General features: G+C 42.1%; 2 protein-coding genes across 4 annotated transcripts in view; one reads left to right on the top strand and one right to left on the bottom strand.

Annotated features, from left to right (window-relative positions):
• The window catches only part of NOX4 (NADPH oxidase 4), a 117,057-nt gene extending 84,826 nt beyond the window's left edge, over nt 1-32,231 (top strand). For both annotated transcript variants that reach the window (XM_070751644.1, XM_070751643.1), the window contains 5 exons: nt 13,488-13,607; nt 16,005-16,113; nt 17,981-18,049; nt 20,566-20,666; nt 31,857-32,231. In XM_070751644.1, the coding sequence (XP_070607745.1) occupies nt 13,488-13,607; nt 16,005-16,113; nt 17,981-18,049; nt 20,566-20,666; nt 31,857-31,977 (520 nt within the window). In that variant the 3' untranslated portion in view covers nt 31,978-32,231. The remainder of the gene's footprint in view (nt 1-13,487; nt 13,608-16,004; nt 16,114-17,980; nt 18,050-20,565; nt 20,667-31,856) is intronic.
• A 16,933-nt stretch (nt 32,232-49,164) lies between these two features.
• TYR (tyrosinase) lies at nt 49,165-109,013 on the bottom strand. 2 transcript variants are annotated; one of them, XM_070751642.1, is made up of 6 exons: nt 108,987-109,013; nt 107,272-108,039; nt 89,996-90,212; nt 68,291-68,438; nt 57,337-57,518; nt 49,165-49,385 (listed from the first exon to the last, which is right to left on the bottom strand). In XM_070751642.1, the coding sequence occupies exons 1-6, from the start codon at nt 109,011-109,013 to the stop codon at nt 49,165-49,167; spliced, it is 1,563 nt and encodes a 520-aa protein (XP_070607743.1). The 2 variants fall into 2 exon arrangements, with proteins under 2 accessions (XP_070607743.1, XP_070607742.1); XM_070751641.1 differs by lacking the exon at nt 108,987-109,013 and having other exon boundaries at nt 107,272-108,093.
• Nucleotides 109,014-132,500: the final 23,487 nt, after the last annotated feature.

The following is a 132,500-nucleotide window of genomic DNA, read 5'->3' as shown; positions in this document are numbered from 1 at the left end:
CAAGGGAATCCTGCCTGCCTCAAGCAACATAGAGGCGGCACATGGACATCCGTTTCAATAACCACCGATACACTTGGCATCCATGACTAATCCTGCCTTGAAGCTATCCAGGCTGACAGCTGTCACGACCTCTTCTGGAAGTGAATTCCATAAACCAACAACCCTCTGGGGGAAGAAATGTTTCCTTTGATTTGTCCACACTTTCTTACCTATGAGCTTTAGGGAGGGCCCCCTAGTCCTAGTATTGTGTGATAGAGAAAATAATTTTTCTCTATCAACCTTTTCTATCCCATGCATGATTTTATACACTTCGATCAAGTCACCCCTTAAATGCCGTCTTTCAAGGCTGAAGAGAACAAGGCGTTGCCACCTAATTTCATAAGGGAGATGCTCCATTCCCTTGATCATTCTTGTTTGTTTATTGATTGATTGATTGATTGTTAGAGTTGAAAGGGACCATGAAGGCCATCAAGTTCAACCCCTGCTCAAGCAGGAAACACCAGTCAAGTGGCAGTTCAATCTTCTCTTTAAAATGTCCAGAGTGTTGGAGTTCACAACGTCCGCTGGTAGGTTGTTCTGTTGGTTGATCGCTCTGATTGTCAGGAAGTCCCTCCTTATCTCCATGTTGAATCTCTCCTTGGTCAGCTTCCAGCCATTGTTCTTCATCTGGCCCTCTGGTGCCCTGGAGAATAAAGTGATCCCCTCCTCTCTGTGACATCCCCTCGTATACTTGTAGACTGCTATCATATCCGCTCTGACCCTCCTTTTCTCTAGGCTATCCATACCCAGTTCCCTCAGTCTTTCTTCATAAGTCTTGGTTTCCAGTCCCTTAATCGTCTTGGTTGCTCTTTTTTGCACCTTCTCCAGAGTTTCAATGTTTCTTTTCAAGTGTGGTGACCAGAACTGAACACAGTACTCCAGGTATGGTCGGACCAGGGCGTAGTAGAGTGGTATTAAGACTTCCCTGGTCTTGGAGTGTATCCCCCTGTTGATGCAGCTTAGGATTGTGTTGGCTTTTTTAGCTGCTGCTGCACATTGTTGGCTCATGTTTAGTTGATTGTCCACCAAGACTCCGAGGTCTCTTTCGCAGTCGCTACTGCTAAGAGGGGTTTCTCCCAGGTTGTATGTGTGTTCAGGGTTTTTTCTGCCTAGGTGAAGGACTTTGCTCTTGTCAATGTTAAACATCATTTTGTTGGTATGGGCCCACTGTGTTAGTTTGTTTAAGTTTAAGTTTAATCAGATTTGTATGCCACCCCTCTCCGCAGAATCGGGGCAGCTCACAGCAATAACAATACAATGTAAAACAAATCTAATATTTAAGTTAATTTAAAAAACACCACAAAATAAAACCAATCAGAATACTAGCATACCATGCATAAATTTTATAAGCCTAAGGGGAGGGAACATGTCAATTCCCCCATGCCTGACGACAGAGGTGGGTTTTAATGAGCTTACAAAAGGCAAGGAGGGTGGGGGCAACTCTGATATCTGGGGGGAGTTGGTTCCAAAGGGTCGGGGCCGCCACAGAGAAGGCTCTTCCCCTGGGTCCCGCCAAATGACATTGTTTAGTTGACGGGACCCGGAGAAGGCCAACTCTGTGGGACCTAACTGGTCGCTGGGATTCGTGCGGCAGAAGGCGGTCCCGGAGATATTCTAGTCCAGTGCCATGAAGGGCTTTATAGGTCATAACCAACACTTTGAATTGTGACCGGAAACTGATCGGCAACCAATGCAGACTGCGGAGTGTTGGTGTGACATGGGCATATTTAGGAAAGCCCGTGATAGCTCTCGCAGCTGCATTCTGCACGATCTGAAGTTTCCGAACACTTTTTAAAGGTAGCCCCATGTAGAGAGCATTACAGTAGTCGAGCCTCGAGGTGATGAGGGCATGAGTGACTGTGAGCATTGACTCCCGATCCAAATAGGGCCGCAACTGGTGCACCAGGCGAACCTGGGCAAATGCCCCCCTCGCCACAGCTGAAAGATGTTTCTCTAATGTGAGCTGTGGATCGAGGAGGACGCCCAAGTTGCGGACCCTCTCTGAGGGGGTTAGTGACTCCCCCCCCCCAGGGTGATGGATGGACAGATGGAATTGTCCTTGGGAGGAAAAACCCACAGCCACTCCATCTTATCCTGGTTGCGCTTGAGTCCATTGACACCCATCCAGACCCCAACAGCCTCCAGGCACCGGCACGTCACTTCCACTGCTTCACTGACTGGACAAGGGGTGGAGATGTAAAGCTGGGTATCATCTGCATACTGATGATACCTCACCGCATGCCCTTGGATGATCTCACCCAGCGGTTTCATGTAGATATTAAATAGTAGGGGGGAGAGGACCGACCCTTGAGGCACCCCACAAGGGAGTAACCTAGAGGTCGACCTCTGCCCCCCCACTAACACCGACTGCAACCGACCAGAGAGGTAGGAAGAGAACCACTGAAGAACAGTGCCTCCCACTCCCAACCCCTCCAGCCGGCGCAGAAGGATACCATGGTCGATGGTATCGAAAGCCGCTGAGAGGTCAAGAAGCACCAGGACAGAGGATAAACCCCTGTCCCGGGCCCACCAGAGATCATCCATCAGCGCGACCAAAGCAGTTTCCGTGCTGTAGCCGGGCCTGAATCCTGACTGCTGAGGACCTAGATCAGAGGTCTTCAAACTTGGCAACTTGAAGACTTGTGGACTTCAACTCCCAGAATTCTCCAGCCACCAATTCAATTCTGGGAGTTGAAGTCCACAAGTCTTCAAGTTGCCAAGGTTGGAGATCCCTGGTTCAGAGGTCTTCAAACTTCAAGCATAGCTGGCTGGAGAATTCTGGGAGTTGAAGTCCACAAGTCTTCAAGTTGCCAAGTTTGGGGACCCCTGACCTAGATAATCGGCTTCGTCCAAGGACCGCTGGAGCTGGAGCGCCACCACCTTGTCAACAACCTTCCCCATAAAGGGAAGGTTGGAGACTGGTCGATAGTTATTGAGAATGGCTGGGTCCAGGGAAGGCTTCTTGAGGAGGGGGCGCACAAGTGTCCAGGTCTTTCTGTATGCTGAACCATATCTTTCTGTGATATGGCTCAGCAGATATGGCTCTGCACGCCACCTATGGCACCTGTGCCATAGGTTTGCCTTCACTGTCTTAGGATATCTTGTGCCCCCAGTGCAGCAAAAATTCTCTAGCTTTGAACTTGCTGCGCATCTTCCCACATGTAGCAATATATGTTCAGCAATTTATTTTGCCCACTGATAGAGTAATTACAGTATAGCTGGAGGCACAGTTCAGCAACAGAAGGGAACCTGACATCTTTCTTGCCATCTGCCAGTCAGCATTGACGAATGTTCAGCACTTCATTAAAAATGCTAAATTTTAGCAGGTGGCAGCTTGTTCTTTGTCCCAAAAGTAACCAAGTTGGATTTGGGTAGGATTTGGAAAAGAAACCAGTAGGGGATGCCAGGTCTGTAGGCTAAGTTGGGAAATTGAGGGAAAAAGAAAGATAATGGTTAAGAACAAAGCATTTCTGTTTTACTGGGGCTCACAGTGTTTCATGCAGGGGATAAATAGAAACATAGAAACATAGAAGACTGATGGCAGAAAACGACCTCATGGTCCATCTAGTCTGCCCTTATACTATTTCCTGTATTTCATCTTAGGATGGATATATGTTTATCCCAGGCATGTTTAAATTCAGTTCCTGTGGATTTACCAACCATGTCTGCTGGAAGTTTGTTCCAAGGATCTACTACTCTTTCAGTGAAATAATATTTTCTCACGTTGCTTTTGATCTTTCCCCCAACTAACTTCAGATGGTGTCCCTTTGTTCTTGTGTTCACTTTCCTATTAAAAACACTTCCCTCCTGGACCTTATTTAACCCTTGAACATATTTAAATGTTTTGATCATGTCTCCCCTTTTCCCTTCTGTCCTCCAGACTATACAGATTAAGTTCATTAAGTCTTTCCTGATACGTTTTATGCTTAAGACCTTCCATAATTCTTGTAGCCCGTCTTTGGACCCGTTCAATTTTGTCAATATCTTTTTGTAGGTGAGGTCTCCAGAACTGAACACAGTATTCCAAATCCAGCAGGTTCTGACAAGTTCTGGAGAACCGAGAGCAGAAATTTTGAGTAGTTTGGAGGACCGGCACATGCTAGCTCTGGCTGGTTCCGAAGTAGGGAGGAAATGGAGATTTTGCATATTTTATTTATTCAATTAAATTTTTATGCCGCCCTTCTCCTTAGACTCAGGGCGGCTTACAACATGTTAGCAATAGCTGGGGTGGCGCAGCAGGTAGAGTGCTGTACTGCAGGCCACTGAAGCTAACTTGTAGATCTGAAGGTCAGCAGTTCAAATCTCATCAACGGCTCAAGGTTGACTCAGCCTTCCATCCTTCCGAGGTGGGTAAAATGAGGACCCGGATTGTGGGGGCAATAGGCTGGCTCTGTTAAAAAAGTGCTATTGCTAACATGTTGTAAGCCGCCCTGAGTCTAAGGAGAAGGGCGGCATAAAAATTGAATAAATAAATAGATAGATGGATGGATGGACATATCCTTTCGCCTGGAGTGGGGAGGAAATGGGGATTTTGCAGGATCCTTCCCCTGGAGTGGGGAGGGAATGGGGATTTTGCAGGATCCTTCCCCTGGAGTGGGGAGGGAATGGGAATTTTGCAGGATCCTTCCCCTGGAGTGGGGAGGGAATGGGAATTTTGCAGGATCCTTCCCCTGGAGTGGGGAGGGAATGGGGATTTTGCAGGATCCTTCCCCTGGATTGGGGAGGGAATGGGGATTTTGCAGGATCCTTCCCCTGGAGTGGGGAGGGAATGGGGATTTTGCAGGATCCTCCCCCTGGATTGGGGAGGGAATGGGGATTTTGCAGGATCCTTCCCCCAGGAGTGGGGAGGGAATGGGGATTTTGCAGGATCCTTCCCCCAGGAGTGGGGAGATAATGGAGATTTTGCAGCATCCTTCCCCAGCCGCGCCTACCAAGCCACACCCACCAAGCCATACTATGCCCACCAAGCCATGCCCACAGAACCAGTAGTAAAAAACATTGGATTTCACCAGTGGTTTCATATATTTGTCTGTAAACCATCAGGAGCTGAGTTCATTTTGAAAGACACTTTAGCTTTCAATTGGATAAAGGCTTGCACTTATTTTCTGAAGTGTATAAACAGGACAAGTTCATTTCAATTAATTCTGCAGGTAAATTCACAGCTTCTGAATCACATGTTTCAGATGCTACATTCTATTCTATTCTATTCTATTCCATTTCTTTCCATTCCATTCCATTCCATGTGTATGATTCGATTGTGTGTTGTTTTGTTATATATTGGGGTTTCTTTTTTTGGACTTTTTAATCTAAAACCGTAATCTAGATTTTTAAATATTAGATTTGTTACTATGTACTGTTCTTCACCAGTGTTGTGAGCCGCCCCGAGTCTGCGGAGAGGGGCGGCATATAAATCCAATAAATCTAATCTAATCTAATTCCATTCCATTCCATTCCATTCCATTCCATCATCATCATCATCATCATCATCATCATCATCATCATCATCATTATTATTATTATTATTATTATCTGTTCGGTTTTGTTGAATAAGTGAGAAAAAAATAAGGGAAGAAAAGGGGGTGAAAAGCCACTTTTTAAAAATATTTTTTATTAAATTGGAAAAACAGACAAAACATACATTACATGTAACGTTTAGTGGAGCAACAATCGCTCCTCTCAAAGTAGAAGTCATCTTTATATTTGTAATAAGTAAAAAAGAAAATAAATAAATAAACTAACTTTATCGTTATTTATAAGATACTTGAATATATTTGTTATGAATTGTTGTGTCGTGCTGTGAGCCGCCCCGAGTCTGTGGAGAGGGGCGGCATACAAATCTAAATAATAAATAAATAAAATAAATAAAATAAATAAATATCAATTGTAAGATAATAAGTAAAAAACACATCTAAAACATTTAGAAATATATAGAAATTTTAAATTTATGACTTAAAATGAACTATGAAAAAAGAAAAAAGAGAGAAATGATAGAAGAGGAAAGAAGGAGTTTATCTTTATATTGTTAATAATCACTGTCTAATACAATATAACTACTAGGTACAAATATATTTAAAATAGTGTAATAGTGCCACTTTTTAAAGAGGAAAGAAATGGAAGGAATGAAGGAACTTTGCTTTGGTTAAGGAAACCAAAGAGATGCTTCGTCCGTGAATTAAACATGCTCGTGCCCCTCCACGTTTTTCCCTCCAGAGCACCAATCACCTCTGGCTAGCAATCTAGTGATCTGTCCCTTAGCAAAAGAAGTTTCTGGTCTTTGAACAGGCTTACAGGACAGCTGGCCGACGGGCTTGACAGATGCCAAAGAGGCCGAGCAGCCAGTAATCTCAGATCCAAAGCTGTTCCAGGTCATCAAACCGGTGTGCTGGAAATGTCGAGATCAATGTGGTTAGAGGGGAGATGTATGTGCTCCCAGGTTGAAAATGTTCTTGCCTTAAGCAGAGCAGGTGTGAGTAGGATGGGTGACAGAATGAATGCAACCTGGCTGGTAACAATGCATGATTGATTGGAATACCGGCCCAATTGGTGGCAACGGATTTAGCAATAGCAGTAGCACTTAGACCAGGTGATGGGCTCCTATGGGTATGGTCAGGTACGCAGAATCAGTAGGAAATAAAATATTTTTTTTTATTTTTTTTCTCTTCTGGGCTCTGGGTAGGTTTTTTCCTATCCCAGTAAATGAGGTTGATTGTGTATAATTTTAGAAGAGCTGTGCATACGTGTGTGTGTACATATATACATACCAATACAGTTTATATAGTAGATAATGTATATTTTTGTATGCCTGTGTATAATATGTATATTATGTATATGTATACAGTGATACCTTGTCTTACAAACTTAATTGGTTCCGGGACGAGGTTCTTAAGGTGAAAAGTTTGTAAGACGAAGCAATGTTTCCCATAGGAATCAATGGAAAAGTGATTAATGCGTGCAAGCCCAAAATTAACATCTTTTGCCAGCCGAAGTGCCCGTTTTTGTGCTGCTGGAATTCCCCTGAGGCTCCCCTCCATGGGAAACCCCACTTCTGTGTTTTTGTGATGCTGAAGGAGAATCCTAGCAGGGGAATCCCAGCAGGGGAACCCCAGCATCACAAAAACGAGTGCTTCGCCAGCAAAGGAAGTCCAGAGGTGGGATTTCCCAGCAGGCTGGCAGGGCGATGGGGAGAGCGCGTTCCGGCCCGTGCGCCCGACACTGAAAATCACTTTCGCCAGCCTCCGGAGAACGAAATAGAGTGAGAGCGACAGAGCAAGATAAAGAGAAAGTGAGAAAGAGAGAGAGAGAGAAAGAGGGGGGAGACAAAGAGATAGCAAGAGAGAGAGAACGAGAGAGAGAACAGTGAGCGAAAGAAAACAAGAGAGAAAGAGTGTGAGAGAGAAAGCAAGAGAGAGAGAGAAAGAAAACAAGAGAGGGAAAGTGAGAAAAAGAGAGAGAGAGCAAGAGGGGGAGAGATAGAGAAAGAGAGAGAAAGAAAGAAAGAAAGAAAGAGAGAGATGAGAGAGGAAGGAAGAGAGTGAGAGAGAGGGGAAGAAAGCAAGAGAGAGAAAGAGAGAGAGAAAGAAAGAAAGAAAGAGATGAGAGGAAGGAAGAGAGTGAGAGAGAGGAAGAAAGTAAGAGCGAAGGTTTTTCTTACTTTGAATGTTCCTGGCGGGCTGGCAGGGCGATGGGGAGAGCGCGCGCTGGCCCGCGCGCCCGACACTGAAAATCGCCTTCGCCGGTCCCCGCTGTGAGAACGCCTGCCCTGCCTCTCTTGCAGCAGAGAAGAAAGAGAGGCGGATCAGGCGGGCAGGTGGGGGCAGCGGCAAGTAGCCAGGGGCGCGAGGGGGCTAGAGGCGCAGGGGGCGGGGGCGGCCGCGGCTTTGTGCACGCCCTTGGAAAAGGGTGCGTGGGGGGGCATTTTGGGGGGCGCTGGGCCAGGCGTGCGCAGCCTACAGCGAACGGTGCGGCACAATGACTGCTGCGGGCGCCAGGGGGCAGGCACACGGTGGTGGGCCAAAACCGCCCTCCCCCCCATTTTTCAATTTGGCTGGGCCCCTGACGCCAGTACCATTAGTACCGGCCTATCGGCGGCCCTGGGTAGAGGTACCACTGTACTTGAATGCAATGCTTTGTTCCCTAAGGAGATTAAAAACAAAACCCAAAAATGGTGCACATATTTTTCAACACTCTTTTGTATTCTAACAAAGAGCAAAGTCATCAGGGGTTAAGAGATAATAGCTGACCTCCAGCCTTGGTTTCACTTCGCCAAAAGAACGGAGGAAGAAAACTTTTGGTAGAGATGTTGGAAACATTTTTCACCGGTTGTAATCATTATAAGCTGCCCTATGAACTGACCTCGCTTTGTTACAGCTGTGATAAAACATGCTGGACATTGCTTGCTGCATCTATCTGGTAGGCTTTTAACTTCTGATGGAAATTTTAATGCTGTGGAAATGCTAGAAAACTGGACAAATTCCACATTTGAGTCCATCGGTGTTTCAAAAAGACGACTAAGGGACCGAAGACATATGAAGAACAGTTGCAGGAACTGGGCATGGCTAGTTTAATGAAAAGAAGGACATGATAGCAGTCTTCTAATATCTCAGGGGCTGCCACAAAGAAGAGGGGGTCAACACCTTCTCCAAAGCACCTGAGCGCATGTAGGAAGAAAAATTCCAGGTCCAGTTTGAGGCTGGGAACAAAATGCTCTCTACATGGGGCTACCTTTGAAAAGTGTTCAAAAACTTCAGATCGTGCAGAATGCAGTTGCGAGAGCAGTCATGGGCTTCCCTAGGTATGCCCATGTTACACCAACACTCCGCAGTCTGCATTGATTGCCGATCAATTTCCGGTCACAATTCAAAGTGTTGGTTATGACCTTTAAAGCCCTTCATGGCATCGGACCAGAATATCTCCGAGACCGCCTTCTGCCGCACGAATCCCAGTGACCGGTTAGGTCCCACAGAGTTGGCCTTCTCCGGGTCCCGTCAACTAAACAATGTCGGTTGGCGGGCCCCAGGGGAAGAGCCTTCTCTGTGGCAGCCCCGACTCTCTGGAACCAGCTCCCCCCAGAGATTAGAACTGTCCCTAGCCTCCTCGCCTTTCGCAAACTCCTTAAAACCCACCTTTGTCGTCAGGCATGGGGGAACTGAGATATCTCCCCCGGGCCTATACAATTTATGTATGGTATGCTTGTGTGTATATCTGTTTAATAATGGGGTTTTTTAAATATTTTATATTGTAAATTATTAGATTTGTTATAAACTGTTTTTATTGTGTGTGAGCCGCCCCGAGTCTACGGAGAGGGGCGGCATACAAATCTAATAAATAAATAAATAAATAAATAAATAAATAAATAAATAAATAAATAAATAAATAAATAAATAAATAAATAAATAAATAAATAAATAAATAAATAAATAAATAAATAAATAAATAAATAAATAAATAAATAAATAAATAAATAAATAAATAAATAAATAAATAAATAAATAAATAAATAAATAAATAGGATTGGATTGGATTGGATTGGATTGGATTGGATTGGATTGGATTGGATTGGATTGGATTGGATTGGATTGGATTGGATTGGATTGGATTGTAGATAAAATGGAGGCTGGAGGCTGATTGGAAAGAAAAGGTCTCTTTATAGAATTATTTATTAGCCAAGTGTGATTGGACACATAAGGAATTTGTCTTTGGTGCATATGCTCTCAGTGTATATAAAAGAAAAGATACATTTGTCAAGAATCATGAGGTGCAACATATAATGATTGTCATAGGGTACAAATAAGCAATCAAGGTGTTGATTATTACCTTTAAAACCTTACATGGCTTAGGGCCAGACTATCTTCAAGCAATTGATAAGGGCCCACAGGGTTGGCCTTCTCTGGGTCCCGTCAGCTAAAAAATGTCAGTTGATGAGCCCCTAGGGCAAGGCCTTCTCTGTGGTTGCCCCCACCCTACTAGCCTTCCCAAAAACTGTAAAGATCTGGCTTTTCCAGCAGTCCTGGGGTTCTTGATCCGATGGCATGCTGTCAAGATCCAACCAGGAAAGATATGCATGTGGGTTTTTTAGAGGTTTTGGTTGTTCATCACAGGTTTTAAATCGTTTTGTACTGTATTTTATGGGGTTTTATATTGTAATTTATGTATATTTGGCTGTCAGCTGTCCAGAGTCCTCTGGGAGTGGGACGGCATATGAGCCTAAATAAGTAAGTAAGTACAGTAAGTAAGTAAGTAAGTAAGTAAGTAAGTAAGTAAGTAAGTAAGTAAGTAAGTAATAAACAATCAGGAAACAATCAATATTAATATAAATCGTAAGGATACAAGCAACAAATTATAGTCATGCAGTCTTTAGTGGGAGGAGATGGGTGATAGGAATGATGAGAAGTAGTGATGGGCGAACCCAACGGTGTTCGGGTTCAGCAAGTTTGGACGAACTTTACGCAAAATTCTGCCAAACTTGAACCGAGCCCGAACTTGAACTCCGAACGCTGCGTGACGTCAAAGCTCCACCCCCAGAATCCCATCGTTTTTTATTTTTATGGATTTTTTATTTTTATTTATTTTTATTTTTACGAAAAAGGACCGCCCTTTGCTTGCAGCGCCACTGTGGCGTCCTTTTTCGTAAAAATAACAATGTTTATTTTTACATGAAAAGACCTCCCTTTGAAGGAGCTGGGGAATCCCTCCCACGAAGAGATTCCAGGGGCGGAGCTTTGACGTCACCGGCAGGTTGCTAAGGACGCCAAGGTGATCACTTCCTGGATTCCATGGAACATGTTTATTTTTATGAGGTGGTCCCCGCCGGGGCTTTGACGTCACGGAGACATCACTACCTGGCTTTTGGTGTGGAGGCTGGGGAAGTGGGGGGCGGGGGATTCCCCTCTGCCTGCCACCGCCCCCCCTCCCCTTTGACATTGGAAAAGTAAGACGGTGGCAAGTTTCTCGGCGGGGCCCACCTCGGCGGCGGCTTTAACATGCCGAGAAACTTGCCACAGTCTTACTTTCCCAATGGAGAAACGCTCCCCACACTCACCGTATGTGCCCATCCTCCTTCCGACATTAAAGGGGATAGGGGCAGTGGCAGGCAGAGGGGAATCCCCTGCACCCACTCTCCCAGCCTCCCCATGATGGGATTCTGAGGGCGGGGCTTTGACGTCATGGAGACATCACTTCCTGGCCAGCTGAGGCAACCGAACGCCGAACGCGACCCCGAGCTTTGCCCGAAGTTTCAAAACATTTTGGGTTCGTGTTCGGCATACCGAACACTGCAAAATTCGGTATGGACCCGAATTGTGCGAGTTCGGTTCGCCCATCACTAATGAGAAGACTAATAGTAATAGTAATGCAGCCTTGGTTAATACTTTGACAGCAGTGAGAGAATTATTTGTTTAGCAGAGTGATGGTGTTCAAGAAAAAACTGTTCTTGTGTCTAGTTGTCTTAGTGTGCAGTGCTCTATAGTGTCGTTTTGAGGGTAGGTATTGAAACTATTTATGTCCAGGATGTGAGGAGGTCAGTAAATAGCCATTTCAATTTTTAATATATTTTTTAACTGGTCACATAGGTCACCTGGCAATCAGTAGTTTTAAAGTGTGACCTGGTTGCCAAGCATTCAGATTGCAATAATAATAATAATAATAATAATAATAATAATAATAATAATAATAATAATAATAATAATAATAATAAATATTACTATTATTATTATTATTATTATTATTATTATTATTATTATTATTATTATTATTATTATTTAGATTTGTATGCCGCCCCTCTCCAAAGACTCCAATCCTAGGACTAGCACTGGAGAACTGGAGAACATTACGACATTTTGTGACAGTTGCAAGTGCTTTACTGGCCATAAAGCACCTTTCCAAGACTCCTATAACTTTGAAGCAATGACTAACAGGAAGTAATTGAAAGAAGTTGGTCTCACCTTGGAAAGTTTTATTTTGTTTCCCAAGGCTGTGCCTTTTTCTTTCTTTTCACTCCTATAGCAGGGGAGCCTGCTATTTCTTGGGAGTTTTTATCCTTGTGTAATTAACAGCTCTCAAGGGCCTTTTAAGGTGTATTTTCTTACTGGAACGACTTCACTAAAATGACTACAGTTCTAATCCCTTTGTCTTGGTTTTAAATATCTGTATTGTGAAACAAAGGATGCTGCAGCCTTGGTTTTTCTCTCAGCCATGACAACCTCTTACAGTGGAGCACTTTGGAAATTTCATGAATATCTAAGCATTGTTAAATGCCAAACAATTGCAAGATGCTCAAACTTATGCTTTGGGGGCTTTTCATATTCTGGTTTCTAAGCAGAGGTCTTAAATAATTTCGTTCGGCAAAGGATTTTCATCCCCAACATGCAGCCATTTATAAAAATTGGCTGGGATAAATTTACAGAAGGAAGTAAAGTAGAAGAATGGTTCTTAAGTAGAAAAGTTTGTAAGAAGAAGCAATTTTTCCCATAGGAATCAATGTAAAAGCAAATAATGTGTGCGATTGGGGAAACCACAGGGAAGGTGGAGGCCCTGTTTCCTCCCAGGAGATTCCTAGAGAGGCCCCATGGAGGCTTATCTCCGCCTTTTCTGGCCCTGTTTCCTCCCAGGAGATTCCTAGAGAGGCCCCATGGAGGCTTCTCCCTGTCTTTTCTGGTCCTGTTTCCTCCCAGGAGATTTCTAGAGAGGCCCCTCAGAGGCTTCTCCCCACCTTTTCCAGCCCTGTTTCCTCCCTGGAAATTCCTAGAGAGGCCCCACAGAGGCTTCTCCCCACCTTTTCCAGCACTGTTTCCTCCCAGGAGATTCCTAGAGAGGCCCCACAGAGGCTTCTCCCCACCTTTTCCAGCCCTGTTTCCTCCCAGGAGATTACTAGAGAGGCCCCACGGAGGCTTCTCCCCACCTTTTCCAGCCCTGTTTCCACCCAGGAGATTCCTAGAGAGGCCCCACGGAGGCTTCTCCCTGCCTTTTCCGGTTACAGTTTTGGAGGCTTGGGTTTGTAAGTGAAAAATGGTTCTTGAGAAGAGGCAAAAAAAATCTTGAACACCCAAGTTCTTATCTAGAAAAGTTTGTAAGTAGAAGCGTTTTTAGGTAGAGGTACCACTGTATATATTTCTAAAAATTGGCTGGGATAAATTCACAGAAGGAAGTAGAGTAGAAGAATGGTTCTTAAGTAGAAATGTTTGTAAGAAGAAGCAATTTTTCCCATAGGAATCAATGTAAAAGCAAATAATATGTGCGATTGGGGAAACCACAGGGAGGGTGGAGGTCCTGTTTCCTCCCAGGAGATTCCTAGAGAGGCCCCACAGAGGCTTCTCCCTGCCTTTTCTGACCCTCTTTCCTCCCAGGAGATTCCTAGAGAGGCCCCCGTATTTCTCTCTCTCTCTCTCTCTCATCCATCTGTCTGTCTATGTACAGAGCTTTGCTAACTAAAATGTTCCTCCTTTCTCCTCTAGGCTGTATGTAGATGGTCCCTTCGGGAGCCCGTTTGAAGAATCTTTCAATTATGAAGTCAGCCTGTGCATAGCTGGAGGCATCGGAGTAACTCCATTTGCAGCTATCTTCAATACCCTGCTGTATGTAAGCTTCATTGCATTGAAGTCGCCCCCGTGTCACCCCCAAGATTGACCTAGAGTCTTCTACCAAATATATTTCGCAGTCATACAATTCCCCCTGGAATATCAAAACCCGTGATTTTTATTCAGCAACATTTGCAGATCAGGGATATTAAATCTCTGCAGGGATTTGAAGCCTTGATGCATGGGGAGATCCAGTTGGCATGACCTCATCAAAAGCAGGGGCATTTGCAATAAACTCCAGCTGTCCCCTTGGAATGACTTGGAAACTTGAATTGCCACTGGGAGGGAGGGAAATAAAAAGAAAGGAAGGGAAGGGGTGAACGGAGGTTTAAATGGTTTACCAAGCAATTTTATCTTGCAATTTTGTTGGCAGTAAACACTATCGCCAGCAGTTTTCCCTACCGTACTAGTCAGCAAGCCAAACTAGAGCTGCAAATATATGGATAGAAATACACTGGTCAAAGGAATAAAGGGAACACTTAAACAACACAATATAACTCCAAGTAAATCAAACTTCTGTGAAATCAAACTGTCCGCTTAGGAAGCAACACTGATTGACAATCAATTTCACATGCTGTTGTGCACATTCAACTTTGTACAGAACAAAGTATTCAATGAGAATACTTTGGAGGGAAGGGGCAATTTAAAAAGGACATTGATGAACTAGAGCAAGTTCAAAAGAGAGTTACAAGGATGGTGAGTGGTCTGGAAACCATATCCTATGAGGAACGGTTAAAATATTAGTCTGCAAAGAAGACAGAGGAGACTTGATAGCTGTCTACAAATATCTGAAGGGCTGTCACAGAGCAGAGGGATCAACATTGTTCTCATTAGCACATAGAAGGACTAGAAACAATGGAATGAAACTGCAAGGGAGTAGATTTAGATTAGATATCAGAACCAACTTTCTAACGGCAAGGGTGATAAACCAGTGCAACAGTTTGCCCCAGGAGGTGGTGGGCTCACCTTCACTGGAGGTCTTCAAGCAGAGACTGGACAGTCATCTTTCTGGGATGGTTTGATGAATCCTGCATTGCCAAATTGCCAAATCTGTAAAGAAGGGGGATAAAACCTTTTTCAGATATATTAGTGATAGGAAGAAGAAAAACTGCAGCATCACGAAGCTTAGTACCGGGAATAATACATGCATTGATGGGAATAAGGAGATTGCTGACCATTTCAATAGCTACTTCTGTTCAGTTTTCTCAAAAGACACCTTACAATATAATACAATAGATGGATATAGCATTGCTTCCAGCTGTACGGATTCAGCTCCAGTGATCTGAGAAGCCGATGTCTTAGAAGAACTTGAACATTTAAAGATAAATAAGGCAATGGGTCCAGATGGCATCTACCCCAGAGTTCTTAAAGAACTCAGATTTGTCATTTTTACCCCACTGATTGATTTGTTTAACCAATCCCTGTTAACACGAGAAGTTCCTGAGGATTGGAGAATGGCCAGTGTTGTGCCTATCCACAAGAAGGGCAGTAGAGAAGAAGCTGGTAACTACAGGCCAGTTAGCTTGACATCAGTTATAGTTAAAATGATGGAGACTCTAATCAAAAAGAGGATAAATCAGCATCTAAAAAACAATAACTTATTGGACCCAAATCAGCATGGCTTTACTGAAGGCAAATCATGTCAGACTAATCTCATTGATTTCTTTGACTATGTCACAAAGGTGTTATGATTAAGCATCTACCTCTAGAAGAAGCAGTTCCTAAGTAGAATTAAGAAGTCTACTAAATACTTAGGAATTCTACATACTACCCTAAAAACTTAGGAATTCTATTAAGTATTAAGTAGAAGATACTTCTGGGAATGGAATGGAGTAGAGCAGGGTAGAGTAGAATAGAATAGAATAGAATAGAATAGAATGGAATAAGCTGGAAGGGACCTTGGAGATCCTGAAGGGACCATGAAGATCTCATGGAATTTAAGCAGATTTTTTATAAATGCCTAGGTTTAGTAACAGATTCAGTTCTGGCTACCCTTGCAACAACTTTACAATAGATGTCTTTCTAGTCTGGTGATGGTGTCTTACTGGTCATCTCAACGTTGCCTGGTGTACCAGCCAGGTCTTCTCAGCACAATGTCTAAAAAGGAATTTTAAGGAGCTTTGGTGGCACAGTGGTTAGAATACATTATTGCAGGCTGACTCTGCCCACAGCCTAAAGTTTGATCCCGGAGCAATCAAGGTCAACTCAGCCTTCCATCCTTCCGAGGTTGGTAAAATTAAAACCCAGATTGCTGGGGGCAATATGTTGACATTAAACTTCCCAGAGAGTGCTGTGATAAGGTGGTACATAAGGATAAGTGCTAATTCTATTAAATTCGTTTTTAACTACTAATTTCTTATTGCTTCTCCCCAACTCCAAACGTGGTGTGTGAAGGGATGACTGGAACCACTACAAACTCCGAAGGCTTTATTTCATCTGGGTGTGCAGAGACATCTTGTCCTTCCACTGGTTTGCGGAGCTACTTTGCAAATTGCATAACAAGGTAAGGAGTAAGTAAATCAGAATAGAGCTGGGGGTCTTCTAGCCCAACTCCCTATTGAAGCAGGAGACCCTATAGCAGTGATGGTGAACCTATTGCACGGGTGCCACAGGTGGCACGCGGAGCCATATCTGCTGGCACATGAGCCGTTGCCCTAGCTCAGCTCCAATGTGCATGTATGCCGCCCCGAGTCTTCGGAGAGGGGCGGCATACAAATCTAAGTAATAAATAATAAATAAATAAATAAATAAATAAATGTGTGTGTGTGCCGGCCAGCTGATTTTTGGCTTGCACAGAGCCTCTGGGGGGATAGGGAGGGTGTTTTTGACTTCCAGAAAGCCTCCAGAGGGATGGGGAGGGCGGCTTTACCCTCCCACGGCTCCAGGGAAGACTTTGGAGCCCGCGGAGGGTGAAAAATGAGCCTACTGCCCCACCAGAAGCTGGGAAACAGGGTGTTTCCGGCATCCAGAGGGCCTCCTAGGGATGGGGGGAGCTGTTTTCGCCCTCCCCAGGCATTGAATTATGGGTGTGGTCACTTGAGCATGCACATTAGTGTATGTGCACACTCTTTTGGCACACAAGGAAAAAAAGGTTCACTGTCACTGCCTTTCACCAGAAGAGCCCTTCACTCCTCCACTCGGAACAGAATGCCCTACGAAAGCAGACTATCAGTCCTAGGTCTAGAAAGCTTAGAACTACGACGCCTAAAACACGATCTAAGTATTACCCACAAAATCATATGCTGCAACGTCCTGCCTGTCAATGACTACTCCAGCTTCAACCGCAACAACACAAGAGCACGCAACAAATTCAAACTTAATATTAATCGCTCCAAGCTTGACTGTAAAAAATATGACTTTAGCAATCGAGTTGTCGAAGCGTGGAACTCATTACCGGACTCAATAGTGTCAACCCCTAACCCCCAACATTTCTCCCTTAGACTATCCACGATTGACCTCTCCAGGTTCCTAAGAGGTCAGTAAGGGGCATACATAAGTGCACTAGCCTGCCTTTCGTCCCCTGTCCAATTGTCTCTCCTTATCTCATATATCATATATCTTTTCTTCCTTTCATATATCTTCTCCTCTACTTTTATATCTTTTCTTTATATATAATACTTCATGTCTATTCTCTTCCATATGTATTGTGTATTGGACAAATGAATAAATAAAAATAAGTAAGTAAATAAGTAAGTAAGTAAGTAAGTAAGTAAGTAAGTAAGTAAGTAAGTAAGTAAGTAAGTAAATAAATAAATAAATAAATAAATAACAAAGTTGGAAGGGATTTGGAAAGGCCACACTTGGAATACTGCATTCATTTTGGTCACCATGATGCAATAAGGATATTGAGACTCTATAAAAAGTGCAGAGAAGAGCAACAAAGATGATTAGGGGACTGGAGGCTAAAACATATGAAGAATGGTTTCAAGAAATGGGTATAGATAGATAGATAGATAGATAGATAGATAGATAGATAGATAGATAGATAAAAATAAATAAAATAAAATAATAAATAAATAAATAAATAAAATAAAAAATAAAATAAAATAAAATAAAATAAAATAAAATAAATATACTATTTCAGATAGGTGGGTTTCCAGAATTTCTTTAAAACCTCCAGGGACTGAGCATCTACAACTTCTGGAGGCAAGGTATTCCATTGATTAATTGTCCTAGCTGTTAGGAAATTCCTCTTTAATTCCAAGTTGCTCCTCTCCTTGATTAGTTTCCATCCGTTGTTTCTTGTCTTGCTTTCTGGTGCTTCGGAAAATAAGTTGACCCCCTTTTCTTTTTGGCAAGCCCTCAAATATTGGAATACTGCTCTCATGTCCTTTCTCTCTCTCTCTCTCTCTCTTTCTACTATGCACCAGCTCTGGCAAGAAAACCGACCAGATTTTATCAATATTCAGCTGTACCTCAGTCAAACAGATGGAATACAGGTACGTTGCAAACTACAGCTCGCAGCTGTATTTCAAATACTTGAAAATAAACCCTTTGTCTAATTAACATTTGGAGGTTTCCTTGAGCACCATGGATCGTCCACTGATGCTGGGAGCTTGAGAAATGAAATTGAGTCGATGGGTATTCTGCTGCTCAGGCCCATTGAAGACCTAGTGGGGTGATGGAAAATACAGTGGTACCTCTACTTACGAACGCCTCTACTTAAGAACTTTTCTAGATAAGAACCAGGTGTTCAAAATTATTTTTGCCTCTTCTTAAGAACCATTTTCTACTTAAGAATCCGAGCCCGGAAAAATTTCCAAGGAAATTTGAGAGTGGCACGAGGGCCCGGCCAGTTTCCTGCCATTCCCCCTTTAATCCCGGCCATCTCAGGAATCCCGGCCATCTCGCCCCTGGAATCCCATTATGGAGAGGCTGGGGAGTGGGGGCAGGGGATTCCCCTCTGCCTGCCACCGCCCCCCTCCCCTTTGACATCGGAAGAGGATGGGCATGTGTGGTGTGTGTGGGGAGCATTTCTCCATTGGGAAAGTAAGACGGTGGCAAGTTTCTCGGTGGGGACCACCTCGGCGACGGCTTTAACACACCGAGAAACTTGCCACCGTCTTACTTTCCCAACGGAGAAACGCTCCCCACACACACAGTGCGCGCCCATTCCCCCTTTCGACGTCAAAGGGCAGGGGGGCGGTGGCAGGCAGAGGGGAATCGCCCACCCCCACTCCCCCAGCCTCCGCACCAAAAGCCTGGAAGAGATGACTCCATGACGTCAAAGCCCTGGCGGGGACCACCTCGTAAAAATAAACATGTTCCATGGAATCCAGGAAGTGATCACCTTGGCGTCCTTAGCAACCTGCTTGTGACGTCAAAGTTCCCAGTTATTTTTACGAAAAAGGACACCACAGCAGCACTGCAAGCAAAAGGCGGCCATTTTTCGTAAAAATAAAAATAAATAAAAATAAAAAATCCATAAAAATAAAAAATGATGGGATTCCGGGGGTGGAGCTTTGATGTCACGCAGTGTTCGGAGTTCGAGTTCAGGTTCGGTTCGGGTTCGGCCGAATTTTGCATAAAGTTCGTCCAAACTTGCCAAACCCGAACACCATTGGGTTCGCCCATCACTACTTCTCATCATTCCTATCACCCATCTACTCCCAGTTATGACCGCATGACTATAATTTGTTGCTTGTATCCTTACGATTTATATTAATATTGATTGTTTCCTGATTTATATTAATATTGATTGTTTATTATTTACTTACTTACTTATGACTGTAACTTGTGGCTTGTATCCTTACAATTTTTAATAACATTGTTTCTACATTGCTTATTTGACCCCTTATGACAATCACTACCATATGATTCTTGACAAATTTATATTTGCTTTTATGTACACTGAGAGCATATGCACCAAGACAAATTCCTTGTGTGTCCAATCACACGTGGCCAATAAAGAATTCTATTATTCTTTACAGCAGAAAAGGGGTTTTTTGTCAGCACAAGGAGTCTGCTTCTTATTTTGGGAACACCTAGGTCAGAACAGCACCAAAGTTTCAACAGGTATCTAAGGAAGCTGTCCACAGATGCAGGATAATTTTCATATAATCAGATGCACACATGCCTGCACAAACACATGGGGCTACCTTTGAAAAGTGTTCGGAAACTTCAGATCGTGCAGAATGCAGCTGCGAGAGCAGTCATGGGCTTTCCCAAATATGCCCATGTTACACCAACACTCCGCAGTCTGCATTGGTTGCCGATCAGTTTCCGGTCACAATTCAAAGTGTTGGTCATCACCTATAAAGCCCTTCATGGCACCGGACCAGATTATCTCCGGGACCGCCTTCTGCCGCGTGAATCCCAGCGACCAGTTACGTCCCACAGAGTGGGTCTTCTCCAGGTCCCATCAACTAAACAATGCCGCTTGGCGGGACCCAGGGGAAGAGCCTTCTCTGTGGCGGCCCCGGCCCTCTGGAACCAACTCCCCCCAGAGATTAGAATTGCCCCCACCCTCCTTGCCTTTTGTAAGCTGCTTAAAACCCACCTCTGCCATCAGGCAGGGGGGAACTGAGATGCTCTTTTCCCCTAGGCCTTTACAATTTTATGCATGGTGTGTCTGTATGTATGTTTGGTTTTTATAATAATGGGTTTTTTAACTGTTTTTAGTATTGGATTATTATTATTATATGCTGTTTTATTACTGTTGTTAGCCGCCCCGAGTCTGCGGAGAGGGGCGGCATACAAATCCAATAGATAGATAGATAGATAGATAGATAGATAGATAGATAGATAGATAGATAGATAGATAGATAGATAGATAGATAGATAGATAGATCAAACTGGGCATCAATATTTTGAAATGTCCAGATGATGTTCAGGATAGGTTCTTAGCCTGACGCGCAAAGCGAAGGCTGATCGATCGGCAGCAATCTGCAAATTACACCAAAGGGAATATTTTGGACTTTATTTTTTCTTTTTCTTTTCTTTTCTTTTTTTGCAGAAAATAATTGGCGAGAAATACCAAGTGCTGAACCGCCGGCTTTTCATCGGACGGCCGCGATGGAAACTCCTATTTAATGAAATAGCCAAGTATAACAGACAGTAAGTAAGAATCCCAACTCGGCTTGTGCAGCAGCTTGAGGGATGGGGGGGTGCTTTAATAAACTGCATTTGTATGGAAATGAGTCAGGGTTTAACACATTCACTTAATGCCAAAGCACCTGATGCTTGCTGTTATCTAATATGTTATATCTTGAGAAATGGAGTTTTAACAAAGACCTGTCAGCTTCCACAATCAAAGTACTTCATCTTCCCAGTAACCAGGCAGCTGGTTAGAGGAGGAAAAAGAAAGAAAGAAAGAAAGAAAGAAGGAAGGAAGGAAGGAAGGAAGGAAAGAAAGAAAGAAAGAAAGAAAGAAAGAAAGAAAGAAAGAAAGAAAGAAAGAAAGGTCTGAAGCATAAAACGTATCAGGAAAGACTTAATGAACTCAATCTGTATAGTCTGGAGCACAGAAGGAAAAGGGGGGACATGATCGAAACATTTAAATATGTTAAAGGGTTAAATAAGGTTCAGGAGGGAAGTGTTTTTAATAGGAAAGTGAACACAAGAACAAGGGGACACAATCTGAAGTTAGTTGGGGGAAAGATCAAAAGCAACATGGGAAAATATTATTTTACTGAAACAGTAGTAGATCCTTGGAACAAACTTCCATCAGACGTGGTTGGTAAATCCACAGGAACTGAATTTAAACATGCCTGGGATAAACATATATCCATTGTAAGATAAAATACAGGAAATAGTATAAGGGCAGACTAGATGGACCATGAGGTCTTTTTCTGCCGTCAGTCTTCTATGTTTCTATGTTTCGAAAGAAAGAAAGAAAGAAAGAAAGAAAAAAGAAAAAGAAAAAAAGAAAGAAAGAAAAGAAAGAAAGAAAAAAGGAAAGAAAGAAAGAAAGAAAAAAGGAAAGAAAGAAAGAAAGAAAGAAAGAAAGAAAGAAAAATGAAAAATGAAAACTCTTTTGTTTCAACCTCCGTCCGAGATGTTGCACTTTCTGCTATATTTCCATACCTTGGCCTTGTTTGCAATCGGTGTTGTTATGCTACTGGCAACTGTCTCGCCTCTTGTTATCATTTCTTTGAGTTTGTTAGCTTAGGAAGAAAATTTGTTAGTTGCCTTTTCCCCACTTAGATGTGGCAGAGTGAAGGGGATGCTGGATATACAGTATTAGATACTGAATATACAGTATTATTAGCAGGCACTAAGAGTTGTTAGCCTAATCTTGCACAGTTTCTTTGGCAACATTAAACTGCTAACCAGACCATAGTGATGATGATGATGATCATTATTATTATTATTATTATTATTATTAATTATTATTATTATTAATCAAACTTGTATGCCGCCCCTCTCTGTAGACTCCGGGCGGCTAACAGCAGTAATAAAACAATATAAACAAATCTGATATTTAAGTTAATTTTAAAAAGAAATCCCAATTTAAGAGACCAATCATACATACAGACATACCATGCATAATTTTTTTTATAAGCCTAGGGGAAGGGAATATCTCAATTCCCCCATGCCTGGCGACAGAGCTGGGTTTTAAGGAGCTTACGAAAGGCAAGTTTGGACCAGTTGCGTCCCTTTTTGGACCAGGAGACCTTGTGCACAGTCACTCAGGCCTTCTTTACCTCCTCTCTCGATTATTGCAATGCGCTCTACATGGGGCTAGAAGAGTGTTTGGAGACTGCAGATAGTCCAGAATACAGCCGCGTGAGCTGTTATGGGTGTATCTCGGTACGCCCATATAACACCAACACTCTGCTGCTTCCCTGGCTACCGATTAGGCTCTGGTCACAATTCAAGGTATTGGTTATAACTAGTTGTTCTGTCAGGCTCTCTGGTAGAATCCTCACAAAAATTCACAGGTACAAATTTCAGACACGCACGCGTTTGAAAATTCAAAACAATGTTCTTTATAATGAAAATTCACTTAAACCAAGCCATCTTTTGGTATAGCAAAGAGCACTCGTCTCCAATCAAACTGGTAATTGGTACAAGTCCCTTATCAGTTCTGTGATACTTAGCTTGCATCTGTGAGGCAATTCACAGTCCTTCTTCTTTCACAAAGTGAAACACACTTTGCTCTGTTTTCGTTTCAAAGCAGGGAAAAATCAGCACACAAAGGTTGAAGTGAGCAAAGCAGGCACAAAACACAACGATCAAATAATCCTCCACAATGGCCAAACCCACAGGCTGCTCTTTATAGCAGCCTCACTAATTACCACAGCCCCACCCAACCACAGGTGGCCTCATTTTATTTGATAATAATCTCTCAGTTGTTGCTGCCTATGCATTGCTCTCCGCATGCGTGGCTGTATCATTAACTCTTGTTCTGAATCCAAGAAGGAGAGATATAATTGATCTCCTTCTGAGCTGTCTGCCACACTCTCCTCCTCCCTGTCACTCATGTCTTCTTGGTCAGAGGAGCCTTCATCAGCAGATTCCACCGGGGGGATGGGCAAAACAGGACTGCAGCATGTGGATGTCTCCCCCACATCCACAGTCCTTGGGGCAGGAGCTGGGCCAGAGTTAACCACAACACTAGTGTTGGGCAAACTTCAAGAAGTTCGTGTTCGGCGAACTCACCTGAACTTTACCCGAACCCAAACAAGAGCAGCACTTTTTTTAACTTTTTCTAAAAGTTCAGGTAAAGTTTGGGTGAAGTTCGGGTGAGGTTCGGGTTCGGTGTTCGGCTGAACAGCGCGAAACGCCGCTGCCCAGGAGGAGAGTGGGGAATCCCATCGTGGGATTTCCCACCTCCTTTTGCTTGCCGCAAAATGATGATACTACAGAGTCAGGTAGTGAGTTCCAGACATTAACAACTCGGTTACTGAAGTCGTATTTGCGGCAGTCAAGTTTGGGGTGGTTTACATTAAGTTTGTGTGCTCGTGTGTTGTCGTGGTTGAATAATTAATAACCAGGACTGGAAATGGACTTACAAGGAACAAGTCTTGAGTTCTGACATTGTTTGAGAAAAATGTTTTAAGTCACAACATGTGAATTCTGAAACTCTGGAGAAGGTGCAGAAAAGAGCAACCAAAATGATTAGGGGACTTGAAACCAAGACTTACGAAGAGGGACTGCAGGAACTGGGCATGGATAACCTAGAGAAAAGGAGGGCCAGAGGGGACATGATAGCTGTATACAGGTATATGAGGGGTTGCCACAGAGAGGAGGGGGTCACTCTATTCTCCAGAGCACCAGAGGGCCGGACGAGGAACATTGGCTGGAAGCTGACCAAGGAGAGATTCACCCTAGAAGTAAGGAAGAACTTCCTGACGGTCAGAGCGATCAACCAGTGGAACAACCTGCCTGCGGAGGTTGTGAACTCCCCAACTCTGGACACTTTCAAGAGGAGATTGGACTGCCACTTGGCTGGGGTGCTTTAGGATTCCTGCTCAGGCAGGGGGTTGGACTTGATGACCTGCATGGTCCCTTTCAACTCTAACAGTAAATAAAAATAAAAATAAATAAAAAATTCCAAACAGTATTTTGGGCTCCAGATTTCTGAGATTATCACTTGCAGCCTTTCTAGGCGACTAGCTGGGAAGATGTGGCTCAGAACATCTGAAGGGTGCAGGTGAGAAAGGTTGATTTGGCACACTAACAGTTTATCTGCAGGTAAATAACTAAAGCAGCTGTTAAAAGAGGAAGTGGTTAGACGATTGAATGAGCCTCCCTTTCCCAAGTGTTCAATTTATATATTTGCAATTTCTCTGAATAGATTGGATTTCTGTTTGTTTCTAGTCAGGGTGAGGGATCCAGCACAAAACAACTTTTTAAAAAAATTTAGATAATTTTATTTACATATATAAACAAATATTACAAAGACAACATTGACGTACAAAATTAAAACTGGAAAATGAATATCGGGCGAGTGCGCGACAGGTCTGTATTATAATATTAACTATGTGCATTCTCTATGGCTTATCATAAATAACTTGATAGCAATAAAAACTGATTAATACTGTTAATAATAAAATTAATCAAAAAGTGAACAGAAAAAAGATAATACTCTTAATTAATATAAATATCTTGATCTCCCATAGACACTAAAGCTTATCACCAGGTAATTTTCTATTACCCTTTAACCGTTGAGTATGTTATGACGGTTTGACCTTCTTTTTTCAATCCAACAATAAAATGAATCCCAGCAGTTGTAAAATAAGGATTCTTCGTTATTTCTTAATTTTAAAGTTAGTTTGACCATTTCTGCACAATGTGTAATTTTCTCCAAAATCTGCTCTTCCTTCATTTTTCCACATTTGTGCATAAGCTATTCTAGCCGCAGTTGTAATATCGATCACCGGATATAACTGATTTTTATTGAGATGTTGGCATATAATTCCTAAAAGGAAACATTCTGGGGGGGTTTCTACTTTGACACCCCATATTCCATCAAGCCAATTTCCTGTTCAGCACAAAATATCTTTTGTGTTTACAGGATCTTTTCAAATAAGGAAAGACTGCCTTTGGTCTCAAGAAATGGCTTTCTTTTTTTAATGCATCCTATACTCCCTGCTGAAAACACACAAGCCAAGTAGATTGGTCTGCAAACCTACTGTCCAGAAATCCAATCATTTAGAACTATTAACCAATTCCAGCAGTGAATTTGTAATTCATTAATTGCACAGTTGCGTTTTTCCCTTTGCACCTAATCTCAGAATGCCGTCTTTGTGTTTTTGTGTCTGTGAGTGCGCGGAAGGGCTGCGGCAGAGATGTTTTCTCGGTGGGAGATTTATCAGCAAGGCTTCTCCCAGCCCTCAAGGTTGCAGGTGCTGATTCCAAGCACAACTACAACATCTGTTGCTCCAGTAAAAGGCAGCCGTTTATACAATATAAAATGATAAGAGAATTTTTTTTTCACAAAGAAGCACAAGGTTAGCTTTACGAGATAAGTGGTCAAAGCAACGGGAACTGCAGTTTAATGTTTCCAAATGTAAAATAATGCACCTGGGGAAAAGGAATCCTCAATCTGAGTATTGTGTTAGCAAAAACTTCAGAAGAGAAGAATTTAGGGGGTAATGATTTCTGACAGTCTCAAAATGGGTGAACAGTGCGGTCAGGTGGTAGGGAAAGCGAGTAGAATGCTTGGCTGCATAGCTAGAGGCATAACAAGCAGGAAGAGGGAGATTGTGATCCCGCTGTATAGAGCGCTGATGAGACCACATTTGGAATCCTGTGTTCGGTTCTGGAGACCTCACCTACGAAAAGATATGGATCAAATTAAATGGGTCCAAAGGCGGGCTACAAAAATGGTGGAAGGTCGTAAGCATAAAACTTATCAGGAAAGACTTAATGAACTCAATAGTCTGGAGGACAGAAGGGAAAAAGCAATTTTTGACCATTTTTCACAGATCTTTTTAGCATGCCCATGGTCACGTATTATCTCCCCTTGTAGAAACATAGAAATATAAAATATTGATGGCAGAAAAAGACCTCATCATGGTCCCTCTGATCTGCACTTATACTATTCCCTGTATTTTATCTTACGATGGATACATGTTTATCCCGGGCATATTTAAATTCAGTTACTGTGGATTTACCAACCACGTCTGCTGGAAGTTTGTTCCAAGCATCTACTACTCTTTCAGTAAAATAATATTTTCCCACGTTGCTTCTGATCTTTCCCCCATCTAACCTCAGATTGTGCCCCCTTGTTCTTGTGTTCACTTTCCTATTAAAAACGCTTCCCTCCTGAACCTTATTTAACTCTTTAACATATTTAAATGTTTTGATCATGTCCCCCCTTTTTCAGTGCTGTTGTAACTTTGAAAGGTAATGAAACAAACTATTGTTAAGTCACAGACTACCTGTGTAGTATTTCATGTTTGAGCAGCGGGTTGGACTAGAAGATCTCCTAGGTCCCTTCCAATCCTATAATTTTATGTTTTATGATTCCAGTTTCGTGATTGGTATTGAACTGTTGGGGACATCTTAGCAAAATGTTTTTATATTAATGATAATGATCTCCAGGTGAAGCTTAGCAACTCCAACAGGAGATTAAAATTCTGATTCTTTTTTTTTAAAAAAATAATCTTTATTAAGTATTTTCATTTAAAAAAATCAAACATATATAACATACACACATAAAAAATTCAATATATACAGATCTGTGTCAAAGCTTAAGTTCAAAATGATTAAGACGAACGTCAATGTTTATTTTTACATGAAAGGACTGCCCTTTGCTTGCAGCGCCGCTGCAGCGTCCTTTTTCATAAAAATAACAATGTTTATTTTTACATGAAGACCTCCCTTTGAAGGAGCTGGGGAATCCCTCCCATGAAGAGATTCCGAGGGCGGAGCCTTGACGTCACTGGCAGGTTGCTAAGGATGCCAAGGTGATCACTTCCTGGATTCCGCCCCCGGAATCTCTTCATGGGAGGGATTCCCCATTGGGTTCGGTTCGGGTTCTGCCGAATTTTGCGTAAAATTCGGCCAAACTTGCCGAACCCGAACACCGTTGGGTTTGCCCATCACTACTTATAACATTATAAAGCTATCTTAAACATTTATATACTTCGCTTTTAGTGTTCAGCTGGTAAGTTATTCGATCTTTCATATCTTTAAACTAAAGAAATTGTTTTTAACAACTATTTATCTGTTCGTTCCAAATTATTGGCTATAGGAGTTGTAAGAGTACTTGTGTATATATATCCATTCATCTTTCTTCCGAATTATGTGGAGTAATTGATTATCAGTCATTTTAAGTTTGAAATTTGTGTTTCATCTATTTTATAATTTTAAATATACTGGTCAAAAAAATAAAGGGAACGCTCAAATAATAGATCTGAAATATTCTCATTAAATACTTTGTTCTGCACAAAGTTGAATATGCACAACAGCCTGTGAAATTGGTTGTCAATCAGTGTTGCTTCCTAAGTGGACAGTTTGATTTCACAGAAGTTTGATTTACTTGGAGTTATATTGTGTTGTTTAAGTGTTCCCTTTATTTTTTTGAGCAGTATATATTTTTTTTTGGGGGGGGGGTGTTTCAACCAATCATACCACCTGTTCCATGTATTGTAGAATTCTGTCTCATCCTTGTCTTGAAGCTCTAGGGTCATCTTGTTCATTTCTGCAGTTTCAAGGATATTGCTGATCAGATTTAACGTTGATGGGGTTGTGTTGTGGTTAGCTCTGGCCCAGCTCCTGCCCCAAGGACTGTGGATGTGGGGGAGACATCCACATGCTGCAGGCCTGTTTTGCCCCCCCCCCCCCCCCGGTGGAATCTGCTGATGAAGGCTCCTCTGACCAAGAAGACATGAGTGACAGGGAGGAGGAGAGTGGGTCAGACAGCTCAGAAGGAGATCAATTATCTAGCTCCTCCTTGGATTTGGAACAAGAGTTAATGATACAGCCACGCATGCAGAGAGCGATGCATAGGCAACAACAACTGAGAGATTATTATCAAAGAAAATGAGGCCACCTGTAGTTGGGTGGGGCTGTGGTAATTAGTGAGGCTGCTATAAATAGCAGCCTGTGGGTTTGGCCATTGTGGAGGATTATCTGATCGTTGTGTTTCGTGCCTGCTTTGCTGACTTCGACCTTATGTGTGCTGATTTTTCCCCGCTTTGAAACTAAACCAGGGCAAAGTGTGTTTCACTTTGTTAAAGAAGAAAGGACTGTGAATTGCCTCACAGCTGCAAGCTAAGTATCACAGAACTGATAAGGGACTTGTACAAATTACCAGTTTGTTTGGAGACGAGTGCTCTTTGCTATCCCAAAAGAGGGCTTGGTTTAAGTGAATTTTCATTATAAAGAACATTGTTTTGAATTTTCAAACGTGTGTGTGTCTGAAATTTGTACCTGTGAATTTTTGGGAGGATTCTACCAGAGAGCTCAACAGAACAGGGTTGTATCTAATTTCCAATTTTGGGCATATGCAGTTATTAATATATGCAAGATTAGCCATAAAGACCTGACTTTTCCTCCCAACCCTATGATTGTTTTATGATTACAGATGCCTGATTGATATTGAACTGTTGGGGAGAACTTGGCCAAACTTTTTAATATTAATGATAACGATCTCCAGGTGAAGCTTAGCAACTCCAACAGGAGATTCGAATTCTGATTCTTAAGAGCTCATTAATCACTGTGCAGAACTGATCCACAGAAGGGGGTAACTGGTGCCATCTTCAAATCATCTTATTTCAAAATGACAGTAACGATTAGGAAGCGAGGGGAACATCTGGCAAAGATGCCGCCACCATGAAATGTTCCTGGCAACATTAAAAGGATTATTAATTGTGACTCTCCTACAGGAGATTTTATAGGGGCATAAGACTTGTGGTCGGTCCCGTCAATCCAAGATCAGCCTCGTCAAGCAACAGAACGATTAAATTAATTAGTCACCCAGAGGAGCTCTAGACGTCTAGACCCATCTAGGAGAGACAGATGCCAACAACTAATGGATCAACCAAAAAAATAATACTATATATCTCTGGGGATCAGTTTTGTGATGAGAATCACTTTCACCCAAAGCACAAGGCTTCTGAGCTATGGAGACAGATCAGGCATGAAAACTTAGAATGATAATAGTTGCGTGATATGGTGGCTTTGAGGAGCAAGTTCTGTGCAAAAGGAAAATGTTGTCTTGAGGCCATTAAGAAAAAGGTCACCACCAAATATATAGGGGCTTTCAAACAAATATGTTGGAATGAAGTTGGAATGATGTTATTTGGGCAAAGAAAATAATAGAGCTGGGGTGAATGATCTGGGGCCATTAAAATGATCAAGGAACTGGAGATAGATAGATAGATAGATAGATAGATAGATAGATAGATAGATAGATAGACAGACAGACAGACAGACAGACAGACAGACAGACAGACAGACAGACAGACAGACAGACAGACAGACAGACAGACAGACAGGCTGTTTCCCACAAAATAGACATCCCCTGATAATAAGTCCAATCAGACTTTTGAGTGCAGGGCAATAAGGCCAAGCATTTATTTCAGGATTCCAAAAAATACAAGACAGGGTCTTATTTTGGGGAAAATATTATTTTGTGTATAAAATATTTTTGCTGATAATGAAAACGAAGGAAGACTAGTACTGTATAGATATATTTCAAGCTACTTTGCTGTCATCAGCTACCCATTCCTCTCATCAGCTAGCCATTCCTCTCATCAGCTAGCCATACACATACCCATACAGACAGAGATGTTTGTGTGTGTGTGTATGTATTTGTATACTTGTATATCTGAAATCAGTAATTCTGGGCAGCAAACAGTCATAAAATTATATATTGAATGTTTCTTTTTGTGTGTATGTTCATTATGTATTGAATGAAGTCATTCAATATATATTTTTACGATTGTCTTCTGATGCAGCAGTAATAGGGCAGTAACAGTCTTCTATTCACGTGGATAAACAGAAAATCAAACCTAATTAGTCCCAACAAACCTGGATTTAGCCAAGGAATCTGAATTCCTTGCTGTATACTAGAAAAGAATGGTTGTAACAACCAGCCCCTCCCAGCCTCCCACCCTCCTGTTTATTTCCCAGCCAGGGAAGGATGGGCTAACCCAGGGGTAGGCAAAGTTGACTCTTCTATGACATGTGGACTTCAACTCCCAGAATGCCTGAGCTAGCATGATTGGCTCAGGAATTCTGGGAGTTGAAGTCCACAAGTCAGAGAAGAGCCAACTTTGCCTACCCCTGGGCTAACCTTTCCCTGAGAGCCGAAGGAAATGGAGTTATGACCATTTTTGTTTCGGAATCCACTAAAAGATACATTGAAACCTCCTCCCGGAAAGGAGCAACAGAAACAGAAACTGTGAAGTGGGTGTGTGAAGTCTCTCACAATGTTTTAAGCAATAAGCATATAGCACTTACAAGTAGTATCCTGGATTACAGGCAGTGAGCTTCCTATAACCTTCTCGGCTGTCTTCACCACTCTTCATAGGGACTTTCAACAGACTCAAACTCAACCCAGATAAGACGGAGTGCCTGTGGGTTCTGCCTCTCAAGGACAATTCCATCTGTCCATCCATAACCCTGGGGGGGAATTATTGACCCCCTCAGAGTGGGTCCACAGCTTGGGCATCCTCCTCGATCCACAGCTCACATTAGAGAAACATCTTTCAGCTGTGGCGAGGGGGACATTTGCCCAGGTTCGCCTGGTGCAACAGTTGCGGCCCTATCTGGACCGGGACTCACTGCTCACAGTCACTCATGCCCTCATCACCTCGAGGTTCGACTACTGTAACGCTCTCTACATGAGGCTACCTTTGAAAAGTGTTCAGAAACTTCAGATCATGCAGAATGCAGCTGCGAGAGCAATCATGGGCTTCCCAAGGTACGGCCATGTTACACCAACACTCCGCAGTCTGCATTGGTTGCCGATCAATTTCCGGTCACAATTGAAAGTGTTGATTATGACCTATAAAGTCCTTCATGGCATCGGACCAGAATATCTCTGAGACCGCCTTCTGCCGCACGAATCCCAGCGACCAGTTAGGTCCCACAGAGTTGGTCTTCTCCGGGTCCCGTGGACGAAACAATGTCGTTTGTCGTGATCTAGGAGAAGAGCCTTTTCTGTGGCGGCCTCGACCCTCTGGAACCAGCTCCCCCCAGATATCAGAGTTGCCCCTACCCTCCTTGCCTTTCGCAAGCTCCTCAAAACCCACCTTTGTCATCAGGCATGGGGGAATTGAAATTTCCCTTCCCCCTAGGCTTATAGAATTTATACATGGTATGTTTGTGTGTATGAGTGGTTCTTTAAATTGGGGTTTTTTAGATTGTTTTAATATTAGATTTGTTTACATTGTCTTTTTATATTGTTGTTAGCCGCCCTGAGTCTTCGGAGAGGGGCGGCATAGAAATCTAATAAATACAAATACAAATACTTTCTATCCGAGGCATTGATGCCACCAAACCAAACAGTGTTGTAGTTTATTAAAATTCTCTCAATCATGCCTTGGTCGAAAGTGGCCACAAGAAAAGGAGAAAGATGTTCTCTCCTCATCCAGCACAGGAAAGGCAAACAATAGGAACTCTTAGAGAAGAGCTGTCCTCACCCGCTTTCTCCCACGCAAACTATCTAAATTAATCCTGGGAATCCAGACTATATTCCATCACACCTGTTAGCCTTTGCAAGCCAGCGAAAGGAAGGAGAAGGGTGGGCTCAGTGGTTGGGGGTTTTTTTGTTTTGTTTTGAGGGGTTGTTTTGTTTGTTTTTGCATTGATGACTTTGTTTAATTCTCTTCTTGGTCTTTCCAGAAAAACAGTTGGCGTTTTTTGCTGTGGTCCTCGCGGAATCGCCAAAGCTGTTCACAGACAAAGCAACAGGGACAATCCTTATGGGACAAAGTTTGAATACAACAAAGAGTCGTTTATCTGAGAGCATCTGGGGCTTTCTGAGGACTGCTTGAAGACTTGAGTGCAATTTAAAAAAAAAAAATCAATGGCTTTACTTTAATCACTTGTACCAAAGGCTCTCTTTTCCCCCCCTTCCTTGCTTTCTCTTTTTTCTCATAATTTATAACTATTTAAATTCAGGAAGTATTATCAAAAATAAAATGAAGTACACTCATTCTGGATACGCAAAAAATAAATAAAATGGAAGGTATTACAGTCATTGGCGCATCTGCCCAAGCTTGATTTCTCAGACAGGTAAACTAAATGGGTTCATCCTACAGATTATGTTTATTGTCTGGAATCTTCATATCATAGACTTATTAATGAAATAAGTCTATTTGAAATTCCACAATCTGTCCCATTAGAAGTAGGTGAAAAGAGATTTATTTCCCCCATCTGCAGGCTGTTGCATGGTCCTTTGTTAAGACTTAAAAATGATTGTTGGAGAGCATGGCACAATTACCAAGCAGCCTAGATATAGCTCAGTGGCCAATAAGAATATACAGATGAGGTCATATGCCATGGACTACATTACCCAGAGTGCAATATGTTATTACATTCCCCTAGTGCAATCTCTTAAAGAAACAGCTTTTAAACTGAGCTAAATATCCCTTTAGACTATCAGGACAAGTAAGTATTTATTTATTTTATTTTATTTTATTTATTTTATTTATTTTATTTATTTTATTTATTTTATTTATTTTATTTATTTTATTTATTTTATTTATTTTATTTATTTTATTTATTTTATTTATTTTATTTTATTTATTTATTTTATTTATTTTATTTATTTTATTTATTTTATTTATTTTATTTATTTTATTTATTTTATTTATTTTATTTATTTTATTTATTTTATTTATTTTATTTATTTTATTCATTCATTAATTAATTTATTTATTTATTTATTTATTTATTTATTTATTCATTCATTCATTCATTCATTCATTCATTCATTTATTTATTTGATTGATTGATTGATTGATTGATTGATTGATTGATTTTAATGCCGCCCTTCTCCTTAGACTCAGGGTGGCTTACAACATGTTAGCAATAGCACTTTTTTAACAGAGCTAGGCTATTGCCCCCACAATCCGGGTCCTCATTTTACCCACCTCGGAAGGATGGAAGGCTGAGTCAACCTTGAGCTGGTGATGAGATTTGAACCGCTGACCTTCAGATCTACAAGTCAGCTTCAGTGGCCTGCAGTACAGCACTCTACCTGCTGCGCCACCCTATCTTTGGCTGCTTTTTTTTAAAGAACAAATCACTGAGACTTTTGAACTTCCCTCAAATCCTAGGAAATAGCTATTCTGTCTGGGCCAGGTCGCAATCATAAATAAAGAGCCACAAACTCACTGTTCAAAAGCTGATCGTAAGCAAAATGTATTGGGAAAATGAAACATGCAATTCACTGGTTAATTCTAAAGAATGTCAGCCTGACTGTATTTCTCTCTAATGAGCTGCAAGCCAGAGGACTATAAATCATGGTCTTTTGAAATGTCTCTGACAGCTTGAACCAGCTCACAGTTTATGAAAACAGTGCAAAGCATCATACAGGCAGGAAGGGAAAGGATTGGAACTCCAAAAGTCCTCTCAGCTCTGATTCTCCAGCATCCATGATGGGAAATGTTGTCTGCCATGCCTACTTTCCCTTAGAAAATCCCTTATATACTAGCAAGGCGTGGCCAAGTGTCCCATAGATTTATTAACACCAAGAACCCCTTCTTTTCATATATTCCTGCCTAGACCACATTCTTCTGACTCTTGCATCTAATGGGGCAGGTGTGTGTGTGTTCCTCCTCTGATTACCCATCATTCTCTGACTCACTAAGTCCCATAACTGGAAGTGCTACAATCTCTGGTGGTTCCTCAGTCTCCAATTCCCCTTCACTCTCACTCTCAGACTCAGATGGAAAGAACACTGGCCTGTGATGCCAGTACTACTCCATCTCGTGGTCCTCAAAACCAGCTGAGCCAGATGTGGACCATTCACAACAATAGCATGGCTTGATGGGACAGGAGATTGGCGTATGTAATAGAAGTGAAATTCTTCCCTTTGCTGGCAGACAAATAAAGCAACTTGAAAATGAAGGCAAACCTGCTACAGATTCAACAGGAGAAAGTAAAGAGCTTCCAATATTCTCAGTCAATTACAGTTAATTAGAAAGGGATGAAAAACATCCCAGAGGCAATGCCAGATTAACATGCATAGGGAAGGCAATGGATTTCGAGAAACCATTTGCCTCTGCTTTCCAAAACTATCTGCTTAATGGCAGAGTGTATAGAGATCAGGGGTGGGCTACAACCCGGATGGGGGGAGGAACGCAGTGGGGTAGGGAAAATAGAGCTCTACCCCAGAGTATCCAATTTGCACTGAAAGATGAAATGCAGGGCATTCTGCATAAACCACAGCCACAGTGTGGTAGTAAAATTTTTGGTAGCCCTTCACTGATATAGAAGTATAGAGGGGAGGGGTGGGCAGGACCAGCTGGAATTGGGATTTGGGGGTTCTCCGAACTGCACAGAATCTTAGCTAGAAGTTCTCCTGAACCCCTGAGAATCCCCAGCATCCAACCCCTGATCTGAAGTTAGTTGGGGGAAAGATCAAAAGCAACGTGAGAAAATATTATTTTACGGTAAGAGTAGTAGATCCTTGGAACAAACTTCCAGCAGACGTGGTTGGTAAATCCACTGTAACTGAATTTAAACATGCCTGGGATAAACATATATCCATTGTAAGATAAAATACAGGAAATAATATAAGGGCAGACTAGATGGACCATGAGGTCTTTTTCTGCCGTCAGACTTCTATGTTTCTATAAGAGCATCAAAATTGCTCAGAAAAGAACCCATATCGAGGTCAACAAAGAAAGAAGGACCATATTTCAATTTTAAAATAAGTATTTCAATAAGCCATTTAAGAAGTCCTCTCCTATTTTTTTCCCACTTGCTTTTCTAAGCTGAGCATTCAGCATCACATTTGTGTTGTGACCAGGTTCTTAAGTAGAAAACTTTGTAAGTAGAAGCAATTTTCCCCATAGGAATTAATGTAAAAGCAAATAATGTGTGCAAACCCATTAGGAAAGAAATAAAAGCTCAGAATTTGGGTGGGAGGAGGAGGTGGAAGAAGAGGAGGAGGACAGTCGCTGTCCAGAGTGAAGAGAGCGTTTCTTTTCTCTGGGTGCTGGCAGAGGTTTATTCCCTCTCCAAGTGCCCAGAGAAAAGAAAATGCTTTGTTCACTCTGGACTGCCAAAGCCTCCTGGGCTCCTCTGGCAGCCCAGAAAAGCCCCAAATGGCCGGGATTAAAGGGGGAATGGCAGGAAACTGGCCAGGCCTTTGTGCCGCTCTCAAATTTCCTGGGAAATTTTTCTGGGCTCGGGTTCTTAAGTAGAAAATGCTTCTTGAGAAGAGGCAAAAAAAATAATAATCTTGAACACCTGGTTCTTATCTAGAAAAGTTCTTAAGTAGAAGCTTTCTTAAGTAGAGGTACCACTGTATCTATATTGGTGTTGCTAAAAAGTAGTTTTGTACAGGGAACACAACAGGAAAAATAGATGCGTTAGCTAAGGAAATGGCAGGTATTAGCCAAGGGAAGGAAAATCTGTGTTAGCGACAGTGAAAACCTGATCGAGATCACCAAGGGAAGGAAGGAAGGAGTAATTATATGACTGCATTCTTGCTGCCCAAGGAATAGCAAACTCTCACCTCTAGTCTCAAATCTACACCTTTTTCTTGGCAACCTGTATGATGCGAGTGCAGTAGAGAAGAGGTTGAGAGGGGGATGGAGTTGCAGCTAAGTAGTGTCATCACACATTCATCAGACGGCAGAGGAATTCAGAAATTGGAATGACAAGAATAACTACAGATAAGTATCTACAGGTGAACTGAAGCAGAAAGCCAGGAGCCTTAGCAAAATCGAGGGTCCTACTCTCTCTCCTTGGGTGGAACTTTCTAACTTCAGCCCAGCAATGCTGTTCTGACTCAGTTCCTCAAACATGACAAACAGTGGTGGGACAAGCAGTGCAGGCGAGGTGGCGCAGCAGGTAGAGTGCAGTACTGCGGGCCACTAAAGCTGACTGCTAGATCTGCAGGTCAGCAGTTCAAATCTTGTCACCGGCTCAAGGTTGACTCAGCCTTCCATCCTTCCGAGGTGGGTCAAATGAGGACCCAGATTGTGGGGGGCAATAGGCTGGCTCTGTTAAAAAAATGCTATTGCTAACATGTTTTAAGCCGCCCTAAGGAGAAGGGCGGCATAAAAGTTGAATGAATGAATGAAAGAAATAATGAATGAATGAATGAATGAATGAATGAATTAATTAATTAATGAATTAATGAATTAATGAATTAATGAATCAATGAATCAATGAATCAATGAATCAATGAATCAATGAATCAATGAATCAATGAATCAATGAATCAATGAATCAATGAATCAATGAATTAATGAATTAATGAATTAATGAATATAGAGTGGTAGCAAATTTGAGGATGCATGCGCTGCTGCGTGTGACCAGCAGAGGTGTGCATGCCCCCATATGAGATCCTGCACATGTGCAGAAGCCAAATCTCACATGAGGACACTAGCCGCTGTGAAATTTCGCCGATCTTTGCCATTTTTTTTTTGCTTCCACGCATGCGCAGGAGCAAAGAAATCAGCAAAATTCGGTGAAATCTCATGCATACAAGCATCCTTGTGCGAGATTTGCCTTCTGTGTATGTGCAGGAAGCTGAAATCTCACACCCAGGAGGTGTAGGGTTTCCTGCTTGAGCAGGGCGTTGGACTCGATGACCTGCAAGGTCCCTTTCAACTCAAATAGATGATAGATAGATAGATAGTGAGAGAGAGAGAGAGGGAGAGAGAGAGAAACTTTCGTCGGTAGTCCAGTTTGGATCACACAGGTTGTTTGTTGCCAGAATAAAAAAAAAAGTTTCTGTGAAGACCATCTCTCATGCCCTCAATGGCCCAAAGGAACATTTTCAGATCCTATTCCCTGCATCCTTTTATTACATGACTTGGAAGGGGAGGGAGAGCAATATTTCAAAAAGGGCTTTTCGGTGACCATCTTTGATCTGAATATCGTTACATATAAATATATAGATGTATTTTAACTCCTTCCCTTCCCAGTGCTGTCAAAAGCAGGAACAGAGCGTCCCCTGGATGTAAGCAGATTTGACAGCTTGATAAATAAATCTCGGTTAAACGGCTTGTTGACCTCAGGTAAGGACAAGCATGAAGGCTGAGAAACAGACTTACATAAATGTCTGGTGTATATAGGAACAATTGGAAGAGAGAGAGAGAGAGAGAGAGAATGGAGAGAGAGAGAGAAAGAAAGAGAGAAGGGGTAGAGAGAGAGAAGTGGGGTAGAGAGAGAGCGAAAGTGAGAATGGGGAGAGAGAGGCGGGAAAGGGGGGGAGAGAGAAAGAGAATGGGAGAGCGAAAGAAGTGGGATAGAGAGAGAGAAAGACAAGGGGGTAGAGAGAAAGTGAAAAGGGGGGTAGAGAGAGGGAAAGGGAGAAGTGGAGTAGAGAGAGAGAAAAAGAGAGAAGGGGAAGAAAGAGAGAGAAAGAGAGAAGGAGTAGAGAGAGAGAAAGAGAAAGAGGAGAGAGAGAGAAAAAGAGAAGGAGTAGAGAGAGAGAGAAAGAGAGAAAGGGTAGAGAGAGAGAAAGAGAGAAGGGGTAGAGAGAGAGAAAAAGAGAGAAGGAGTAGAGAGAGAGAAAGAGTAGAGAGAGAGGGAGAAAAAGAGAAGGGGTAGAGAGAGAGAAAGAGAGAAGGGGTAGAGAGAGAGAGAGAAGGGGGTAGAGAAAGAGAGAAGGGGGTAGAGAGAGAGAGAAAGAGAGAAAAGGTAGAGAGAGAGAGAGAGAGAAGGGGTAGAGAGAGAGAAAGAGAGAAGGGGTAGAGAGAGAGAGAGAAGGGGTAGAGAAAGAGAGAAGGGAGTAGCGAGAGAGAAAGAGAGGAGGGGGAGAGAGAGAGAGAGAGAGAGAAGGGGTTAGAGAGAGACAGAAAAAGAGAAGGGGGGAGAGAGAGCACAGCCTGGCATGCCGAAACATCACTTTAAGTAGTGCCAGCCACCCATTATAAATTATGTCATTGCAAGGTCATTTTGTTTGTCTTCTGATCCTTCTGCCGCCTTCTCCTTCCGGGCTCAGAATTTGGATAGGGAAATGACAATTGTGCCTCCCCACTGTTACTTGAGAGATACATTCTTCACACTGTTGCAGGGCATTTTTTGTTGCTTATCTTACTCTCCTTGTTTGGGTAAAAGGCGGCATCCCTTTTGGCTTGGTGCGGATTTACAGTTCCCATCAAGAGACTTTTGCTCGCCGTACGATGGAGCGAGACGCTCTGGTTCTAGCCAAACAAGAGGGGAAAAATGCTGCCAGACAGGCCATTAATAATCCCAAAGATATGTCACCTGGCCATTGCTCTTGCAGAGCGTGTCCTGGTGTGTCTTCACAATGCAGTGTGCCTTCATTAAGCATGCACTGCCATACCCTCTGGAAAACGCCCGGGGAGAAATCTACAGAGACAAAAAGGAAATAATATCTAGAAGGAGGGAAACATAGCAGCAGACCTGACATCAGCTGGTGGAAACTGACTGCCCGATTTTGAAGAGTTGTATAACAATAGCAATAGCAATAACAATAACAATAGCAATAACATTGGAATTGACAAAATCTCCATCTGTCCATTGCAAAAGGCCACTTTACTGGGATCAGCACACATAATTTGCCGCTACATCATGCAGTCCTAGGTGCTTGGGAAGAGCCCAACTGGTGATGAAATACGAAATTCAGCATAGTGATCTCGTTTGCTGTGTTGTATTGACATAATATTTGGAACGGGAGTCACTATTCACAGTCACTCATGCCCTCATCACCTCGAGGCTCGACTACTGTAATGCTCTCTACATGGGGCTACCTTTGAAAAGTGTTCGGAAACTTCAGGTCGTGCAGAATGCATCTGCGAGAGCAATCATGGGCTTTCCTAAATATACCCATGTTACACCAACACTCCGCAGTATGCATTGGTTGCCGATCGGTTTCCCGGTCACAATTCAAAGTATTGGTTATGACCTATAAAGCCCTTCATGGCACCGGACCAGAATATCTCCGGGACCGCCTCCTGCCGCACGAATCCCAGCGACCAGTTAAGTCTCACAGAGTTGGCCTTCTCCGGGTCCCGTCAACTAAACAATGTTGTTTGGTGGGACCCAGGGGAAGAGCCTTCTCTGTGGCGGCCCCGGCCCTCTGGAACCAACTCCTCCCAGATATCAGAGTTGCCCCCACCCTCCTTGCCTTTCGTAAGCTCCTTAAAACCCACCTCTGTCATCAGGCATGGGGGAATTGAGACTTTCCCTTCCCCCTAGGCTTATAAAATTTATGCATGATATGTCAGTATGTATGATTGGTTTCTTAAATTGGGGTTTTTTAAATTAACTTAAATATTAGATTTGTTTACATTGTATTATTATTGCTGTTAGCCGCCCCGAGTCTACAGAGAGGGGCGGCATACAAATCTGATTAATAAATAAATAAAATAAAAATATAATAATAATAATAATAATAACAACAACAACAACAACAACAACGATCCGAAATAAACAGACGATCCGAATTGCAGACTCTGTAAAGAAGCAGATGAAACAATCGATCACATACTCAGTTGTTGCAAAAAGATCGCACAGACTGACTACAAGCATAGACATGATGCTGTGGCACAGATGATCCACTGGAACTTGCGCCAGAACTACCATCTACCAGTGGCAAAGAACTGGTGGAATCATAAGCCCGAAAAAGTGGTCGAAAATGAGCAAGCAAAACTACTGTGAGATTTCCAACTGTCCGAATTTTGAAACATGATACAGAGATATCATGATTGTGGAGAAAAACAACGGCTAACAACGGTTATAAATACAAGTAAAGAAAGCAATAAATAAATGCTAATGCTATGCTATTTTATTGACCTCTGAAGGTTGGAAGGCTGTTAACCTGGAGCCTGGTGAGACTGAAACTGCTGGCAGTTGGCAGTCAGCAGAATCCATAGCAATGCTACTTTTGTTATTTTAATAAATCCTACAAATTTCTCCATTTTAACAAAAGGCTGTGGGAGAAACAGCCTGTGCATAATAGTACAATAAAAACTTTCCTGGATCAAACCAACAATTCAGGAGGGTCAGGTTTTGCTTAACCTTACATCCAGGGCATGTAGAAAATGACCTTCCTTCTCTGCTTCCCATCTATGGACATTTAATGGCAGATAACCACAGAGCCCTATTTTTCATGTAAGACTCCGATGGGGGCATGACAGGCAGCAGCCAGCAAAAACTAAATGTGATCAGATTTTCTTAATAAATGCTTGGGCAGCCACCCCCCACCAAAAGCCACAAGGCTCTAAGCTACCCATGGAGATTGGTGGTGGTGGTAGTGAGAAACACTCAGAGAAAGTCAGATGAATGGTATGCATGGATGCTGTTTGGGTAGTTTAACTGTGGGTTTTAATTAGGGTTTTATAGTTTTGACTTCTTTTTATTGTATTTGTAATTTTATATTGTTCTAAGCCTCCTGGAATCCTTCAGGATTGGATGGCATAGAAGTTAGTTAGTTAGTTAGTTGGTTGGTTGGTTGGTTGGTTGGTTGGTTGGTTGGTTGGTTGGTTGGTTGGTTGGTTGGTTGGTTGGTTGGTTGGTTGGTTGGTTGGTTGGTTGGTTGGATGGATGGATGGATGGATGGATGGATGGATGGATAGATAGATAGATAGATAGATAGATAGATAGATAGATAGATAGATAGATAGATAGATAGATAGTTGGTAGGTAGGTAGGTAGGTAGATAGATAAAAGGATAGTAGGTAGGTAGGTAGGTAGGTAGTAAGTAGGTAGGTAGGTAGGTAGATGATACATAGATAGATAGATAGATAGATAGATAGATAGATAGATAGATAGATAGATAAAAGGATAGTAGATAGGTAGGTAGGTAGGTAGTAAGTAGGTAGGTAGGTAGGTAGGTAGATGATAGATAGATAGATAGATAGATAGATAGATAGATAGATAGATAGATAGATAGATAGATAGATAGATACATAGATACATAGATACATAGATATATAGATACATAGATACATAGATCGATACATAGATCGATACATAGATAGATACATAGATAGATACATAGATAGATACATACATAGATACATACATAGATACATACATAGATACATACATAGATACATACATAGATACATACATAGATAGATACATAGATAGATACATAGATGGATACATAGATCGATAGATAGATAGATAGATAGATAGATAGATAGATAGATAGATAGATAGATAGATACATAGATACATAGATAGATACATACATAGATAGATACATAGATAGATACATAGATAGATACATAGATAGATAGATACATAGAGTCAACAGCAAAGTATCTCTGGCTTGTTATCGAGAAAAATAACATGGACTTCCAGGTCTAGTTGCCAGGAGTTGAGCTGATTTGACTGAATTTTATTTTATTTTTTACAGTTCAGTATCAGCAACAGGATTCATTAAGGATGTCCCCACTCAGATTGTGTCTGCCAATTGAATACTTAAACCGTGTCTTTGGAATCATACAGCAGAATGGATTTATTTCCCTTGTAAGTTTGGAGCAAGGCCTTGGAGGGGAAGCTTGGAAATGCTCTCGGATTAGGTCTGTGGCCAATTTTGTCGTTATCAGGAAGCAGAGATTTGGCAGAGATTCCTCTATGGAATAAACTCTTTTCACCTTCTAGGATGTTGCCAGTTCAGAAGAAAATTCGGGCATTTGGCTAAACCATTAGATTTCCATTAGATAAATTGGTAGAATAAGCTCGTGCCATGACACAAGAATCATAGGATCATAGAAACATAGAAGACTGACGGCAGAAAAAGACCTCATGGTCCATCTAGTCTGCCCTTATACTATTTCCTGTATGTTATCTTACAATGGATATATGTTTATCCCAGGCATGTTTAAATTCAGTTACTGTGGATTTACCAGCCACGTCTGCTGGAAGTTTGTTCCAAGCATCTACTACTCTTTCAGTGAAATAATATTTCCTCATGTTGCTTTTGATCTTTCCCCCAACTAACTTCAGATTGTGTCCCCTTGTTCTTGTGTTCACTTTCCTATTAAAAACACTTCCCTCCTGGACCTTATTTAACCCTGTTATGTTTGGTAGATATACCTATACATGCAGAATAGAGCTGGAGGTGACCTTGAAGGTCTTCTAATCCAACTCCTACCCAAGCAGGTGTTGTGGTTAGCTCTGGCCCAGCTCCTGCCCCAAGGAATGTGCAGGTGGATGTGGGGGAGACATGCACATTCTGCAGGCCTGTTTTGCTCCCGATGGAATCTGCCGATGAAGTTTCCTCTGACCAAAGAAGCATGAGTGACAGGGAAGAGGGGAGTTTGGCAGACTGCCCAGGAGGATATCAATCAACTGTATCATCCTTGGATTCTGAACAAGAATTAATGACATATCTATGCATGCGTAGAGTGATGCATAGGAGACAACAACTGAAGGATTATTACAAGAGAAAATGAGGCCACCTGTGGTTGGGTGGGGCTCCAGTAATTAGGGCTGCTGCTATAAATAGCAGTGTGGGGGTTTGGCCGTTGTGAAAGAGTATCTGATCGCAGTTCTTCAGGAATCGTGTGTTGCTGTTTTCTGGCCTTTGTTGCTTTTTCACGCCTTTGAAACCAAAGCAGAGCAACGTGTGTGTGTGTGTCTCACTTTGTTGGAAGAAGAAGGGGTGTGAAGCACCATTTTAGGCACCATTTTAGGCTGCAACGACCTCCTGCAACCCTCTACCACGGGCCGGATCCAGCCCCCAGCCTTTGAGTTTGACATCTCTGGCTTACATTAATCTAGCAGAGCTCGCAAAATGTCGCAGTTTCTCAACTGGGAAGCCCCCACTTCTTATCAAACGCCAAGGAAAGTATTTGATTTGCACTTTTCTTTAATGGCATACAATTCTCCTCTCTCTTATTTTTAGTTTTTATTTTTTGATACGTTTTAACCTGCTGTGACATGTTGGGTCATTTTATGGAACTGTGTTTAATTAGCCTGACTGTGAAATTGCTTTGTGAGCTGCCATAACGTAGCTAAAAAGGAAGGAAGCCTCTTTTATTTATTTTTCCCCCCACCATCTGAAAAGGTTTTGAAAATCAATTTCGGTTGTTACAAATTTCATTCCTCCCCGCCCCCTGCACACACATCTGAATAATAGTCTTGACCGCTAATGGCTACTTTGGCATCCTCTATCTTGGCGTGCAATTTTTGCAGGCACTAATTGACTTGTGTAAAATGGGAACAACCCTCGGATACAGTATTGTTCAGTAGCGGTACGCGACAAAGCACTTAGTGCATTAAAAGTACTGTAACAATCGGGCTTTATTTTATTTTTTTGCAAGCGCTGACTTTTTTTTTCTCAAAAGCACATATTAAATCTTAGGGCACTTGTAGAGTTTCAGTACTATACAGAATTTGGGACCAGCCCCAAATTGTTTGGAAAAACAGAACATTCCTGGAAGATTAAATCGGGTAATTTTTTTGAATATAGAAACACAGAAGACTGACGGCAGAAAAAGACCTCATGGTCCATCTAGTCTGCCCTTATACTATTTCCTGTGTTTTATCTTAGAATGGATATATGTTTATCCCAGGCATGTTTAAATTCAGTTACTGTGGATTTACCAACCATGTCTGCTGGAAGTTTGTTCCAAGGATCTACTACTCTTTCAGTGAAATAATATTTCCTCACATTGCTTTTGATCTTTCCCCCAACTAACTTCAGATTGTGTCCCCTTGTTCTTGTGTTCACTTTCCTATTAAAAACACTTCCCTCCTGAACCTTATTTAACCCTTTAACATATTTAAATGTTTCAATCATGTCCCCCCTTTTCCTTCTGTCCTCCAGACTATACAGATTGAGTTCATGAAGTCTTTCCTGATAGGTTTGATGCTTAAGATCTTCCACCATTCTTGTAGCCCGTCTTTGGACCCGTTCAATTTTGTCAATATCTTTTTGTAGGTGAGGTCTCCAGAACTGAACACAGTATTCCAAATGTGGTCTCACCAGCGCTCTATATAAGGGGATCACAATCTCCTTCTTCCTGCTTGTTATACCTCTAGCTATGCAGCCAAGCATCCTACTTGCTTTTCCTACCGCCCGACCACACTGCTCACCCATTTTGAGACTGTCAGAGATCACTACCCCTAAATCCTTCTCTTCTGAAGTTTTTGCTAACACAGAACTGCCAATGCAATACTCAGATTGAGGATTCCTTTTCCCCAAGTGCATTATTTTACATTTGGAAACATTAAACTGCAGTTTCCATTGCTTTGACCACTTATCTAGTAAAGAATATGGGTCATTAAAGTCCGTGCCTTGCCCTGCCGGATACAGATGGTCCTCGACTTACAACCACCATTGAGGCCAAAGTTTCAGTTGTTAAGTGTTCTGCCGGGCTCTCTGGTAGGAGCCTCCAGAAAATTCAAGGGTACAAATTTCAGACACACACGTATGTTTGAAAATTCAAAACAATGTTCTTTATCAAAAAATTCAAAATAATCTAAGTACTCTTTTTGTATTGCAAAGAGCACTCGTCCCAAAACAACTGGGTAGTCTGTACAATTAACCTTAAGCAGCCATTAAGTACTTAGCTAGCAGCTGTGAAGAAACTTCACACCCCTTCTTCTTCCAATGAAGTGAGACACACACACCAACATTGCTCTACTTTGTTTTCAAAGGCGTGAAAAATCAACAAAGTCCAGAAACCACCAACACAGGATTCCTGACGAACTGCGATCAGATACTCTTCCATAATGGCCAAACCCACGTGCTGCTATTTATAGCAGTAGCCATAATTACTGGAGCCCCACTCAAACACAGGTGGCTACTCTTATCTCCTGTAATATGTCCTTACTTGGTCTCTTCTACGCAGAATTCTGCGCTTGCGTGGGTCCAAAACGTCTTCATCCGAATCAATGGAAGATAAAGGAGATTGACTGCCTGGGCTGTGTGCCAAGCCCTCCTCTGCCGAGTCACTCCCACCTTCTTCTTCGTCTGAGGAAACTAAACTCTGAACTGATTCTGTCGGCAATTACACAGGCCTGTGACATGTTGAAGTTTCCCCTGCATCCACCTCCACATTCCCTGGGGCAAGAGCTGGGCCAGAGCCAACCACAACATTAAGCATGACAAGTTAAATGATCTTTGCTGACCTTTCTAGCTACAATCACTAAGGGAAGCACTGCAGTTGCTAACCTAGTACAATGATGGCAAGCCTATGGCACTTGGCACACAGAGTCATATCTGCCGGCACATGAGCCGTTGTCCTAGCTTGGCTCCAAAGTGCATGTGCACACTGGGCAGCTGATTTTTGACTCACGTGGAGGCTCTGGGAGTTCATTTTCAGCTTCCGGAGAGTCTCCAGGGTGGGTGGGAGAGGGCATTTTCACCCTTCCCAGGCTCTAAGGAAGTGTACTGAGTAGTGTTGGGCGAACTTCATGAAGTTCGGGTGAGTGTGCTGAACCCGAACTTTACCTGAACCCGAACAGCAGCAGTGCTTTTTTTGAACTTTCAAAAAAAGTTCGGGTAGAGTTCAGGTTTGTGTTCGGCCAAACACCATGAAACGCCACCGCCTGGGAGGAAAGTGGGGAATCCCATCGTGGGATTTCCCACCTCCTTTTGCTTGTGGCGCTGCAAGCAAAAGGAGGTGGGAAATCCCACAATGGGATTCTGGGGGTGGGGCTTTGATGTCACGGAGACTCCTTCCTCCCCATTTTGGCTGACCAGGAAGTAGCCTCTGTGACATCAAAGCCCCGCCCCCGGAATCCCCTTGTGGGATTTCCCACCTCCGTTTGCTTGCAGCGCCACAAGCAAAAGGGGGTGGGAAATCCCATGATGGGATTCCCTACTCTCTTCCCAGGCGGCGGCGTTTCACGGTGTTCGGCCGAACCCAAACTTTACTCGAACTTTTTAAAAAAAGTTCGGGTTCAGCATGCCAAGCACTGAAAAGTTCAGCACGAACCCAAACTTTGCGAGTTCGGCTCACCCAACACTAGTACTGAGCCCACTGGAAGTCTGGAAATGGACCATTTCTGACCTCCAGAGGGTGTTGGGGGGGTGGGGAAAGCTGTTTTTGAGTTATGAGTATAGGCATTGAATTATGGGTATGGGCACTCATGCAATAACATGCACAAACATGCTGGCTTGAGTAATTAACTCTGACCCTTGGACTGATAAGCGAGCATTTCTCTTGCAGTCGCTGAGGCTTGCAGCCATTTGTACATAAAGAAACCTTTTGCCTTTTTTTCAAGCTTGTGTGTGGATGTGTGTTTGTATAATTGCCTCGTTTGGGTGGCCCATTGGCCAGGCAGAACAATAATTTGGGTACGTCTTATTCTCTGAATGTAGCTTTTTTTTCCCCCAGCCCTAACAAACTGCTAACAATCTTCCCAGCTCTTACCTTGCAGGCTCTTTCATTGTTTCTCTCTGTGAAGAATGTTTTCCAAGCCCTAAGTCTTTGCAGGGTTCTTTTCATTGATCTTACTTGCTCCGAGCAAGTTTCTTTCCAGCCCTAAGAGGTGCTAACGATGTTCCCAACTCTTACCAGCTTGCAAGCTCTTTCATTGTTACTCTCTGTGAAGAATGTTTTCCAAGCCCTAAGTCTTTGCAGGGTATTTTCCATTGCTCTATTTGCTCTGAATATTTCTTTCCAGGTGCTAATGATGTTCTCAGCTCTTACCAGCTTGCAAGCTCTTTCATTGTTACTCTCTGTGAAGAATGTTTTCCAAGCTTTAAATCTTTGCAGGGTATTTTCCATTGCTCTATTTGCTCTGAATATTTCTTTCCAGGCGCTAATGATGTTCCCAGCTCTTACTAGCTTGCAAACTCTTTATTGTTACTATCTCCAAATAAAGTTTTTTTTTTAAAAAGCCCTAAAATAGTCTGCTGGCTAAAGACGCTAGCCAGATGAATACCTGGTAAGCAGATTATTTTCTCTATTTTCCTCCCCAAAAACTAAAGTGCATCTTAAACTCCGGTGCATCTTATACTCTGAAAAATACAGTATTTTTAGGGGTTCTAACTGTTTTTTGATTGTTTTTGTTATATGCCGCCCAGACTCAGGAAGGAATTGGGTGGCTTATAAATCTAATAAATGAAATGAAATGAAATTTGCTTGTCAGAAAGTCACAAAAGGGATGAAATTCAACTGGCTCAGGCAAGGCAGTAGGGATGATTTGAATTGGTTTGCTGGGAAGCCAAATTGTTACCAGTGTGCCACCCTTTACCATACTAGTAGCAATCTGCTATTGCATTCAGGCAAAGCAAGCATACATTAAAAAAAAGAAAACCATTATCCTTTCATCATCAGTCAACCAACTTAGTTGCAGATACAAAGGAGACCAGAAAGTCAGTTTAGGAATGACTCTTGGACAGTTTTCAGTGATTTTAATTTCAATTAGCACCTTAAAATAACTTTTGGATTAACAGGGCAAGGTCAACGGGAATCCAGGAGATGGTGTGATCTCCTGGTCTTCTCTCTACGTTTAACACGGAGTGACATCAGGAAGGAGATCCAGTCCATAGGGCCATAGTGATTATAATGGTTTCTCACATTTCGTGATTTGTTTTGAAATCTACCGGAGAGGCTTAATGAAAGAATCATACACAATGACAGCTATTTTGTAGAACATGGAGTAGGAAAATGTTGTGTAAATGGGAATATTGCCAATCATAGAAACATAGAAGTCTGACGGCAGAAAAAGACCTCATGGTCCAACTAGTCTGCCCTTATACTATTTTCTGTATTTTATCTTAGGATGGATATATGTTTATCCCAGGCATGTTTAAATTCAGTTACTGTGGATTTACCAACCACGTCTGCTGGAAGTTTGTTCCAAGCATCTACTACTCTTTCAGTAAAATAATATTTTCTCATGTTGCTTCTGATCTTTCCCCCAACTAACCTCAGATTGTGCCCCCTTGTTCTTGGGTTCACTTTCCTATTAAAAAACACTTCCCTCCTGAACTTTATTTAACCCTTTGACATATTTAAATGTTTCAATCATGTCCCCCCTTTTCCTTCTGTCCTCCAGACTATACAGATTCCAATCAAGTTTGGAAATCCTGTAAAGATGTCATTACAGATGTCTATGGAGATTTTCGGTCCTCCAGGTCATGGTTGCCCCAAATATGCTTTTTCAAAAGGCAGATGTGTATTGGTATCCTTGTATTCTTGGCACCGGAGTTTGAGAATGAAAGTGAGGAGGGGTTAGAGACCCACCGCACTTTCTCCAGAGTCTTTTCAGAAGATGCAGATTTCATAAGTTAGAGCGATCTGAAAGCATAAAGTTCTTCCAGAACTCAGAGTTCACATATAGCCATGATTTTTTGCAAATATTGTTCGCCATGCCCACTTATACCCAGACTGTCCCTTATATAGTGACAAGTCGTTGCCAAGTTCCCTAGAGTTACTAATGCCAAGACCCCATTCTTTTCATATACTTTTGTTTGGATATAGTTCTCACTCTGGTGTCTAATATGGGCTCGTCCTCTAATTCATCTTCCTCTCCGACTTACTCAATACCATAACTGGGGGTGCGACAGACTCTGGTGGATCCTTAGCCTCTAACTCCTCCTCCCTCTCAGACTCAGGTGTCAAGAACACTGGTCAAGGATACCAATACACATCCATCTCCTGGTCCTCAAAATCCATGACCAGCTGAGCTGGACACGGACCAGTCACAACACTAACAACCAGATGACTGCAAGGAATATAAATCCTTCCATCTTCCACCATTCAGTCAGCTTTGAAGAAACTTCTTGGATGAGAAGTGAAACATCTTCAAAAGAATAATGAAGTCCAATTGTCTTTTGAGAAAGCATCTTTGGTTCAACTATGACCTGCAGGACTGAGAACTTCGATAGAGGTCTTTAATGAAATCTTTTGTGGATTTCCAAACTTGATGAGCAATATTCCCATTTACACAACATTTTCCCTACTCCATATTCCTCCTCCTCTACATAATAGCTGTCATAGTGTGTGATTCTTTCATGGAACACGTCAACACAAATTTTCTTCACCATCACAAAGTTAGTTTAGTTGTCAGCGCCATGATGGTTTTACAAGTGTGACTGATACGTAAGGTGTGGATAATTTTCATCCTCCATGAGTAAAGGTTGGGCCTCTTCCGTGTTTCTTTTCTTCTTTCGAGTCCCTAGCGTGATGAGCCCTTTGATCACCATGGCTATTATGGCACCAATCACAGCCGCTCCGAGTAACCATGGCCAGATCTCACGAGCTTGTTCCAAGTAAGGGGTGAGGAAAGTCCGAAAGGGAGAATCTGTAAAAAAAATAAATAAATAGAAAAAATACAAAATAATATGTCTTCTATTGGACATGAAGTGCCCTTGTCTGGAATCAGAATCTGATCAGAAATCTGGTGAGTTATATATGAGCCTATATCGGTGTTTCTCAATTATTTTCTGTTACGCCATCCCCCCACCCTCCCCAGGAAGAAGTAAACATTTTGCTCCACCCAGCTCTCCGCCGGGTTGATTGTTTGCAAAATTCAGCACGTTTTCGATGAAAAAAACTCAAGTCACTTTTTAGCGTGATTGGGGTGTAATCTGTTAAGTGACACTTTCATTTATTTGGCTTCACGCTGTCCGCTGCCAACATTTTTAAACACAGTAAACCTACTGGTCTTTCCTTGTCTCCTCCCATAGTTAGAGTGAAGTCAAGCATTACATACGCTTCATCCTATTTCCTCGTCTTAGCTTTTGGGAGACTTACGTTTGTCTCGTTATTTCTGTCTCTCTCTTCCTTTCTTTTCCACCCTGTTAAATATTTTTCCATGGTGTCTCTTAAGGGTTTGCTATATGCATTTAATATCTCCCACTCTGTGCTGTGTGCTACTGTTCAATGCTAAAAATCCCTACTCTCTGTGTCCAAAAAAGCACATTCCCCAGGGTAACATACACCCCCTGGCATCACTCCATGCCCCCACCAGGGGGCCCCTCCTCACTATTTGAGAAGCACTGGCCTATGTGTCTGTCTGTCTGTCTGTCTGTCTGTCTGTCTGTCTGTCTGTCTGTCTGTCTGTCTGTCTATCTATCTATCTATCTATCTATCTATCTATCTATCTATCTATCTATCTATCTATCTATCTATCTATCTATCTGACTTCTATGCCGCCCAATCCCAAGGGACTCAGGGCTTACAACAACAGTATTAATACAATAAATAAATACAAAACAGTAAAAGAAGTCGAACATTATCTAAGGCTAAAACATTAATGAAACCCCTTAAAAAAGTTATTACAAGTAATGGCAGTCTCACACTCATATACATACACACCATTCATACAATTGGCCATCGAAGGTAGTACAGTAGTCCCTCGCTATATCGCGCTTCACCTGCCGCGGCTTCACTTCATCACGGGTTTTGAAGTCAGCTTCATTTGAATGATTTTACCACTCAAACAAGCGCTAGAATCCCCCAGCGGGACTCCCAAATGATGAGCGGGGCGGGGGCTGAGCTCCGGCGGAGGCCCGTCCCCTCGTTCAATCCCCCTCGCCAGTGCCGAAAGGAGAAGAAAGAAAGGAACGTGACGCGGCGGGGATTTCCAGACTGGGCTCGAGGGCGGAAGAGGAAGTGCTCGAGGGCGGAAGAGAGAGAGAGAGAAAAAGAAACAGCCGGGGCAGCTCACCAGGGACTTTACAGCTGGGGCAAGGCAAAAAACACAACATTTGGCCGAACTGCTGCAAAGAATAGAGTAAGTAGTAGTGGGTGGGAAAGGTTAGCCGGCCGTTGCTCGCCTCCAGGCATCCGGAGCTGGTGGGAAGGAGGATAAATTCCCCATCGCGGATTTCACCTATCGCGGCAAGGTCTGGAACGTAACTCCCGCGATAGGTGAGGGATTACTGTACCTGCATACTGCTGCTCCAAACCCAGATGATCCTGAGGATCTTCCTGCTTTATCTTGAAAAAAAAACTTATGCTAGGTACCATAAAAAGTCATTTGTCAATCAAAGGCTTTCCCCCGCTAAATCTGACTATAGTCGCCTTCACAATCTCCCTGCATGTATTACTGGCCCCAACTCCCCTGCTGACAGGTACCTGTTCCAATAGCCTTGAAAGGAAATCATAATTACTTTTCCCAAGATTGACTGTTTCTGCGAATAATTAAGTCAATGCAGATAACAGTTGTAATAAGCCACTGCATATTATCGGCAGGATGAGGGGAGAAGGGGCAGCGAAGGGAAAATCTCTTCCTTCCTCATGTCTATCTTTCTCTTTTCAATTACTTTTATTTCCCTTTCCCCGTGACCTCCCCCCAAATTGCCTGGGGCTGAAAAAATACCTATTTTTCTAATCCCTCCTGTTAATTTGACGTTTTAATTTTGTTTCCGGTCACACGTTATTGGCATTTAAACACATATATCTCAAGAAGACTTTTCCTGTGGGCTCTCAACTATAATTAAAGGCAATTGGTCAACCTTCATCATTGTTTCATTGAAATTAAGTAGAAGTTTTTTCAGCACCGCCCGACGGGATCCTCAAAACAACTCTTCAGAAGCAGCTCATTTGTAGCGTTTGTTTGTTGATTAAACTTCATTTTTTTTTAAAGAGAAAACTTTGTCTGGCTGTTCTTGAAGAGTATACACAATTCTATACAGAGGTGCACAGGTTCGTGTCATATAAATTAGAATAGAATAACAGTTGGATGGGACCTTGGAAGTAGAATAGAGTAGAGTAGGGTGGGGTACGGTAGGGTAGGGTAGAGTAGAGCAGAGTGGAGCGGAGCGGAGCAGAACAGAGCGGAGCAGAATGGAGTGGAACGGAGCAGAATGGAGCGGAATGGAGCGGAACGGAACGGAACAGAATAACAGAGTTGGAAAAAATCTCTCTAGTCCAACCTCCCTGCTTAAGCAGGAAACCCTGGACTAATTCGGACAAATGGTTATCCAACATCTTCTTTAAAACATCCAGTGTTGGAGCACCCAAAACCCACTGTTTGTTTGTTTGTTTGTTTGTTTGTTTGTTTGTTTGTTTGTTTTATTGTTTGCTTGCTTGCTTCTTTGCTTCTTTGCTTCTTTGCTTCTTTGCTTCTTTGCTTCTTTGCTTCTTTGCTTCTTTGCTTCTTTGCTTCTTTGCTTCTTTGCTTCTTTGCTTCTTTGCTTCTTTGTATGCCGTCCCTCTCCGTAGACTCGGAGACTAATTGTTCTAACTGTCAGGAAGTTGCTCCTTAGTTCTAAGTTGCTTCTCTCTTTCATTAATTTCCACCCATTGCTTCTAGTCCTGTTTTTAGGTGCTTTGGATGTAATCTGATTGGCTGACAAAAGTATATATACATAATGCGCCTTTGCATAAGTGTGGCTTGTGGCTTGTCTTGAAGGTATTGTGGCTTCGTATGGTTTAGAGTGCCTTGTGAATTAGTGTGGCACTTGTGGTGGCTGAAGACTTGTAGCTGAATATTGTAAATGAGAATAGTAGATAGAGAATTGTGAATACTTTGCATAGTAACTGCTAGAGAGATAGCTACGGCGTAAATAGTGTAGGTTTGCTATGAAAGAAGTAAATATTTTCCTAAGAAACTCTGCAGTAAGTGTCTTCAATTATCTTCAAGATAAAGTTTCCTGATGTTTGTTTGTTTGTTTGTTTGTTTGTTTGTTTGTTTGTTTGTTCGTTCGTTCGTTCGTTCGTTCGTTCGTTCGTTCGTTCGTTCGTTCGTTCGTTCGTTCATTCATTCATTCATTCATTCATTCATTCATTTATATGCCGCTCCTCTCCATAGACTCGGGGCGGCTCACAGCAATAATAAACAATACATAACAAATCTAATAATTTAAAAGAAACACTAAAAGCCCCATTATTAAAAGCAAACATACACACAAGCATACCATATATAAACTGTATAGGCCCGGGGGAGATGTCTCAATCCCCCCATGCCTGATGGCAAAGGTGGATTTTAAGGAGTTTACGAAAGGCGAAGAGGGTGGGGGCAGTTCTAATCTCTGGGGAGAGCTGGTTCCAGAGGTTCGGGGCCGCCACAGAGAAGGCTCTTCCCCTGGGTCCCGCCAAACGGCATTGTTTAGTTGACGGGACCTGGAGAAGGCCAACTCTGTGGGACCTAATCGGTCGCTGGGATTCGTGCGGCAGAAGGTGGTCCCAGAGATATTCTGGCCCGATGCCATGAAGGGCTTTATAGATCAGAACCAACACTTTGAATTGTGACCGGAAACTGATCGGCAACCAATGCAGACTGCGGAGTGTTGGTGTAACATGTGCATACCTAGGGAAGCCCATGATTGCTCTCGCAGCTGCATTCTGCACGATCTGAAGTTTCCGAACATATCCTGGTCTGAGGCAGGCTAGTTAGCTGCTTTGGCTATCTAGGTAGTCTAGCTTCTGCAACATGTTACTCCAACAATCCTCTCAAACTTCTAGGTTTGAACAAACCACAGTATGTTGGATTTATTATTTAAACCCAGAAATCATGGTTTGGGAACTGGAACAAAGCAACTGTGGGTTAACAGCTTACTTTCAAAGTAATTTAACACATACAACTGAAAGAAATGACACCACATGGACGGAATGAAGAGAAACTAGGACTTGTTAGCCAAGCAGAAAAATATTTCTACTTCAAGGAAACTTTACTTTTTAAAAGAAACAAGCTGCATTTATCTGGAGAAGCGAGATGGTCAAAGCGGTGGGCATCACAAGGCCTATATGGAATTGATTAGTACCTGACCTATTTGCTAAAAATAATGCGACTCTCTATCCATTCCCCACAAGACACAAGATTAAAAGGTTTCCTGAAAAAAGCAATTCACAGAGGATCACTCTATCAGAATGCCTACTGGTGTTGGATGGGATGAGGGGCGAGAGAGGGTGGGAAGAAAAGAGATTTAAACATTATGGGGGCTGAAACATTCCCCATCCGTCACCCTTGGTAACTGGTCACCGGGCTCCTTCTACCAAAGCTTAAATGCACTGAACAAGGTTTTGCAGCAGTGACAGGAAAATGGGCTTAGAAACGACTCTTGGTGTATGTATGTATGTATGTATGTATGTATGTATGTATGTATGTAGGTAGGTAGGTAGGTAGGTAGGTAGGTAGGTAGGTAGGTACGTACTTACTTACTTACTTACTTACTTACTTACTTACTTACTTACTTGGTAATGACCTTTAAAGCCCTTCATGGCATTGGACCAGAATACCTCTGGAACTGCCTGCTACCGCACGAATCCCAGCGACTGATAAGGTCCCACAAAGTTGGCCTTCTCTGGGTCCCATCGACCAAACAATGTCGTTTGGCGGGCCCCACAGGAAGAGCCTTCTCTGTGGTGGTCCCGGCCCTCTGGAATCAACTCCCCCCGGAGATTAGAACACCCCCCACCCTCCTTGTCTTTTGCAAGTTACTCATGACCCATCTATATCGCCAGGCATGGGGGAATTAAGACATCTCCCCCAGGCTTTCTTATATTTTATATTTGGTATGTATGTGTGGTATGGTTTTTAAATTGTCGGGGGTTTTTAATATAATTTTATTATTAGATTTGTTCCATTATTATACTGTTTTTATTATTGTTGTGAGCCGCCCCGAGTCTTCGGAGAGGGGCGGCATACAAATCTAATTGAATTGAATTACTTACTTACTTACTTACTTACTTACTTACTTACTTACTTATTAAATTTGTATGCCGCCCCTCTCCGTAGACTCGGGGCGGCTCACAACACTAATAGAAAACAATATGTAATACAAATCTAATAATTAAAACTAAAAACCCATAATTTTAAAAAAACATGCACACAACATACCATACATAAACAGTATAGGCCTGGGGAAGTTATCTCAGTTCCCCCATGCCTGACGGAAGAGGTGGGTTTTAAGGAGTTTACAAAAGGCCAGGAGGGTGGGGGCAGTTCTAATCTCAGTGGGGAGCTAGTTCCAGAGGGTTGGGGCCGCCACAGAGAAGGCTCTTCCCCTGGGACCCGCCAAACGACATTGTTTAGTCGACGGGACCCGGAGAAGGCCAACTCTGGGGGACCTAATCAGTCGCTGGGATTCATGCGGCAGAAGGCGGTCCCAACACTTTGCATTGTGACCAGAAATTGATTGGCAACCAATGCAGACTGTGGAGTGTTGGTTATCAGCTTCAAAGAGCCAGCAAACAGAATGCACATGTATATTGGTAGTCCTGAACTTAAAACCATCTGTTTAATAAGCGTTCATATTTATGACTGTTTTTCATGTGTCAATCCTGAGGCCAGACTAATTGTGGCCATTTTCTTTTTGTAGCTTTTCCCTAGGGCAGGGGTTCTCAAACTTTCTGTGACCCCTTAATACAGTTCCGCCTGTTGTAGTGACCCCCAACCATAAGTCTAGTGCCAATTCTCCCAACAGAGCTTTAAGCTGATTGGCAGTAAGGTCAGAGGGACACCCCCACTGTAAACGCTTGATTGGTCGTATTGTAAAAATATGTTCCAAGAATAGACGCTTTAGCTCCTAACACCATAGGAAATTTGTCTTTTCCCATGGTCTTTGTTGTGGTTAGCTCTGGCCCAGCTCCTGCCCCAAGGAATATGGAGGTGGATGTGGGGGAAACATCCACATGCCACAGGCCTGTTTTGCTCCCAATAGAATCTGCCAATGAAATCTCCTCTGACCAAGGAAGCGTGAGTGACAGGGAAGAGGGGAGTTTGGCAGACAGCCCAGGAGGAGATCAATCTTCCTTATCATCCCTGGATTCTGAACAAGAACTTATGACAGACCCATGCTTGCCGAGAGTGATGCATAGAAGAGAACAACTGAAGGATTATTACAGGAGATAAGTGAGGCCACCTGTGGTTGGGTGGGGCTGCTGTAATTAGTGCTACAGATAAAAAGAGCAGCGTGCTGATTTAGCCTTGTGGAAGTTTATCTGCTTCATAGTTTGTCAAGATCGTGGTTTTGCTGTTTCCCTGTTCAAGACTGTGTGTGGACTTTCTGGACTTTGGAATTTGGATTCAATTTCCCAGTTACTGGGTGAGAAATTGGCTTGCATTTAACCTGTGCCTTATGTGTACCAGAAAATCCCTATGACATTTAAAAAGGGATTTTTTTTTCTGCTTTTCTGTTGATAAAAACCTTTGGTTTTCCTTCTATCATGTGGTGTGTGTCTTTCTAGACTAATTACCCTGTAATTACAGGTGGTTGGGACATGCCAGCAGAACGGGTCTTAGGCAGTGAAGGGCTACAAAAAGTTTTACTACCACACTGTGGTTGTACATTGTTATTTTTATGAAAAAGGACACTGCAGCAGCGCTGTAAGCAAAGGGCAGTCCTTTCATGTAAAAATAAACATTTGCTTGCAGCCCTGCTGCAGCGTCCTTTTCCGTAAAAATAAAAATGTTTATTTTTACGTGAAGACCTCCCTTTGAAGGAGCTGGGGAATCCCTCCCACGAAGAGATTTTGGGGGCGGAGCTTTGACGTCACCGGCAGGTTGCTAGGGACGCCAAGGTGATCACTTCCTGGATTCCATGGAATCCAGGAAGTGATCACCTTGGTGTCCTTAGCAACCTGCCGGTGACATCAAAGCTCTGAACGCCAAGCACGACCCCGAACTTTGCGTGAACTTTGAAAAAAATTCGGGTTCGTGTTCAGCATACTGAACACCGCAAAATTCGGTACAGACCCGAATTGTGCGGGTTCGGTTCGCCCATCACTACTTGCTAACAAACCACAGAAGAACTGTTAGCACTTCCTTAGGGCTGAAAAAAGGCTCAGCTGATTGTCGGAGGGAGCAGCAATGAAAGAAGCAGGCAAAGGGAAGATCGCTTAGCTAGCAAATCACGGAAGATCATGGTAGCAGCATCTTGTTAGGACTAAAAACAGCTTAATAAAAGCTACATTTAGACACACCCAAATTTCCCAATCTGATACTCCCAAATTTCCAGACCACCCAATCTGATACTCCCAAAAATACAGTACTTAAAAGTTTGACATCGTGCTTATGACTATTGGCACATTCCCATGGTTATGTGATGAACATTGATTGATTGATTGATTGATTCATTCATTCATTCATTCATTTAAACATTCAGAAACCTTGCATAAGTTATAAGTCACTATTTTTAAGGGAACTTCAAAAAGTCACTCAGTGAACTGTTACAAGTTGAGGACCACCTGTATTATGCTTCTCAATGAGATCTTATCTCTGAGATTCCTGCTGAGCCCATGAATCAAAAAAGGAAGACTGGCGCAAAAATGTGTACCACCTAGCTTAGAGTGAGGGATCAGATTACCTGGTTCCACGAGGTATTCATAGTCGTAGCCCAATTCTTTGGATGAAATGAAGAATTCCCCATTCCTGTAGAGGGGAATGAATGGGACCATGAAATATCCCCGGTTGTGTCCAATAGGAGCGTTGGCTTCTGGGTAGGCCTGTAGTAGGGGTTTGTGTCTCCGGAGCCACTGTTCATAAATGCTGTGAAAGGAAAATTGGATATGGATATTTCAACAATGATGCTTTTCAAATGTAGAATAGAATAGAATAGAATAGAATGGAATAGAATGGAATGGAATGCAATTTATTTATTTATTTATTTATTTATTTACTTACTTACTTACTTACTTACTTACTTACTTACTTACTTACTTACTTACTTACTAAGCCTTGAAGTAGGGAGGCCATTGAGTTGAACTATGCCCTCCTGTCAAATTAAAGCTTTTTTTAAAAAAATATTTATTTGTTTGTCTGTCTGTCTGTCTGTCTATCTATCTATCTATCTATCTATCTATCTATCTATCTATCTATCTATCTATCTATCTATCTATTTGTATGCCGCCCCTCTCCGTAGACTCGGGGCAGCTAACAACAATGATGAAAACAGCATGTAACAATCCAATCCAATACTAAAATAACAAAAAAAAAACTTATTATAAAAACCAAACATACATACAGACATACCATGCGTAAATTGTAAAGGCCTAGGGGGAAAGAATATCTCAGTTCCCCCATGCCTGACGGCAGAGGTGGGTTTTAAGAAGCTTACAAAAGGCGAGGAGGGTGGGGACAATTCTAATCTCTGGGGGGGATTGGTTCCCAAGGGCCGGGGCCACCACAGAGAAGGCTCTTCCCCTGGGTCCCGCCAAATGACATTGTTTAGTTGACGGGACCTGGAGAAGGCCCACCCTGTGGGACCTAACTGGTCGCTGGGATTCGTGCAGCAGAAGGCAGTCCCTGAGATAATGCAATGCAATGCAATAGAAAGGGATAGAAAGGAATAGAAAGGAATAGAATGGAATGGAATGGAATGGAACACAATTGAATGAATGGTCACAATTCAAAGTGTTGGTTATGACCTTTAAAGCCCTTCATGGCATCGGACCAGAATATCTTTGAGACCGCCTTCTGCCGCACGAATCCCAGCGACCGATTAGGTCCCACAGAGTGGGCCTTCTCCGTGTCCTGTCAACTAAACAATGTCGGTTGGCGGGCCCCAGGGGAAGAGCCTTCTCTGTGGCAGCCCTGACTCTCTGGAACCAGCTCCCCCCAGAGATTAGAACTGCCCCTACCCTCCTTGCCTTTCGTAAACTCCTTAAAACCCACCTTTGTCGTCAGGCATGGGGGAACTGAGATATCTCCCCCGGGCCTATTCAATTCAATTTATGTATGATATGCTTGTATGTATGTTTGCTTAAATAATGGTTTTTTTTAATAATTTAAATTGTAAATTATTAGATTTGTCATGAACTGTTTTATTATGTGGTGAGCCGCCCAGAGTCTACGGAAAGGGGCGGCATACAAATCTAATAAATAAATAAATAAATAAATAAATAAATAAATAAATAAATAAATAAATAAATAAATAAATAAATAAATAAATAAACGCAACAGAACAGAACAGGACAGGACAGAATAGAATAGAATAGAATAGAATAGGGCAGGGCAGGGCAGGGCAGGGCAAGACAGAACAGAACAGAACAGAACATATCAAATTGGCTGTAAGTTGCATTGCTCTAAAATGTGAGGTTGCTGGACGCCTTAGTAAACTACATTTCTTTTTGTCTCAATAAATCTTGTTAAAGAGACACTGCGAGACTGGTGGCTAGAAAAGAATTGCTTTTGGGCTGTGCCAAGGAGCCTGACCAATCACCATGAATCATCATGAAAGCAAAATAAAGCAAGTCCAACAGAAACTCAAGAATTGCTTTAACTCTGCAATGGAAAGCTAACAAAGAAACATCCTTAAGGACTACAGCTTGAGGGCCTCGGAGAAAAGACTCTGTGAAATGGAGATATGGAGAATAGTTTTTTTTTCTGCCCAGAAATCTAAACAGGAAGGTTAGAACATGGAAGAGAAGGTTTAAAACACTAAGGCAAACATGGTCAAATTTGGAAGTCTCTAACCTGGCAGTCAGCTTGGAAAAGTGGGTGATATTTATTATTTATTCATTTGTCCAATACACAAATACATAGGAAGAAAATAGACATGAAGTATTATATATAAAGAAAAGATATAAAAATAGAGGAGAAGATATATGAAAGGAAGAAAAGGTATATGATATATGAGATAAAGGAGAGACAATTGGACAGGGGACGGAAGGCACACTGGTGCACTTATGCATGCCCCTTACTGACCTCTAAGGAACCTGGAGAGGTCAATCATGGATAGTCTAAGGGGAAAATGTTGGGGGTTAGGGGTTGACAACACAGCGAGACCTGAGCTGCCTTCCTTCTATAAATACTGGTGGCTGGGTGTGGTTTGATGGCTCAGCAATTGCCTGCTGTATAGAAACTTCCTGGTGAGTCAGTGGGGTAACACCTGTGGTCATTGATGTAGCTGAGGTATGCTGATTAGTTAATAGTTGTAGATTAGGCGTGATTACAACCATTAACTAATCAGCATACCTCAGCTACATCAACGACCCCAGGTGTTACCCCACTGACTCACCAGGAAGTTTCTATACAGCAGGCAATTGCTGAGCCATCAAACCACACCCAGCCACCAGTATTTATAGAAGGAAGGCAGCTCAGGTCTCACTGTGTTTGCCCTAGAACAAGGACAGAAACACCAGCCTGAAGATAACGAGTGAGACCTCGTCGAAACGTCGCCAGAAATTTCCAAATCCTACACGATATATATATATATATAGCAGTTCAGGGACACAGTTACATTTGCCCTAAAGTGAGCAGTAGCAATGCGGGATTCTAAATTTCTCCCCTTCTTTTAGCCAACGAGCAGGCAAAAGACCACAAGTGAATCTGTTCACAATAGGATTAAAGAGATCTAATAATAGCTGATGCATTCTGATCTCACAGAATTTAGGGGCAATTTGATGAACCGGCGCTTAATCAGAGTATCATGCCCAATTTCTTAAATTGCAAAAGGTTTATAAGGAATATCAAATAAGACTTGGAGATGGGATCTATTGTGGTTGGCTCTGGCCCAGCGCCTGCCCCAGGGAATGGGGAGGTGGATGCAGGGGAAAATTCAACATGTCACAGGCCTGTGTTATTGCCAACAGAATCAGATCAGAGTTTAGTTTCCTCGGATGAAGAAGAAGGTGAGAGTGACTCGGCAGAGGAGGGCTTGGCACACAGTCAAGGCGGTCAATCTTCCTTATCTTCTATAGCTTCAGATGATGACATGTTGGACCCACGCAAGCGCAGAATTATGCGTAGAAGAGACCAAGTAAGGACATATTACAGGAAATAAGGGAGGCCACCTGTGTTTGGGTGGGGCTCCAGTAATTAGGGCTGCTGCTATAAATAGCAGCGTGTGGGTTTGGCCATTGTGGAAGAATATCTGTTGCAGTTTCGTCAGGAATCTTGTGGGCTGGACTTTGTTGCTTTTTCACGCCTTTGAAACCAAAGCAGAGCAGGGTGGGTGTGTGTCTCCCTTCGTTGGAAGAAGAAGGGATGTGAAGTTTCTCCACAGCTGCTGGCTAAGTACTTAATGACTGCTTAAGGGAAATTGTACAGACTATCTGGTTGTTTTGGGGAAGAGTGCTCTTTGCAATACAAAAAGAGTGCTTAGTTTATTTTGACTTTTGTGATAAAGAACATTGTTTTGAATTTTCAAACGTGTGTGTGTCTGAAATTTGTATCCTTGAATTTTCGGGAGGCTCCTATCAGAGAGCCCGGCAGAACAGGATCAATTGAATCAATCAATTTTATTATGTTTGGTGGACTGCCAAGATGTACTGGGATCAGATATAACCAAATAACAGAGTTGGAAGGGACCTTGGAGGTCTTCTAGTTCAACCCCAGTGCTCAAACAGTATGGGTAGAGTTGTTGTAATGTTGTGTTACCTACCTGGGGGGCAGGTACGTCAACAATAAACCCAACTGAACCCCTGAGTCCAACCTCAAGAGGAGAGATTTATTTAGTAATTTATTTTATTAATTGGACTTATACCCAACAAACTCTGGGGCAGGACAAAGACTCTTCCGGACAATAATTGCCACTCCTCCACCCCTTCCCTGGAGTTGTGGATGTTGTAGTACCTGAAACCCATAAGGTCACATCTCCGAGAGGGGAACACCCCCCCCCCCTCATGGCCCAGCCAGGTCTCAGTAGAATACCGAATTCTTCACAGTGGGAATTTGTGAATTCAGGGCACATGCTTTTCATTTAGCGTAAAGTAATCCCATTAGCCAATGTAGGCTAAGGAAATTTCTTTGCAGGAATGATATTAATGTGCCCAGGAAACAAAATAAAATATATTTTAAGTTTCACCAATTATTAACTCCATAAAGCTTCACAAAAGCTGCATAAAAATAGATTGGATTTAATAACTGCAAATGTGGTTTTTAAAAAACGTTGCAGGTCTTTTTACTCCTGGCAATGCCATGAAGATTACTTAATGAAATGTGGAACTTTACATTTTATAGGTATCTTCCTATCCATCATGCTATTCCCATTGGGGGTAAGAATAAAGGAGCAAAAAGTAGCAACCCAAAGCAGTTAGAGATTATTTTAAAGGGGAAAAAAAAACCCTGATTTATGCTAAAATCATTGACTAACATTCTTTATACCTTTCAGTCCTTGTAACCTATCTTAGCTTCTATCACATCCACACACCGCTCCAAACATTTCATTTTGTTCTTTAGAGCTTTTTAATTGAAGAATTAAATTAAATTTTAAAGAAGTCAGAGCTGATTATCAACATCTTTTGTCATCTTTTATTCATGCCAGGAGGATAGACACAAAACTATTCCGTCACCTGGCAAAACCTTCTGTATCCGTTCGGAATTTGGATGGGTTTTACTTTGTTTAATCTTTTCCCTGTTTCCTTCTCCACTATTTTTCCCAGGTTGTGCCTCCTGAGCTAGAAATATTTAGGTCGCAAGAAAGAAATCTCCTATAGAGCTCTATCTATAGATTATAGTCCTATATGAATTCCTTCCTTCTCCTAACCCTCCGATCCCTTTTCCTTCCTTCCTTCCTTCCTTCCTTCCTTCCTTCCTTCCTTCCTTCCTTCCTTCCTTCCTTCCTCCCTCCCTCCCTCCCTCCCTCCCCTCCCTCCCTCCTTCCTTCCTTCCTTCCTTCCGTCTGCAACCCAACAAGTTTTCGGAGAGGGGCGGCATATAAATCCAATAAATGAAATGAAATGAAATGAAATGAACAAGACTGACACAAACTTCAGAGGATAATTAGAACTGCAGAAAAAACAATTGCTGCCAACCTGCCTTCCACTGAAGGCCTGTATACTGCATGAGTCAAAAATCAGAAATGATTTCTCTGCTGTCTTTAACCTCCTAAGTTAGAGGTCTCCAACCTTGGCAACTTGAAGCCTGGAGGATTTCAATTCCCAGAATTCTGGGAGTTGAAATCCACCAAGCTTCACATTGCCAAGGTTGGAGACCCCTATCATAAGGTGCTTATTTTGAGGGTAGAAGTTCCTCAGACAACCAGATCTCAAACCAAAGCCAGCAATGTGTCCCAACTGTGTACAGGAAATCATAGCAAATAAGCAACACCACTTGGTACATGGAGCTTCATGGCAATTTTCAAGTGGTTAATCACTTATTTCGGCCATTAGCTGGCAATTCTGGGCAGAGGTCCAAAGATAGCTAGTCTGCTACATTTTGGAAATTCAATTTGTTCTGCATTGCAATAAACACTGGCTGGACCTGTGCTTCTGAAGCTAATGGGATTTTAGTTAGCCTGCCACTAACCTTTGCACTTAAACAAAATGCTCTGTTATCCTTTGGCGCTCCAAAGCTACTGCAAAATATATATATTTTCCCTGAAATAACCAGATTAAAATATACCATGATTAGGAAAATGCTACGCAATTGTCTTTCTTTCTTTTTTTAAAGAAAAGTCAAAATCGAGGTCGAACAGACCAATAAAGGATGACAAAATTGGGACCAAAGGGTGTTGCTTTCCCTAATAATTCTTCTGTGAATAGTTTGTGATTGCTTCACAAGGGTCCTAAAAAACAATTCCACTCCTTTTATTAGAGTAGGAAATGATGGTGTAGAGTCCGTTCTGCCAATTCCTAAAAATACAGGAATAATAGTTGATTACGAACTCTGTATGTGGATAGATAGCCAGTAGTTATTAATACTTATATTTGGAGTTTTGCACAGCGAAATTGGACAATATTAAGTAATTGGACCTAATAGGCCCAAACTGTATGCTTTTAAAATTATCTGGTTTCATGATCTTGATCCTGTTATTCACTTGAATTGCAGCCTTCTGTTTATCTTTCCAAATCTTTGTGCAAGGTTTGAGATGCCTATCTTGAATCTAAACTTCAGAAAGTATGATTGGAAAGTGCAGTTTAGTTTGGAAAACTGAGAGTCAGAAATTTCCTCTGAGAAATATCTATGGAGAGACTCAATCATCTAGGATAGGGTTGTCCCCAAAAGTGCTTTTTTCAAAAGCCAACTGGACTTTCTGGGTTTTTTTTTAATTTGAAGACATTTCGCTTCCCATCCCAAAAGCTTCTTCAGCTCTGACTTGATGATGGGGAATGGCAGGATTTATGCTCCTTGAAGACAGCAGGTCGTAAAAGTCATCTGGAGGTTTATCTGTGTCATCAGGGAAACCATTTCATCATTTTAAAGGATAGCAATAGCAGCACGTGAATTTAACAACTATCACGGCCATATTGTATGAATGTTATGTGTGCATGTTGACGGATTCGTTATTGTGATTTTTAATTAAGATTTTACAGTTTACATTTTATATTTTATATTTGACTTCTTCTTAGTGTTTTTGTAATTTTTATACTGTTGTAAGCCGACCTGAGTCCTTCGGGATTGGGTGGCATAGAGGTCAGATAGATAGATGGATAGATAGATAGATAGATAGATAGATAGATAGATAGATAGATAGATAGATAGATGATAGATAGATAGATAGCTAGATAGAGAGAGAGAGAGAGACAGACAGACAGACAGACAGACAGACAGACAGACAGACAGACAGACAGACAGACAAATAAATAAATAGCACTTAGACTCGAGTCGCCCTGAGTCCTCAGGGAGGGGCGGCATACAAATCTAATAAATCATTGTAAATTATTATTATTATTATTATTATTATTATTATTATTATTATTATTATTATTATTATTATTACAATACAACTCAGCAACCAAGATCACTACGCTGGATTTCGTATTTCATCACCAGTCGGGTGCTTCCCAAGCACCTAGGACTGTGTGATGTAGCGGCGAATTATGTTTGCAGATCCCAGTAAAGCGGCCTTTTGTAATTGACAGATGGAGATTTTGTCAATTCCGATGGTTTTCAAATGTCTGCTGAGATCCTTTGGCACTGCGCCCAGCGTGCCAAGTACCACTGGGACCACTTTCACGGGCTTATGCCAGAGTCGTTGCAGCTCAATTTTTAGATCTTTATATTTCACTAATTTCTCTAGCTGCTTCTCCTCAGTTCTGCTGTCTCCTGGGATTGCGATGTCAATGATCCATACTTTCTTTTTCTCCACAATCAGGATGTCTGGTGTGTTATGCTTCAGAATTCGTTCAGTCTGAAGTCCCACAGTAGTTTTGCTTGCTCATTTTCAACCACTTTTTCGGACTGATGATCCCACCAGCTCTTTGCCACTGGTAAATGGTAGTTCCGGCACAAGTTCCAGTAGATCATCTGTGCCACAGCATCATGTCTATGCTTGTAGTCAGTCTGTGCGATCTTTTTGCAGCAGCTGAGTATGTGATCGATTGTTTCATCTGTTTCTTTACAGAATCTGCACTTTGGATTGTTATTGTTGTTGTTGTTATTATTATTATTATTATTATTATTATTATTATTATTATTATTATTATTTACTGCTTCACAGTGCTTTGCAGCCCTCTAAGCGGTTTACAGACTCAGCATCTTGCCACCAACAATCTGGGTCCTAATTTTACCCACCTTGGAAGGATGGAAGGCTGAGTCAACCTCGAGCCTGGTGAGACTTGAACTGGTGAACTATAGCCAGCAGAAGCAGCTTGCAGTACTGCACTCTAACCACTTGCACCACCAAGGCTCATGTTGATGATAGAGATAAATCTCCAAGTGGCCTCAATGACCCTCTAAAAAGGATGCAAATGACCAGCTGCCTACAAGGAATATGAATCCTTCCATTCCCCACCATCCGGTCAGAGCTGAATTGATGAGAAGTGAAAAATCCTCAGCGAAAAACAAGTGAGTCCAGTTGCCTCTTGAAAAAAGCACCTTTGGGATTTCTTCTGAGAAGTAAGATTCCGCATTCTTCCTTCCTGGATTCCCAAACCGAATGCTGAAAGCTGAGACTTGTTTAATCAGGAGAACCTTGTGGTTTAGAGAGTTCCCACGAGCAATGCAGTGTTAATTGGATGGTGGGCAGTAGACAGGATGCACTAGTCTTGAGAGAAGAGGAGGAGGAGGAACCCTGGGGAAGTAGCAGTATGGCCCTCCAGAATATCACAGAGCTGCAACTTATAGTATCTTTTACAATTCAAAGTAAGTACTCCTCCTCTTCCTCTCCTCCTCCTCCTTTTCCTCCTCCTTCTTCTTTTTCCTTCTCCTTCTCCTCCTCCTTTATCTTTCTCCTTCTCTTCCTTCTCCTTCTTTTCCTCCTCCTCTTTCTCCACCTCCTCCTCTTCCTTCTCCACCTCCTCCTTCTTTCTCCTCCTCCTTCTCCTCCTCCTTCTTTTTCTTTCTCCTTCTCCTCCTTCTTTTCCTCCTCCTCCTCTTCCTCTTCCTCCTCCACCTCCTCCTCCTTCTTCTTTCTCCTTCTCCTCCTTCTCCTCCACCTTCTTTTTCTTTCTCCTTCTCCTCCTTCTCCTCCTTCTCCTCTTTCTCCACCTCCTTCTCTTCCTCCTCCTCCTTCTCCTTCTGCTCCTCCTTCACCACCACCTTCTCATCCTCCTTTTTCTTTCTCCTTCTCCTTTCTCCTTCTCCTCCTCCTTCTCCATCTCCTCCTCCTTCTTTTTCTTTCTCCTCCAAATTCTGTTTCCTGTTCTTTTAGCAGTCTCAACCATGATTATTTGATTTGGACTTGGCACTGTTCATTAAATCCGCTCGAACTGGACCAAAGGGGTGAGATACTTTAAGAACGGCATTATAGTTAATTCCTTAAAACATTTTCTTTCAAGCTTTTGCAAAAACCCTTCCACATTAGGATACTTTAATGAATAGCAAAGAGGATTCACGCAATGCCGCAAACACTTCTCACAAATTGCTTTGGAAGCCTGATTCTTGTTCAACCTTGGGGCATCCACAGGGCAGAGTCAGAAAAGTAAAGTTAGAAACATAGAAGACTGACGGCAGAAAAAGACCTCATGGTCCATCTAGTCTGCCCTTGTACTATTTCCTGTATTTTATCTTAGGATGGATATATGTTTATCCCAGGCATGTTTAAATTCAGTTACAGTTACCAACCAGGTCTGCTGGAAGTTTGTTCCAAGAATCTTGGAAGTTGGCAGCCATCAAAAGCCCCCTGCTTATTTCAAACAGAATTGACCTTTCTCTGTCATCCCAAAAGAATATGTTCTGAGCAATACCATTTAAGTAATGTTAAATTGAAGCTCTTCAGAAATCCAATGATGGGGTGGGGGAAAAAGTTTCACTATAAAGAATTCCCTTTGAGCTGGATGGCTTTTCTTGAGAGTAAAAGGTTAGAGAATTTGCTTTAGCCAGAGAACTAACAGTAGAAGAAGGAACGGCTTGATATATGCATCTTTGAAGTATGGTTTGTTTATTTATTTATTTATTTAAACTCAACTTTTTTTCTTTAACTTTGTTAATACGGAAAAATTTTGTATGGTTAAAACAATTTAAAGGGGTTCACTACTTTATAGGCACTGCAACCCTAAACACACCGACCACACTTCTGTTTGATAAATGTAATGGACACGTTTTTATTTATTCTATTCTATTCTGTTCTGCTCTGTTCCATTCTGTTTTATTCTGTAAGTCTATTCTATTCTATTCCATTCCACTCCACTCCACTCCACTCCACTCCATTCCATTCCATTCTATTCTATTCTCTAATTTGTTCTATTCTCTTCTCTTCTGTTCTATCCTATCCTATTCCATTCCATCCTATTCTATTCTGCAATCTCTTCTCTTCTGTTTTCTTCTCTCCTCTCCTCTTCTCCTCTCCTCTCCTTTTTTCTTCTCTCCTCTCTTCCCCTCTAGACAGATACCCCTAGTATGGCCTTCACCTGACATTCTTCCTAGCATATTATCTATGGGACAGCCATAATAAACTTATAATTCTTACATAGACATAAAAAATAACCAGCATCTAGATCCTAGAATCGCTGCAAAGTCTCTCTTCTAATCCATAGGCAATACAGTAGTCCCTCGCTATACCGCGCTTCACCTACTGCGGCTTCGCTTCATCGCGGGTTTTCAAGAAATATTAATGAGAAAAATCATTCGCGGATCTTCGCTGGTTCACGGGTTTCTGATCGGCAGATTTAAACAGCCCGCTGAACTCGATCGGCAGGTTTTTTTAAAAAAAAATATATCTAAAATTGTAGATACTGTATTTAAATACTGTATCTAAAATAAATACTGTGTGGGAAGGGTTTATAAACACTTAAAACAATGAAAACTTACCAAACAATTACAATATAAATACTTAAATAAGTACTATCAGTCAATAAATTCCACATCGCGGATTTCACCTATCGCGGCCAGGTCTGGAACGTAACACCAGCGATAGGTGAGGGACTACTGTATACCCAATTATTGTGATCTCTATTATCATGGAAGATATAATGTTTACCAGGAAGTGTCCAACTTACCTGTCAACAAAGGCATGGTGCAGGATGAAGATGGGATCATTGGCTGAACCCTGGACCTGAGACATGGAGCCATTCATGTAAATGTGCAGCGCATTGTGCAAACTGCTCTGTGACAAATTGGATATTCCAGTACTTGGGCTTGCAAATCCTGGAAATTAAGGAGAAATGGAGCATGTAAGAAGATACAGTAGTTAGACCTTACTTAAGGGCCACCTTTTTAGTGGGAACACACAGAGGTTTTTTTGTGATATCCTTTGCCATAACACCTAAAAATAGTTGGATGGCTGTGAAAGGAGCGTATTTGTCTGGTCAGTTTCAGCACATTATATTATCCCCTGCTTAGGGCTGGAAAAAAACCCCCTTTTTGGAGGGAGTAGCAATGAAAACAAGCCGTGAAGAGATGGGAAAATCTCTTCGTTAGGACTGGAAAAATAGCTTTAAAAAAAAAAAAAGCTACATTCAGAGTATAAGATGCACCCAAATTTTCAGCCTCTTTGGTGGGTGGGTGAGAAGGTGTATATTGTATTCCAAAAAATATGGTAACCAAATTTTTGATATTAATAACTTGAGGGCTATCTGTATTGTTGTTGTTGTTGTTGTTGTTGTTGTTGTTGTTGTTGTTATTATTATTATTATTATTATTATTATTATTATTATTGGCAACTACATCAAGCTGCCAGCATACATTCAGTTTCCTAAACAAGAAACATTACATTTCTCTCTGTAAACTTCCACTCCATTACTTTCTCATTTCTCAAACCAGTGGAAAGGCCATCTTAAAAGCCACAAGACTTTATGTAAAGCAAGTAACTAAAGGTAAAAGGAAGAAGAAACCGCTATGGTTTAGCAATGATGTAAGGGCTATAGTCAATGAAAAAAAGGCTGCCTATAGGAGGTATAAAGAGTCTGGAAGTATAGCTGATAGAGAGGTGTATAAAATGAGACAGAAGGAGGCGAAACAGATAATATATGCTGCTAAAGCCTCAAAAGAGGAAGAAATAGCAAAATCTGTAAAGAAGGGGGATAAAACCTTCTTCAGATATATTAGTGATAGGAAGAAGAAAAACTGCAGCATCACAAAGCTTAGTACCGGGAATAATACATGCATTAATGGGAATAAGGAGATCGCTGACCATTTCAATAGCTACTTCTGTTCAGTTTTCTCAAAGGACACCTTACAAAATAATACTATAGAGGGATATAGCATTGCTTCCAGCTGTACGGATTCAGCTCCAGTGATCTTAGAAGCCGATGTCTTAGAAGAACTTGAAAGATTAAAGATAAATAAGGCAATGGGTCCAGATGGCATCCATCCCAGAGTTCTTAAAGAACTCAGATCTGTCATTGCTACCCCCCTGACTGATTTGTTTAACCAATCCCTGTTAACAGGAGATGTTCCTGAGGATTGGAGAATGGCCAGTGTTGTGCCTATCCACAAGAAGGGCAGTAGAGAAGAAGCTGGAAACTACAGGCCAGTTAGCTTGACATCAGTTGTAGTTAAAATGATGGAGACTCTACTCAAAAAGAGGATAAATCAGCATCTAAAAAACAATAACTTATTGGACCCAAATCAGCATGGCTTTACTGAAGGCAAATCGTGTCAGACTAATCTCATTGAGTTCTTTGACTATGTCACAAAGGTGTTGGATCAAGGTGGTGCCGTGGATATTGCCTATCTGGACTTCAGCAAAGCCTTTGATACGGTTCCACATAAAGAGCTGATAGATAAATTAGTGAAGATTGGACTTAATCCCTGGATAGTTCAGTGGATTTCAAGCTGGCTGAAGCATAGACATCAGAGAGTTATTGTTAATGGCGAGTATTCTGAGCAGAGACAGGTTACAAGCGGTGTGCCACAAGGGTCTGTTCTGGGTCCTATTCTTTTTAATATGTTTGTGAGTGACATAGGGGAAGGTTTGGTAGGGAAGGTTTGCCTATTTGCCGATGACTCTAAAGTGTGCAATAGGGTTGATATTCCTGGAGGGGTCTGTAATATGGTAAATGATTTAGCGTTACTAGATAAATGGTCAAAGCAATGGAAACTGCAGTTTAATGTTTCCAAATGTAAAATAATGCACTTGGGGAAAAGGAATCCTAAATCTGAGTATTGCATTGGCAGTTCTGTGTTAGCAAAAACTTCAGAAGAGAAGGATTTAGGGGTAGTGATTTCTGACAGTCTCAAAATGGGTGAGCAGTGTGGTCGGGCAGTAGGAAAGGCAAGTAGGATGCTTGGCTGCATAGCTAGAGGTATAACAAGCAGGAAGAGGGAGATTGTGATCCCCTTATATAGAGCGCTGGTGAGACCACATTTGGAGTACTGTGTTCAGTTCTGGAGACCTCACCTACAAAAAGATATTGACAAAATTGAACGGGTCCAAAGACGGGCTACAAGAATGGTGGAAGGTCTGAAGTATAAAACGTATCAGGAAAGACTTAATGAACTCAATCTGTATAGTCTGGAAGACAGAAGGAAAAGGGGGGGACATGATCGAAACATTTAAATATGTTAAAGGGTTAAATAGGGTTCAGGAGGGAAGTGTTTTTAACAGGAAAGTGAACACAAGAACAAGGGGACACAATCTGAAGTTAGTTGGGGGAAAGATCAAAGGCAACATGAGAAAGTATTATTTTACTGAAAGAGTAGTAGATCCTTGGAACAAACTTCCAGCAGACGTGGTTGGTAAATCCACAGTAACCGAATTTAAACATGCCTGGGATAAACATATATCCATTGTAAGATAAAATACAGGAAATAGTAAAAGGGCAGACTAGATGGACCATGGGGTCTTTTTCTGCCGTCAGTCTTCTATGTTTCTATGTTTCTATGAATTTAGGATTAGGCTTTGCCTGCAAAATACCTGTGGGTTATAGCCAGTGAAGGGCTACAAAAAGTTTTACTACCACACTGTGGGCGTGGCTTATTTTGTGGGTGTGGCTTACTGGCCATGTGACCAGGTGGGAGTGACTTGACGATCCTGTGACTGGGAGTGGCTTAAAGGTCCTGTGACTGGCTTAAAGGTGGCCAACTTGACGTCACTGACATCAAGGGTTAGGGTGCCTGGCCTTTCCTTGTGCACAGCATTAAAAAACACAGCGATATGGAATCGAACTATACCTGGGCAGGTAGGTAGTTGGGCTACTCCACTCACAAGTCGCAACTACCAGTTTGCCTAAACTGGTCCGAACCGGCTAAATCTCACCTCTGCCTCTATCAGTTATCATGTCAGGCTAAAGCCATTGTTGACTTGGAGACTTTTGCATGCCACACATTGATGCTTTAGAGCATATTCTTGCTGTGGGAACTTAGGAGCGGTTGTTGCATGAGGGATGTAGAGATGTAGCTATAACAACTTCATAAGAACATAACATAAGAGCATAAGAATAGCCCTGCTGAATCAGGTCAAAGCCCATCGAGTCCAGCTTTCTGTGTCACACAGTGGCCCACCAATTGTACATGGAGACCTTGAGCAGAAAGAGAAGGTGAAACCCTCCCTTTCCCCTGACCCCCAACAAATGGTACCCAAGGGAATCCTGCCTGCCTCAACCAACATAGAGGTGGCACTTGGACATCCGTTTCAATAACCACTGATACACTTGGCATCCATGATTCTGTCTTGAAGCTATCAATAGCTTCTGGAAGTCAATTCCATAAACCAATGACCCTTTGGGTGAAGAAATATTTCCTTTTATTTGCCCTCCCTTTCTTACCTATGAGCTTTAGTGAGTTCCCCCTCATCCTAGTATTGTGTGATGGAGAAAATATTTTTTTCTATCCACCTTTTCTATCCCATGCATGATTTTATACACTCCGATCAAGTCGCCCCTTAAATGCCGTCTTTCAAGGCTGAAGAGACCAAGGTATCTATCTATCTATCTATCTATCTATCTATCTATCTATCTATCTATCTATCTATCTATCATCTATCTATCTATCTATCTATCTATCTATCTATCTATTTGAGACTGTATTACTATTACTTCTAGGCTCTCTAGGTTCTCAATTCCTTCTAGGTTCTCAAGGTCATCCTTTGTTCAGCACCTGCCAGGAAGTTGATGGGAGTAGCGGACAAGACGACTGGTCAATGTGATGAACTTGTGGGTGTGGGAACAAGGGGTTAAACTTTAAACTGTGTGGAGAAACCCTCATAGCTTTAGATTGGAGTTTCTCCCAGATGTGCCAACTTTGGAACTTTGAAGAATTCTGTGCCTTACTTTCAGAATGTACTTTAGATTTACTTTAGATTTAATTTCAGAAGCTATTTAGAACCCTGACATATCATTCCTAGGGCAGGGAATGTGGCTTAACAAAACAAGGAGAGCTGAAATGCCATTGGACACTGATTCTATGCCCATTACTATAGACCGTGCAGTCTCAGATACATTATCTTAAAATCTGCATAACCAAGGAAGCCGAAAAAGCAGAGGAGCTACAGATCAAAGGAACGGAGGGAACAGTTTGAATATTCAACAGCCGCACATGTCTTTTCTAACAATTTATTCTGGTGGGGAAAGTTGACAGCATTTTTGAGATAGCTCTGAGCTCAGCAGTAACAGACAGAAGGTGGGGCCTCTTTTTAACATCAGTGCCGCAAGGAGTTGATGCTTCTAATAGCATCAAGGCAAGAATTATTTGGTTTTTTAAGGAAACCAGCTGTACAGCTATGTCTGCTGGCTGCAGTTGGAGGAGCTACATTGATGGGAGCCGAAATAATAGAAATAGAAATAGGATAGGGCATGGCAGGGCAAGGCAAGGCAGAGCAGAGCAGAGCAGAGCAGAGCAGAGCAGAAGAGAAGAGCTCTTCATTGACCAAATGTCATTGGACACACGAGGAGAGGAGAGGAGAGGAGAAGAGAAGAGAAGAGCTCTTCATCGACCAAATGTCATTGGACACACGAGGAGAGGAGAGGAGAGGAGAGGAGAAGAGAAGAGAAGAGAAGAGAAGAGCTCTTCATCAACCAAATATCATTGGACACACGAGGAGAGGAGAGGAGAGGAGAAGAGAAGAGAAGAGCACTTCATCAACCAAATGTCATTGGACACACGAGGAGAGGAGAGGAGAAGAGAAGAGAAGAGCTCTTCATCGACCAAATGTCATTGGACACACGAGGAGAGGAGAGGAGAGGAGAAGAGAAGAGAAGAGAAGAGCTCTTCATCAACCAAATATCATTGGACACACGAGGAGAGGAGAGGAGAAGAGAAGAGAAGAGAAGAGCACTTCATCAACCAAATATCATTGGACACACGAGGAGAGGAGAGGAGAAGAGAAGAGAAGAGAAGAGAAGAGCACTTCATCAACCAAATATCATTGGACACACGAGGAGAGGAGAGGAGAAGAGAAGAGAAGAGAAGAGAAGAGCACTTCATCGACCAAATGTCATTGGACACACGAGGAGAGGAGAGGAGAGGAGAGGAGAGGAGAGGAGAAGAGAAGAGAAGAGAAGAGAAGAGAAGAGCTCTTCATCAACCAAATATCATTGGACACACGAGGAGAGGAGAGGAGAGGAGAAGAGAATCAGAGCAGAATAGAATAGAATAGAATCAGAGCAGAATGGAACGGAATGGAACAGAATGGAATGGAATGGATTTAATAATCACTAACGGATTCAGATTTGAAGGCAATGGTCCTAATGACTAAAGAGAATGTGAAAATTGCTTTCAAGACAAGATATCCTCTTCCATTCAGATTCTTTGACATGGCCACAACAGAACCCAGAATCTCTGTGGCTAAGTGAGACATTTGTTAGGTGAATTTTGCATTCATTTTACGACCTTTCTGTCTGGATATACAGAGCTATGCAGTAGGACTTGACAAGATACCAGAATTTATATTGTGTCAATTTGGGAACCAGTTCAGATAAATAAAAAAAGACACTTTAGTAGAAAAAAGAACAGTAGTAAACAGTTTTACTCTTCAGTGCAAGCAAAATATTTTCTGTCTTAGTCTTCTCTTTACAGGAACAAACGTTACTCTCTCTATATGCAGTAAAGCTTACTTACATGTAGATACTAAACCAATCCAGGTTTCTCCATATCAACACTACAGCTTTAACTCAATATCTTAACTCACACTCAAACTGCTCCAGCCAGCCAATTAACAACCATCCAATGCACCACCAACAAATCACACCCATTGTAAAGTTGCTTTGCATTTTATAATGCTCTGGCCCAATCAAATTGCAGTATACTTGTGACTCAGAGATAGATATTGAGATATGCAGCAGCTGGAAAGGACTTGTCTAGATACCAGAATTTATAGTGTGGCAATTCAGGAACCGGTTCAGATAAATAACAAAGACACTTTAGTAGAAAAACAGTAGTAAACAGTTTTACTCTTCAATCCAAGAAAAAATACCTTCTGTTTTAGTCTTCTATTTACAAACCTTACTTTAGCTGCATGCAGTAAAGTTTACTTGCACGTAGATTCTAAACCAATCCAGGTTTCTCCATATCAACACCACAGCTGTAACTCAATACTTAACTCACGCTCAAACTGCTCCAGCCAGCCAGCTAATAACCATCCAATACACCACCAACAAACCACACCCATTGTAAAGTTGTTTTGCATTTGCCCAATCAAATTGGAGTTTGCTCATGACTCAGCATTCAACATGTTTACAACCTTTCTTTACTTTATACGGTAATATAATGGAATATCACCTAGGATTGAACTAATCCTTGACACTTTCTTGCCATAATAGTTTATTTATTTATTTATTTTATTTATTGTTAGAGTTGAAAGGGACCATGCAGGTCATCAAGTCCAACCCCCTGCCTGAGCAGGAATCCTAAAGCACCCCAGCCAAATGGCAGTCCAATCTCCTCTTGAAAGTGTCCAGAGTTGGGGAGTTCACAACCTCCGCAGGCAGGTTGTTCCAATGGTTGATCGCTCTGACCGTCTGGAAGTTCTTCCTTACTTCTAGGTTGAATCTCTCCTTGGTCAGCTTACAGCCATTGTTCCTCGTCTGGCCTTCTGGTGCTCTGGAGAATAGAGTGGCCCCCTCCTCTCTGTGGCAACCCCTCATATACCTGTATACAGCTATCATGTCCCCTCTGGCCCTCCTTTTCTCAAGGCTATCCATGCCCAGTTCCCGTAATCTGTCTTCGTAAGTCTTGGTTTCAAGTCCCCTAATCATTTTGGTTGCTCTTTTCTGCAGCTTCTCCAGAATTTCAATGTCTCTTTTGAAGTGTGGTGACCAGAACTGGATGCAATACTCCAGATGTGGTCTGACCAAGGCGTAGTAGAGTAGAATTAATACTTCCCTGGTCTTGGAGTGTATCCCTCTGTTGATGCAGCTTAGGATAGTGTTGGCTTTTTTGGCCGCTGCTGCACATTGCTGGCTCATGTTTAGTTGATTATCCACCAAGACTCCGAGATCTCTATCGCAGTCACTACTGCTAAGTGGGGTTTCTCCCAGGCTGTATGTGTGTCTAGTTTTTTTTTTTTACCAAGGTGAAGGACTTTGCTCTTGTCGACATTGAACATCATGTTGTTAGTGTGGGCCCATAGTGTTAATCTGTCTAGATCTTTCTGTATTTTGAGTCTGTCCTCTAGGGTGTTGGCTACCCCTGCCAGTTTGGTGTCATCTGCGAATTTGATTAGTTCCCTTTCTACTCCCTCGTCCAGATCATTGATGAAAATATTGAAGAGTACAGGGCCCAGGACAGAACCCTGTGGTACCCCACTGCCTACCTTCTTCCATGTGGATTTGGAACCGTTGAGGACAACTCATTGCGTGCAGTTGGACAGCCAATTGTTTATCCATCTGCATGTGTTGTAACCGACCCCGTTTTTTTTTCCTAATTTGTGGATTAGGAGTTGAGTGAATCCCTGCAGCTGTTAAGTCAGCAACATGGTTTGTTAAGTAAATCCAGCTTGGAGATGCTGCAATGGTCATAAGCGTGGAAAAACATCACAAGTCTCTTTCATTTCAGTGGCGTTGCGACTTCAAATGGTCACTAAATGAACTCTTGTCAGTCCAGGAACCCCCTGCATTATTTTTACCAATGACTCAAGGCAACGAACATACCCAGCTCACCTTCCTCCTCCTACGCCGTTGCACAAGTCATAAAATATTGCCTAATGTCATTGCTGCTCTTGATCTTTATTTTATAAGCGATTCTCTTTTATTTCGCTCTACGTGTGTGTTAGCCCCAGGAGAGCCGGTGGCCTTAGGAGAATCGATCTGAATGCATAAGCTAGGTGGTGGAGAGACAGCGCTGCCCCGTGCTTGCTCTTTGATGTTTAATTCTGAAACATGTCACATCGCTGCTCCTGTTGCTGGAAATAAGTGTACAAATAAGGCTAACCGCTTGCTTTCCTTCAGCGGAATACCAGCCGCCCTGGAGTGGCTTGTATTTGATCTGCAAAAATCGCTCTACATGGGGCTACCCCTGAAGAGCGCTTGGAGACTACAGCTGGTCCAGAATGCAGCCACGCGAGCTGTTGTGGGTGCACCTAGGTACGACCACACTACACCAATTCTATGCAGATTGCAGTGGAAGTGATGTGCCGGTGCCTGGAGGCTGTTGGGGTCTGGATGGGTGTCAACAGACTCAAACTCAACCAGGATAAGGCAGAGTGGCTGTGGGTTCTGCCTCCCAAGGACAATTCCATCTGTCCGTCCATAACCCTGGGGGGGGGGAATTATTGACCCCCTCAGAGAGGGTCCACAACTTGGGCATCCTCCTCGATCCACAGCTCACATTAGAGAAACACCTTTCAGCTGTGGCGAGGGGGACGTTTGCCCAGGTTCGCCTGGTGCACCAGTTGCGGCCCTATCTGACCAGGAGTCACTGCTCACAGTCACTCATGCCCTCATCACCTCGAGATTTGACAACTGTAATGCTCTCTACATGGGGCTACCTTTGAAAAGTGTTCGGAAACTTCAGATCGTGCAGAATGCAGCTGCGAGAGCCCATGTTACACCAACACTCCGCAGTCTGCATTGGTTGCAGATCAATTTCCGGTCACAATTCAAAGTGTTGGTTATGACCTATAAAGCCCTTCATGGCATCGGACCAGAATATCTCCGGGACCGCCTTCTGCCGCACGAATCCCAGTGACTGATTAGGTCCCACAGAGTTGGCCTTCTCCGGGTCCCGTCGACTAAACAATGTCATCTGGCGGGTCCCAGGGGAAGAGCCTTCTCTGTGGTGGCCCCGACTCTCTGGAACCAACTCCCCCCGGAGATTAGAACTGCCCCCACCCTCCTTGCCTTCTGTAAACTCCTTAAAACTCACCTCTGCCATCAGGCATGGGGGAATTGAGGCATTCCCCCCCTCCCCCGGGTCTATGCAATTTATGTATGGTATGTCTGTGTATATGTCTGGTTTAATAATGGGTTTTTTAATTTTTTTTTTAATTTTTTAGATTTGTTGTAAATTGTTCTATTGTATGTTGTGAGCCGCCCCGAGTCTACGGAGAGGGGCAGCATACAAATCTAATAAATAATAATAATAATATGCAGTACAGCTTACTTACACATAGATACTAAACCAATCCAGGTTTCTCCGTATCAATACAACAGCTCTAACTCAATATCTTAACTCACGCTCAAACTGCTCCAGCCAGCCAACTAACAACCATCCAATACACCACCAACAAACCACACCCATTGTAAAGTTGGTCTGATTGGTCTCCGGGTGCAATTCAAGGTGTTGGTTATTACCTTTAAAGCCCTACATGGCTTAGGGCCAGACTATCTTCGAGACCACCTTCTACCGCATAGCTCCCAGTGACCGATAAGGGCCCACAGAGTTGGTCTTTTCCAGGTCCCGTCTGCTAAACCATGTCAGCTGGCAGGCCCACAGGAGAGGGCCTTCTCTGTGGCTGCTCCGACTCTTTGGAACCAGCTGCCTCTCGAGGTCTAGACTGCCCCCACCCTACTGACCTTCCAAAAAGCTATAAAGACCTGACCTAGGGTCATTAATCTGATGGCATAACACCGGGATCTAGCCACTAAAGACATGCATGGGGTTTTTAAAATTGTTTTAATTGCTGGTTTAAAATTATTTTGAACTGGTTTTATGCGGTTTTATGCAGGGGTGGGCTACTGCCTGGACAGGGGGCAATGCAGTGGGGTAGCAAAAATGGAGCTCCACCCCAGAACACCCAATTTGCACTGAAATATGTTGAAAGAAAATACAGGGCATCCTCCATAAGCCACACCCACAGTGTGGCAGTAAAACTTTTGGTAGCCGTTCACTGGTTTTATGTTACATTCTAAGTGTTATTTCTGGCTCTGAGCCACTCACAACCCTTTGGGAGTTGAGTGGCATATAAGTCCAAATAAATAAATAAATAACTTTTTGGTTGTGACATAGCAACAACAACAACAGAGTTGGAAGGGACCTTAGAGGTCTTCTAGTCCAACTCCCTGCTTAGGCAGGAAGTTGGACTACTGTGAACTACTTCTCACCTGGGCTACTGTGAATAACTTCCCACCAGTTAGTTAGTTAGTTAGTTAGTTAGTTAGTTGTTTGTTTGTTTATTTATTTAATTTGTATGCCACCCCTCTCCGTAGACTCGGGGCGGCTCACAGCAATAATAAACAATATATAACAAATCTAATAATTTAAAAGAAACACTAAAAACCCCATTATTAAAAGCAAACATACATACAAGCATATCATACATAACTGTATAGGCCCGGGGGAGATGTTTCAATTCCCCCATGCCTGACGGCAAAGGTGGGTTTTAAGGAGTTTACGAAAGGCGAGGAGGGTGGGGGCAGTTCTAATCTCTGGGGGGAGCTGGTTTCAGAGGGTCATGGAGGCCACAGAGAAGGCTCTTCCCCTGGGTCCCGCCAAACGGCATTGTTTAGTTGACGGGACCCGGAGAAGGCCAACTCCGTGGGACCTAACCGGTCGCTGGGATTCGTGCGGCAGAAGGCGGTCCTGGAGGTATTCTGGTCTGATGCCATGAAGGGCTTTATAGGTCATAACCAACACTTTCAATTGTGACCGGAAATTGATTGGCAACCAATGCAGACTGCGGAGTGTTGGTGTAACGTGGGCATACCTAGGGAAGCCCATGATTGCTCTTGCAGCTGCATTCTGTATGCAGTATGCATTGAAGTATACTACTTCACACAGGTGATTATCCAACATCTTCTTTAAAACTTCCAGTGTTGGACATTCACAACTTCTGGAGGCAAGCTGTTCCATTGATTCATTGTTCTAACTGTCAGGAAATGTCTCCTTCATTCTAAGTTGCTTCTCTCCTTGTTGAGTTTCCACCCATTGCTTCTTGTTCTGCCCTCAGGTGCTTTGGAGAATAGCTTGACTCCTTCTTGATGATGGCTGTGTTCCAATATCTCAGTGGCTACCACAAAGAAGACAGAGTGAAGCTATTCTCCAAAGCACTTGAAGGCAGAACAAGAAACAATGCATGGAAACTAATCAAGAAGAGAAGCAACTTAAAATCAATTTCCTGATAGTGAGATGATCCCACCACTGGCTATAAGGTGGTCAGCCAGAGAGTCCTTGGAATGTACCATCCACACCAACCTCAGGGAATCCTTCCCCAAAAGTCTTTGAAAAAATGTCACTGAAGATTCTCAAACATCCATACAGAGATGTCTGCCCCATTGTCTGAAATTGTCTGAAGGTTGAATCGTTGCAGATGGACAAGGGCTTTTCCAGATTCACAGAGCTGGAAAAAACTGTGTAGGATAGTGTTCTGCTGGGCTCTCTGGTAGGAGTCTCCCAAAAATTCAAGGATACAAATTTCAGATACACACACGTTTGAAAATTCAAAACAATGTTCTTTATCGAGGTTCGACTACTGTAAAGCTCTCTACATGGGGCTACCTTTGAAAAGTGTTCAGAAACTTCAGATCGTGCAGAATGCAGCTGCGAGAGCTATCATGGGCTTTCCTAAATATGCCCATGTTACACCAACACTCCGTAGTATGCATTGGTTGCCGATCGGTTTCCGGTCACAATTCAAAGTATTGGTTATGACCTATAAAGCCCTTCATGGCACCGGACCAGAATATAGTAGATCCTTGGAACAAACTTCCAGCAGACGTGGTTGGTAAATCCACAGTAACCGAATTTAAACATGCCTGGGATAAACATATATCCATTGTAAGATAAAATACAGGAAATAGTATAAGGACAGACTAGATGGACCATGAGGTCTTTTTCTGCCATCAGTCTTCTATGTTTCTATGTTTCTATGTATGAGTGGTTCTTTAAATTGGGGGTTTTTTAGATTGTTTTAATATTAGATTTGTTTACATTGTCTTTTTATATTGTTGTTACCTGCCCCGAGACTTCGGAGAGGGGCGGCATAAAAATCTAATAAATACAAATACAAATACAAAATTCAAAATAAACTAAACGCTCTTTTTATATTGCAAAGAGCACTTGTCCCAAAACAACCGGGTAGTCTGTACAATATCCCTTAATCAGTCTTTAAGTACTTAGCTAGCAGCTGTGAAGAAACTTCACACCCCTTCTTTCACGAAGTGAAACACACACACACTTTGCTCTTCGTTGGTTTCAAAGACGTGAAAAATCAACAAACAAACTCAAGGCATGATTCCTGAAGAACTGCAATCAGATACTTTTCCACAACGGCCAAGCTCACACGCTGCTATTTATAGTAGCAGCCCTAATTACTGGAGCCCCACCCAAATACAGGTGGCCTCTCTTATCTCCAGTAATATGTCCTTACTTGGTCTCTTCTGCGCATAATTCTGTGCTTGCGTGGGTCCAAAACGTCTTCATCCGAATCAATGGAAGATAATGGAGATTGACTGCCTGGGCTTTGTGCCAAGCCCCCCTCTTCCAAGTCACTTCCACCTTCTTCTTCGTCCAAGGAAACTAAACTCTGAACTGACTCTGTCGGCAATAACACAGGCCTATGACATGTTGAAGTTTCCCCTGCATCCACCTCCACATTCCCTGGGGCAGGAGCTGGGCCAGAGCCAACCACAACAGACAGGGGAAGGCAAAGTTGGCTCTTCTATGATTTGTGGATTTCAACTCCCAGAATTCCTGAGCCAATCATGCTAGCTCAGGAATTCTGGGAGTTGAAGTCCACATGTCATTGAAGAGCTAACTTTGCCTACCCCTGGTGTCATCTAGTCCAACCCCCTGCCCAAGCAGGAGACCCTACACCATTTCTGACAGATGTCAGTCTAGTCTCTTCTTGAAAACTTCCAGTGATGAAGCTCCTACAATCTCTGCAGGAAATCTCTCTTCCATGGGTTGATCGTTCTCGCTGTCAGAACATTTCTTATTTCCAGGTTGAATGTCTCCTTGATCAGTTTTCATAGAAACATAGAAATATAGAAGTCTGACGGCAGAAAAAGACCTCATGGTCCATCTAGTCTGCCCTTATACTATTTTCTGTATTTTATCTTAGGATGGATATATGTTTATCCCAGGCATGTTTAAATTCAGTTACTGTGGATTTATCTACCACGTCTGCTGGAAGTTTGTTCCAAGGATCTACTACTCTTTCAGTAAAATAATATTTTCTCATGTTGCTTTTGATCTTTCCCCCAACTAACTTCAGATTGTGTCCCCTTGTTCTTGTGTTCACTTTCCTATTAAAAACACTTCCCTCCTGAACCTTATTTAACCCTTTAATATATTTAAATGTTTCGATCATGTCCCCCCTTTTCCTTCTGTCCTCCAGACTATACAGATTGAGTTCATTAAGTCTTTCCTGATACGTTTTATGCTTAAGACCTTCCACCATTCTTGTAGCCCGTCTTTGGACCCGTTCAATTTTGTCAATATCTTTTTGTAGGTGAGGTCTCCAGAACTGAACACAGTATTCTAAATGTGGTCTCACCAGCATTCTATATAGCGAGATCATAATCTCCCTCTTCCTGCTTGTTATACCTCTAGCTATGCAGCCAAGCATCCTACTTGATTTCCCTACCGCCTGACTGCACTGTTCACCCATTTTGAGACTGTCAGAAATCATTACCCCTAAATCCTTTTCTTTTGAAGTATTTGCTAACACAGAACTGTCAATACAATACTCAGATTGAGGATTCCTTTTCCCCAAGTGCATTATTTTACATTTGGAAACAGTAAACTGCAGTTTCCATTGCTTTGACCATTTATCTAGTAAAGCTAAATCATCCATTATTCCTTCTCTGTTCTTGAGGTGCTTTGGGAAATAGTTTAGCCCCGTCCTCTCTGAGGCAGCCCCTCAAATATTGGAAGACTGCTATCATGTCAACCATGGTCCTTGAAGCTTGAAGGGCTTCCTCGCCTATAGCTGAGTATAAATAGCCTCTGGAAATTCTCCACCAATTTTAGATGTCCTTCTGAGTTTTTCAGGCAACCTGAGTTTTCAAGGGCAGGATGCCCACTGGGGAGAAAAGTAGCACTTGCAATTGAGAACGTGAATGTATTCTTGATGTCTCTTTTAGATTTATTAGATTTAGATTTATTAGATTTGTATGCCGCCCCTCTCCGAAGACTCGGGGCGGCTCACAACAACGACAATACAATACACAGAGTACAAATCCCATATAAGTTAAAAAGCGAAATTTAAAACCCATAGATATTAAAAACAATCATTACTGCACAATCACACCATTCTCATATATTACAGTCAAGAAAAAAAAGGTGGTAGTGGGGGAAGAGATAGTTATTCCCCCCATGCCCTCAGCATTCAGGTAGCGTATTATTTATTTATTTTATTTTATTTATTGGATTTGTATACCGCCCCTCTCTGCAGACTCGGGGCGGCTAACAACAATAATAAAACAGCATATAATAATAATCCAATACTAAAACAGTTAAAAACCCTTAGTATAAAACCAAACATACGTACAGACATACCATGCATAAAATTGTAAAGGCCTAGGGGGAAAGAGTATCTCAATTCCCCCATGCCTGGCGGCAGAGGTGGGTTTTAAGCAGCTTACGAAAGGCAAGGAGGGTGGGGGCAATTCTCATCTCTGGGGGGAGTTGGTTCCAGAGGGCCGGGGCTGCCACAGAGAAGGCTCTTCCCCTGGGTCCCGTGCGATGCGGTGACCATAACTGTACACAGTACTCCCAGTGTGATCTCACCATCGATTTGTCAAGAGGCAATACAACACTGACTTCTTTTCAATTCCCTTCCCAAGCATGGAATTTGCTTTTTTTTTTTTTACTGCTGTTGCACACTGGGTTGACATCTTCATTGAGCTGTCCACCAGAACCCCAAGATCCCTTTCTTGGGTTGTCTCAGAAAGCTTGGTCTCCACCTGGAGTATCACCTAGAGCAGTGTTTCCCAACCTTGGCAACTTGGAGATATCTGGACTTCAACTCCCAGAATTCCCCAGCCAGCGTTTGCTGGCTGGGGAATTCTGGGAGTTGAAGTCCAAATGTCTTCAAGTTGCCAAGGTTGGGAAACATTGACCTAGAGTATGGTGATAAGCCCAAGTTTCATCTCCTTTCACTATAGAGTTAAGAAAAGTCTTGCCTTCTCTCTCGAAATGGTCAAGAAATTCTCAGGCAGCACTGACTCTATCAATGTTGTGCAGCGTTCATGAACTTGGAGGGAAATGGAATGAGGACTTTCAACTCTAACCTTAGCCACATCACCAGTTGATGATCTACTGACCACTAGCTCTGCTCATTCTCTTTCGCTGGCTTCCTGCTACACAATAGTAATGCCAAAGTTCCCTGCAACCATTGGCCATGGGAGCTATGTGCCCTATAACCTTACTTTTGGGATAAGTCTGTAGTAGGGAGGCCATTGAGTTGAACTATGCCCTCCTGCCAAATTAAAGCTTTTTAAAAAAATACATATACAGTGATACCTTGTCTTACAAACTTAATTGGTTCCGGGACGAGGTTCTTAAGGTGAAAAGTTTGTAAGACGAAACAATGTTTCCCATAGGAATCAATGGAAAAGCAATTAATGCGTGCAAGCCCAAAATTCACCCCTTTTGCCAGCCGAAGCGCCCGTTTTTGCGCTGCTGGGATTCCACTGAGACTCCCCTCCATGGAAAAAACCCACCTCCGGACTTCTGTGTTTTTGCAATGCTGCAGGGGAATCCCAGCATCGCAAAAGCGAGCACTTTGCTGGCAATGGAAGTTTGGAGGTGGGGTTTCCCAGCGAAGGGAGCATCAGAGAAATCGCAGCATCGCAAAAACACTGAAGTCCTTGAAACCCCACCTCCGGACCTCTGTGGTTTTGCGATGCTGCGATTTCACTGAGGGTCCCCTCGCTGGGAAACTCCACCCCCAGACTTCCATTGCCAGCAAAGCGCCCGTTTTTGTGCTACTGGGATTCTCCTGCTGGGATTCCCCTGCAGCATCACAAAAATACGGAAGTCCGGAAGTGGGGTTTCCCATGGAGGGGAGCCTCAGGGGAATCCCAGCAGCGCAAAAACGGATGGTCCGCTGGCAACGGAAGTCCAAAGGTGGGGCATCCTAGTGGCGGTGGTGAGTTTGTAAGGTGAAAATAGTTTGTAAGAAGAGGCAAAAAATCTTAAACCCTGGGTTTGTATCTCAAAAAGTTTGTATGACGGGGCGTTTGTAAGACGAGTTATTACTGTATAGTTCTTTCAGTTTCCACTGGATCACACAAGTCCTTATCCTACCCTTTGCAAGGATTAAAAGTCTTAGCTTTCTTTGATATAGCAACATTCATGTGATCACATGTCAAATGTTTCAGTCTCTTTTCAAAGAGATTAGTGTCTAACCCCCTGGTCATTCCCATTGATTTTTCTCTACTGGTTCCAATTTCTCTGAATCCTTCTTAAAGTTTGACAACCCAGAACTGAGCACAGAATTTGATGTGAAAGTTCATCGAAGCAGAATCAAATGGAAGGGGAATCCATCAGTCCTCTTCTCGTTATTTAGAATTATGCTGCTGTTGATCCATCTTAAAATTGCAGTTCTCTTTTTTTCCCCTCCTCCTTATTACATCAGTGACTCATGTCCATCTTATAATTAATTATTGTTTCACTGAGTTGGCCTTTTGAAGTGTATCAGGGATTTAGATGCAATTGCAGAGGGACATTCTGAATTGAAAAGACCCAATTAGATACTCGGATTCAAAGTCTTACATCAAATGGACTCAGTTTTCCTAATTTAATCACTGAATCAAGAATCAAAAGTCAATTAAATTTGGACAAAGCCAATCCTGAGCAAATCAGTTCTTCCTAGCCCTAGGAAGGAGACAATGGCAAACTACTTCTGAAATCTTGGCTAGAAAACTGAAAGGCATAGAGCAGACAGCCATCATGAGTCAAATCTGAGTTTATTTGATTTATTTTTATTTATTTATTTGTTTTGTCCAATACACAGCGCAGGTAAAATACATCAATAGAAGAATAAAAGAAAGACATTAGGAATAGTAAGGAAGAAATAATAATTGAGAATATTAGAGTTCATGCACATGGAGCTAGTAGAAATACAGTATAAGATAGACATTAGGACAGGGGATGGAAGGCACTCTAGTGCGCTTATGCACGCCCCTTACTGACCTCTTAGGAATCTGGAGAGGTCAACCGTGCATAGTCTAAGGCAGTGTTCCCCAACCTTGGCAAGTTGAAGATATTTGGACTTCAACTCCCAGAATTCCCCAGCCAGTGAATGCTGGCTTGGGGAATTCTGGGAGTTGAAGTCCAGATATGTTCAAGTTGCCAAGGTTGGGAAACACTGGTCTAAGGGTAAAATTTGGGGGATTAGGGGATGACACTACAGAGTCTGGCAAAGAGTTCCATGCTTCGACAATTCGATTATTAAAGTCGTATATTTTGCAGTCAAATTTGGAGCGGTTAATATTAAGTTTGAATCTGTTGTGTGCTCGTGTGTTGTCGTGGTTGAAGCTGAAGTAGTTGTTGACAGGGAGGACGTTGTAGCAAATGATCTTGTGGGCTATGCTTAGGTCATATTTGAGGTGTCATTGAAGGCGTGCACACACTGAGAGAAAAATCCCTGATCCCTATAAACACCTTTGACCATCTGAATCAAGCAGCTTTTGAATCATTTAAAAGCTAATTCACACATTCTTACTGCATAAACCCCAAAGATACTACCTCCTAGCCATTTCTGGTTTGCCATTCTCTAAACTTTCATCCTTTAATACAATTTGCAGAGAAGATTCAATTTATTTTTATCAATTTAGTTTGTCAAACATAAGATAACAGGTATAAGTATAAACATGAATATGAATACAGTAAATACTGGGTACGAATTGATGGGGAGAGTAGGACAGAGACGGTAGGCTTGCTGGTGTGCTTTTGCAGACTTCTTAGCTGCAAATATCTTTTTCAAAGCTATTTTCCCAGCCCTAACTAGGTGCTAATGATATTCCCTGGCTTCCTATTTCCTCCGAATAAGTTTTTTTCCCTGCCCTAAGTCTTTGCAGGCTTCATTCCATACGTACTCCCTTTGAAAAAGTTTTTTTCAGCCCTAACCCTGTGCTAACGACCTTTCTGAAGCAGTTTTTCCTGGTCTTTGGAGGCTTGCTATCATTCCTACTCCCTCTGAAAAAGGCTTTTTCAGCCCTAACCAGGGGATCAAATAATGTGAAGTTGAACAGACTAAGGACGGTAGCCAGATGAATACCTGGTAGGTAGATTCACTCCCCTGCCTTTTTCCTCCTCAAAAATTAAGGTGTTTCTTATACTCTGGTGCGTCTTATACTCTGAAAAATACGGTAATATTTTTTTCCGCCATTTTCAGCTTTTGGGCAATTTCTTCTTGCATAATAAGATTAAATTTAGGATGAATTACATGTCTTCTCTTGATTTTTACATTTTGAGGGTTGCTCTGGAGCTCTACTTCAACTTTTAAAGTTCTTCTTGTATTAATTCTTGTTTTATATTTCTTTTCTTGTTTCTTTTGACTGTGTATGCTATGGTGAGGCCTCAAATATAGGCTTTGGTGGTATCCTACAGATTTTGGAATGAAGTATCTTTTTTTACATTTATTTGGAAAAAGATTCTGAGTTCCTTCTCCATCATTTGTGTAAATTCCTTCTCCTTCAATATTTCTTGGTTCATGGTCCATCTTCTTTTTACTTTATGTCTTTTCCATATTACCTTAATTGGATTGTTTGTCATAATTTTCATTTCTTGCAAATCTTTCCTCAAACCAGATGTCATCCAGGCCTTGTCAATCCTTGGCCATGATCTGTGTGGATTGAAGAAATATGTGTATTGACTTTTCTCTTTATTTATTTCTCTCCAGTAGTCTTCCATCACTAGATCTTGAGCCATTTCTATGAATGAGTAGGGCAGGGTTCTTTTCTTAGCTTTTTTTAAATAAGGTTCAGGAGGGAAGTGTTTTTAATAGGAAAGTGAACACAAGAACAAGGGGGCACAATCTGAGGTTAGTTGGGGAAAAGATCAGAAGCAACATGAGAAAATATTATTTTACTGAAAGAGTAGTAGATGCTTGGAACAAACTTCCAGCAGATGTGGTTGGTAAATCCACAGCAACTGAATTTAAACATGTCTGGGATAAACATAGATCCATCCTAAGATAAAATACAGAAAATAGTATAAGGGCAGACTAGATGGACCATGAGGTCTTTTTCTGCCGTCAATCTTCTACGTTTCTATGTTTCTATTACTTTTATTGCTTGCGTAATCTTTTTTACTGTCTGTAATTGCATTAAGATATCCAATTAAACAAATATTTTCTTACTCTAATTCTATTAATTTTTTTTTGTAGTTCTCTGTTAAATTCATTTTTTTTATTATTTGGGGCATATATTGTGGCAAGTAATATTTTTCCCCGATATGCTTTTATCTCTATCATATAGATTCTCCCATCACCATCTTTATGTATTACTCGGTTCCAATTTCTCTTTAATGCAAGCTACTACTCCTCTTTTCTTTTGTTGAGATCGTGATGAAAAAAGTTTGCCAAGTTTCAAATTTACTAATAAATGGTTTCATTGTTGAGTGATGTGCACTTCCTCTGACAATCTCGTTAAGGATTGCTGATAAACATAAGCCACAGTTCTATAACCGTTATTAGTATTTTAAATTACATTTATTGCGGAGATTTTTTTTTTAAAAAAAAAGTTAATTTCATGTACATAAATAGAAGCGAAGAAGAGAACTGTTTGTTCCAAATAACTTTAAAGGCAGAGATTTGCACTGGAAGCTGATATTTAAAGTTATTCATTTTGTGGTGATGTAATATTTGTAAAGGTACACAATGTAGTCCTGTTTGGAGAGCGAAGCAAAAAAACATTTTAAATGTTTCTATTGTGCAGTGAATACACAGCTGCACAAAATAAGCAAGTATAATACATGAGATTACTGCATTTGGAGTTCTGCGTTTGAAAAAGTACTTTAGTTTGAAAAAGACAGTGATAAGATGGTGAAGGATTTGTGTGTGTGGGGGGGAGACCTTTGAGGAACAGTTAAACTACAGAGAAGACAGCTGAAGGAAAATAGGACATTGGGCTTTAAATTATCAAGGGTGAAGGATCAAGTCCACACCTGTGAAGTTCTCATTAAATTGACTGATTGCTACTTGTGTCTATACAGAGGACTATCCTCAGCTAATAATTACCACCTGCTAAGAGTTTGATAAAAGTCAGCAGAATTGAAAAGGGGTGGTTAGACTTAGTCCACTTGTGACTACATAGAGATTCTAGGCTGATTCCTTGCTTAACTCTGCCCCCAGGTTCTGCCACTTCTTTTACTAAACAAATAATATTAATTAAATTAAATTAAATTTATTTGACTTTTATGCCGCCCAATCCCGTAGGACTCAGGGCCGCTTACAACAATAAAAACAATACAATTGTACAATAATGAAAAAGAAGTCAAGCAACAACAGTAAATAAAAACCCATGTCCCAAGCAACCCATTATAAACCCCAAAACCAATCTAACAGACATACATACCAAACAAACATAATTCAGGCATGTCTGATGTTAAACTTCACGGCCCCCAGGCTTGTCAACAAAGCCAGGTTTGAACAGCTTTTTGAAAAGCCAGTAGAGAGGGATCAGTGCAAACATTGGGGCGGGGGGAGAGTTGGTTCCATGGAGCTGGGGCAGCAACAGAAAAGGCCCTCTGACCTTCTCGGTCAATTTTGCCTCTTGCTTTATGATCTAACTCACATAGCAGCAGTATTTCAGATAGTTCCAAATACATATTCTTAATTATGAAGTAGTCCAAATACAGGTAATGCTAGATAGCGTTAGACCACTCATGTGTGAAGATTGACAAAGAACAGCACATAAAATGTGTATCGAAATATAAGATATGAGAGCATATGAACCAATGCAAAATTTATTGTATGTCCAATCACACTTGGCTAATAAAGAATTCTATTCCATTCTATTGTATTCTATTCCATTCCATTCCATTCCATTCTATTCTATTCTATTCTAGGTGGCACAGTGGGTAGAGTGGCGCAGTGGGTAGAGTGCAGTATTGCATGCCACTAAAGCCGACTGCTAGATCTGCAGGTCAGCAGTTCAAATCTCATCACTGGCTCAAGGTTGACTCAGCCTTCCATCCTTCCGGGGTGGGTAAAATGAGGACCCAGATAAACTTGTTTTTTATTATTATTATTATTATTATTATTATTATTATTATTATTATTATTATTATCATCATCATCATCATCATCATCATCATCATCATCATCATTCCATTCCATTCCATTCCATTCTATTCTATTCTATTTTAAAATAGGACTATCTGTAACAGTGACACACAATATTGCATTCAAAATCCTGAAAAAAAGGAGCAACCCTTACCCTCCAAAGTATTCCGGAAACTGAAGTTAGCCATTTTATCCATTGTCCCGGTTTCATATTGCGTCAGACTTAAGCAGAATTCAACCTCGGCTGAAGTTGGAAGTCGAGGCGTTCTTCTTCTATCGTGGTTGCCAGGATTTCGAAGGAGGGGCCCTTCATATGTTCCATTGCAAAGCGATTGGCGGCTATTGTACTCTTCAGATTGGGTGCAAATGACCTGGAAGAGGATACAGAAAGTGACACAGGATCGGGATGGAGACCTTTGGGACCAGTAAGAGTCTTTTCAAAACCAGGAAGTTCCAGTTCAAATCAGGACATCTAGGCAGATAAACAAGCATCTCAAACATCTTTTGTAAAATCACTAACCGTGGCTATCATACAGGCAGTGAGGGGCTCCTACGAGTACGGTCAGGTACGCAGATTTGTAAGAAAAAAAAGTTGATACCCCCCCCCCCCCCCTTCTGGGCTCTGGGTATGTTTTTCCTATCACAGTAAATAAGGTTGAATGTGTATAATTAAAGGCTTAACAAGATATTGGCGAAATGAATTATGGATTAATGAAAGTGAGATGGAAGAAGTAGTAGAAAATATACATAAGATAAAGAATACAAGAATTAGAGAGATGAGAAGGAAAATTTTACATAAATGGTATTTCACGCCAGTAAAACTAGCACACTTCCAGAGGAAAGGGAAAGGAAATTGCTGGCATGGTTGCCAAATAAAAGGAGTTTTTTATGCATATGCTCTGGGAATGTGTTGAAGTTCAAAAATTTGGGAAGGAAGTACAGAATGAAATAAATAATATGCTAAACATTAATTGGATAATTACAAAAGAATTAGCAACACTAGTTAAATATGGGGAATTACGAGAATTTAAAGAAATCAAAACAGCAGCTTTGGAAAGCGCTCAAGCAGTAGTGGTATTAGGGTGGAAAGATAGCAATAAATGGACAATCCAGAATTGGTACGGGTACATAGTGGACCACATCCACTTCGAAATTATGGAAATAAGATTAAATAACTTTTAATTATTATTATAGAAACAGAGAAGATTGACGGCAGAAAAAGACCTCATGGTCCATCTAGTCTACCCTTATACTATTTCCTGTATTTTATCTTAGGATGGATATATGTTTATCCCAGGCAGGTTTAAATTCAGTTACTGTGGATTTACCAACCACGTCTGCTGCAAGTTTGTTCCAAGCATCTACTATACTTTCAGTAAAATAATATTTTCTCACGTTACTTCTAATCTTTCTCCCAACTAACCTCAGATTGTGCCCCCTTGTTCTTGTGTTCACTTTCCTATTAAAAACACTTCCCTCCTGAACCTTATTTAACCCTTTAACATATTTAAATGTTTTGATCATGTACCCCCTTTCCTTTCTGTCCTCCAGACTATACAGACTGAGTTCATTAATAATTATCATTATTTTTTATTAGATTTATATGGCGCCCCTCTCTGAGGACTCTTATTTCTGACTCTTTCCGATTCTTCCTGCATCTTAAAATTTTCTCAGCCATTCATTTTGTTTTTTCAGCTACCAGTCAAAGGCTTCAGTTCCAGTTCATTCAGCCTTTCTTACGATCTGGCTTTTAGAGACCTCTGTTACAATTGGGAAAAATCATAACCTTGACTGCCCATATCTTCGCTGTCATGGTGATGTCTCTCCACGTTGATATTTTGACTGGATTTCTCAAAGCCTATTTCCCCCCAAGCAGCTTTCATCTCTTTACAGTCACAATCTGGTGAATCTAGGAAGATAGCATCTCTTATTATTCTTCCTATTTGCATTGAGTGTGCATTGCCTGCTAACATAAAGTTTCTTGGTTGTTTAATACCAAGCAGCACAGGTTTTTGCATTCTTTTCTTCCTCATTCAACAAAGGTTCTTGTTTAGCATTACTGCCCAATTTTTGCAGTGGTATCCTGCTGTGTTTCTTCCACTGGATTAAAAGCTACAGCTGAAACTTTAATTGCATTGTCTTATAAGATTTTAAATCAATAAACGGATATGTCTCAGTTATCCAGGTCATGGCTTGTCCTAAAGGCGCTTTGTTTTCCACAAAAGGCAACTGAATTTTCTTGGATTTTCCTTGAAGACATTTTGCTTCTTATCCAAAAGTTTCTTTAGTTCTGAAGAAGAACTGAAGAAGCTTCTTGGATGAAAAAGCAAAATGTCTTCAAGGAAAAAGCAAGAGTTGCCTTTTGAAAAAGCACCTAAAGTGATATCTAATTTAATTTGATTTAATTGATTTAATTGACCCCGTAGGTTTCAATGCAGCATACAACAATAAAATAATAAATTTTCTCAACTCCTGCAAATTGATGCTAGGACTATTTATATAATGCCTAGCTGAGGGATCAAATCTGCGTAATCCCAGTGGGATTGGGTGGCAAAGAAGTCTAGATAGATAGATAGATAGATAGATAGATAGATAGATAGATAGATAGATAGATAGATAGATAGATAGATAGATGAAGGAAGAAAAGAAAGACAGAGAAAGAAAGAACAAAAGAAAGAAAGAAAGAAAGAAAGAAAGAAAGAAAGAAAGAAAGAAAGAAAGAAAGAAAGAAGAATCGATCTGGATGGGCAGCAACCCACCACCGTAATGTGCTCTATCAAAAGGCAACCAGATTTTGTTTTTCCTTGAAGACGTTTTGCTTCTCATCCAAGAAGCTTCTGCAGTTTGTTTGTTTGTTTGTTTGTCTGTCTGTCTGTCTGTCTGTCTGTCTGTCTATCTGTCTGTCTATTTATTTATTTATTTAGTCAAACAATTATAGAGTGGTAATTTGTACAAATAAAACATTAGGTAAGTAATGATAAAAAGTAACAAAATAAGACAATATGACAGGGACAGTAGGCACAGTGGTGCGCTTATGCACGCCCCTTACAGACCTCTTAGAAGGGGGAGAGGTCAATTGTAGATAGTCTAAAGACTGCTTCTTCGGCTCCGACTGAAGAAGCTTCTTGGATGAGAAGCGAAACATCTTCAAAGAAAAAATAAAGCCCAGTTGCCTTTTGAAAAAGCACCTTTGAGGACAACCATGATCTGGATGACTGAGACTCTCCATAGACACATGCTTCTATTGGTGCACTAGATGTCTGGTTTTAGCCATGCCGCTCTGCCTTGCTCTGCATTCTCACTACTCAATATTTTTCCAGGCTATTTCAGATTATTAAAATTCAGCGGTACCTCTACTTAAGAACACCTCTACTTAAGAATTTTTCTAGACAAGAACCGGTTGTTCTTAAGAACCATTTTCTACTTAAGAACCCGAGCCCGGAAAAATTTTCCAGGAAATTTGAGAGCAGCACGAAGGCCTGGTCAGTTTCCTGCCATTCCCACTTTAATCCCGGCCATCTCGGGCTTTTCTGGGCTGCCCGAGAAGCCTTTTGGTGGCATTGGCAGTCTAGAGCGACCAGAGCGTTTTCCTTTCTCTGGGCACTTGGAGAGGGAATAAACCTCTACGAGAGCCCAGAGAAAAGAAACACTCCCTTCGCTCTAGGCAGCGACTGTCTTCCTCCTCTTCCTCCTCCTCCTCCCACCCAAATTCCGAGCTTTTATTTCTTTCCTAATGGAAAGAAAATGCATTATTTACTTTTACATTGATTCCCATGGGAAAAATTGCTTCGACTTACAAACTTTTATACTTAAGAACCTGGTCACGGAATGAATTAAGTTCTTAAGTAGTGATGGGCGAACCCAACTGTGTTCGGGTTCGGCAAGTTCGGATGAACTTTACGTAAAATTTGGCCGAACCTGAACTGAACCCGAACCCGAACCCGAATGGGGAATCCCACCATGAGATTCCGGGGGTGGAGCTTTGATGTCACGTATACCGGCAGGTTGCTAAGGACGCCAAGGTGATCACTTCCTGGATTCCATGGAATGCAGGAAGTGATCACCTTGGCGTCCTTAGCAACCTGCTCCCAACACCGAACGCAACCTCGAACTTTGCCCGAAGTTTTAAAAAAAATTCAGGTTCGTGTTCGGCATACCGAACAACACAAAATTCGGTATGGACCCGAATTGTGCGGGTTCGGTTCGCCCATCACTATTCTTAAGTAGAGATATCACTGTACTTAAATTTTGGTAGCTGATGTTTATTGCCAGAGAGTTTCAATATCTGTGCTTATTTGCTTTCTCATTCTCGCCTGTCCTTTTGTGCGCTGTGTCAATAAAGAATAATTCTGCCATCACTGTCAGAATTCTTGCAAAGAAGTAAGTCAAAACCTGGCCTTTTGCTTCATGTTGTTATGACAACAGTAGTTCTTCCTGGCACATTTTGACATTCCAAAGGAACACCCACCTCTCCTTCGTTCCTAACCTTTCTATTAATGTGTTTTCATACTTATAAATAAAGATTTCGAAAAGTACAGATTGTCAAACGTATCCCCCACACACCGCCGATTGTTCAGGCTACAGGTTGATACGGCGAGCTACAGTTCTAAAAGTCAATCATCGTTTAATGTTCAAGAGTTTCGATTCATCCTAATTAGATAAAGCTGCTGCTCTTGAATGGTGAATTTTCGGGAGATTGCGTTGAATAATGATTTTCGGGTAGATTTATTTCGGCACAGCCACTTCCATGAAAATGAAGTTGGCTTCGTGGAAATGAAGTTCATTAATGAGTTTAGAAAAGAAAGCGGTGCAGTTTCAAATGAAATAATCTCACCAAGTTAAGGAAGCCAACTTTCCCCAAATCCCTGCTTTTTTTCACCCCACTTTATTTTTATGCCTTTGAAACTTTATATATTAATAAAATAAGACCCACTCGGTCAAGACAAATTAGAAACATAGAAGACTGACGGCAGAAAAAGACCTCATGGTCCATCTAGTCTGCCCTTATACTATTTTCTGTATTTTATTTTAGGATGGATATATGTTTATCCCAGGCATGTTTAAATTCAGTTCCTGTGGATTTATCTACCACGTCTGCTGGAAGTTTGTTCCAAGGATCTACAGTACTACTCTTTCAGTCAAATAATATTTTCTCATGTTGCTTTTGATCTTTCCCCCAACTAACTTCAGATTGTGTCCCCTTGTTCTTGTGTTCACTTTCCTATTAAAAACACTTCCCTCCTGGACCTTATTTAACCCTTTAACATATTTAAATGTTTCGATCATGTCCCCTCGTTTCCTTCTGTCCTCCAGACTATACAGATTGAGTTCATTAAGTCTTTCCTGATATGTTTTATGCTTAAGACCTTCCACCATTCTTGTAGCCCGTCTTTGGACCCGTTCAATTTTGTCAATATCTTTTTGTAGGTGAGGTCTCCATAACTGAACACAGTATTCCAAATGTGGTCTCACCAGCGCTCTATACAGCGGGATCATAATCTCCCTCTTTCTGCTTGTTATACCTCTAGCTATGCAGCCAAGCCAATTGTCAAGATGAATTGCTACTTTCCAGGGGCATGGAGGTGTACGCTTGTGGGTTTGTGCATAAATAACTCAACAACAGTGGTTCTCAACCTGGGCGTCAGGACCCTTTTGGGGGTCGAATGACCGTTTCACAGGGGTCACCTAAGACCATGGGAAAAGACAAATTTCCCATGGTGTTAGGAACTAAAGCTTCGACTCTGATGCCTTGGCACATATTTTTACAATCCGACCAATCAGACGTTTACAGTGGGGGTGTCCCTCTGACCTTCCTGCCAATCAGCTTAAAGCTCTGTTGGGAGAACTGGTGCTAAACTTATGGTTGGGGGTCACCACAACATGGGGAACTGTATTAAGGGGTCACGGCATTAGAAAGGTTGAGAACCACTGCTCTAAGTTATAGTAATAGAATATTGTCAGGTGGCACGCCCTGACTACGTGCCCTGTTTTTGTCCTCCCCTTCCCCTCCAGTAGTAGTCTGCAGGCCATAAAACCTTGGCCTTACCTTCCAGTTTCAGCCTGCAGGACTCGCAAAGGTGAAGGGTGAGGGCCAAAGGGTGGACGGGATGATGTGGGCGGGGCAGCTTCATGGTCCTGTATGAGCTGGATCAATGGCTTCTGCGGGCTGTGTGCAGTCTGCGGGTTGTAGTTTGAGGACCCCTGTTTTAGAGAGTCATTGAAGGTTTATCATATGGCCTCATTGCCACTAGATTGTCCCATAGATGTGGGGGGTCCCTAGTGCTCTCTAAATTTTGCAGAGTATCACTGATGGTGTTACTTAGTTGGGTAATGAAACTGCTGCAGGAAAATAAGCTCAGAGCTCAGAGATCACTTAAGCACCCCTCATTTCAACCCTGAGCTACAAATATTATTTATTTATTTATTTATTTATTTATTTACTTACTTACTTACTTACTTACTTACTTACTTACTTACTTACTTACTTACTTACTTACCTATTTACTTACTTACTTATTTATTTATTCATTCATTCACTCACTCACTCACTTACTTACCTGTTTACTTACTTACTTACTTTACTTATTTACTTACTTACCTATTTACTTACGTACTTACTTTACTTACTTACTTACCTATTTACTTACTTACTTACTTACTTATTCATTCATTCATTCACTTACTTACTTACTTACCTATTTACTTACTTTACTTACTTACTTACCTACCTACCTATTTACTTACTTACTTACTTATTTATTCATTCATTCATTCATTCATTCATTCACTCACTCACTCACTCACTCACTTACTTACTTGCCTATTTACTTACTTACTTACTTATTCATTCATTCATTCAGTTACTTACTTACTTACCTATTTACTTACTTACTTACTTACCTATTTACTTACTTACTTACTTTACTTACTTACTTACTTACCTACCTATTTACTTACTTACTTATTTATTCATTCATTCACTCACTCACTCACTCACTCACTTACCTATTTACTTACTTACTTACTTATTCATTCATTCATTCATTCATTCATTCACTTACTTACTTACCTATTTACTTACTTACTTACTTACTTATTCATTCATTCATTCATTCATTCATTCTTTCACTTACTTACTTACTTACCTATTTACTTACTTACTTACTTACTTACTTACTTACTTACTTACTTACTTATTCATTCATTCATTCATTCATTCATTCACTTACTTACTTACTTACTCATTCATTCATTCATTTACTTACTTACTTACCTATTTACTTATTTATTTATTTATTTATTTATTCATTCATTCATTCATTCATTCATTCATTCATTCATTTATTTATTTACTTATTTATTAGATTTGTATGCCGCCCTTCTCCAAGCTGATTCCAGAGGGCAGGGCCCCCCACGGAGAAGGCTCTTCCCCTAGACCCCACCAAGCAACATTGTCTGGCTGACAGGACCTGGAGGAGGCCAACTATGGGACTCATACGGCAGAAGGCAGTCCCGCAAGTAATCTGGCCCAATGCCATGTAGGGCTTTATAGATCATGACCAACACTCTGAATTGTGTCCGGAAACCAATCAGCAACCAATGCAGTTTGTGGAGTGTTCGAGAAATATGGGCATGCCTAGAGAGGCCCACGACTGCTCACACGGCTGCATTTTGCACAATTTGACGTTTCCGAACACTCTTCAGAGGTAGCTCCATGTAGAGAGCATTGCAGTAGTCGAACATTGAAGGGATAAGGGCATGAGCAACTCCCTGTCCAAATAGGGCCACAACTGGTGCACCAGGAGAACCTAGGCAAACGCCCCCCTCACCACAGCCGAAAGATGATGGTCCAAAGTTAGCTGTGGATCGGGGAGGATGCCCAAGCTGCGTAAATAAATATATGATCCTTTATTGGGATCCATACAATTTGAATTCTACTGTATGGTTTCATCAGTTCAGGTTTTTACAATTTTTAAAGTGCTTGTTTAGCGATGCAGAAAAGATGCCAGCCTTAATCATATCAATGTCATTTGAAGAATCCCCTGCTAATGTTAAGGGCAGTGTTGTCAATCTGGACACATTTTAGCCAGATGATCAAAATCAAGGTTTAGTTAAACATGCTCATGCTTATCTCTTGCAAGCCAGGATTAAACACTACAATGTTTAAATCTCACCAATTTGTGTATATGAAGCATTCCAGCAAAATTAATTTTGATTTATTAATTGATATTAACTATTATTTGTTTGTTTGTTTGTTTGTTTGTTTGTTTGTTTGTTTGTTTGTATGCCACTCATCTCCGTAGACTCGGGTCGGCTAACAACAGTAATAAAAACATCATGTAAATCCAATACTAAAAACAACTAAAAAACCCTTATTGTAAAACCAAACATCCATACAAACAAACAAACATACCATGCATAAATTGTAAAGGCCTAGGGGGAAAGAATATCTCAGTTCCCCCTATAGTCCCCACTATAGTTTAATACATCACAATTAATCAACCCAATTCTCTTGAACCTATTGGTATCGCTCTCTTGTCCATAGATGATGTCATTTTAACTACACAAAGACAGGTTACTCAGAATGCATATTTGCTTTTAATATACTGCTCAAAAATAAATAAATAGAGGGAACACTTAATTAACACAATACAACTCCAAGTAAATCAAACCAGTGAAATCAAACTGTCCACTTAGGAAACAACACTGATTGACCATAAATTATACATGCTGTTGTGCACATTCAACTTTGTACAGAACAATGAATTCAATGAGAATATTTCATTCATTGAGATCTAGGATGTGTTCTTTGAGTGTTCCCCTTATTTTTTTTAGCAGTGTATTTAGCACCCTTCTAATTTTGCACATATTAAAGAAAAGTGAAGTAATTATTTCTCTCAATCCTGGTGACACCATACCAAATGACACTTCAGGGCAAAATATTTCTAGAAGGATAATGCCAGGGTTAGCACAAGGCAGCTTAAATTGATTCAAGACTTGAAGTCTCATTAAGGATGAAGCTGAAGTAAGTTGGAACATCCAATCTGAAGAAAGAAGACCATGAGGAGATGTGATAGGCATGTTCAGGTTGAAAAAGTGAAGCTAAACAAAAGGTCATCAGCAACTATTTCTATTGCCTCAGGACCAGAAATAACGAGGATAGTGTGAACTCTGAAGCTGGCTTCAGTGTTGAAACAATGGTGCTGAGGGATAGGGAGGGTGCGGAATAGAAATTGCTGGGATTTTGTAGACAAAATAAAATAGTTTCTTCAGAGAACATATTTATCAACGACCTAGACGAGGGAATAGAGGGGGAATTAATTAAATTCGCAGATGACACCAAGTTGGCAGGAGTGGCCAACACCCCAAAGGATAGACACAGAATTCAAAAAGATCTAGACAGACATGTACAGTGGGCTGAAACGAACAAAATGAAGTTCAATGTAGAGAAGAGTAAAATCCTACACCTAGGCAAAAAAAACCCCAAAACATGCATACAAATTAGGCGAAACCACACTCACCATGAGTGACTGTGAAAGGGATCTTGGAGTCTTAGTGGATAACCAGCTAAACATGGGCCAGCAATGTGCAGCAGCGGCTAAAATAGCCAACACAATCCTAAGCTGCATGAACAGGGGGATACACTCCAAGACCAGAGAGGTAATAATACCACTCTATAAGGCCCTGGTCAGACCGCACCTGGAGTATTGCATCCAGTTCTGGTCACCACACTTCAAAAAAGATATAGAGACTCTAGAGAGGGTGCAGAAAAGAGCAACTAAAATGATAAAGGGACTAGAGACCAGGTCATACGAGGAAAGGTTGCTGGAACTTGGCATGGATAATCTAGTAAAAAGAAGGGCTAGGCGGGACATGATAGCTGTATACAGGTACTTAAGGGGTTGCCACGGAGAGAAGAGGGGACTCACTGTTTTCCAGGGCACCTGAGGGCCGGACGAGGAACAACGGTTGGAAACTGACCAAGGAAAGATTCAACCTGGAGATAAGAAAGAATTTCCTGACAGTGAGAGTGATCGACCAGTGGAACGGCCTGCCAGCGGAGGTTGTGGACTCCCCAACTTTGGACACTTTCAAAGGAGATTGGACTGCCATTTGGCTGGGGTGATGTAGGATTTCCTGCTCAGGCAGGGGGTTGAACTTGATGACCTGTAAGGTCCCTTTCAACTCTAACAATAAATAAATAAATCAAGGACATTCCCACCGGTGGCTGAAAAGAGTGAAGTTTTTAAGCAACTGGCAGCACCTTCATTGAACCAACAGATGTGGCTGTTTGGGAAAGGGGGAAAACTTAACTTTTAATTAGATGAAAATGGCAGGAACCTTAGAGTCCGTTTTCCCCAGTCTGTGCCAATATGATATGCCCAATCAACCTGTTCTTTGAGGAAGTTGCTTGCCTCAGAGTTCTATTTGCTATAGGTGTATTACTTGGAATCCTGACAGAAAGGTTGCAGCTATTAAACGCAAGGGGGAGAAAATCTCCCAACTGTAAATTCTGTACAGTTATGCTCAAAATAGGGTAATCTGGGGTTTTCCCCTCTGAAATAATTTTTAAGAAAAAGTGGAACAGCTACCTCTGGAGGATGGTTTCTTATTGCACATGGTAGATAGTTGCAGGCTTTTTTTGGCGGTGTCTTCCAACTCAGCAATGTTATGATCCCATGAACCGCAAGATGGATGGCAGACAAATAAATAAGTCCCGGAGATCGTTTTTTTTTAAAAAAAAACACTGATTAATAATCATAAATCAAATGGCAGTGACAGATATGCCAAGAAAAAAAAGAGAAAGAGAGAGGGGGAGGAGGGAGAGGGAGAGGGAGAGAGAGAGCTTGGAATGTTTAGGAACTTGTTTTTAATTTTAGGGATGGGCAGAATTGAGGCCAAAATTCCTGACACTAAGTGAGACATTTGCTAAGTGAGCTTTGTCATTTATTTATTTATTTATTTATCCATATCTATCTATCTATCTATCTATCTATCTATCTATCTATCTATCTATCTATCTATCTATCTATCTTTCGATCCATTCATCCATCCATCCATCCATCTAATCTATCTATCTACCTACATACCTATCTACATAACTACCTACCTACATACCTATCTATCTATCTATCCATCCATCCATCCATCCATCCACCTACATACCTACCTACCTACCTACCTACCTACCTACCTACCTACCTACCTATCATGCATCTATCTATTATCTACCTACCTACCTACCTATCATCTATCTATCTGTCTGTCTATCTACCTACCTACATACCTACCTATCATCTATCTATCTGTCTGTCTACCTATCATCCATCCATCCATCCATCTACCTACCTACCTACCTACCTATCACCCATCCATCTATCCATCCATCCATATCCATCTCTCTCTCTCTCTCTCTCTCTCTCTATCTAAATATATATACACAGTATTTATGTGTGTTTCTATGTGTGTGTGTGTGTGTGTGTTCTCTTTGCCCACATTTTATTGAGTACTCTCCCCCCCCCTCCGTTTCCCCCAGAAAAAAAATATATCCGGAATTCCTTATTTTGCCTGCAAATTTCAGAGTTTGGGGCAGTCCAGGGTGATAGTTTTGAGCTTTCTGTATTTTTATATAAACCTTTCGCACTCTGAAACCCTTCCCCCCCTCAGTCCTAACAGGAAAACTCACCTGTCACTGGAGTGGGTTACAATCAACATTTACCTTGAGGGGAAATGGAGGGGTTGGTGAGGGGAGTGAGTAAATGGCTTTTATTTTTACAGCTTTGATGTCAAGAGCAGGTACCACTTAAACCTGCGAAGTTGTGGGAAAATATGGCTGGCAAATTCGTTTAGCGAAGGACTAACAACAGTTGGCTGAGGAAGACTTTAAAGGTTTATCTGGGTTGGGGGAAGCGAAGTCGGTATTTCACCAAGCGTTCACAGTTATTGCAGTTTCCATGGCAACAGCCTCCCGAGAATAAAGTATGGCCTCCTTTTTCTTCAGAAGAAAGGATTATCTGAGTTAAAAAATAGAAAACTTCAGAGATTTCCCTTCCTCTCCTCTCTCCCCGACTCTTGAGGGGTTCCCTCAAGCTTTCTCATGGAGTTTAATTTTGACCGGGGTTACCCCATGGATTCCCTACATTTTGCCCCTGACCTTGCTTTTAAAAACAAATACTTTTTATTCAATTGCCTATGTGATGCCCCTAAAAAAACCCCTCCTTTCTCCTTTTTTTTTAAAAAAAAATCTTCTTTTTGGGGTTTCCAGCACACAGCGCAGAGAAAGTGGGGTTACTTTTTAAAAATATATATATATATTTATTAAATTTTTCCATTTTTTAAAAAAAATGATACATGATCGTAAGTGTAGTGTATCTGCCTGGTAATTAGTTGCTGTCACCTCATTGGTTGCTTCTATCTCGAAGGAGAATAGCCAAGATTTGGCGGGAGTAACCCTGTAATGCTATTGGCTGTTTAATTGTTATCCCGGGTATAAAAACCTGTCAGTTACCTTGGTTGTTGTTCTGTCTTCCGACTATGTAATAAACTTCTGTTCTTCCACGCTGGCCTCCTACTTAATATTATTTATAGATGAATCTACATCATATATACATTCCTATCAACATTATCTTTTGATTGCTTTTAGATTTCTTGATGTTTTGTTTCAATGTTTAGTTTGAGTTTCTTTTTTTTGTCCATTGGTACCATTTTGTCCATATTTCATAGTAGTCCGATTCTTTTCGATTATTGAGTTCCATTGTCAATCTGTCCATCTCTGCGCAGTCGTATAGTTTCTTAATGCAGTGTTTCCCAACCTTGGCAACTTGAAGATATTTGGACTTCAACTCCCAGAATTCCCCAGCCAGCAAAAGCTGGCTGGGGAATTCTGGGAGTTGAAGTCCAGATAGCATCAAGTTGTCAAGGTTGGGAAACACTGTCTTAATGATCTCGTTGTCTTCAGGTATTTGCGGGTTTTTCCAGTTCTGTGCAAATACAATCCTTGCCGCTATTATTATATGCAAGCTTAAATATTTTACATTTTTAGGATAAGTCCCTCTCATAATACCCAGTAGAAAAAACTCTGGTGTATATTCCATTTTTGTATTTGTTATTTGACAGAACCAATTATTTATTTTTTTCCAATATTTTCTTGTCTCTGGACATAAAAGTGGGGTTGCTTTGACACCACAATGAGCTGTCTGCCATTTCTTTCTTTTTCTCTTTTTCTTTTTAAGTGCTAGAAGCAATGTGGAATTTTTTTAAAAAAAATCCAGCTTGCCCTGATGAGATTCAAAAAGGCCCGCCTGAATTTTGAGTTATCGTGAGGCGAGAGAGTGTTCCAACACTATTTTTTTGGAGCATAATATGACCAGCACTGACAGGAGAAGATGGAGGTACCAAGAAAGGATTGTATTGGTTGCCGAGGCTTCCCTAGGTATGCCCATGTCACACCAACACTCCGCAGTCTGCATTGGTTGCCGATCAGTTTCCGGTCACAATTCAAAGTGTTGGTTATGACCTATAAAGCCCTTCATGGCATCGGAGCAGAATATCTCCGGAACCGCCTTCTGCCGCACGAATCCCAGCGACCAGTTAGGTCCCACAGAATTGGCCTTCTCCGGGTCCTGTCGACTAAACAATGTCGTTTGATGGGACCCAGGGGAACAGCCTTCTCTGTGGTGGCCCTGACCCTCTGGAACCAGCTCCCCCTGGAGGTTAGAATTGCCCCCACCTGCTTTGCCTTTCGTAAGCTCCTTAAAACCCACCTCTGCGGTCAGGCTTGGGGGAATTGAGACACCACCCTTGGGCCTATACAGTTTATGCATGGTATGTTCGTGTGTATGTTTTTTGCTTTTTAATAAGGGGGTTTTAGTGATTTTAAATTATTAGATTTGTTATACATTGTTTTATTGTTGTTGTGAGCTTTACAGCCCTCTCTAAGCATATTGCCCCCAACAATCCGACCTTGGAAGGATGGAAGGCTAAGTCAACCTTGAGCCTACTGAGATTTGATCTGCCAAATTGCTGGCAGCTGGTAATCAGCTGAAGTAGTTTGCAGTACAGTGGTACCTCTACTTACGAACTTAATGCATTCCGTGACCAGGTTCTTAAGTAGAAAAGTTTGTTAGACGAAGCAATTTTTCCCATAGGAATCGATGTAAAAGCAAATAATGCATGTGATTGGAGAAACCACAGGCAGGGCGGAGGCCCTGTTTCCTCCCAGGAGATTCCTAGAGAGGCCCCACTGAGGCATCTCCCCACCTTTTCTGGCCCTGTTTCCTCTCAGGAGATTCCTAAAGAGGCCCCACAGAGGCTTCTTGGAGGCTTCTCAGGAACTGCCTGCTACCGCACAAATCCCAGCAACCGATAAGGTCCCACAGAGTTGGCCTTCTCCGGGTCCCGTCGACTAAACAATGTCATTTGGCGGGCCCCAGGGGAAGAGCCTTCTCTGTGGCGGCCCCAGCCCTCTGGAATCATCTCCCCATGGAGATTAGAACTGCCCCCACCCTCCTTGTCTTTCGTAAATTACTCAAGACCCACCTATATCGCCAGGCATGGGGGAACTGAGACACCTTCCCCAGGCTTTTATATTTTATGTTTGATATGTATGTGTTCTTTGGTTTTAAATGATGGGGTTTTATATGTTTTTCTATTTTAATAGAAAAGCAAGTAGGATGCTTGGCTGCATAGCTAGAGGTATAACAAGCAGGAAGAGGGAGATTGTGATCCCGCTATATAGAGCGCTGGTGAGACCCCATTTGGAATACAGTGTTCAGTTCTGGAGACCTCACCTACAAAAAGATATTGACAAAATTGAACGGGTCCAAAGACGGGCTACAAGAATGGTGGAAGGTCTTAAGCATAAAACGTATCAGGAAAGATTTCATGAACTCAATCTGTATAGTCTGGAGGACAGAAGGAAAAGGGGGGACATGGTCGAAACATTTAAATATATTAAAGGGTTAAATAAGGTCCAGGAGGGAAGTGTTTTTAATAGGAAAGTGAACACAAGAACAAGGGGACACAATCTGAAGTTAGTTGGGGGAAAGATCAAAAGCAACATGAGAAAATATTATTTTACTGAAAGAGTAGTAGATCCTTGGAACAAACTTCCAGCAGATGTGGTAGATAAATCCACAGTAACTGAATTTAAACATGCCTGGGATAAACATATATCCATCCTAAGATAAAATACAGAAAATAGTATAAGGGCAGACTAGATGGACCAGGAGGTCTTTTTCTGCCGTCAGACTTCTATGTTTGTATGTTTGTATGTTTCTATGTTTCTAATATCAGATTTGTTCCACTGTAACATTGTTTTTATTATTGCTGGGAGCCGCCCTGAGTCTTCCGAGAGGGGCGGCATACAAATCTAATAAATAATAATAATAATAATAATAATAATAATAATAATAATAATAATAATAATTATTATTATTATTATTATTATTATTATTATTATTATTATTATCCCTGCCTTTTCCGGTTACAGTTTTGGAGGCTCGGGTTTGTAAGTGGAAAATGGTTCTTGAGAAGAGGCAAAAAACCCTTGAACACCTGGTTCTTATCTAGAAAAGTTCGTAAGTAGAGGCGTTCTTAGGTAGAGGTACCACTGTACTGCACTCTAACCATTGAGATACCGAGGGCCTTCAGATATGGCTCCACATGCCACCTGTGGCACCCATGCCATAGGTTCACCATCACGGATCTAGATGTTTAAGATAAGCTGACTGCCCAGATTGACTTTACTGCAGGGTTAATCTTCCAGTGTTTTGGCTGTTGATGTATAGCGCTTGCATGCCGATCGCCCTTTTTTTAAAAAAACCGAAATAGTGCTCCGCATTTCCAATGTGTTGTAAGTCATTGTAAGCACTATGGCTGGAAGACAGAATACCCCCAGGGATGTCAGCTTAAAAGCATTTCAAACAGCAAGACTCATCAATATTTCTGAACTTGAGTCTTCAGGGAGCTATTGCCAGTGAGAATATACATATCACAGGACCAGCATAAGTCATCTTCACTTCACATGATATGATCATAGCGATATTCAAGATAAGCCAAGATCTTCATAATTTTCTAGCCTCAAAAAGGGTAAAACTACGGTTCTCTGCTCTGTTCTGAGTGCAAGAAATCCCGATACATTTCAGGTAGTCCTCAACTTACAATCACAAGTGAGCCCCAAATTTTTCTTGCCGAGTGAGACAGTTGTTAAGTGAGCTTTTGCTCCATTTCTTGCCACACTTGTTAAGCAAATCATTGCAGTTATAAAATTAGTCACATAGTTGTTCAATGAGTCCGGCTTCCCCATTAACTACCCTTGTCAGAAGGTCACAAAAGGTCATCACTTGACCAAAGGACACTGCAGCCCATAGGTTTCCGATGCTGAAGCTCTCAGTGTACATATAAGCAACAACGGATGGATCGTGATCATAAAATACAATCATCACAATTCATAAGATGCAACACCCAGCACAGTCATAGATGCTAAATAAAAGCCAGCAAGATAAACCATAAGATACAAACAACAAATTTATACTCATAGAATAGGTAAAGAAATAGGTAATAGGAAAGATGAGAAGGATAATAGTAAATTTAGATAGAAGAGAGAGAGAGAGAGATGATATACGCGAGAGGATGGATGGATGGCTGATAGATGGATAATGGGTAGATGGATGGATAGACATATACATAACTAGGTAGGTAGGTAGGTAGATGGATGGATGGATGGATGGATGGATGGATGGGTAGGTAGATAGTTAGGTAGATAAGATGGATGGATAGATAGATGATAGATGGATGGATAGATAGATAGATGATAGATGGATAGATAGATAGATAGATAGATAGATAGATAGATAGATAGATGATACATGGGTGAATAAATAGATGATAGATGGATAGATGGATAGAGGGATAGAGGGATAGATGGATAGATGGATAGAGGGATAGATGGATAGATGGATAGATGGATAGAGGGATAGAGGGATAGAGGGATAGAGGGATAGAGGGATAGAGGGATAGAGGGATAGAGGGATAGAGGGATAGATGGATAGATGGATAGAGGGATAGAGGGATAGAGGGATAGAGGGATAGAGGGATAGAGGGATAGATGGATAGATGGATAGAGGGATAGATGGATAGAGGGATAGAGGGATAGAGGGATAGAGGGATAGAGGGATAGATAGATGGGTGGATAGATAGATAGATAGAAAGAAAGAAAGAAAGAAAGAAAGAAAGATAGATAGATAGATAGATAGATAGATAGATAGATAGATGATAGATAGATAGATAGATTAGATAGATAGATAGATAGATAGATAGATAGATAGATAGATAGATAGATAGATAGATAGATAGATAGATAGATAGATATATTTTGGTAGGGGAAAGCTAAATTCCTCTCCCTCCTCCCCAACTCCTCCCTGTACGTACTTGCCATGAAGAGAAAAAGGATCCTGGGTTCAATAGGTTTGGTTGACTGGGATGTCTGCCACCCATGTACTCATCTGTACAGATGTCACAGCCTTCGGCATCCCTCCAATCCCAGTAAGGTATGGTGAAATCTTCGTTCCCAGTCATCTTCTGGATCTCACGTTCCCACAGGAGCAAAAACAACCGATGCCAAGGAAGGAAACCTGGAGCTTCGTGCGCAAAGTCGATATCCCTCCAGACGTTGGTGCCTCCAAGAAGCGCGTCTCGGGACGCGTAATAATGCATCCAGACGAAAAGGTCATAGACATTGGTGTCTCGGAACATTGGAGTGGTGCCATTGTTCATTTGAGCGTAGGTCCCAGTGGCAATGACGTAATCCCGGCTGGTGGTATATTTCGCCAAATTGAGATAGGCAAGGAACTGGCTGTTTTCTCGGCTGTTGATCTGGAAGATGCTTTTCCTGACTTGCAGCTTTCTGTCCGTGCAGTTGGGTCCTACGAAGCTGAATTTGCAGTCGCCGCAGTTGTAGCCCATAAAGTTGCCCGAGCACCTGCAAGTCTTATTGTAAAACACCACTGGCCAGTCCTCTCGGTCATCCACTCCAGAGAAAGGGAACTGAGGACCGAGAGGAGCAACTGAAATAAGACTTGCTGTACAAGAACCCCTGCCCGAAAGCTCTCCGCAGGGAGAACTATCTCCAGGCCATGCTGGGCAACACTCCTTCTTCAGCAGGTTGTCTGAATTAGCGCATGCCCGGGGAAACTGACCGGACCCAATAGGCAGGAGGATCCCCAAAATTATGCTGATAGGAAAAAGAGGCATCGCCTTTCAGACGCACAAAAATTTAACGTCCTGGCTGGTCATTCAGCTCACTCTGGACAAGCAAGATTTTATCCGTCTCACTGGTTGAGAAATTCTTCTCGCATATTTCTTCCTGGGACCTCATTCATTTCTTGACCCATGCACGCACACATCGGTAATCTGATTATCACATGCTCTCTGGGCTTCATCCAAGAAACATTCACCCACTTTCCTACTCCAGTTATACAGAGGCTTAATTTGTTTTTGAACCTTGTCTCCTGCCTAGCACATGACTTGTAACAGGCGGGATTGTGGTGCTTTCTCACACTGAGCTACTAGGATCCCTGGACATACTGGGCAGATGGATGAGGAGGAGGAGGAACAATTGAGTGATAGTGGCAGTAGTAGATTTCTAACGGAATGGTAAAGCACGGTGCACCAGTAGCAAAAGTTCACTCCCACCCTACCGGCCGTCCAAAGGGCTACAAAGATCTGGCTTTGCCGGCAGGCCTGGGGGCCATGAACTGACATCTGTCACGGCCAAATTATATTGAATTCTATGTATGTGTGTTGCCTGGATTGATTGAGTTATGGGTATTTTTTAACTGGGGTTATAGTTTTAGAATTTTTCCATATTTGATTTCTTTTTTACTGTATTTGTATTTTTATATTGTTGTAAGCCGCCCTGAGTCCTTCGGGATTGGGCGGCATAGAAGTCAAATAAAATAATAAATAAATAAGTATGTGCAGAAGCAATAAAAAATCACATAAATCTTGTGCGCGTTCCCTTGTGAGAGGTTGCTTCCAGTGCATGCGAGAGAGATTTCGGCGATTTTTTTTTTTTGCTTACGCACATGTGCAGAAGCAAAAAAATCACTGAAATCTTATGTGTGTCCTCTTGCGAGACTTTACTTCCTGCACATGAACAGAAACAAAAACATGCTGGGATGCGCATGCACGCAAGACACCCAAAGCTGCGGAGACAGCACACAGGTAGCGGGGGTAGGAGTAATCCGCCCCTGGTGGAAATATTCATCTTTGCAAGTGTAGTCAAGACTTGAGCAAAAGATAAAGGTTTCCCTGTCAGTCATGTCGGACTCTAAGGTACGGATGTCAAAGTCAAGGCTTGTGGGTTGGATCCAGGTTCTGGGGTGCTTAGATCTGGCCTTGTGAGGCTGCCCTGGAAACAGCGAAGGACCGATGCGTCTGTGCAGTCCTCCCAAGCTGTGTTTTGACGTGACGGCCTCCTGTACCCTCAGACAGTGAAAATGGAGCTCAGGGAGGCCATGTGCAGTCTACCCAGGCTCTGTTTTCACTGCAGGAGGCTGTCATGGCTGAAAATGGAACCCGTTTGCTGGCCGAGGGCTTTAGAAGGCCATCATGGCTGAAAATGAGGCCTGTTTACTGGCTGAGGGCTTCAGAAGGCCATCATGGCTGAAAATGGAGCTCGTTTGCTGGCCGAGGACTTCAGAAGGCCATCATGGCTGAAAATGGAGCTCATTTGCTGGCCGAGGGCTTCAGAAGGCCATCATGGCTGAAAATGGAGCTCGTTTGCTGGCTGAGGGCTTCAGAAGGCCATCATGGCTGAAAATGGAGCGTGTTTACTGGCCGAGGGCTTCAGAAGGCCATCATGGCTGAAAATGGGGCCCGCTTACTGGCCGAGGGCTTCAGAAGGCCATCATGGCTGAAAATGGAGCCTGTTTACTGGCCGAGGGCTTCAGAAGGCCATCATGGCTGAAAATGGAGCCTGTTTGCTGGCCGAGGGCTTCAGAAGGCCGTCATGGCTGAAAATGGAGCCCGTTTGCTGGCCAAGGGCTTCAGGAGGCTGTCATGGCTGAAAATGGAGCCTCAATGAGTGACATTGAGTGACATTTACATTGAGTGACATTGAGCTGGCTGTGCCAACCAGGGGCGGATTGCCCACACCACCGCTACCAACTGCCTCACCTAGCGACAGAATTTTTGTCTCCCTTGCAGTTGTAAATCGAGGACTGCCTATATTGCTCTCACCAAACAGCTAATCCAGTTTAAAATTAAAGAGCTCTGAGGAAGGAGAGAAGAAAAGGACTGATTGTCCATGGAGAGAGGGCATCTCCTCCTGACCCTCTAAACACCGCCGATTGTGTGCTGCCTTTGTTCGTCATATGCTTAGAGAAGGAGCAACTGCAAATAGAAAAGCTCTCTTTATTTGCGTCTGAAATAGAAAAAGATTTCAGTGTACTCCTTGGCCTGATCCCTATTGAAGCAGATGAACCATATTGCTAATTGCGCTGCTTATTTCTAAATTTGCAACCCTCCGTGTAAAACAGAACATGCAAAGGTCACGCAAAATCTGTGTTCTCTCTCTCTCTCATTCACACAAACACACACAATTTCTGCTCCCTCCCTCTCTCTCCCTCTATCTATGATACATACACTATTTCTCTCTTTCTTTCTTTCTTTCTTTCTCTCTCTCTTACACATTCTTTCTCTCCTCTCATATACACAGTTTCTCTCTGTGTTTCTCTCTCTCTCTCACTCACTCACACACACAAAACTATTTCTCTTTCTTTCTCCTGCACACTTTTTTTCTTTCTTTCTCTCTCTCATTCACACACACACACTATTTCTCCTCCCTCCCTCTCTATCTATCTATGATACACACACTATTTCTCTCTTACTTACTTTCTTTCTTTCTCTCTTACACATTCTTTCTCTCCTCTCATATACACAGTTTCTCTCTGTGTTTCTCTCTCTCTCTCTCAATCTCTCTCTCTCTCACACACACACAAAACTATTTCTCTTTATCTCTCCTGCACACTTTCTTTTTTCCCCTCTCTCTTACACACTATTTTCCCCTCCCTGCCTCCCTCTTTCTTTCTTTCTTTCTCTCTCTCATACACACACTGTTTCTCTCTCTATCTGTCTTACACACTATCCTGAGTCCTTCGGGATTGGGTGGCATACAAGTCAAATTAAATAAATAAATAAATAAATATTTCTCTATTTCTCTCTCACACATACACACACACACACAATTCTCCTTTCCCCTTCTCTCTTACACACTATTTCTCTTTCCCTCTCCCTCTAATACACACACATGCTGTCTCTCTCTCTCTCTCATATTCTATTTCTCTCCTTATCTCTCTCTCTCACACTTACACACAATATTTCTCCCTCCTAATTTGTTTCTTTCTTTCCTTCTTTCTTTCTTTCATTCATTCTTTCATTCTTTCATTCTTTCATTCTTTTATTCTTTCATTCTTTCATTCTTTCATTCTTTCATTCTTTCATTCTTTCATTCTTTCATTCTTTCATTCTTTCATTCTTTCATTCTTTCATTCTTTCATTCTTTCATTCTTTCATTCTTTCATTCTTTCATTCTTTCATTCTTTCATTCTTTCATTCTTTCATTCTTTCATTCTTTCTCATTCTCTCTCTCTTACATACTATTTCACTCTTTCTCTCTCTCTCTTCTTACACACACTCTTTCTCTCCCTCCTTCCCTCTCCCCCCCTCCCCATACACAATTATAGTTCCTCCACCCGTTAATAAACTCAAACCCCAGGCAAAAGGTTTCAGAGCCCCAATGTAACAGGAAAGTCCTGGAGCATCCTTTCAGACAGACAGACAGCACATTCCTGGGAAAACGCCTCTTGGCAGGGATCAGGAGTCCATCATATGATCTTGCTAAGAAGCATGAGAATCTTTCATCTCTCTTGGCTTCAGGAAACACAGATGATCACAAGGCCTCTGCTGCCTCAGCTTGAATGGATTTCCCCCCTTCTCCAATTTTAAAGGTTAATTCAAACTTCTGACAGGCATCTGCTTTGGTGCCAAAAGGGCACAGGTGCGCGCGATAGAAGGTATGCGCATACCCATACCCATAATGCAATGCTCCCCACACATGTGCATACAACCTCATTCTGGAGGGCAGAGGGAGGCTGTTTTTGCCCTCCCCAGGCTTCAGGAAAGCCTCTGGAGTTTGTGGATGGAGTAAAACCTGCCCAACGGGCCAGTATTATTATTATTATTATTATTATTATTATTATTATTATTATTATTATGAATTAGATTTGTATGCCGCCCCTCTCCGTAGACTCGGGGCGGCTCACAGCAATAGTAAAAAAACAATATGCAGTAACAAATCTAATAATTAAAAAACTAAAAACCCCTTATTTAAAAATAAAACATACACACAAACATACCATGCATAAAATATATAGGCCAGGGGAGATGTCTCAATTTCCCCATGCCTGACGGCAGAGGTGGATTTTAAGAAGTTTACGAAAGGCAAGGAGGGTGGGGGCAGTCTTAATCTCTGGGGGGAGCTGGTTCCAGAGGGTCGGGGCCGCCAAAGAGAAGGCTCTTCCTCTGGATCCCACCAGCTGACTTTTATTATTATTATTATTATTATTATTATTATTATTATTATTATTATTATTATTAGTATTAGTATTAGTATTATTAGTATTATTAGTATTATTAGTATTATTAGTATTATTAGTATTATTAGTATTATTAATTAGATTTGTATGCCGCCCCTCTCCGAAGACTTGGGGCGGCTCACAACATGAAATATACAAAGTACAAATCCAATATTAAAAACAGTATTTAAAACCCTTAGAATAAAAAACAATAAACACATAAACCATAGGTAAATAATAATAATAATAATAATAATAATAATAATAATAATAATAAATAATTACCTCAACACTCTCAAACTATTTACTAAGTCTGCACTACTATTACTACTAGTTTTTTTTCTCATCATTCCTTTCCTCCAACTGTATGACTGTAACTTGTTGCTTGTATCATTAAGATTTTTATGACTATTGATTCCTCATTGCTTATTTGACCCCTATGACAATCATTAAGTGTTGTACCTCATGATTGTTGATGAACATATTTTTTCTTTTATGTAAACTGAGAGTAACAACAACAAAAGCAACACAACAGAGTTGGAAGGGACCTTGGAGGTCTTCTAGTCCAACTCCCTGCTTAGGCAGGAAACCCTACACTACTTCAGACAGATGGTTATCCAACATCTGTTGAAAAACTTCCAGTGTTGGGGCATTCACAACTTCTGGAGGCAAGCTGTTCCACTGATCAACCGTTCTGACTGCCAGGAAATTTCTCCTTATTTCTAGGTTTCTACTCTCCTTGTTTAGTTTCCACCCACTGCTTCTTGTTCTAACCTCAGGTGCTTCGGAGAACAGGTTGACTCCTTCTTCTTTGTGGCAACCCCTGAGATAATGGAAGACTGCTCTCATGTCTCCCCTGGTCCTTCTTTTCATTAAGCTAGCCGTGCCCAGTTCCTGCAACCGTTCTTCATATGTTTTAGCCTCCAGTCTCCTAAGATGGATGGATAGATCTACGAGACTTACCTTACAGAGTGAACCAGCCAATCTCCTTCAAAGTTGAGTTCCAAAATTCCAGAAATGCCCTAATCCACTCTGAGGATAATCTGATTCATTTTGATCCCCAGTTCAGAAGGAAACAAAGCCAAATGGCAGAGGAAACAGTCTGGAACAGATTTTTCAAAGGCGTCTGCATTTGCTGAGAAATAGATTCCGATCCACTATAGCACCTTGGGGAATCCATTCTCAATTATTCAGCTTTGTCTCAGAAGTCAGGCTTCCGTTTGCTCTGATATACACCTCTAATTTATCTGGATAATCCTCTCTGCCTTTCAGTTTCCTGCCAAATCCTCTTTGCTTTGAACACGTGGACGGAGGGTGAAGGCATCCAAGGCCCCTTCCTGATTAAACTACATCTGCAGTCACATCCATCAATGTTTCAGCTCTGTCTTGGAGAACATTAGCCCTGCTGCCCTTGTGGAAAATGTTGATTATTTAGGGCACACTGACAGATAGCTCACCTCTTTCCTGACCCAGCGGGCAAGGGCCATTAAAAGCCTCCCTTTCAAAATTCCACAAAGCTTTCCATCTGTCCTTTGGCTGCAAAGGTGGGCGGAGGTCATCTAAGGGCCGCCTTCAAATAAAACCAAAAAGAGAGAGAGGCATATTCGCCTTCCCCTTGAAGAACAATCACCCAAAAGGCAAGGATTAGAAATGAGATCACTTGACCTTCCTGTTTCCTTGGGTGCTACAGACACCCACGTTATTTATTTAGTTACAGTGGTATCTCTACTTATGAATTTAATTCATTCCTTGAGCAGGTTCTTAAGTAGAAACGTTTGTAAGAAGAAGCAATTTTTCCCATAGGAATCAATGTAAAAGCAAATAATGTGTGCGATTGGGGAAACCACGGGGAGGGTGGAGGTCCTATTTCCTCCCAGGAGATTCCTAGAGAGGCCCCATGGAGGCTTCTCCCTGGCTTTTCTGGTTACAGTTTTGGAGGCTCAGGTTTGTAAGTGGAAAATAGTTCCTGAAAAGAGGCAAAAAAATCTTGAACACCTGGTTCTTATCTACAAAAGTTTGTAAGTGGAGGCGTTCTTAGGTAGAGACATCACTGTATTTACTTATTGAGTTATTGAGTTATTGAGTTATCGAGTTATCGAGTTATCGAGTTATCAAGTTATCAAGTTATCGAGTTATTATTTACTTACTTACCTTTTTACCTACTTACTTATTTACTTATCAGATTTATATGCTGCCCTTCTCCTCGCAGACTCAGTGAGGCTTACAGAATAAAATTCAATCTAACAATAAAAGTAATTAATTAGGAGCCATTAAAAAAGTTAAGCAAAATAAAAAAACCAATATAAAACCATAAATTATCTGTTATTCACACTATTGGGCGGAGCGGGAAGTATCGCTCACAGCCCCAGGTCTGTTGACATAGATGAGTTTTCAACACCTTTCGAAAGGCAAGGAGAGTGAGGGCGGTGCAAATTTCCAGTGGGGAGTTGGTTCCAGAGGACTGGGGCCACAACAGAGAAGGGCCTTCCCTGCAGACCCACCACTCAACAATGTTTGGTTGATGGGACCTGGAGAAGGCTGACTCTGCGCCCTGGGATATTTGAGGCCGAAGATATAATAAAACACATTCATATTTATAATTGGAAATGTCGGCAAAGTAAACAGCGTTTTGCCTGATGAGCTAAGTTCTTGGAACTGATTGAAGAGATCAATTAATCAGTTTTATCCACTCGCAGAAGCTGGATTTCTTCCTGATTAACCAAAAAAAAAAAAAAAAGGAGGAGGAGGAGGAAGGTGATGGGGGGAAAGAGAGTAGAAAAGCCTAAATCAAGAGATTTTTTTTCCCCTTGAGGATAAAGATGTCTTTTTACTGCATGGATGTAGATGTAAACACAAGCGGCATAGGAAGATTTACCTGTAGGATTTCAGTTCTTGGGTCTAGATGGAAGTATTTATTTTTCTTTCTATTTGGCAAAAAGAAAAAGAGACAAAGCAAATATTGACTCTGGGGTGGATGCTCTTGAACTTCACCTCTCGCTCAAGTTTTCACACATCTCTTTTGTCTTGAGTTTTTTGGTCAAGGGGAAGCTATGGTGTAAGATCTAATCAATAATCAATGATCTTTTTTAAAAAAAATTACTTACTGTTCTGTCTGGGTTCCCCCAGACCTCAACACCAACTGGAAAAAACAGCCAGACACTCTGGTAAAAGCAAAAGTACTTTATAGCTGGAAAAAATAAACACAGAGGAAAACCTGTTCTTCTCAACAGACAGGCTATAATACTTTACAGCAGAGTCCTGATGTCCAGACAATACAGCAAGCTTCTTGCTGGCACACCCACCCCAAGGTTTCAGTAGTCAAAGGCACAAACCAGGATTCCAAGACGCCAAAGTTCACAGCTAGGTCCCAAGACTCTCAAAGATAAAACTCCACAAGCCAGGAAGGGTGGGTCTGCCTTTTAGCCTTTCCAAAGAGCACCACACCCAAACCCAGCTGTTGCCTCTTTAATGCTGAAAGTACCTAGCCAATTGGTCCCTTCGCTGTGTAGCTCTTCTCTGTTGCAGATCAATTATGGCTTGTGCATTTTCCTCTAAGGAATCCAGGCTGTTTGCTGGGGAGAGCTCCCTCTGGGGGGACCCTGGCTGTCCTCCCTCTTCTTCAGCCTGGGATTCCTCCTCCTCGTCTGCCTGCACCTCCTGTTCCTCATCCTCTCCCTCTGAGCTGGAAACCGACAGAAGATCAGCTATTCCCTGAGGGGCCTCAGACGGAACCACAACACTTACTAAAAGGAATTATTATTAATTGAGCTAATTGGGACATTTTGGATAAATTATTTGGATTTTTCTCCCCTTTTGAATTGATATATGTGAGATCCCTGTAACAGTTAGGTAAAATGCAGCTGCGAGAGCAATCATGGGTTTCCCTAGGTATGCCCATGTTACACCAACACTCCGCAGTCTGCATTGGTTGCTGATCAATTTCCGGTCACAATTCAAAGTGTTGGTTATGACCTATAAAGCCCTTCATGGCATCGGACCAGAATATCTCCGGGACCGACTTCTGCCGCACAAATCCCAGCCACCGATTAGGTCCCACAGAGTTGGCCTTCTCCGTGTCTCATCGACTAAACAATGTCGTCTGGCGGGTCCCAGGGGAAGAGCCTTCTCTGTGGCGGCCCCGACTCTCTGGAACCAGCTCCCCCCGGAGATTAGAACTGCCCCCACCCTCCTTGCCTTCCGTAAACTCCTTAAAACTCACCTCTGCCATCAGGCATGGGGGAATTGAGGCATTCCCCCCTCCCCCGGGCCTATACAATTTATGTATGGTATGTCTGTGTGTATGTCTGGTTTAATAATGGGTTTTTTTAAAAAAATTAAATTTATTGGATTTGTTGTGAATTGTTTTATTATATGTTGTGAGCCGCCCCGAGTCTACGGAGAGGGGCGGCATACAAATCTAATAAATAAATAAATAAATAAGTGAGTGAGTGAGTGAGTGAGTGAGTGAGTGAATGAATGAATGAATGAATGAATAAATAAAAAAATTTTAAGACTTAGTTGTTATGATTGAGAATTCTGGTTTCTTTCTTTTCTTTTTTAAAGGGCGGTTACAATAAAAGTAATAAAGGTTGACTCAGCCTTCCATCCTTCCGAGGGGGGTAAAATGAGGACCCGGATTGTGGGGGCAATATGCTGGCTCTGTTTTAAAAAAGTGCTATGGCTAACATGTTGTAAGCCGCCTTGAGTCTAAGGAGAAGGGCAGCATTAAAAAATCCAATAAATAAATACATAAATACATTTTTGCCAATATTTTTGCTTCCGTGCATGCAGAAATCTCGGAAATCTCACTTGTGCAGTGCGAGCATTTTCATGCCGAATTTCACTTCCTGCGCATGAACACAAGACAATTCTCATGCGGCAGGGTGCATGCATATGTTGGGGGCGCACAGCTGCACACACATCCCAAATATCGCTACTGGAACATAGCACCCTACTGTTCTGGTAGCAGGCTATCAGTGGTTGTAGTTGGAAACCAGATTTTCTCGCTTTTTTATTTTATTTTTTGTTCTGTCTGGGCAGTTATGACCAACCCAAAAAGATAAGCCAGACACACCGGTTGAATCCAAACATAGTTTTATAATGAGAAAGAGAAAAATAACCAACAGAAAATGTCCTTACAAGTCAGGAAAACACTGGAACTCCAAACAGATACACAAAGGCAATTGTCCATACAAAAACACAGGATCCTTGATGATAAACGAGGCTGTTGCTAACAGGCACAAACCTCCCACGGGTCTTCAAGACTGCTGGGCCACGAGCCAGGAACAAAACGCTGAGAGAAAAGGCAGATAACAGCAATTCCACTCTGATAACACTCCACACTGCCAAAAGAGTTTGACTGCCTTATAAACCCTTCCATGCTAATGAGGACCACACCCAAGCCCTGGTGTTCCTCATTCAATGCTGATAATACCTATTCAGTTGCTGCCTCCTTTGATCTATGCGTCTCTGTCGCATGCTAATGATAGCTTGTGCCTCATCATCCAATGACTCCAGAGAATCCAAGCTACTGGCTTGAGAGAGCCCCTGCCCAGGACTCCCAGGCCTTTCTTCCCCGTCACATTCCTCACTGGAAGCTCCCCTGTCTGACTGCCAAGAACCCTCCTCTTCGCTCTCAGCCTCCTCCGGGCATGGAGCCAGCAGAGACGCAGCTGGTCTTTGATCTGCCTCAGGCTGAACCACAACAATTTTTAATACATTTTATTTACATACATAAATGTAACTTGTTGCTTACGTCCTAAGATTTTTATTAATATTTCTTCTTCATTGCTTATTTGACCCCTATGACAATCATTAAGTGTCGTACCACATGATTCTTGACAAAAGTATATTTTATTTTATGTACACTGAGAGCATATGCACCAAGACAAATTCCTTGTGTGTCCAATCACACTTGGCCAATAAAATTCTATTCTATTCTATTCTATTCTATATACACAAAACAAACAATACAAACATTTAAAAAGTGGACGAGTGAAAGGCAAGTCTGTATAACGGTACTAACTATTTTCTTGCTTTTTAAAAATCTTTTGTTTTTCTATTCTCCCACTTTTTTCTTAACAGCCCACAGAAGATGTCAGCACTTAAGAGATAAAGAGAAATATAGCTCTATTCATAAGCAAATTACCGTCCCCCAAGATCCAACACAGAAAAAAGCCATTAAGCCATAATAGGAATTGCCCAACACACTTTCATTGCAGTCCAAACTACAACCAAACCTGGGAGCTCAGACAACCTATAGAGCCAGCTAAGGCCTCTACATAACCCCTAAAACAGCCAATAGAATACATGTTCTTGCACAGGTACAGGAAGCTCAAGTGCAAGCCCCAGAGAAGGTATAACTCCTCCCACTCTCAACTCCGTGTGGTCAGCTGTCCAGAACCCCTGCGGCTCTGCTTCATCATTAAACCCCTTTCCAATCAGCTTTCATGTTTCCAGTGTCTTTCTTTCAGATTGGAACTGAACCAGATGGATATATCCCCCCCACAACTGTATGCCAATTGGGACAATCTTGGTGGGTTTGGCATAGGTTCTGAAAAAAAAAGGACTTCCGTTTCTTGTTTCTCAGCCAAAGCGTTCTGGCCTCAGAAACTACAGCTCATTATCTGGTTTATTACTGCAATAAATTCATTGAGCAAACCTTGTAGTTGTAAATCCAGTCCTCGTTGGGAACACAAAAGAAACTTAGGTAGAGTTAAAAGGAGTTGAAAAAGTAAGACTGGTGTCAAAGGTCAGAAATTTTCTTGTTCCAAGGTACAAATACTACCGCCTGCTACCGCACGAATCCCAGCTGCCAATAAAGTCCCACAGAGTTGGCCTTCTCCGGGTCCCGTCAACTAAACAATGTCATCTGGCAGGCCCAGGGGAAGAGCCTTCTCTGTGGCGGCCCCGGCCCTCTGGAATCAATTCCCCCCCGGAGATTAGAACTGCTCCCACCCTCCTTGTCTTCCGTAAACTACTTAAGACCCACCTATACCGCCAGGCATGGGGGATTTGAGACATCTTTCCCCCAGGCTTATTATAATTTATGTTTGGTATGTATGTGCTGTTTGGTTTTTAATTATGATAGGGTTTTTAGTTTTTTAATATTAGATTTGTGCCATTATAATATTGTTTTTATCGTTGTTGTGAGCCGCCCCGAGTCTTCAGAGAGGGGCAGCATACAAATCTAATAAATTATTATTATTATTGTTGTTGTTGTTATTGTTATTATTGTTATTGTTGTTGTTATTATTATTATTATTATTATTATTATTATTATTATTATTATTACTTGATTTATAGCCATTTGTTTAGTGCCTATACTCTAAGTCAGTGGTTGTCAACCTGGGGATCAGGACCCCTTTGGGTGGGTGGATGGGTGGGTGGATGGATGGATAAATATATATATCAGGCCTAGAGACAAAAAGGAAACTGTGGCACTCCTTCAATATACCAGGGTGATTGCAGTCCTGAGAGAAGCAATGTAGAACTAAGGAGAAATTTCGGGACAGAACATTGAATCTGTAGAACAGCTTGCCTTCAGAAGTTGTGGTGCTCCAATGGCATAGGAATGGCATAGGATTTCCTGCTTGAGAAGGAGGTTGGACTATGTTGTGGTTGGCTCTGGGCCAGCTCCTGCAATGGGGAATTTGGATGTTGGTTTAGGAGAGTCCTCAGGTTCCCAGAGACTTGTCTTACTGTCATCAGCTTCTGACAGTGAGGATTCATTGCCAAGGTCAGATGCTGGGGGAGAAGAAGAATCAGATAGAGAGATGGATGCAGAAAGTCCATTAGTTAATGATCTCATTAGTGGGTCATTGAACTTGGAGGATGATCGGAGGATAGATACCAGAATGTGCAGACTCATGGCTAGAAAGGACCAACTGCGCAGGTATCATCAGAGATAAGGGAGAACAGCTGTGGCTGAGGCAATTAGGCGAATGGGGTTGCTGATAAATTGCCAGCATTGCAGAGAGCGCATGTGGAAGTTTATCCGTTTGGAGAAGGATACATCATGTTTGCATTGTTTCTGGACTTTCACAGACCTTTTGGGATATTACACAGCTAAGTAAATCTTGTGGACTCACTTGAAGAGATTTGGCTGTGATGCTCTCACCGCTGCTCTTATCTGCTCTGTTTGTTTTTGTCTCTCACAGCTTTCAAGGACTGTTAACTGTGTGTGAGCTAATTTGCTTAGTTTAACATGCGCGTGCACAGCATTATTTTGTATAAACTGCTTTTATGTTTACCCTGCGACAGCGTGTGTGTTTGAATTTACATTCCTGATTTAATTGGGGCTTGTAACTGATAGAACTGAGGTCACCAACCACAGGGACCACTAAATTCACGAATCCCGCAGACCACTAATATGATCTGCCTGATGGGTGTGGCTAAGTGGTCACTCACGCCCCCCCTCCTAGCCATTCCTTGCCTTCCTGCCCAGGCTCCTTAGGGCTCCAATAAGAAGCCGTTGTTGGATCTATGCAACCATCACAAGAAAGAGTTGGCAAAACAGCTCAGTTCAAATTGGATCTGACTGAGAAGGAGGCTTAGCAGCAGTGATGGGATCCTCCGGGTACAGTAGAAAAACTTCAGCCATCACTATCATATACTTTCAAATATACAAATTGAAGATGGTTGCCAACCAGAATTGTATCCAGGGGTGAAGATATAAAGGTCAAAAGTGATCAAATCCCTCCCTTTTAAATGTGTTCGCCCTGGTGCTGCCCACCTGCCAATAATGCCTCTGGATTGTATCTGGATTGTGTGCTAATGGAATTCAAACGTTGATGTATCCCACGTTCCATCTGATTCAGTCTCTTTAAAATTAAAAGCTCCCCATCTAACGGATGAATCAGAGGAATGGGAAGATTTAGCTTTTTTTTTTTCCACCCAGCTTATTCACATCCCCTGCAGTCCATCTTAGCATTAGAGAAGGTGAGCAGACTTTCTAAGCTTAAGCATCTGCCCAGGAAATCTATTTCTTGCTTGCTGGACAGACAATAAGAAGAGATAAAACTTTAAAAAGAGAGAGAGAGAGATAAAATTTCAAGCATTACTTTTCTTTTCTTTTCTTTTCCTTTCCTTTCCTTTCTTTTCTTCTTTTCCCCTTTTCTTACCCTTCTTTCCTTTGCAAGACCAAGGTGGTGTTAAAAGGACTGGAAGCTTTCAAATTGTGTTTCCCCAGTTTTTGATTAAAAAAAGAAAACGACTATCTTGACTGAGGTGACTTTAATACATTTAAAAATACATTTAATGCATGTAAAGGGATGACTTTTTAATACATTTGTGGATTACAGACTATAGAGGGCAACCTCACTTGCGTTTAAGTTCTATTTCAACATTAGCCATAGGAGGACTAAAAGGAAAATGGAGAACTCCTAGAATTAAGGAGAAATTTCCTGACAGTGAGAACAATTAAAATAATCTTTGATATCTCATTGTACTGAGTTAATACTCATAGATAGCTCTCCCCACCCCACCGCTTAACCAGTATAGAAGGCAAATGCTAGATAATTATTATCTTCCTGTTTGCTAAGAAGTATTTTCTGACAACAAGCATCTGCATTCAACGGACTCTTAATGTAGAGCAGTGCTTCTCAATAATTTTTTTATGCCCCACACCCTGGAGAAATGAACATTTTGCACCCCTCAATTCTTCGTCAAGATGATTGTTTGCAATATTTGGCACGTTTTTAATGAAAAAACTCAGACAGCTTATCAGCATGATTGGGGTATAATGTGTTTAAACCTTAATTTATTTGGCTTCATGCTATCTACTTCCAACATTTTTAGACACAGTAAACATACCGCTCTTTCCTCGTCTCCCACCATAGTCACAGTGAAGCCAAGCGCTACATACGCTTCATCATATTTCCTCGTCATAGCTTTCAGGAGACTTACATTTGTCTCATTATCTCCGTCTCTCTCCTCCTTTCTTTTCATCCCTGTTCAATATTTTTACTTGGTGTTTTTTTAAGGGTTTGTTATCCGCACATCTGTTCTGTGTGTCAGCTCCCCAAATAGCATCTGATAAATGAATCAGATTCCAATCCAATTCTCTCATCCAAGGTTGGGTTTATTAGCAGAGTCATGTTGGTCATGCCATTGCCATTCCGATACTAACTTCCTTCTAGTTCCCCATCCAGGTTAAGGTTCATCCCACATCCCCACAGCCACAAGTTCATCACGAGGACCAAAATGATTCCCAGTCCAGATATGGGCGCAACTGGGAGCAACTCACTTAATGGCTACCTTGCTTAGCAAATGGAAACTGCCAATTATTGTCAATCAGTCATACATATTACTTGTATTTCTTTAAGTTATTTCAATCAGAAAGCCTAGGGGGAAGGGAATATCTCAGTTCCCCCATGCCTGATGACAGAGGTGGGTTTTAAGAAGCTTACAAAGGCAAGGAGGGTGGGGGCAACTCTGATATCTGGGGGGAGTTGGTTCCAGAGGGTTGGGGCCCCTACAGAGAAGACTCTTCCCCTGGGTCCCGCCAAATGGCATTGCTTAGTCGACGGAGAAGGCCAACTCTGTGGGACCTAACTGGTCTCTGGGATTTGTGCGGCAGAAGGCGGTCCCAGAGATATTCTGGTCCGATGCCATGAAGGGCTTTATAGGTCATAACCAACACTTTGAATTCTGACCAGAAACTGATCGGCAACCAATGCAGACTGCGGAGTGTTGGTGTGACATGGGCGTATTTAGGAAAGCCCATGACTGCTCTTGCAGCTGCATTCTGCACGATCTGAAGTTTCCGAACACTTTTCAAAGGTAGCCCCATGTAGAGAGCATTACAGTAGTCGAGCCTCGAGGTGATGAGGGCATGAGTGACTGTGAGCAGTGACTCCCGGTCCAAATGTTCTTAAATATATATAAATTTAAAAAATCCTTGACAAGTTAAACAGTTGCACCCCAATCCTACTCATGTGAATTTCTCTCGTCCATTAAATTCTCTTCTCCGTTAAAAGAATTTCTTGCCTCAATTTTCCTTCAAGCTGAAGAAGAACTGGTAAAAAAAAGATGAAGGTTTGTGCCCAACAATACTAATCTTGCCTTAACCTCATTCCCTAGCTCCTTGGTGTCTTTCAAACATCAAAGCCCTTGAAGGGAGTATTAAGGGAATTTGAAGAATAATTCATAGCAGAAATGGGGGGAAAAACTTTGTAAGTTCAAACTTACAAGGAACCTCTCCAACTCCAAGCTCCCATCTGGGTCCATAAATCAGAATGCATTTGCATACATTCAGAATGTTGAAATATATATTTATAACCCTCCAAACCTGCGTATTCATGCCTATCAACTATGCACAGTACATCAGGCAAGTAGCAAGGGAAATAGACAGAAGAAATGATTTACAAAACGAAGACAAGGCTACGGAATGCCCCATTATATCTCATCATTAAGTCTTCTTTCTGTTTGAAATGACTTAAAGAAATACAAGTACTATGTATTTACTAGATAAATGGTCAAAACAATGGAAACTGCAGTTTAATGTTTCCAAGTGTAAAATAATGCACTTGGGGAAAAGGAATCCTCAATCTGAGTATTGTATTGGCACTTCTGTGTTAGCAAAAACTTCAGACGAGAAGGACTTAGGGGTAGTGATTTCTGACAGTCTCAAAATGGGTGAACAGTGCAGTCAGGCGGTAGGGAAAGCAAGTAGGATGCTTGGCTGCATAGCTAGAGGTATAACAAGCAGGAAGAGGGAGATTATGATCCCGCTATATAGAGTGCTGGTGAGACCCCATTTGGAATACTGTGTTCAGTTCTGGAGACCTCACCTACAAAAAGATATTGACAAAATTGAACGGGTCCAAAGACGGGCTACAAGAATGGTGGAAGGTCTTAAGCATAAAACTTATCAGGAAAGACTTCATGAACTCAATCTGTATAGTCTGGAGGACAGAAGGAAAATGGGCGACATGATCGAAACATTTAAATATGTTAAAGGGTTAAATAAGGTCCAGGAGGGAAGTGTTTTTAATAGGAAAGTGAACACAAGAACAAGGGGACACAATCTGAAGTTAGCTGGGGGAAAGATCAAAAGCAACATGAGAAAATATTATTTTACTAAAAGAGTGGTAGATCCTTGGAACAAATTTCCAGCAGACGTGGTTGGTAAATCCACAGTAACTGAATTTAAACATGTCTGGGATAAACATATATCCATCCTAAGATAAAATACAGAAAATAGTATAAGGGCAGACTAGATGGACCATGAGGTCTTTTTCTGCGGTCAGACTTCTATGTTTCTATGTTTCTATGCCCGTTTGACAATAATTGGCAGCTTCCATTTGCTAAGCAAGGTAGTCATTAAGTGAGTTACACCCAGTTGCGGCCCTACCTGGACCGGAAGTCACTGCTCACAGTCACTCAGGCCCTCATCTCCTCGAGGCTCGACTACTGTAACGCTCTCTACATGGGGCTACCTTTGAAAAGTGTTCGGAAACTTCAGATCGTGCAGAATGCAGCTGCAAGAGCAATCATGGGCTTCCCAAGGTATGCCCATGTTACACCAACACTCCGCAGTCTGCATTGGTTGCCGATCAATTTCCGGTCACAATTCAAAGTGTTGGTTATGACCTATAAAGCTCTTCATGGCATTGGACCAGAATATCTCCAGGACCGCCTTCTGCCGTACGAATCCCAGCGACCGGTTAGGTCCCACAGAGTTGGCCTTCTCCGGGTCCCGTGGACGAAACAATGTGGTTGGTAAATCCACAGTAACTGAATTTAAACATGCCTGGGATAAACATATATCCATCCTAAGATAAAATACAGGAAATAGTATAAGGGCAGAGTAGATGGACCAGGAGGTCTTTTTCTGCCATCAATCTATTTTTCTATGAGGCGACTTGCAACATATAGAAAAATGAAACAATGAAATCCAATTAATTAAAGTTAAAATCTAAAAGCCTAAAAACCAATTAAAATACACTCATATCCATTCAATCACAAACTCACCATACATTCACCGGTAGTGTCTAATAACCCCAAGCCTGGTAGCATAGATGAGTCTTCAGACACTTACAAAAGGCGAGGAGGGTGGGGGCAGTACGAATCTCCGGGGGGAGCTGATTCCAGAGGGCTGAGGCCCCCACAGAGAAGGCCCCGCCAAGCAACGTTGTCTAGTTGATGGGACCTACTAGACCAGGGGTAGGCAAAGTTGGCTCTTCTATGACATGTGGATTTCAACTGCCAGAATTCCTGAGCTAGCATGATTGGCTTAGGAATTCTGGGAGTTGAGGTCCCAAGTCATAGAAGACCCAACTTTGCCTACCCCTGTACTAGACAATGTCAACTAGACATTCCATTCTTCACTATTCTGTCAGAGTTGGAGAAGCTTCTTGGATGAGAATTGAAATGTCTTCAAAAGAAAACAAACAAACAAACAAGAAAGTCCAGTTGCCTCCTGAAAAAGCATCTTAGGGACAACCATGACCTGGAAGATGGAGAATGTCCACAGACAAAGCATGGAAAGATTGGAAGGTTGGGCGACCAAGAGATAAGGGAGAATTGGGAAAAGAAAAAGAAAGAAAGAAAGAAGGAAGGAAGGAAGGAAGGAAGGAAAGAAAAAGAAAGAAAGAAGGAAGGAAAGAAAAAGAAAGAAAGAAAGAGAAAAACAGAAAAACAGAAAGTAAGAAAAAATAAATAAAAATAGGAGAGAAAGAAGTGCCAACATTTTACCTGCCAAAGATATTAGGAGTATTCACAGGAAGTGTATTTGCAAGATTCAAAGGTCTATAGTTTGATCCCATGAACTGGCAGGATACTTAATGCATCAATAAATAAAACTAGACATTTTTGCTCCTGGTTGTTGTGAGCCAACTCTGTCTGGAAGTAATCTGTCTCTCTCTGATATTTCTGTCTCTGTCTCTCTGTGTGTCTCTCTGTCTCTCTTTCTCTCTCTGTCTCTCTCTCTGTCTGTCTCTTTCTCTCTCTGTCTATCTATCTATCTGACTCTGTCTCTCTTTCTTTCTCTCTGTCTTTCTATCTCTGTCTATTTGACCCTCTCTGTCTCTCTTTCTTTCTCTGTCTCTCTCTCTCTGTCTCTCTCTCTGTCTCTCTCTGTCTCTCTATCTCTGTCTATCTGACTCTCTCTCTCTTTCTCTCTCTCTCTCTCTCTCTCTGTCTCTGTCTCTCTTTCTCTCTCTCTTTCTTTCTCTCTCTGTCTCTGTCTCTCTCTGCCTATCTGACTGTCTCTCTCTGTCTCTCTTTCTCTGTCTCTTTCTCTCTGTGTGTGTGTCTGTCTGTCTATCTGACTCTCTCTGTCCCTTTCTTTCTGTCTCTTTCTTTCTCTCTGTCTCTCTCTGTGTGTGTGTGTGTGTGTCTGTCTATCTGACTCTCTCCGTCTCTTTCTTTCTCTGTCTTTCTTTCTCTCTGTGTCTCTCTGTGTCTCTCTGTGTCTCTCAGTCTCTCTCTCTCTCTCTCTGTCTGTGTGTGTGTGTCTCTCTCTCATTGTTGATTCCCAACTCCCACCCCAGCCTCCATTTTCAACAAGTAGTCCTTGGAAGTAACACCACTGCAGAGATCACATAGTAGCTCTGGATCGTGTGCCCTCCTCTTTAGAGATTCTGCTCGGAGCATCCTTGCCAGATGTCTGAAACAGCTGGGCTAAGGATTAAAGCCTGGCAAAAATCAAAGGAAGGAGCAAAGAACTCACATTTGCCTACCTAATGTGTGTCATTTATGTTCATGCTGACAGTCTTGCCCCCACCCTCCCAAGAAATACTGTGTGTGATGGGGTGGGGGTGGGTGCTTACTTATGGAATAGAGTGATTGGATGCTGCTTTAAATCTTACTCTGATCAGCAACTGGAGATTTAGACACTGACCCTTTCTGTGCCTAATCATGCTGGATTTTTTGCAGTCAAATTGCAGCTAGAAGATGATGATGCAGGATGGAAGGCTTGGGTTGAGGAAACCAATCAATAGAATAACAGAGTTGGAAGGGACCTTGGAGGTCTTCTAGTCCAACCCCCTATACCCATGATGGTAAATCTAAGGCATGCATGCCACAGGTGGCACGCGGAGCCATATTGAAGAATGCGTGAGAATTTGCTGTGTTTTAGCTCCAGCATGTATGCATGCGCTGGCTAGATGATTTTTGACATTTGTTTGCTTATTTATTTGCTTACTTACTTACTTACTTACTTACTTACTTACTTACTTACTTACTTACCTACCTACCTACCTACCTACCTACCTATCTATTGTTAGAGTTGAAAGGGATCATGCAGGTCATCAAGTCCAACTCCCTGCCTGAGCAGGAATCCTAGAGCACTCCAGCCAAGTGGCAGTCCAATCTCCTCTTGAAAGTGTCCAGGGTTGGGGAGTTCACAACCTCCACAGGCAGGTTGTTCCACTGGTTGATCGCTCTGACCATCAGGAAAAAGCCTTGGGAAAGCCTGTTTTGGGAAGAGACCGCCTTTGACCTTGGGAAAGCCTGTTTTGGGAAGAGACCACCTTCGACCTTGGGAAAGCCTGTTTTGGGAAGAGACCGCCTTCGACCTTGGGAAAGCCTGTTTTGGGAAGAGACAGACTTTGACCTTGGGAAAGCCTGTTTTGGGAAGAGACCGCCTTCGACCTTGGGAAAGCCTGTTTTAGGAAGAGAAAGACTTTGACCTTGGAAAAGCCTGTTTTGGGAAGAGACCGCCTTCGACCTTGGGAAAGCCTGTTTTGGGAAGAGACAGACTTTGACCTTAGGAAAGCCTGTTTTGGGAAGAGACCGCCTTCGACCTTGGGAAAGCCTGTTTTGGGAAGAGACAGACTTTGACCTTGGGAAAGCCTGTTTTGGGAAGAGACAGACTTTGACCTTAGGAAAGCCTGTTTTGGGAAGAGACAGACTTTGACCTTAGGAAAGCCTGTTTTGGGAAGAGACCGCCTTCGACCTTGGGAAAGCCTGTTTTGGGAAGAGACCACCTTCGACCTTGGGAAAGCCTGTTTTGGGAAGAGACAGACTTTGACCTGGGGAAAGCCTGTTTCGGGAAGAGACCACCTTCGACCTTGGGAAAGCCGATTTCGGGAAGAGACCACCTTTGACCTTGGGAAAGCCTGTTTTGGGAAGAGACCACCTTCGATTGTGGGAAAGCCTATTTCAGGAAGAGACCGCCTTCGACCTTGGGAAAGCCTGTTTCGGGAAGAGACTGCCATCAATCGTGGGAAAGCTTGTTTTGGGAAGAGACTGCCTTCGACCTTGGGAAAGCCTGTTTCGGGAAGAAACGGCCTTCATGACCGTTGTCCTATTCTAGTAGGTTTCATCCACTCAGTCCACCAGAATCTGTCTTCACATGCTCGGGATAGACAAATCCCTATCTCGCCAAAGTTCAATGACCCAACGGTTACTCTCAGCCTGTCTTGGCCAGCCTGTCGAAGCTGTTGCCTGGGTTGTGGCCACTACGCATGCTACAGCTGCTAGGAGCCACAGGTGAGACCTGAGTGACTGGTGAGTACCAAAGGTGAGCGAGCTGCCCTAAAAGGATCTGCCATAAAAGGACACGACATTTATTTATTAAATTTATTTATTTATTAAATTTGTATGCCGCCCCTCTCAGTAGACTCAGGGACATGCTCCTACACAAAAGGTGCTACCCCTCCCTGAACTTCCCATATACCCCAGATAGATAGATGGTAGATAGATAAGAAGGTAGGTAGAGAGGTAGGTGGATAGATAGATATTGAAAGATAGATAGGTAGGTAGGTAGGTAGATAGATAGATAAATGGATAGATAGATAGATAGATAGATAGATAGATGATAGATAGATAGATAGATAGATAGATGATAGATAGATGATAGATAGATAGATAGATAGATAGATAGATAGATAGATAGATAGATAGATAGATAGATAGATAGATAGATGATAGATAGATGATAGATAGATGATAGATAGATGATAGATAGATAGATAGATAGATAGATAGATAGATAGATAGATAGATAGATAGATAGATAGATAGATAGATAGATGGATGGATGATAGATAAATGATAGATAGATGATAGATAGATGATAGATAGATGATAGATAGATAGATAGATAGATAGATGATAGATAGATGATAGATAGATATGGATGGATGATAGATAGATAGCTAGATGATAGATAGATGATAGATAGATGATAGATAGATATGGATGGATGATAGATAGATAGATGATGATAGATAGATAGATAGATAGATAGATAGATGATATATAGATGATAGATAGATATGGATGGATGATAGATAGATAGATAGATAGATAGATAGATAGATAGATAGATAGATAGATACTGTTGATAGATAGACAGACAGACAGACAGACAGACAGACAGACAGAGACAGAGAGATAGACAGACCTCATTGAACGCCCCTTACCAGTGGTCGCAAACCTTTCTTTCCTCAGGTGCCAAAAAAGCATCCATGCGTGCTGTCGCGCATGCACGAGTGCCCACACCCAATAATTCAATGCATGGGGAAGGCGAAAACAGCTTCTCCTGGCCCCTGGAGGCCCTCTGGAGGCCAGAAACAGCCTGTTTCCCAACTTCTGTTGGGCCCAGTAGGCTCGTGTTTCCCCCTCCCCAGGCTCCAAAGGCTTCCCTGGAGGATAGAAACACCCTCCCCATCCCCCTGGAGCCTCTCTGGAAGCCCAAAACGCCCTCCCTGAGCCTCTGTGGGAGCCCAAAATCACCTGGCCAGCACACACATGAACGTTGGAGCTGAGCTAGGGCAACGGCTGGCCTACCAGCAGATATCGCCCCGCGGTCACCTGTGGCACCTGTGCCATAGGTTCGCCATCACTGCCCAATACACTACCAAGCATTATGCTAAGGCAGTAGTTAGGGGAGAACATCGGCGTTCCGGTCGCCAGAGGGCGCCGCGTCTCCCCCCCTCTCCGCCGCCTCCCTCCGAAGAAGGCTGCCGTACCGGCGGCCGAGGCCAGCAACCTAGGACCCACTTGGTGGTGGAAGCAACCTCCCCCTCCCCACCTGGAGATCTTACAGGCACGGGACACCCAGCGTGGGCGCATGGTTCATCCAGCCGAGCGCATCTTCTCCTGCCGCAGAAGCGTGTGGGTGCGGTGGGGAGGGAGGACTAAGAGACGCGGGCGGGGGGCTTGCTTGCTTGCAAACCGCCCAGCCAGCGGCTCCCAAAGAGGGGAGGCGATTTAGGAGAGCTGCTCTCTGACCCCTTCCACCGCCTTTGCTTGCGCGGCGCCGGAAAAAGTGGCCATTACCACAACACTCGGACAGCGACCTGCTGAGCGAGGAGGAGAAGGAACAGGACGGGGCGGGGGGGTTGACCCATTCCGAACCCCCCACTTCCCGATCTGGAGAGTGGGGGGCAAAAAATAAAGGCACCTTGGGCGGACGGACACGTGCGCTGTAGTACCAGCAGAGAAGGAGAGAAAGGATCGGCCAGAGATTAACCACCGCCCGCCCTACATCTCCATCCTTTCTCTTTCACTCTCTCTCTCTCCCGCTCCCCACTTTCCCTTTCTGCGCGCGCGCCTTTGCTTCTGTTTCTCCCCACACAAACACCAACCTCCCCTCCCCTTTTTTCCCCCGGCTTTGAACTTCGAAAGAAGTGGGTCAACCGGGCTTCCCAACCCAGGACGTCTGGCGCGCGGCCGAGAAACAAAAGGGGGGTCTCTTTTCTCCGCCCCGCCCTGGATGGTCCGAAGGGGGGGGCGGGGTGTTGGATCCGAAATCGAGGAGAAACAGAAAAGAAAATAGATCGTCCGCAATAAAAAAAGGGGGGGGGGATCCCAGGAAATAAGGTGAATTGAACGTTGCGAATGGGCGCGCGTAAAAAATAAAAAGGTTTTCTCGCTCTCTATGAATTCGTGGCCGAAATAGGCTGCGAAAAGACAGCTCTGTGGTTGCATTCCCATAACCCCACCCCCCAAATCCTCCTGCTCATCAGTCTTCGTCGTCTTGATGGAACAGCGCCGGCTACCCGAGATAGTTGTTGTTGTTGTTGTTGTTGTTGTTGTTGTTGTTGTTGTTGTTATTCCACCTGTTGCGCAGGCTCGGTTGGAGGGGGCTTCCCCACCACGGGTGACCCACGAGGACTAGCAAGGGGGGTCGTTGCACGTGTGAACGCGGGAAAGGCGCGCGTGTGTGCGCATTCCGACGGGCGCTCGCTATAGGAACCTCGGCTTGGCGCGTGTGGGCGGAAACTGCGGGGGTGGCACCCGGATCACGCGTGTCAAAGCTTTGCAGGTGGAGGGGGAGAGCTGTGCCGGGGGCGGGTAACCTCGCAACTTACCTGGGCGTGGGAGGAGAGGGTGGCTCTGGACCAAGGGCGCAGACCAACAATCCTGGTTTCTGCTCCTTGGCGCAAACCCTTTCCTTCCCATCCTCTTTCCACTTCAATCTGCAGCAGACCCTCGGAGCTTTGCTGCAGAGTTGTTTCTGGAATTATTATGGGCGGCTTTTGGGTGGTTTTTTTCCCAAATTAAAAATCAGTAGCTATATTTGGCGCTATTGTTTTTAGACTTTTGTAGTTTGGAGTTGCAAAGTAGGCAGGGAGGGCTGTTAAAAATTGGAACGCCAATGGAATCAAGAATCGGTGAACATTCAGGAGTCAGTTAATTAAAGGAAGGTTCTATAAATTAGATTATTAGATTAGATTATTAAATTGCTGCTAGAGTTGGAAGGGACAGCACTCCTAGGTGAAGAGGTTCACCAATCTCTGGACTAGAGTGTAACTTAGAGCAATGTTTCCCAACCTTGGCAACTTGAAGATATTTGGACTTCAACTCCCAGAATTTCCCAGCCAGGATCCACTGGCTGGGGAATTCTGGGAGTTGAAGTCCAAATATCTTCAAGTTGCCAAGGTTGAGAAACACTGACCTAAAGATTGTACAGTCAGAGTAGGAGTTGAATTGTGAGTTTTATATTCAAATACAAACCTTTGTGAAAGTGAGAGGTATTATAGGAGGGTGTCTTGGTTTGTGACTGGGAGATTGGAATGTGACATGATTTCTTTGTGACATGATTTCTCTGTGGCGGCACCGGCTCTC

This window comes from Erythrolamprus reginae, chromosome 4 (assembly GCF_031021105.1).
Source record: "Erythrolamprus reginae isolate rEryReg1 chromosome 4, rEryReg1.hap1, whole genome shotgun sequence".
Classification (NCBI taxonomy): domain Eukaryota; kingdom Metazoa; phylum Chordata; class Lepidosauria; order Squamata; family Dipsadidae; genus Erythrolamprus; species Erythrolamprus reginae.
Note: the sequence above shows the minus strand (reverse complement) of the source record. Positions and strands in the feature narration are given on the sequence as shown.

Bases quoted from the DNA above. Each gene is read 5' to 3' on its own strand.
- TYR (XM_070751641.1), bottom strand. From the start codon at position 108,093: ATGCCTCTTTTTCCTATCAGCATAATTTTGGGGATCCTCCTGCCTATT. The intron at 90,213-107,271 runs GTACGTACAGGG...ATCCTCTTCCAG, and splicing joins CCTTTTTCTCTTCATGGCAA to GTCATTTGCACCCAATCTGA. The intron at 57,519-68,290 runs GTAAGTTGGACA...TTCCTTTCACAG, and splicing joins CACCATGCCTTTGTTGACAG to CATTTATGAACAGTGGCTCC.